Consider the following 144,179-nt stretch of genomic DNA (forward strand, 5'->3'; position numbering starts at 1 on the left):
TGGATACATTTTTTGGACCCCTCTGTATAGTTGGTGGTGGCGTCTTTGTTGCTGTTAGAAGTAGTTTATGTTGCAGTGACATTGAAGTAGATTAGTTCCTGTGAGTTAGTACGGATAGAGGTTACACTTGACACCTGGAATAATTTAATAATTCATTCCTTTTACTGAACCCCGAACTTGGATGATTCAGTTGCTGAACAGTTCAAAGAAAACATGAGTATTGTCACAAATAGGTACCCACTCATATAACAACAGCTGGTGGCGACTTCAGTCTACCTTCAAAATGTTGGCGAAAATATATTTTAAAAGCCACTGGTAGGTATAAAACATTGTCAGAAATTGTACTAAATGCTTTCTGTGAAAATTATTTTGAGCAGTTACCTCAGGAAACCACTCAAGAGTGTAAATGTTTGTGAAAAAATACTTCACCAATAGCAACAAATAATCCTGAGCAAATAGGGAATGCCATGATGCATACAGGGATTGGTGACTACAAGGTCATTCTAGTGAGATTGACAACCACAACATCCGAATCCACCAAAGTAAACTCGTGATACACTTATTTAAAAAAGCAAATAAAAATTTGATCAACACCTTCCCTAAAAAGTAGATATTCTCAGTGTAGCAAAGCAGCTTAAAGCACTTAATAAAGGCAAGTCTTCTAGTACAGATGGTATGCCAATTAGGTTCCCTTCAGAATGTGCTGATACAATAGCCTTATACTTAGCAATCATATACAACCACTCACTCAACGAAATATCTGTACTAAAGCAATGGAAAGTTGCACAGGTTGTGCCACTACTCAAGAAAGGAAATAGGAGTAATCCACTGAATTACAGACAAACATCACTAATGTCAGTTTGCAGTAGGATTGTGGAAGATGTATTGTGTACAACACACAGTAACTCACTGACTGAAACCTCCAATCAGCTACTTAAAATCTAGTCTCCCATGTCAAAAACACCAACTACTCACTTCACCAACTCTCTCCCATCTCCACCCGTTTACCTCCTGAACCCCTACTCATCACTATTTACACCACTTCCCTATACACCAACATCCCTCATGCCTGTGGTCTTACTGCTATTCAACACTACCTCTCCCAGCATCCTTCAGACTCCAAACCCACTATACCATTTCTCATACATCTTTCTAACTTTATACAACAAACAATTACTTCTCGTTTGAAAGGAAGGCATACAAACAAATCTGCAGCAGTCATGGGCACCTGCATGGGGGCCTCCTATGCTGGCCTATTTATGGGCTAGGATACCTTCCCAGCCTCCTAAAACCCCAAACTTGTGGTCAGGTCAGGTTCATTGACATCATCTTCATGACCTTGACTCAGGGCTAAGATACCCTATCCTCATTCCTTCACAACCTCAACACCTTCTCTCCCATCTGCTTCACGTGGTCCTCCTCATTAGTGCATGCCTCCTTCCTTGATGTTGGCTTCCTCCTCTTTGATGGCTCCATCCACACCTTTGTCCACATTAAACCCATCAACCACCAACAATACCTTCATTTTGACAGTAGCTATCCCTTCCACAACAAAAAATCGCTCCCATACAGCCTGGTTACCCGAGGATGGCTTATCTGAAGTGACAAGAACTCCATTGCCCAGTATGTTGAAGGTCCCACCAAGACCTTCACAGACAGGCACTACCCCCAGACCTGCCCCAACACACCCTACCTTTTCCAGTCATGTTACTGGCTTATCCTACGCATTCAAAGGCCGGGCCACCGATGGAAGCAACCATGTCATGTATCAGCTCTGTTACAATCACTGCACAGCTTTTCATTCTGGTATGATTGCCAACCAGCTGTTCACCAGGACGAATGGCCACTGTCAAACTATGGTCAAGATTGAGTTAACCCACCCTGTTGCTCAAAATGCAGCTGAATATAACATGCTTGATTTAAATGGCTGCTTCACAATGCGGGCTGTTTGGATCCTCCCATACAACATCAGCTTTTCTGATCTGCATAGATGGGAGTTACCATTACAACACACTCTATGCTCCCAAAATTATTCCGGGTCAACCAACTGTCCCCATACTCTCTGCTTGATAATTTCCACCCCTTCCGTACCCTCATTGTTATTACATGCTGCTCTGGACCAATGCACCCAGTGTCTTCTTCTCTGTTCCTCATTTTTACCATTCCTCTTCCCCCACAGCCTCCCAATGCTGCACTTGCAGCCTTGTCTTACCCCCATCTAATCCATGCATGATTCACCAGCAGCACTCACTTCTACCCCCCCCCTCCCCCCCCCCCCCACCCAACTGTACTGTGCTATCGCTCCCCCTTTCCCACCCCACTCCAGATTGCTGTTTTCATTCGATTCAGTTACATTCTGGCTGATGATATCAATCATGTATGTGTGAGATGCACTTGTTATTGTGTGTGTGTGTAGTTTTCCTTCCTGAAAAACGCTTTGGTCGAATGTTCATTGCGTAATGGTCTTTCACTGTGTCTGCCTGCAAATCAATCTGTCATCTTTACAGTAAGTAGAAATCTATTATTTTCATAAAATTGTTGATATTCCTACCTGCACTTCCCATTGTTTGAGATGTAAACATTTATCAAATGAAGATATAGCCTGTGCAGAGAAAGCTGTACTGTGCTATCCCTCCACCTTTCCTGCCCCACTCCAGATTGCTGTTTTCATTTGATGCAGTTACATTCTGGCTGATGATATCAGTCATGTACGTATGAGATGAGCTTGTTTTTGTGTGTGTAGTTTTCCTTCCTGAAAAACGCTTTGGTTGAAAGTTCAATGTGTAATAGTCTTTTCACTGTGTCTGCCTGCAAATCAATCTGTCATCTTTATAGTGAGTAGAAATCTATTATTTTTCATAAAATTGTTGATATTCCTACCTGCACTTGCCATTGTTTGAGATATAAACATTTATCAAATGAAGATATAGCCTGTGCAGAGAAAGGTGCTCACAAGGTAAAGGCTTACAATGAATATACATTCCTGTTTGCTTACTTTGATCTCCAACAGGTATGTAACATGCTATACTTTGACATAACTTCTCCTTACTACAAATGAAAACTTAGCACTTAAAATTTTACCACCATAACACAGGGAACTTCAAAGGAGAATGTTTCACGTGGAATGTGGGTTTGTACACAGAGGAAACATAGAAATAGCTAGGTGTATATATATATACTTCTCAATGCTGCATATTTGAATGGCTGTCAGACATTTTCTCTCTCTTCTAATAATTGTGCTGGCCAGAATCTAAACCATTTTCTCATGTATCTCTTCAGTGTGGCTAATCTATAAACTTATTCAGTTACCTTCCTCAAAGAGGCATCATCTAAGGTCACAAATCGGGCAACAGAAAACTGAGAAAGAATGAGATGGTATGAAGTTTTGATGGTGAAGAAAGATGAAACCGTGGGTCATTTTCCAAATATGAATATGTTGCAGAGTACAAAGCAGTCCATTTAATGCATAACTTTCGTGATTGCAGGTCACGTATGGAACATCCAGATACATTGTTATTTGCATAATCATTGCCACTACCAGTTACAGAGGGGAAAAAAATTCAGATTTATTACTACCATGTGGGATGATATACCAACTGTTTACCACAACTTTTACAACTTGAACCATGATAAACCTCATCTTGAAAATGAATGAAGGTGTGAATTATTTTTCTGATGATTGAAACAATATTTTATTTAAATTTTTCCTTGTGTTCTTAGTATAAAAAACACACATCAAAAAAAGTTGTGCATCATCCCTGTTCCCAGAACTCCTGAAGATACAACATTTTGCTTCCTCTCAAGATCATATAGATTCTAAAGATTTCTGCCACGCACTGGTGGAATAGGGGGAGGGGGGGGGGGAGGGGAATGGTCTGATATCCCTTGGAAAGTAATGAATAGTTGAGATAAAATCTGTTTTTATTTTTTAAATTGACCATATTACTTTCACATCATCGTTTCTGCATTTTCTTTTCGTTACAATTACGGAAACGGGGCTCTCGCCTTGTACAATGTTTTCTTAGAGTTAATCCTTATTTTAAAATGTACCATAACATCTTCATCTTGTATTCATATGAAGTCAGTTATTTCATAACTGCTTAATCCCAGATAGTAATGTGCCATACTGCTCATTGTGTCGATCTTTTCTCACTAGTATTTTGTAAGCAATCTTTCATAGAACTATTCTGTGGACCGAGATGATTTTCCATGATGACTCTGGATATTGTATGAAAGACACAGTCCCTTTGACTGTCACTAAACCTGCCCAAAGATGTAAGCAACCATGCAGGAGCAGCACCTATTAAACAGAGGGCTCCGACAGCCGAGCAGTTCCAGTCATTCCACCAGGAAGGAGGTACATGGCTCATGTTATCTGTAGTTAAACCATGCTTAGATGGTCAGTACCGCAGTTCGATCGCATCCGCATTATTACTTCATGCGAGGAAGTGCTCTCAACAAGGGAAGTGTCCAGGTGTCACGGGGTGAACCAAAGCAATGTTGTTCGGACATGGAGGGGACTCAGAAAGACAGGAACTGTCAATGACATGCTTCACTCAGGCCGCCCAAGGGCTACAACTGCAGTGGGCAACCGCTGCCTACAGATTACGGCTCGGAGGAACCCTGACGGCAACACCACCATGTTGAATAATGCTTTTCGTGCAGCCACAGGACATCATGTTACAACTCAAACTGTGCGCTATAGGCTGCATGATGCGCAACTTCACTCCTGACGTCCATCTTTGCAACCACTACACCATGCAGCACAGTACAGATGGGCCCAACAACATGCGGAATGGAACACTCAGGCCTGGCATCACATTCTCTTTGCTGATGAGTGTCACATATGCCTTCAACCAATGATTGGAGACGTGTTTGGAGGTAACCCGGTCAAGCTGAACACCTTAGACGCACTGGCCAGTAAGTACAGCGAGGTGGAGGTTCCCTGATGTTTTGGGGTGGCAGTATGTGGGGCTGATGTATGGTGCTGGTGGTCATGGAAGGCACTGTAACTGCTGTATGATATGTGAATGCCATCCTATGACCAATAATGCAACCATATCAGCAGCATATTGGCAAGGCATTCGTCTCCATGGCCAACAATTCGCACCCCCCACTGTGCACATCTTGTGGATCACTTCCTTCACGAGAATGACATCATTTGACTAGGAGACTAGAATGGCCAGCATGTTCTCCAGACATGAACCCTAGCGAACATGCCTGGGATAGACTTAAAAGGGCTGTTTATGGATGACATGACCCACCAAACACTCTGAGGGATCTACACCGAATCGCCGTTGGGGAGTGGGACAATCTGGATCAACATTGCCTTGATGAACTTGTGGATAGTATGCCACAAAAAATACAGGTATGCATCAATGCAAGAGGACATGCTACTGGGTATTACAGGTACTGGTGCGTACAGCAGTCTCAACCACCACCTCTGAAGGTCTCGCTGTATGGTGGTGTAACATGCAACGTGTGGTTTTCATGAGCAACAAAAAGGGCAGAAATGATGTTCATGTTGGTCTCTATTCCAATTTTCTGTACAGGTTCTGGAAAGCTCAGAACCAAGGTGATGGAAAACTTTTTTTGATATATGTATTTTGTTGTACGTATGTATGTGGTCATGCTCTGAAACTTATTACGATAATGTCCCTCTAGTTTTCAGTGTTACTGCCTTAAAGCACAAAAGTTTTTCATATGTGCACGTGGCACTGATACCATGTAAGCTTAGATCAATTTGCAAGTGTTCATAATTTTGGTTACTAATAAATTTATAGCAACATTCAGTCCCAAAATGATTCAGGTATGTAATCAATGAAATAGAGGGAAAAACAATGATGCAAAAAGGCATTCTAGCCAAATAACAACACTGTCAAGTTCAGTGGTGATTTTTGGTAAATAATGAAACTTTCAATTTGTTATACTGTAAATGTCACTTACAAATAGTATTACTCTGAACCATCAATATGTGGATTAAAACTTCAAAATCCATTTACTATTTTCCAACAGGCTGAGATAGTTTCTATACATTCCTGTGTTTGTGAAATCAGTAAATTTAATTTTGTAAGTATGAAAGTGATGTGTCTGCCATGGCCAGCTACAGGTAGGTATATGGAACACACATAAGATTTTCCACAATGAAACAAAAGAAAGGATGGTCCTTCAATAAGTGAAACAAAAATAGATGCTGGCCTTCAGTAAGTGAGACAAGTAACAGAGCCACCTCTACTTCCTGAATCACAAATTAAACAAATGAGTTCTCTGATACTTGAAAGAGTTACACACACTTCAGTGAACACAATCTGCAAGTCTTCAGAGTTTTACATGGAAAACAGTGAATTAAATTTCCGTAGTCACACACTCTTTAATTAGCAGATTCTACAAGTCATAATAACTATACGTTAAAACAGAAAAATAAGTTTCTGCTTCGGGCTTAAGACCAAAGTCCTAATCAAGCTTCAGTCAAGAAGAATAAACACTTAACAACTCCCATGGTGTACTTCAGTTACGAAGTATTGAGAGCCAACAGTAATGAAATACCTAAGTCTGGTAAGGATAGAAAACTCCAGCCTGACTATCTTTTTAGCTAGAAGACAAAAATATAATCATACAAAGTCTCAATGAGTACATCGCTGATCACTTGGAGTCCCAGCTGACAAGGCAACTTTCTATCCAGAGGTCGATGGCACAGTCCTTGGACTTTTTTTTTTTTTTTTTTTTTGTTTGTGGTTTTAGGGCGCAAAACTTCTATGGTCATTAGCGCCCAGCCCGTGACATAGAAAACAGGAAAAAACGAAATTTAAAATCAGCAGCAATGGGAACAAAATCATAAAATTTGAGTAACTAAAGGCAGAAGGAATGCTTAAAAATCCACTATAGAAAGGGGTTGGTTGTCCCCCAAAAAAAAGCTTCAAATGACTGACGTCATTTCACTGTCACTAATAAACTGTAGAACGCGGTCAGCTGAGCGCGTGTCATCTGCTAAAATCGACGATAGATCAGGCGATAGCTGTAGACGGGAGCGTAACGGATTAAAATAGGGGCATTCAATTAAAAGGTGTCTGACCGTCCACAGCTGAGAGCAGTGGGGACAGAGTGGGGGAGGATCACTGCTTAAAAGATGTCGATGACTAAAAAGACAGTGCCCTATCCGGAGTCGAGCTAAAATTACCTCCTCCCGACGACGTGTTCGGGAGGAAGAGGTCCAAGCGCAAGGAAGGGCTTTCACTTCCCGCAATTTATTGTGGGGAAGTGTTGACCAATGCGCATGCCATAAATGAGCAGCTTGGCGGCATAAAACGCTCCGTAGATCGGTAAACGGAAGAGACTGAATAGCTGGCCGAGGAAGAGAGACTGCAGCCTTGGCCGCTATATCGGCCGCCTCATTTCCACAGATACCAGCGTGTCCTGGGAGCCAGAGGAACGCCACTGAGACGCCCCCCAGGTGGAGCAAGCGCAGACAGTCCTGAATCCGGTGGACCAGAGGGTGCACAGGGTAAAGAGCTTGGAGACTTAGGAGAGAGCTGAGAGAATCTGAGCAGATTACGTACTGTATCCGCTGATGGCGGCGGATGTAATGGACAGCCTGGAGAACAGCGTAAAGCTCCGCAGTATAAACCGAACACTGGTCGGGAAGCCGAAAGTTATTTCGGGTGTCGCCAACAATATAGGCACTCCCTACACCTAACGATGTTTTCGAGCCATCGGTGTAAATAAATGTGGCATCCGTCATTTGTGCACATAGAGCAGCAAATGCCCGACGGTAAACAAGTGTAGGGGTACCATCCTTGGGAAATTGACATAGGTCTCTGAGCAAGTTGATCTGGGGACGGAGCCAAGGCGGTGCTGTACCCCAAGTTGTCAAGAAGGTTTTAGGAAAGCGGAAGGAAAGAGAATGGAGCAGTTGACGGAAGCGGACTCCCGGGGGTAGTAGGGAGGAGGAGCGGCCTGCATACCCGACATCAAAGGAGGCGTCGAAAAAATGGTCATGCGCTGGATTAGCAGGCATGGAAGACAGATGGCTAGCATAACGACTCAGAAGGACTGCCCGCCGATTGGACAGCGGAGGTTCAGCAGTCTCAGCATAAAGGCTTTCCACAGGGCTGGTGTAAAAAGCTCCAGATACTAAACGTAATCCACGGTGGTGGATAGAGTCGAGACGCCGAAGAATAGACGGCCGAGCAGAGGAGTAGACTATGCTTCCATAATCCAATTTCGAGCGCACTAAGGCGCGATAGAGGCGGAGAAGGACCACTCGGTCCGCTCCCCAAGAGGTACCATTCAGGACACGGAGGGCGTTAAGCGAACGCAGACAGCGAGCCGAAAGATAGGAAACGTGGGAGGACCAGCACAGTTTTCTGTCAAACATAAGACCCAAGAATTTAGCGACGTCGGAAAACGGAAGGTTGACAGGACCTAGATGTAAGGAGGGTGGAAGAAACTCCTTACGTCGCCAAAAATTTACACAAACGGTCTTACTGGGTGAGAAACGGAAGCCGGTTTCGATGCTCCACGAGTGGAGGCGATCGAGACATCCTTGAAGACGTCTTTCAAGAAGGCTGGTCCGTTGAGAGCTGTAGTAGATCGCAAAATCGTCCACAAAGAGGGAGCCCGAGACATCAGGAAGGAGACAATCCATAATTGGATTAATGGCGATGGCAAACAGTACAACACTCAGCACGGAGCCCTGGGGTACCCCGTTTTCTTGGGAGAAAGTACGGGAGAGAGTAGTGTTCACCCGCACCCTAAATGTGCGCTCTGCCATAAATTCGCGAAGAAAAAGGGGCAGCCGGCCTCGAAAGCCCCAAGAGAACAGTGTGCGGAGAATGCCTGTCCTCCAACAGGTATCGTATGCTCTCTCCAGATCAAAAAATATTGCTACCGTTTGGCGTTTCCGGAGAAAATTGTTCATGATATAAGTGGAGAGAGCAACAAGATGGTCAACGGCAGAACGATGCTTTCGGAATCCGCATTGGGCTGGTGTTAAAAGACTGCGGGACTCCAGCCACCAAGCTAAACGGTAATTCACCATACGCTCCAAAACCTTACAGACACTACTCGTGAGAGAAATGGGGCGATAGCTAGAGGGGAGATGTTTGTCCTTTCCAGGTTTCGGAACGGGAACGACAATAGCTTCCCGCCATCGCCTGGGAAAGGTACTGTCGGTCCAAATTCGATTATAAAGGCGAAGGAGGTAACGCAGGCTATGGGTTGATAAATGCAGCAACATTTGGACATGGATACCATCCGGTCCTGGGGCGGAGGAGCGAGAAGAAGAGAGTGCATGTTGGAGTTCGCGCATGGAGAAAACAGTATTGTAGCTTTCGCGATTGTGAGAGGAGAAAGCAAGATGTCGCACTTCCGCTGCACGTTTCTTCGGGAGAAACACTGGCGGGTAATTTGAAGAGCTCGAAATCTCAGCAAAGTGCTGACCCAATGAGTTAGAAATTGTGACGGGGTCCACTAAGGTATCATGCGCGACAGTGAGCCCAGAGACCGGGGAGAAACTAGGCGCGCCTGAGAACCGTCGAAGCCGACTCCAAACTTCCGAGGAGGGAGTGAAGTTGTTAAATGAGCTAGTAAAGAATTTCCAGCTTGCCTTCTTGCTATCGCGGATGACGCGACGGCAGCGCGCACGGAGCTGCTTATATCGGATACAGTTGGACAAAGTTGGATGGTGACGGAAAATGCGAAGAGCACGTCGCCGCTCACGTATTGCGTCACGGCATGCCTCGTTCCACCAAGGAACTGGAGGGCGCCGGGGCAATTCGGAGGTGCGTGGTATTGAACGTTCCGCAGCTGTGAGAATAACGTCGGTAAAATGTGTGACCTCATCGTCGACGCTGGGAAAGCGACGGTCATAGAATGTCGCTAGAGACGAAAAAAGTGTCCAATCGGCTTGGGCAAACTTCCAGCGACGCGAGCGCATATATGGCAGTTGAGGCTGCAGTCGAAGAACACATGGAAAGTGGTCACTCGAGTGTGTATCATCAAGGGCGAACCATTCGAAGCGCCGAGCTAGCGGAACAGTACCGACCGCAAGGTCCAAATGAGATAAATTTGCCGTGGAGGCAGACAAAAATGTGGGGACCCCAGTGTTGAGGCAGACTAGATCCGCTTGGTGGAAGACGTCTAGCAATAGTGAGCCACGTGGACAAGGATGTGGAGATCCCCAAAGCGGGTGGTGGGCATTGAAGTCCCCAACCAGCAAATAGGGGGGTGGAAGCTGATCAAGAAGATGAAGGAGATCAGCTCGTGCCATTGGTGTAGACGATGGAATGTATACCGTACAAAGAGAGAACGTGTATCCAGAAAGGGAAAGACGGACGGCGACAGCTTGGAAGGAAGTGTTTAAGGGGATTGGGTGATAATGGAGAGTATCATGGAGCAGAATCATGAGTCCTCCATGGGCTGGAGTGCCTTCAACAGAGGGGAGGTCATATCGGACGGACTGAAAATGAGGGAGAACAAAGCGGTCATGGGGACGCAGCTTTGTTTCCTGAAGACAGAAGATGACCGGCGAGTAGGATCGTAAGAGGATCGACAATTCCTCCCGATTGGCGCGAATGCCGCGGATATTCCAGTGGATAATGGACATAGGGTGAACAGAAAATGGAGGAACGTCACCAAGGGTGCTGTCAACTCAACGACTGCTCAGAGCTTGCGACCGACAGCATGGAATGGCATTCAGTCGAAGGCAGAAGATCCTGATCCATAGGTTGGTCAGGAGCAGCTCCTGCCACCAACGATCGGCCAGTTGACCGGCCACCAGCAGTGCGCCTCGGCGACACAGAAGATGGCCGAGGGCGATTTCCGCCAGGTGGTGCTGTAGATGGGACACGCCTTGGCGGAGAAGGAGAGGAACTGTGTTTCTTTGTAGCCTTCTTAGAAGTATGATGTTTAGATGAAGGAGGAACCGATGGTTGTGAAGTTGCGGTACGTAAAAACTCTTCACGAGAATGCTCTTTTTTCGAAGACTTGGCGTCTGACTTTTGGGCTCGAGATTTAACAGAACCCGATGAAGGGTGAGCCATAGAGTGGGCAGGCGAAAGGGGTGAGGTTGAACGGGCGATCTTTGCGCTGGCCGATCTGACGACCGTGGTACTAAATGTGAGGTCGCAAGTCTGCGTGGCCGCCTCCTTTGTTGGTCGAGGAGAAGCAAGGACAGCGCTGTATTTACCTTTCTGAGGCACGGTGGGCTGTCGACTGGCGAGTAACTTTCGAGCAGCAAAGGTCGACACCTTTTCCTTCACTCTTATTTCCTGGATGAGCTTTTCATCCTTAAAAACGGGGCAATCTCGAGACGAGGCAGCGTGGTCACCCATACAGTTGATGCAGCGAGGGGATGGAGGTGGACAAGCACCCTCATGGGCATCCTTGCCACAAGTAACACATTTGGCCGGATTGGAACAGGATTGGCTGGTATGATTGAACCGCTGACATCGATAGCAACGTGTAGGGTTTGGGACATAAGGGCGAACGGAAATTATCTCATAGCCTGCTTTGATTTTTGATGGGAGTTGAACTTTGTCAAATGTCAAGAAGACAGTGCGGGTTGGAATGATGTTCGAATCAACCCTTTTCATAACCCGATGAACAGCTGTGACGCCCTGGTCAGACAGGTAATGCTGAATTTCTTCATCAGACAACCCATCGAGGGAGCGCGTATAAACGACTCCACGCGAGGAATTTAAGGTACGGTGCGGTTCCACCCGGACAGGGAAGGTGTGGAGCAGAGAAGTACGCAGCAATTTTTGAGCCTGGAGGGCACTGTGTGTTTCTAACAACAGGGTGCCGTTCCGTAATCTGGAACAAGACTTTACAGGACCCGCAATTGCGTCGACACCTTTCTGTATAATGAAAGGGTTGACCGTGGAAAAGTCGTGACCTTCGTCAGACCGGGAAACAACAAGGAACTGTGGCAACGATGGAAGAACAGTCTGTGGCTGAGACTCAGTGAACTTACGTTTGTGAGCAGACATAGTGGAAGGTGAGGAAACCATTGCGGAAGAATCCCCCATGATTACCGGCGTCTCCGATGGCGCGCTCCTCCCTTGTGGGGGCCCTCGCCGAGGGCACACCCGCCTTAGGTGATTGTTCACACCTCAGGTCACACCTCCCGACAAACGGACGGAGGGACCAATCGGCACTTTCGGAAGGTATCAGCTCGGGTAATCACCCCTCCCTGGGCCTGGCCGTTACCAGGGGGTACGTACGTGTCCTACCTGTCTACCCGGGGCGGGGAATTACGCGTTACCCCGTCACCGGCTACGCATGGAAGTGCGTGGGTCGGCCTTCAGACACGCACAGGGAGGAAAGAAGAGAAAGGGAAAGGAAAGAAGAAAGGGTCTCAAACGCCGTAGCGGAGAAAAGGGCAAGGAGAAGAGGGAAGGAAAAGAGAAGGACAGAGGAAGGACGAGGACTGGCAAGTGTAAGAGCAAGGAATTTGGAACAGTTTCGAGCGTCCGTCTCCGGACGTAGGCACAAACCATACTCCCAGAGGGGGAGAAAGGAAGGAAAGAGACAGAGGTGAGGGGGGGGGGCGAAGATGGGGGACGGGGAGGGATGCGGAAAGGGAAGGGAAGGTATGCAGCCCGGAAAAGGAAGGAGTGCCACATTAGCTCGGGGTCCCGTGCTCGCTACGCACGTGTCCACAAAAGAGTTGTGGACCCCCTGGGGGGAGTCCTTGGAGTGTAGAATATCCACAGGTTACTGGCCACGATGGGACTGCCATCTGGAGCTTGTGTGCCAACCTAAATAGGCACCTCACAGATAGATATTTGCAGGTCTAATTTCAGCAAGTGACATGGGGGATATGTAATTTGTCAATCATCGTCATGTACGCTGCTTGGTGGGAACTCTGTTGATGCACTTTACTGACCTGGCTGCTGAGTTCCATGGTTGCAAAGTCCTACATCATTTGAACTTCAGTGCCCGAGCTTGCTGCAACCTGCACTACGAAAAGTTGCGCTTGGTGCCGTCGGCACCTTATGTCTAGGGCACCACAGCAAAAACCTTTATTAATATGTTGACTGCTGCACACTTAATGATGTACGTTCCACTGCCACACGCGCCCATAGTATTAAGCATGAAGTTATGCTGTGGCCGCCAGCTGCCACGCGGTGTCACGTGTGGTTCTGTTGTGGCCACTGCCGGTCACATGGTAATCAATGCATTAAAGCTGAATTTCATTGAATAAAAATGTTTTGGTTAACACGATTTTAGATTACCCACAACCCCCTATGGGGAGAGCAATGGTTTGTAATTTTATATCCCTTTCCTCTCCTGTTGCACAATGTAAGACTGTAAAGGCCAAAACAGTCACTGTAATAATAACATTAAAGGAATGTTTTAGGATTTTTGTGGTAGCTAGGTGCATTTGAGAGCGTGTGGGGCTGTGTTAGAAAAAGTGTTGTAACTTTAAAGCTAGTTAAGTCTACATGCTATTAATATATTTATCCACTCAACAGTAATCATCTATAAGTGAGTGGCTGCCTTCCTTTACTTCTGCTTATTGTTTCCATCAAGGAATTTCTGTTTTTGTAGAATACAAACATGTATTTTTTAATGGTGCCAAATGTGAAAACCTCAGATTTCCTTCCATGCATTTAATCTTCAAGATGGAAGTTATCTTTTTTAGTCTTTGCTAGTAACTGTTTCCATTGGAACACAGAGAAGGATCTTGACACACTAATTTCAAGACAGCTGAATGCTATATTGTAAGAGAAATTTGTGTCGACTTAGTTCCATGGAGTAATATCTATTTGCTCATTGTTTATATGGCAATACCATTGCTATTTAGGACCGAGTATGTAACTTTAATTTTACACACACAAATCTAAAAAATCAGAAATAACACTTGTCAAATAAACCAACAATTTGTATTAAAAGATACACACATGGTCTTGACTATCATTGTGCCCAGGAATGAGGAGCACCCTACCCACAGTCCTTCCACTCCTGTGTAGGTGGTACTCGGCCTCCCACCCAGTCTATGAATATCCTCATCCTGTATCACACCTGCTCTCACGCCATGCCAGTTGGGTCGTACCCTTGTGGAAGACCCGTGGGCAAGATTTGATCAATTCATCCACGAACCACATTCTACTCCATTCACATGACAGGCTTAACCATCCCAACGGTAAAACACCCATGTCATATACCAGCAGTGCTGCCATTTCTTAACAGAATTTTATGTGGACATGATCACCTACCAACTGTCCAACTGAATGAATGACCTCAGCCAAACTGTATCTGAGAGCAGACCTTATTCACTTTTCTTTGTACATGATTTTGCTTCACTCTCTCATACGTAGAAGGATCCAGTGGCAGCACACACTGCTGAACACAACATGCTCGATATCAGTGGCTGCTTTACAACACGTACTCCCCTGACCACCATCATATTCTCTGAACTACATAGATGGGAATTATCCATGCAATGTGTCCTTCGCCCCCAGAATCCCTGACCACAGTCTCCACCGAGCTCCTTAGACCCACACCCACCTCTGCCTTGTCTTGGGACCCTAACTTCACGCATCCTGCACCCACATCCTCTCTTCTCCATTGCATCACATCATGGTGTACTGCACGAACTGACTGGTGCTGGCACCTGTGTGTCTCATTCCTATTGCGTACACCTACTGCCTTTCAGCCGTCAGCCACCCATCCTTAGTGCTCCGTGTCTCCTTTCTCCCCCCCCACCCACGTCACTGTATAAAGCATCCCTCCTCTTGTCTACCTGCAGTAGTACAGGCCCAGCACTGTGTATTCAGCTGGCACAATGTAGCCGTGCATGCCTAATTTATTTTACACTTTTAAAGGGCTTTTAAAAAATGGGGTAGAAAGCTGGAAAATGTGAAATGTGGGAAATAACTATTTATGTGGTAAAAGTTAAATATAGGGTCCCCTCTTCAATTTTCTCAATGTACATAATACGAATCAAAATACTCATCAGGGACTCGTTTACAAGGTGTACAACTTTGCTTCCGTCATTTTTTCCCCAACATTTGAGGCTTTAATGAAACAAATTGTTTGCACATGTATCATTCAACGTATTTTCCATCGCTGGCCACTACTTTCTTCCATCTTTTGGGTAGTTTACGAATTGTTCATCTTTTGAAGCGATCCACAAATCGATCCAATTTGTGACTTCATAAGATCGGGAGTGTTGGTTAGCCAAGCCATGTGCCATTGATCCAAACAAGTGATAGAAGGAGCTATGTCTGGAGTATACGGAAGGTGGGGTAGGACTTCCCATTATAATGTTTTCAAGTATGTTTTGACCTATTTTGCAATGTAGGATCGAGCGTTATCATGCTGCAAAATCACTTTATAGTACCTCTCGCTGTATTGCGGCCGTTTGTCTTTCAATGCTCTGCTCAAATGCATTAATTGCGTTTGATAATGGCACCTGTGATTGTTCCACCTTGTTTTAATACCTCATAGTACACGACACTGAGCTAGTCCCACCAAATGCAGAGCATGATCTTGGAGCCATGAATATTCGGTTTGGCCATCAACATGAAGTATGGCCAGGATATCACCACAATTCTTGGTGTTTAGGGTTATCATAATGAACCCATTTTTTGTACCCGGTCTCAATGTGATGCACAAATCCCTTCCGATTTTGCATGCTCTGTCACTCCCATTAAACATGCCAATTATTCTTGAGTTTGATGCGAGTCTTCACTCAGCAATGTCTCCAATTCTGAATCTTCGAAAACATTCTCTCTTCCACCACTATGCTGGTGTACGATGTTAAAGTCGCCTTTCTTTAAGCATTGAAACCACTCACGACACATTCTTTCACTAATAGCATCCTTACCATACGTACTTGAGAGCATTTGATGAGACTCAGCCACTGCTTTCTTCATACTGAAACAAAACAGTAATCCTTCTCCCAAATGACGAGAATTAGGCTCAAACTGACACTTTCAATCAAGAACAACTTTATGTTGCAGACACAAATCAACTTATGTTTGAATGAGGTTACGTTGACCGAGGTCCAAGCTAACTGCCTGACATCTGCGATCTTTTCCTTTCAACCGCTACTTACTGTTGTTGCCACCTATCGGCAAACGGCAGAAGTGAAGTTATACACCTTTTACTATCTAAAAAAGGTTATCTGAATTCCTTAATAAGTTTACCACCAATGTAATTGGAACAGGTAACTGTCTGGGAAGTAGAAATGTTTGACTCAATTTCATACATCATAATCTATGTTTTTGGAAGCCTGCAACAGTCCATCATTACTTAAAGAATGAAATACTGCATCAGTTCTGGAGTTTTTCAAGCTTAGCATGACATCTTTTGAGAATTTAAACACATTGCCAAGTGCTAACATTTACACAGGTATTGTGTGTGGTGTTGCATTTGTGCTGTTATCCGTCTCCTTCACTGAAGTTTTTTTGAGATTGTTCGGTTGGCCTACTGTACCACCTCCAATATGCAGAAAAATACACACACACACACACACACACACACACACACACACACACACACAGTGTCTGTGAAACAAAAAGTACTTAGTAAATGTTTGCACTTGATAATGGGAATAAATTCTCAAAATGTGTCTTGCTAAGTATGAAAAAATATGTAGCTAGTGCAAACAGAAAACATTTGAGCAAAGCAGAGAGAGAAAATGAGTGAACTAGCACTACAAATGACCAAACAACGAAACACACGAGATACGAATTAAACACAAAGGTGCCACAATGATCACAACAATCACGAAGTTGTGCATGCCAGTGGAGAGGGTTTGGAAATGGTTGGGACTGTTCATGATACTTTTATTCAAACAAACCTACTGACTCCCATCAGCCATCACCTTGAGTAGAGCTTGGCAGCAACTGGAGATAGAACATGAATTGCTCCTACTTTTCCCAAATTAGCTCTTTTGAGTAAAGTGCCCTAGTACCAAGAAACTTAACTACATAATATCTGAAAATATTACATGAAGGCCAATGCAATGCCAACATAATTTTTTGTCAATTATATCAGATTTTACTTCACTATCATTTCTTCATAAAGCATACATCATGGGCAAATTATAAACATATAAACACAAAAAAAATGTAATAGACGGCAGCAAAATGTTAGTTCCAGGAATGTAAAAGCTGGGTTGCACTGCAGTGATGTAATATACATCAAAGTGGTTGTGTGTGTATTAAAATGGTTTTATTTGTGTGTTACAACATGTGAAACATAGGTTTAATTTCTATTTCTATTTTGTGTCAAGCACGTGAGCAACAAAACAGCCTGCTAGTAGCATCTTCGATGCAGCTGCCAGAAATGCTATGCCAGCCACCACCACAGCTTACGTGACAACCAGCTATCACAACAAGATCCTGGATCCTGTCCTGTCCTGTCTCTAGTGTCACATATCTGACTCCACTGTCTTAGTTAAAATTCAATAGTACATATTAAAGTGACTGAAGGACTTTTATTGATCATGTAGTATGTCATGTTGAAACAGTTGACTTCCTAGTCAGTAAAATCTCTGAAAATTTACTATAAAGCATTCTCAGAAAGTAAACTCAATCATCCATGCTACATACACATCAACTAAAGGGAATTATCTTTCCTCTTGCAATGAAATAATGAACCTGCAAATACAGACAAACTGCATTTTTACTTCTTCAATCACAAAATTACTGCACCTCAAAGTTAGGAAGAAGTTATTGTTCTGAGCACAATCATAACGCAAAAATCAAATCTTCAGAAATCTAGTCATCGGGTTGCAGATGGCATATTAAAACAACTGATGTTACAATTGTGCTTTCTGCTGGATTCTTATTACCACACTGAATCAGTGAATATTGTTATATGTATCATATATCTGGAGAGTGGCATACTGGAGATAAAAAAGATCTTATAAACATTGGTTGAAATCTTTATTTGTAACACAAAGGCTAACACTTCTGATCATCATTAATACTAATTGACAAGTTTTAATTATAATTATTTTAAAAGCAGTTTCCAATATCTCTAACTATATGAGGAAATGAAATAATGAAAGCTCTGAATTTAACAAATATGAAATCTAACAAGCTTTTCAATAACTGTAACATGTATTATTTTACAGTGACATTTGTGTCCCGACAAAAATAAATGCAACTTGATGCATCACCAATTACACGGAACCATGCACAACATTTAAAGAAAAATATTTCTCTCAAATGACAAATATAAGCTACAGAAATTGAAAGCCAATACATTAGTAATGAATTCTACATAAGCACAAACACAAGTGCCCGTTCATTACAGGTAACACACAGACATCTCTCAAAATAGGGAATACTTTCTGGTACCACTAACTAACTCTCACAGAGATGTTGATAAATGCACTGTAAACAGTGAACATAACAAATTTTCTACTACAGAAAACTGTTGCAAAATAAACTGAGAAAACATCACAGTGCGTACAAACATGAAAGTATGATCAGCTTTCTTCAATACTGTTATTTTTAATAAACAGACTTTGCACAACATATGCTACAAAAGTCCAAAATACGATTCAATTCAACTGGCATTATAATAATTAAAGTTCACAACATTTATAACAAAAGCAATTTTCCATCTATCTGATGAAATATGCTGACTTACGTGAGTCCACAAACAACTTCATAAAAAAAATCAGACTAATAAAATCTGTTTCAAGACTTACTGTATATACACACATACATAAAAAAATGATGGAACCCGGAAAGAAAGCTGTCTATACACTTTACTTAAATCCCTTATGATCATCATATATTGTAGCATAAAAGATACACCACTTAAAAAGAAAACTTTTAAATGCATTTATATCAATATGTTTCTTTGGTACTCATTATTTTCAAATAGAATGTGCAACAAGCTACTTGCAGCCAGTAAGCAATAACATTTTTGTACTTCTGTTAACACATCAATTAAAATTAAAGTCATCTCTTAGAATGTAAAACTGTATGTTTACACTAACAAAAACAGTATATATTTAACAGCAGCATATGCACATTTTTCCTTCAGTAAAAAATTCAGAGTATCAAAGAAACAAACACATTTAAATCAGCATACTTTGAGAAAAAAAAGCTTTCTTTCAAGTCCTTCCATTTCTGCTTATGGTACAGACCAAGTGTGCCTTGTATTATGTAACTGTCCCACATATGAAACATTTGCCAGAAGGGCAGATGTATGAAATTAAAATATGATTTCCTTTTTAAGGCAACTGGCATGTGCCTCCAGTAAGCAACCAAAAATCAGTTGCAGCCTGTTCTAAATGAGTGATTTAAAAAAGGCCAAAAAAACATGGCAAACCTTCAAACCAGCAGCTGTGAAATAGTCTCGTAAATGTCTTTTTGGGGTTTGAAAAGCACAGTTAACTGACATTAACATCAAGTCTCCAACATGATTACAACCAGCTGGTTTGAGGGTCATTATAATGAAAACATTACAACATTCCACAGCAAACAGAAAAGAAATATATTAATGAACTCCAGGAATATAATGAAAAACTGAAAAGACAGTTAATGAACTGAAATACTGAGAAATAAATAAATAAATAATGTACCAGCCATTTACAGAATAAGTAGAGATTTGAATTTAAAGGTTTTTTTTACATAATTCAATATACATGCAGTTTCTCCAGCACTTTGGCAGCAAACAACTTTGGGCAAAAGAATTCACTTTACAGTTGTCATTCGAGGCTAATCTGTTCCACAGCAAAAGTAAGTAATAAGTAGGAACGGCATGCATCACATGAGAGATGTAATGACTGAAGATGTGATGTATATTCCTGGGATGAAGAATACTTTATAACTTATCTCTACAAACAGTGACAGTATCTTGAATTTGTATAGCAAAATATCATCACAGATTGTAGGGCTGTAGCCAGAAAATAGAAGAAACACACAAGTTCTCTCCACTCTCACACACACAGGATTTTTCAGCACCTGTAAAACACAATTAAGGAGGTGCATTACATCTGTAAAAAAGAGCATAAAATATTAAAAACACACACAAATATTCATCAATTACAGAATAGTGTTGTTAATATATAAATTTTATGCAGGCGGTATCCCACAGCTTGTCAGTATTTTAAAAGTACCTAGAGCAGCTGTTAACTTAATTCAAACTTCCCATCAACCTCCGGTATCATAAAATTATTTACAACATCCCATTCAGTGGCAGTTTACTCTACATCAAATAAAATGAATCCATCATGCATCACAGCAACTTGCACCATGATTCGAAGTACATGTTAAACTGTAGGTCCATCTGTAACCAGGAGCGTAAGTCAGTTCAAAGGCTGGAGGAAGGCAATGTCATATTACCTGTAATAGAACTGCATCTGGTGAAGCACTGCAGAGTTAAAATCAATCTTGTGTTTCAAGACAGGTTTACTTTCACTTTTGTGGCTGAGAAGGGATTGAGAGTTGTATAGCCTACCCCTCATTTTATTCAATTTGAACATTGAGGAAGAAGTAAATGAAACCATGGAGAGATGTGGAAGAGACTTAAAGATCAGGAAGGAAAACAATCAACTTCTTGATTTGCTGATGACATTGTAATTCTGTCAAAGATAGCAAAGTACTTGGAAGAGCAGATGAACATACTAGACTGTATTTTAAAAACAAGTTGTCAGAACAAGGGTAATGGAATGTAGTTGAGTTAAATCAGATGAGGGTGTTGAAATTAAATTATGATATGAGTCACTAAAAGTAGTCTATGACTTCTTATTTGGGTAGCGAAATAACTGTGGATGGCCAAAAAGGAGAGGATCTAAAATGCAGACTAGCTACATGAAGTAACACCAAATACAGATTGAAGTATGAGGAATTCTTTTCTGAAGCGATTTGTGTGGAGTGTAGCCTCGTACAGAACAGAAATGACATCTGGATGATAAACAGTTCAGATTTAAAAGAATAGAAACTTATAAAATGCATTACAGAAGAAAGTTGAAAATTAAATGGGTAGGTCAAATAACTAAAGAGGATGTACAGAAAAAAATTGGGGGACGGAGGGAGGGGAGAGAAATTTGTGACAAACTTGACTAAAAAAGGGGCACATTGATAGGACACATCCTGATGCATCAAGGAATCATCAATTTGGTAACTGAGGGAAGCCTGGGAGTTAACACTGACATGGAGACCATCAGACCTGTTAATCACTGATTCTGATGAGTCTCCAGTGTGTTCTACAGAGACCTGTCCTGAGTACACAGCTAGTGGCTCTTCATGCAGCGGCCCCTAGTTTCTGTGAAAACTAATGTTGAAGTTTTATAGATACATCCTATCCCCACAATGTCAGTCATGTTTAGACAAAACAAGCATAGCGCAATGGCTAAGGTTCATGGCATCCTTCGGATCAACCGATCGAATGATGTTTGCTTTTACAGACATGTAAAAATTTTCCAAATAAATAAATAAAATAATTCAAAATGCTCCCAAATTGTGAAGACAAATAGATAAATATCTTTGAGTGAACATTCCATAAAAATACATTCTTCAATTCTACATCAATTTAGTGACCTGCTTTCACAGGAATGGTCAAATGTGTGTGGTTCATATTGAAGTTTACTGAAGAAATAACAATAGTTCTGAATTGAAATGAACTGCATTTTCTGGTACCGACTCTGAAAAATTCATGTGCACGTTTCATGAAAGCTACAGTCTTGCAGGCACATGAATTTTTCAGAATCGGTACCAGAATCTGTGTTTCCGCTGCTTCTATAACAAATACTATCCATAATTCTGTTCTAACACAACAAGTGGTAGCAAGTAAGATGATTGTGTAATCTACTCCATAACAAACAGAACACGTATTATTCAACAAAGTTGGCTGTAATGGTTGATTTGTTAATGAAATTATTACTGTGAATATGACTACTTTTGAACAGTTTTGCGTGACATATACTATTTAATAATATTCTGTAAATTATGTAAAAACTGAAGAAAAAAAGTGTACATGCAAGGTTTGAACCCATACCACTGACATCATAGCTGTGAACCTTAACCACTGCACTACACTCACTTGGTCAAAACTTTCAGGTATTGGAGGTACAATTATTTCAAGATTTATTTTCTTAAAAATTAGAGGCTGTAACATGGAAAGCCACTAGACGTGTACTCATGACAGATCCCTCTACAACATACCTAAGACTCATTGAAACCAGTGATTAACAGGTCTGATGGCCCCCATGTCAATCCCAAAACCAAGCACAGCATGTGTGACAGGCATGCTGCAAGTGTCCCAAGCTCTAGCTCCACTCTTCTTCCTCCATTCACATGTTTTTCACTTCTTTTTGGGTCTGAAACTCTATGAAATGACCTCTGCATTGTGGCGCCATCATGTGGATGTTCCTCAAAAAATTTCGGTGTTCTCAAAGACAACCCTCACTTATCCAAATCCACTGCACTGACACGTGACATCTTGTTATGCTAGCAGTACATTTTCCAAAAATATGTTAGAGGTTTTGACCAATAGTGACCGAGAAGCTTTTGAATGAACCATCTGAAAATTCAGGTTCTGGAGGAGACATTTTTTAAAGCAAACAGTGATTTTGATTCTGATTTAGACTCTGGCACAAAAACAGCATTATTTCAACATTACCATTCCACTGTTCTACATTACTATGCTTGATATATCAGCTATGTAAGTTATATAGAAGATGTTTTACTGTTGAAAAATCTTCAGATGAGGAATTATTATGGACCACATCTGATGACAAACCATCATTACCTGAATTCGAAGAAGAAAGTGGATCTATGGCAGAAGTGGATGACAACAGCAGTCCTTTCAATATTTTTTCAACTTTTCTTACTGAAGCAACAATAAATCACATCAAGGCAGAAACTAACAAATATGCGAAATCCATTACAGAAAAATGAGAAGTTCAAAAAACATGAAACCCACAAGCATTTGGTGCACATTGTGGTATAAACTTCAAGAAATGTATTTTGCTCTTTGTTGTTCTAAGCCATGTGTGTCTCGTAATGAAAAACAAAATATGTTATTACTGGTCTACAAATAACTGTTTCCACACCTTTTGCAGATTCAGTTCTGGCTGGAAATAGATTCTTTGCTATTCTCTAGTGTCTGCATCTACAACTACATGTAAATGACATTGCATAAGATCAGACCTTTCCAGAATCATTTGCTTTCACAGTTTCCAGCAGTGCTTTCAACTGAGGAAGATCTTATCAATGATGAAGGTGTGTAAAGATTCAGAGGAAGTTATTTTCCATGTGTGTGGTGATTTAAAGACAAGATATGTTTTACACAATGAATTGTACATGGTTAAAGGCCAGTTAAACAGCTCACGTTCACTGCCCCGACTGGCTACCTCAACAAGGGACAGGGACAGATACTATGGTTCACCAGATACTACGGTTAACCAGATTTTTTAATTTTCTGTGGGAGAATAAATCCAAGGCTATGAGAATGTATGTGTCGAATCAGAATGGATTTCCTAAACAAGGCATAGCCAACAAAGATAGAGAAAGATGACTGTATATTAATGGGGGAGAAACATTTATTGTGCCTGAAGTGGAGGGACAATAGAGAGTATCTATGATTGTCAAGTCTTCACGAGATGACGCAAACAGAAGTGAACCCAAAAGACAAAGAACCTGACCTGATACCATTCAAGGCTACAATCTTGGCAAGACTGGTGTAAACAAGAATGGTCAACTCATTTCACTACCTTTTCAAGAAATGGCAAATGACATGGTGAAAAATTATTTTCCAACCTTCTTTATAATGGTGGAGTGAACACTCGTGTCATACTGAAAACCACAAAATAATCAGGACAAATTTTCTTCTGCAACTAAGTTTGCAGTTTGCAAAGAAATGAAGCATACATCAAAACACTGCTACTCCCCTAGATGTATGTAGCAACAGATTTCTAGAAAAGCATTTTGCTGATAGAATTCCTTCCATGGAAAAGAAGAAAGAGAATGCAAAGTTTGCACAGGAAAAGCATAACTGTTCACAGGAAAGTAAAGAAACAGCATTATGCTGCCCTGACTAAAGTTACACCATACATACCAGAGTATTTAAAACTGTACCAAACAATGACAAATTCTTATTAATTGCAGTAATAAGAATCCCCACAGATTTTTTCATAAACATGTACTGAAATTTAAATAAAATTTGTGTGCTATATTTGTAGTAAATTATTTTGTAATTATAATATAAAAGAAGCTTTCTAAATTTAAAAAAATAATCCAAATTTGTACTTAACATTATGAGAATGAATTGTTAAGCACTTTTAAGATATGCAAAAAGGCTTGGGATTCTGTGACATGCATGCTGAAAAGAACCAGGACTCAAAATGCCTACTGCACCAATGCCAATTAAAAGTTAGTTCACATTTAACCCTGGCCAATGCAAAATTCCACAGCACCAACCTCTGTTGAACAAGGCAGTTAGTTAATCACAGTTAAAGTTGATGGAGGTTGGAGGCTAGTTTAGGTTATAATGGATAGAATGAAGTAAAAGCGTACCATAATAAGGTGGTGGTGCATTTTGATGTTTTAGATGGCACAGAAGACGATGAAATATTATATCTTGACCATGTAAATTACCACTCCCTGGTGTACTTGTGGAAATGGGAAATACTTTTGTAGATTACAGGGACAGGAAATTTGAAGAAACATTTTGTCTTTCAAAGGAAACAGTATGGTGATTATTATGTCAAATCAACGAGAGGTTGCCAATGAACAGACTTCTAAAGACATTGAGTGCACAAGCATCTTGTGCATTTAATATAGCTATTGGTGGTAGTGCTAACGTACATAGTACAATGTACAGAATTATCAGTGATGTATTGGGGATCATAGCAGCAAAGTCTCCACAATACATAAAGTTTTGTCCTCCAGCAGAATTTACACTTCGAGATGGATGGTTTCAGAGTACTTGATGGATTTCCTGGAGTCATTGGTACTGTAGACTGTACTCACAGAAGGATTCAGTATATTATGGGGTATAATGTGGAACTTTTCCTACAGTAAGAGAACTTATTTGTCATTTAACTGCCAAACTGTCAACGACCACAATTTAATAATATGGAACACTGTTGTTTTGTGGCCTGTTGTTAGACTGTGTTACTGTATTTGACCACACCTCAAGTTTCTCCCTAACACTACACTCATCCATTTTTTTCCATTCTAAATTATTTACATTACAGCTGTCAGCTCTAAAAGGACATCGGTTTCAAATTTTGAGAAATTCAGCATCTGTTAGTTGCGCTTCATAGTGCAGTAACAATACCCAAGTTATGATAAACTGAAAAGTGTGACCAAGTACCAAGGAGGTTTTATAGGTAATTACCACAGACTACAACTATTATTATCTGAGCATGTACAGTGGGCACATTCCTTTTTCTAACCTGCGTTAGTGCAGTGCTGAGAAAACTTAATCTCAATTAAGATTTAAATGTGATGACATAACTGTAGGACATCTTGCTTTTTAATTGACATTGGTGCAGTTAGCCCAAAGTGTTAAAACTTCCTGGGAGAGAAGAGGGGGGGCTAAGGTTCTAATACAGAAAGCAGACAAATGGATGTAGGTTGCTGTAGTTATATAGAGATGAAGAGGTTGGCACAGGACAGACTACAGTGGAGAGCTGCATCAACATCAGTTGGACTTATGACCAAAACATAATCAGGATGTTTTACTATTTACAGTGACTACCCAAATAGGTAGCATCACTGTTTTTGGTATTTGATTCCCAGTACCACCTCCAAATTTTTTCTGAGCTAGGGAGGTCTAATGGGGGTCCACTCAGACTCATGAGGCCAAATGAAGAGCTGCTTCAATAAAAAAAAGGGGGGGGGGGTCCTCCATCAGAATTCATCTACTGGCAATATTAGCTGAAGGGATCGATGACATGCTAATCGTGTGTCCCACGGTCATTAGGTAGATCCTCATACTGCCTCGCAGGCAACTATGAGCCAGTTTTTAGGCCTAAGATCTCATCTGTGAATGGTGTCTGTGTGTCTTATCGATAGTATAATGGATTTTACTACTGACAGCAACAATGCACGATTGTTTTTATTTATTTTTTATGGCACAGTTGAAACACTGTCATGCAAGCAATGTCAATTTTCAAAATTTTATGATATCTGAAGATGATCAGAGGATCAAAACTGGTAGTAAATAAAGAATTATTGCAACAGCAGCTCTTTGCAGTTTTAAAAATAAGGCATTTGCAAACAAATTATTAAAAATTACACCAGGGGACTGCAGAGGGCAGACAGCAGAGGATGGTAGTCAGGCAGAGTGTGTAAAGAGAAGGAAGATTAGCGTACGGAGTACAAGCTCAGGTGAGGAAAGGACGGAGAAGGAAATCGACCATGCCCTTTTCAAAGTAACTGTCCTGGAATTTGCTTTAAGTGATTTACGGACATCACTCAAAACCTAAAGATGGCTGGCCAGAACTGAGCTGTCCACTGTGCCACCTCACTTGGTGTGTGTGTGTGTGTGTGTGTGTGTGTGTGTGTGTGTGCGTGTAGCAGGGACAAGATGGGGCAGGGGAGGGAGGGGGGTGGGGTGCAGAGGGGAAGGTAGAACACGCCCGAGTAGGATAGGCAGCAAGCAGAGAATGCTATAGCAATGTGTCACTGGCAGAGCCTGAGGAAGTCTAATGTAGCACGTCAAGTGGAAGAGTGGATTTCGAGGAGCACGAATACAGAATGGAACAGAATAAGAGGAAGAATCTAGAGATAAAACTGTGGGCATAGATTAATGGAGTGAAGTGAGAGACCTAGGGACAGATGTGGAGGTGGGTATGGGATAAGTGCTAGCAAGTGAGAGCACAAAGGGACTGCAGTGTCAAAGAATTGTAATGATTCCCGTCGATGCAGCTCAAAGAAGCTCATTTGGGGAAGGATCTATGTGGCATGGGTTGTGAAGCAGCCATCTAATGCTAGCAGCATGTACAAAACATTCGCAATTTAATTTCTGCATCAAATCTTTAGCTTTCTACATAATCCTCTGTCTTTATCAGGGATGACTGACTGTCGATGAAATTAACACAGACAAAAAGGGACAAAATTTCATGCATGCTCCTCAAAACACTCGGCAAGAAGCTGGCCACTATTGGAGACAATGGAAAACCTTTGGCCACTCTGTCAGTCATTTCATAAAAATTACCGTCAGAAGAAATAAGTGGTGGTTAAAGCACAACAGAACAACTTCATATTTTCAGGAGGAGAGTTGTCTGTCAATAGGTTCAATGTGTCCTCCATGGAAGTTTTGTAAACAGACAACATCCAGGCTGACAAAAATATTGTTAGGGCAAACTGATTTTCCCAATTTTTTCAATGAACATTCAAGACATTTTAATACAATTTTTGCAATGGCCATCTGTGGGAGTTATAAGCCTGGTTAGAAATTTGACTAACCTTTAGCTGGGAGAAACCAATAGCACTAAGAATAGGTTGCAACCTACGACCACCTCCATCGATTTTTGCTGGACTGTAAAGCTGGAGAGATCTAGCAGCTTCATTTCAAGAGTTCTTCAAGACATCGTTAAGTAAACCAGAATTCTTCAGCATCTTTGTAGTGATGGTAAGATGTTCCTGACAAAGACAAAGCCGAATTTTGTCTGAAGCTCCATATTTCATCCAGATTTAGACACACATTGTCATCGCAAAAAATTTCGAGCTCTTATCATTGGTGTACTGTGCTTAACAGTACTTTATGCCATTAGATTGTTAACATCGCTTTTTACTACAGTCTGTCAATGGCCATTTGTTCAAGAGGACAGTCTGCTGGTGACTGTTGCCACACAAGGCTGTGCAGAAGTTACAGCAGATCTGATATATGACACAACTTGTTTCACAGATCTCTGGCAGGGTAGGATACATCTATGATTAGAATGTAAGAGACTTAATAATTATTTCGGTCTCTTATCGGCTGTCGACCACTCAGCACCTCACTACACTGCGACCATTTATCTTTACTCATTCCATAATTAAAATTGAATTACTACAATATAGAGTACCAGTATGTCAAAAATAATAAATTCGAAACAGACAGATTTTTGTAACTGCAAAATCCAGCCATAATGAAGTCAAGGGAATGTAACTATTTTAACGCAGATTACACACAACACACATAATCTGAGAAAATTAGAAGCAAGAAATGCCATTTATATCATTGGAGTGAATTTGGCAGGATCTATATTCACATTCTGGAGGCCACTGTGGACTGCGTACTGGAGGTTCTTAGTACCATTGTCAACTACTTCATGTCCTACTCTATTTGAGTATGAATCAAACAATGAAAAATCCAGGATGGAATGTAACAATATGAGAGAAGGAAAGTTGCTACTCACCATAGAGTGGAGATGCTAAGTCACAATAAGCACAGTAAAAATATTCACACAATCATAGCTTTCGGCCATTAAGGCCTTTGCCAGCAACACACACACACACACACACACACACACACACACACACACACACACACACGTCTGCAGTCTCAGAGAGCTGAAATTACACTGCGAGCAGCAGCACCAGTGCATGATGGGAATGGCGACTGGGTGGGGGTAAGGAGGAGGCTGGGGTGGGGAGGGGGAGGGATGGTATGGTGGGAGTGGCGGACAGTGAAGTGTTGCAGCTTAGATGGAGGGTAGGAGAGAAGGTGCGGAGGGGGAGGGGGTAAGTAACGGAAAGGAGAGAAATAAAAATAAATTAAAAGACTGGGTGTGGCAGTGAAATGACGGCTGTGTAGTTCTGGAATGGGAACAGGGTGGGGGCTGGATGGGTGAGGACAGTGACTAACGAACGTTGAGGCCAGGAGGGTTACGTGAACGTAGGATTTATTGCAGGGTAAGTTCCCACCTGCACAATTCAGAAAAGCTGGTGTTGGTGGGAAGGATCCATATGGCACAGGCTGTGAAGCGGTCATTGAGATGAGGAGTATCATGTTTGGCAGCGTGCTCAGCTACAGGGTGGTCCACTTGTTTTTTGGCCACAGTTTGTTGGCGGCCATTTGTGTGAACAGACAGCTTGTTGGTTGTCATGCCCACGTAGAATGCAGCACAGTGGTTGCAGCTTAGCTTGTAAATCACATGACTAGTTTCACAGGTAGCCCTGCCTCTGATGGGATAGGTGATGTAAGTGACAACTGGAGTAGATGGTGGAAGGAGGATGTATGGGACAGGTCTTGAATCTAGGTCTATTACAGGGGTATGAGCCATGAGGTAAGGGATTGGGAGCAGGGGTTGTGTAAGGATGGACGAGTATATTGTGTAGGTTCGATGGACGGCAGAATACCATGGTAGGAGGGGTGGGAAGGATAAGGGGAGGCTATTTCTCATTTCAGGGCATGACAAGAGATAATTGAAACCCTGGCGGAGAATGTAATTCAGTTGCTCCAGTCCCGGATGGTACCGAGTTACAAGGGGAATGCTCCTCTGTGGCCGGACTGTGGGACTTTGGTACGTGGTGGGAGACTGGAAAGATAAGGCATGGGAGATTTGTTTTTGTACAAGGCTGGGAGGATAATAACAGTCAGTGAAGGCTTCAGTGAGACCCTCGGTATATTTAGAGAGGGACTGCTCCTCACTGCAGATGCGACGACCACAGGTGGTTAGGCTGTACGGAAGGGACTTCTTAGTATGAAACGGGTCGCAGCTGTCGAAGTGGAGGTATTGCTGGTGGTTCGTAGGTTTGATATGGTCGGAGGTACTGATGTAGCCATCTCTGAGGTGGAGGTCAACATCTAGGAAGGTGGATTGTAGGGTTGAGTAGGGCCAGGTGAAGCAAATGGGAGAGAAGTTGTTGAGGTTCTGGAGGAATGTGAATAAGGTATCCTCACCTTCAGTCCAGATGGCAAAGATGTCATCAGTGAATCTGAACAAGGTGAGGGGTTTAGGATTCTGGGTTTTTAAGAAGGATTCCTCGAGATGGCCCATGAATAGGTTAGCATAGGATGGTATCATGCGGGATTTGTTTGTGGGTAATGCCTTCAAAGGAGAAGTAATTGTGGGTGAGGATATAGTTGGTCATGGAGACTGGGAAGGAGGTAGTTGGTTTGGAACCCATAGGGATTCTGGAAAGGTAGTGTTCGTTAGCAGTAAGGCCATGGGCATTAGGAATGTTAGTGTACAGGGAGGTGGCATCAATAGTGACAAGCAGGGCACTGTGTGGTAAAGGGAAAGGAACTGTGGGGAGTCAGTCGAGGAAATGGTTTGTATCTTTTATATAAGATGTTAGGTTCCAGGTAATAGGTTGAAGGTGTTGGTCTACGAGAGCAGAGATTCTCTCAGTGGGGGCACAGTAACCGGCCACAATGGGGCGTCCTGGGTGGTTGGGATTATGGACTTAGGAAGCATATAGAAGGTGGGAGTGCGGGAGTGGTAGGGATAAGTAGAGAGATGGACTCTGGGGAGAGGTTCTGGGATGGGCCTAAGGATTTGAGTCGTGACTGGAGATCCTGCTGGATTGCTGGAATGGGATCACTGTGGCATGGTTTGTAGGTGGAAGTATCTGACAGCTGACAGAGTCCTTCTGCCATGTATTCCTTGCAGTTCAAGACTACGGTTATGGAGCATTTGTCTGCAGGTAAGATTATAAGATCGGGATCAGTTTTTAGATGGTGGACTGTGGTTCTTTCTGTGGATGTAAGGTTAGTATGCATGTTAAGGGATTTGGGGAATGATGGTGAGGCAAGGTTCAAGGATAAGAAATTCTGGAAAGTTAACAGGGGGTGGGTATGGAGGAGTGAACCGAGTTAGGCAAGGTTCAATATTGGTCTTTGATTGAGTCTGATTGGTTGGGTTGGCGGCAAAAGAGTGTTTCCATTGTAGGGACCGGGAGAAGGAGAGAAGGTCTTTAACTAGTCCTGCATGGTCGAATTTGGGAGTGGGGAAAAGGTGAGGCCTTTGGAAAGGACTGATATTTCTGTGGCCAGTTACTGTGCCCCCACTGAGAGAATCTCTGCTCTCGTAGACCAACACCTTCAACCTATTACCTGGAACCTATGCTCCTATATAAAAGATACAAACCATTTCCTCGACCGAGTCTCCACAGTTTCTTTCCCTTTCCCTTTACCACACTGTGCCCTGCTTGCCAGTATTGGCGCCACCTCCCTGTACACTAACATTCCTAATGCCCATGGCCTTACTGCTAACGAACACTACCTTTCCAGACGCCCTATGGATTCCAAACCAACTAACTCCTTCCCAGTCTCCATGATCAACTATATCCTCACCCACAATTACTTCTCCTTTGAAGGCATTACCCACAAACAAATCCCGCATGATACCATCCTATGCTAACCTATTCATGGGCCATCTCGAGGAATCCTTCCTAAAAACCCAGAATCCTAAACCCCTCACCTTGTTCAGATTCACTGATGACATCTTTGCCATCTGGACTGAAGGTGAGGATACCTTATTCACATTCCTCCAGAACCTCAACAACTTCTCTCCCATTTGCTTCACCTGGCCCTACTCAACCCTACAATCCACCTTCCTAGATGTTGACCTCCACCTCAGAGATGGCTACATCAGTACCTCCGACCATATCAAACCTACTAACCACCAGCAATACCTCCACTTCGACAGCTGCCACCCGTTTCATACTAAGAAGTCCCTTCCGTACAGCCTAACCACCTGTGGTCGTCGCATCTGCAGTGAGGAGCAGTCCCTCTCTAAATATACCGAGGGTCTCACTGAAGCCTTCACTGACTGTTATTATCCTCCCAGCCTTGTACAAAAACAAATCTCCCATGCCTTATCTTTCCAGTCTCCCACCACGTACCAAAGTCCCACAGTCCGGCTACAGAGGAGCATTCCCCTTGTAACTCGGAACCATCCGGGACTGGAGCAACTGAATTACATTCTCCGCCAGGGTTTCGATTACCTCTTGTCATGCCCTGAAATGAGAAATAGCCTACCCTCTATCCTTCCCACCCCTCCTACCATGGTATTCTGCCGTCCATCGAACCTACACAATATACTCGTCCATCCTTACACAACCCCTGCTCCCAATCCCTTACCTCATGGCTCATACCCCTGTAATAGACCTAGATTCAAGACCTGTCCCATACATCCTCCTTCCACCATCTACTCCAGTTCAGTCACTTACATCACCTACATCAGAGGCAGGGCTACCTGTGAAACCAGTCATGTGATTTACAAGCTAAGCTGCAACCACTGTGCTGCATTCTACGTGGGCACGACAACCAACAAGCTGTCTGTCCACACGAATGGCCACCGACAAACTGTGGCCAAAAAACAAGTGGACCACCCTGTAGCTGAGCACGCTGCCAAACATGATACTCCTCATCTCAATGACTGCTTCACAGCCTGTGCCATATGGATCCTTCCCACCAACACCAGCTTTTCTGAATTGTACAGGTGGGAACTTACCCTACAATAAATCCTACGTTCACGTAACCCTCCTGGCCTCAACGTTCGTTAGTCACTGTTCTCACCCATCCAGCCACCACCCTGTTCCCATTCCAGCACTACACAGCCATCATTTCACTGCCACACCCAGTCTTTTAATTTATTTTTATTTCTCTCCTTTCCGTTACTTACCCCCTCCCCCTCCGCACCTTCTCTCCTACCCTCCATCTAAGCTGCAACACTTCACTGTCCACCACTCCCACCATACCATCCCTACCCCTCCCCACCCCAGCCTCCTCCTTACCCCCACCCAGTCGCCACTCCCATCATGCACTGGAGCTGCTGGTCGCAGTGTAGTTTCAGCTGTCAGAGACTGCAGACGTGTGTGCAAGTTGCCCTCGTGCGCGCGCGTTTGTGTGTGTGTGTGTGTGTGTGTGTGTGTGTGTGTGTGTGTGTGTGTGTGTGCCTGAATGGCCGAAAGCTATGATTGTGTGAATCTTTTTATTGTGCCTATCGCAACTCAGCATCTCTGCTATATGTTGAATAGCAACTTTCCTTCTCTTGTACTGTTCTATTTGAGTATGAAAGGAGGAGCAAAATCACCGCCTCTTGATCTGCCCTAATCTCAATTTCATTACTCTTATGAGAGACATACAATGGAGGCAGTAAAATTGTGGACCGACATTTGGATTGGTAACAACAAAAAAACTTCACCAAGTGGCAATGGTATCTTCTAAGACAACAGTGCAAACGTTGGAAAAGTGTATTCAGTGTGGTTCTACATACCGCAACATAGAATACTGCCACATTACCAGAATGAATTTTCACTCAGCAGTGGAGTGTGCACTGATTTGAAACATTCCAACAGATTAAATCTGCATGCTGGACCAAGATTTAAACCTGGGACATATGACTTTTACGAACAAGCACTCTAACGACTGAACCACCCACTTCCTCTTCTGACACATCTGGTAGGTAGGAGAAGAGGTACCGATGGAAGTGAGGCTGTGAGAGCAAATCGTGAATCATGCTCGAATAGCTCAGTCAGCAGTATACTTGCCTGTTTAAGGTAAACGTCACACGTTTGAGTCTTGTCCAGCACACAGTTCTTAATCTATCAAGAAGTTACATTGCCACATTAGATCACCACTCTGCAAAGGGAAAACGGAGAAACTACACAATAGGCACACCCACATCAACAAACCCACACCCAACCCCACCCACACAAATACACAATTCAACAGTTTGTTCCCAATAAAAAAGGAGAGCCTTTACATAAATATTTTCACCACTGACTCAGCTAATTGCTGCAATTTCTCTGTTGTTGACCTTCACTTCTCAGCATTGTTTGTATTTATGCAACAAAAATTTTAGAAATTCACTCAATATTGTCATTGTTTTGAACAAATATGTGAGATTCTGATAAGCATAATTGATTCACGCCAGCAATGATTTTACTAATCCAAGACAGATTGGGGCAACAGCCACTCGGGAAAAAAAAAAAAAAAAAAAAGAGCACTTCATTTGACCAGTTCAGAAGTTGCTACAGGACATAATTCTCAAGATCAGCTTTTTACAATTAATTATTATACCAAAGACATATTGCCTCACCGTACCCGCCGAATCTGAACTTTCAGTTTCTTTCTAGCTGGTTAGTACTTATTAACTCTGATTTCTGCTTGTACCCATTCTTTTACATAAGAATTTATTCCATCTTGAGGTCAATGCCTGTGATAAATTCACCCAACTGGCCCTTGCCATCAAACACACAATCACCATTACCATTATATTATATTTGAATAACATGCCCTATGCCAAGAAGTGCTCCACCAACGCATTCTACAACCAGTTTCCCCACAATGGCAGCGATATTCTTAAAAAAAACATTACAGATCTCATCTGGACCAATGACAAATTACACTGAAACCTTTAATTTAACTAAATTAGTGTCTAAAATGAGAGGGAGTGGTGAATTTAATAACTGTATGCTGGGTATAGTAATAAAGAAATAATTTGTACTAATTCACTACTAACCTGTCACACTTTATTTCTTCTTTGCTGGGTTCCTATGGGGTGTTGCTGGTCGCCCAGAATTCATTCCTGCGTACTGGTATTTTGCCTTCTTTTCTGATGGTTTTAAAATCTGGAACAGGAAAATAAGTTCAGCAAGTTAATTTAGTGAGCTATGAGGCACTTCTTTATATCAATATGAATAATTGTTTAGTTCCCACGGAACCACAAAATGGTTATTGCCATGCCTTCACATTACTAGTCTATGAAGTTTTTTGGTAAAGTGAATGTAAAAAATGTTGAAATCTGGGGCAAAAGCGTCTAACAGCTACTACAACAGGAATGACTCTAGAGAGTTGACAGGCTCAAAAAACACAATTTAATCTCTAGGGTCTAGAAATTTCAGGAAGTTTCTCCCTTAGGTGAAAGACAGGAAACAGGAAAAGAAGGGTAACATGTATATCAGCTGAAGGGCAGGAAATCCACTAGGTATAGGAAAAGATTCAGAAGTAAAAATAGACTGAGAACCAAGATCTATGTGCTATCAAAACTCAGGCAGAGCATAAAATTATTTGCCCTTCCACAAATCATAAGCACTTGAGAAGCACCGCTGTTATTTGTCTTCACTGTCAAATATGCACTGATCCATCTACATCCCGGATACTCGTGACCTTGAATAAGCATTATTTTAGTAAGTATTTTGGACCACCTATCTTGCGAGAAATTTCGTTTCTTTGTGCATGTCATGAGCGAAAAGGTGGACACAGCATATCACCAAGGCACCTAGATTTCCTACACATGGAGACATCTGCTCATCGGGAAAGTTATTCCCTGAGAACACTGCCCACCTCAGAGATTTGCTGCAGGTCACAGAATCTCGCCTTGCAAGACAATGGTCGTGATGACACTGGTCAATGGAGACACACAGAAGACATACAGAGCTAAATGAAGAAGGCATATACGTATTGTGAGCTATGTCAAGCCTTTGTTAAAGCCTTGCTACAGTAAAATCTAATACGGAATATAATAACTGGGATAAAATACATGTGCAATACAGAAGCAGTACAAGAATTTATTTTGTAGTAATGGGTGTTTGAGATTTCCACCTGGCATGGACTTGGCATCTTCAAGAACTGAGTGTGCTGCCTCAAGATAGAGCAACTCAGTCCAGTCAAATAGCTAACGGAGGTTAAGTAACAGTGACCACAAAAGCTTTTGGCCTAAATAGTCCACCTACATACAATTCCGGTATAATGGTAGGTGCATTACATTCCACACCTAATCATTTTGTACGCTTCTACAGTCACTCAACAATGACACTTTTCTGCACACTACAGTTTGTCAGCAAATAGTCACAGACTGCTGCTCACTGTCAGTCACATCATTAATTTATATAGATAATAAAAGTGGTCCTATCACTCCTCCCTGTGGCACTCCTGATGATACCGTCACCTCTGATATGTCACTTATGTCTTCGAGCACTCACCTACCTGGGAACCTATTCCACATGCTTGGCCTTTTGTTAACAGTATGAAGTATGGCACAGTGTCAAATGCTTTCTGGAAAGCTAGGAATAGAGAATCTGTCTGCCACCATTCATCCACAATTCACAGGATATTGGCGAGGAAAGTGCAATATGAGTTTTGCTCGAGAAAATCTTTTTAATTCTGTGATGAGGCATATACATAAATAACCTTGTGGATGACATCGGGAGTTCACTGAGGCTTTTTTCAGATGATGCTGTGGTATATTGAGAGGTTGTAACAATGGAAAATTTTACTGAAATGCAGGAGGATCTGCAACGAATTGACGCATGGTGCAGGAAATGGCAATTGAATCTCAATGTAGACAACTGTAATGTGCTGCAAATACATAGAAAGAAAGATCCCTTATTTAGCTACAATATAGCAAGTCATCAACTGGAAGTAGTTAATTCCATGAATTATCTGGGAGTAGGCATTAGGAGTAATTTAAAATGGAATGATCATATAAAGTTGATCGTCAGTAAAGCAGATGCCAGACAGAGATTCATTACAAGAACACTAAGGAAATGCAATCCGAAAACAAAGGAAGTAGGTTACAGTACACTTGTTCACCCAATGCTTGAATACTGCTCAGCAGTGCGGGATCCGTACCAGATAGGGTTGATAGAAGAGAGAGAGAGAGAGAGAGAGAGAGAGAGAGAGAGAGAGAGAGAGAGACAAGATCCAACAGAGAGCAGCGCGCTTCGTTACAGGGAGAGAGAAAGAGAGAGAGAGAGAGAGAGAGAGAGAGAGAGAGAGAGAGAGAGAGAGCAGCGCGCTTCGTTACAGGATAATTTAGTAATCGCGAAAGCGTTACGGAGATGATAGATAAACTCCGGTGGAAGACTCTGCAGGAGAGACACTTAGTAGCTCGGTATGGGCTTTTGTTGAAATTTCGAGAACATAATTTCACCGAGGAGTCAGGCAGTATATTGCTCCCTCCTACGTATATTCCGCGAAGAGACCATGAGCATAAAATCAGAGAGATTAGAGCCCACACAGAGGCATACCGACAATCCTCCTTTCCACGAACAATACGAGACTGGAATAGAAGGCAGAACCGATAGAAGCACTCAAGGTACCCTCTGCCACACACCGTCAGGTGGCTTGTGGAGTATGGATGTAGATGTAGGTTCATGGACAGGAGCTCTCATAGTTAGAATATGCAGCAAACTGACATTAAGGATATTAATCTGTAATTTTGTGGGCCCGTTCTTTTACAGAACTCCCCCCTGTATTTTTTCTGGAGTGACAAGATTTGAGATAAAGCCATTCAGAAAAATTTAAATGTAAAGCCTCTGAGAAGGCTATTCCAACTGACAGGTTAAAAGGTTTGCCTATGTCCAGCTAAAGTTAAAAGATTGTTAAAATAAATGAATGCCGTAAGTGTAGATGGCAAGAGAGGTCAAGGAAAGACATTGGAGAATGGAAAAGAGAAGAAGCAGAGTGGGCAACAAACATGACTCCAAACACTAAGGAATGGGGACTGTTCAGATCTGCTACACCTCAAGTTATATTTGGGAATGATTAAATTAATTAATACAGCAAAGCACAATGGATATCTCCCTCCAATCAATCACTGCAAGTGACACGATCTAAGAGCAGAAAATTTGTATACAATGTAGTTAAGGTCTGCAAAGAAGGCAAGCAGAAAGAGACCACTATTATTAGTTTTTATTTTATTTATTTAATTCCAAGGGAATAACGCGATGAAATTTACTTGGTCATGGAACAAATCAGTACCTAACTTACAGAATGCTGTTTCTAAATTTTCCAAAACAAAAAAATTAATAAAAAGAAAAAAGTGTATGAATAAACAATACATTACAAAGGAAAGTTCATATGTGTTACGAGAAATTGCTGTACAGAGTAGGTATGAGTCATAAGGAAACCTTTCAACTTGGATTTGAATACCAACTGGCTTACGGGAACAAAGGACAAGTTTCAAAGAACACTCTCACTCACTCAATTCAGAAAAGCTGGTTTGGTGGAAAGAATCCAAATGGCACAGGCTGTGAAACAGCCATTGAAGTCAAGCATACAATGGCATACTCGGTAACTGGACAGTTAAGCTGTCCCTTGAGCACAGTTTGGTGGTGGCTGTTCCCACAGACAGCCATTTGTTAGTTGCCATGCCCACATAAAATGCCACTTGACCACTAACAAGCTGTCTGTTGGGATGAACAGCTACCACCAAACTGTGCCCAAGAGACAGATGGAACATCCGGTTGCTGAGTATGTCATGTACCAATGTGTGATTGACTTTAATGACTGCTTTACAGCCTGTGCCATCTGAATTATTTCCATCAGACTAGCTTTTCTGAACTGCACGAATGAGAACTCTCCCTGCAATATATCCTCCTTTCCTGTAACACCTTTGTCTCCTCCTCCTCCTCTTTGTGTTGCGGCCTCTGTAGGACCACAAGCAGCCTCTTTGTGGATTGCATTTTCCTCCTCTTCTCCCAGAACCTCTTCATTCTCTCTCTTTTTCTCTCCCACTCTTCTTCAGAGATCTTCAGTGTCCTTTTCTCCTGTCAGCTCCACTGGTGACACACTAATCTTTTCCCGTATTATTCTCTGTCATTGATCCCTAGCATATTGGTTGGTGTATATTTGTTCCTCCAATTTTCCTTTCCTTCAACCTTGATCCCCAATTCCAACCAGTCCTTCCAAAGTTCAACAACAAATTTGGTTCCTGTCTTTCCCCTTGTCCTCCCTGCTGTTTGCCACACTCTCTTTGTCATTCTGTCCATATTCATCCTAATTATATGTCCAGCAAACCTTGACATTTTGAGTCTGATTTTCCCGGACATTCTTCTCATGTTCCAGTACAGTTCTTCCCTTGGTCTTCGCATCCATCTGTCTCCGCCTCTTTTGGGACTTGGTATTTTTCTCTCTTCTTTCTCTAGTTGTTCTGCCATATTTTCCCCAGTGTCATCATCTCAGCAGCATATAATAGTGCATTCCTCACCGTTGCCTCTGTGGATATATTCTTTTTAATGTGTATCTCTCTCGTCATGCGGAAGGCTGACATCTTTTTATCCTCTTTCTTATTCCCTTCTTGCTCCTGTTCCTTCCTGTGATAAATTCTCCCAGGTATTTAAATTTGTCTACCATTTGCACTGTGTCTTCTGGTGTTTCCTAGTCTGTCTCAACCTTGTGCCACCCGTCTGCATCTACCCCTTTCCTTGCTCTTACTCCAGCCTCACAGATATGTTCTGTCTCAGCTCACTGGCACAGTCCTTTCCTTTTCTCTGCTTCTCTCTTTTCCCTTCCCCTCCAGCAGTACTGCTCTTCCAATGCTGCACTAGGAGTCCACCGTCCTGACTAACATTCCTGCACACTCCCTCACGCAGTGATACAGCACCCCTAACTGCTACCATTCTTCCACCCCCACCCCACATCTCTTCTGTACTCCCACTACCCACCCCAGCTAACCCAAGCCGAGATTGCTACTCACTACAATATGGCTGCAGCATGCAGAGACAACAGTGGCTGTGTGTGTGTGTGTGTGTGTGTGTGTGTGTGTGTGTGTGTGTGTGTGTGTGTGTGAGGGGGGGGGCACAGCTATTTCCCATTTTAAATATGCCAATTGTACTGTTTGTACTTAAACATCATGGACAGTAGCATATTTTGACATTGCTTATGGTAACTCTTTGGCAGCTATGTTAAGACTAGTTTACACAATGATACTGGTTTGTACAGAACTGCGCTACAGGCCACTGCATGCCTGGCACATGTCTGCGCAACTTGTTGGCGAAACTAAACATTTTTGGCTTTTTCCAACTTTGGCGACACTAGCTGCACGAGTACTGAGGCTAGATGTGTTGGTAGAGAGTAAACAAACTGAAATTTTAAGTGGGGAATGGAGGCCATTGTTTGCTTTTTGGGTATTAATGCTATGCACAGGTATTTGTCGGATTTTAACAACGATGACTACAAAAATGAGCAGCAACTTGTTGCTGCGCTTGAGACTGTTGTACGCAATCTGACCATGGTTTCATAGGTAATACCCGAGATGCACAGCAAAACCCTTTCAATTACAATTAACAGTGTACATACACAAATGAATTAAGAAAAATACAGGCAAGCAAAACATCTAGCTGTGCAACAGCCCATGTCTACGAGGCTAAAATCCTGTGGTCTGAGTTGGTGATTCTTTTTTAAGGAAGATAACTGACAGAAAAAAAGTCTATAAAAAAATCAGGAAACCTGAATTCTTCAATCAATATTAATTTATTTAAAACATTACAGAAGTGCTTCCCATTGACAAACTACAGTACAGATCATTAAAATAAATTTTAGAGTGTTCCAGTACAATTTCTTTCAGGAAGCCTTGTGAGTAACCACTAAGTTGACGTCTTTTCTTTATGTAATCAGGAACTCAAACACGGTTCTTTTTTCCATCCTTTGTTGTGTGCAGCAATTTCATGCAAAAAAGGTTAACTCTGCCACATTTTGTACAGCTGCCAAAACTTTCATTTTACACATGACTATGGCACTCACAAAATGATGAATCATAAGTGTACAATGGTCACACCATGTCTACAGACAAATACGAAACTACTTGTGTGCAACTCATTGTACGGAACAAGTGGCGCAAGCGTGTGTCATCATGTAAACGAGCTTTTACGTTCACACTGTCATCTGATTATTTCAGATTCATAATGTTGTGTACTTTTTAAAATGGCACACTGTCACATACTGTTTTGTAACATGTGCTGCAGCAAACAAGCATAACTGTTACTCACAATTTTGATGTCTGTATAATAATAAATGTGCCATGACAGTTGAACTTTTGGTGTTTCAGTAAGAGACAGTGAATTTTCAAGTTGTTATTTACAGCATATTTATTAATGATGTAGGAGAAAACTTGAAAATGGCTACAAAAACCAAAATTGGTTGTGTGACCATAAAAGGCCTAAACAAATATCACAAATCAAGCAATGGAAAATCCAGGATGGAATGTAACAATATTAGAGAAGGAAAGTTCCTACTCACCATACAGCGGAGATGCTGAGTCGTGATAGGCACAACAAAAAGATTCACACAATTATAGCTTTCGGCCATTAAGGCCTTTGCCAGCAATAGATGCAGACACACACACACACACACACACACACACACACACAAAACACACACACACACACACACACACACACACACACACACCTTGCACACGTGTGTGCAAGTTGTGTTTGCGTGTGTGCGCGTGCTTGTGTGTCTAATTGCTGACAAAGGCCTTAATGGCCAAAAGCTATGATTGTGTGAATCTTTTTGTTGTGCCTATTGTGTTGGTGTTGTTTTGGTTTTAGGGCGCAAAACTGCTATGGTCATTAGCGCCCGGTCCGTGACTTAGGAAACAGTAAAAAACCGAAATGGAAAACCAGCAGCAATGGGAACGAAAGTCATACAAGTGGAGAAACTAAAAGCTGAAGGAACGCTTAAAAATCCACTACAGAAAGGGGTTGGTTGTCCCAAAAAAAAAAAGCTTCAAATGACTGACGTCATTTCACTGGCACTAATAAACTTGAGAACGCGGTCGGCTGAGCAAGTGTCATCTGCTAAAATCGATGATATATCAGGCGATAGCCGTAGACGGGAGCGTAACGGATTAAAATAGGGGCACTCAATTAAAAGGTGTCTTACCGTCCACAGCTGAGAGCAGTGGGGACAGTGGCTCTGAGCACTATGGGACGTAACATCTATGGTCATCAGTCCCCTAGAACTTAGAACTACTTAAACCTAACTAACCTAAGGACATCACACAACACCCAGCCATCACGAGGCAGAGAAAATCCCTGACCTCGCCGGGAATCGAACCCGGGCGTGGGAAGCGAGAACGCTACCGCACGACCACGAGATGCGGGTTACACACATGCAGTGGGGACAGAGTGGGGGAGGATCTCCGCTTAAAAGACGTCGATGGCTAAAAAGACAGTGCCCTATCTGGAGTCTAGTTAAAAGTACCTCCTCCCGACGACGCGTTCGGGAGGAAGAGGTCCAAGCACAAGGAAGAGCTTTCACGTCCCGCAATTTATTATGGGTAAGTGTCGACCAATGCGTGTGCCATAAATGAACAACACGTCGACATAAAACGCTCCGTAGATTCGCGAAGGGAATCGATTGAATAGCTGGCCGAGGAAGAGAGACTGCAGCCTTGGCTGCAATATCGGCCGCCTCATTTCCACAGATACCAACGTGTCCCGGGAGCCAGAGGAACGCCACCGAGACGCCCCCCAGGTGGAGCAAGCGCAGACAGTCCTGAATCCGGTGGACAGAGGGTGCACAGGATAAAGAGCTTGGAGACTGAGGAGAGAGCTGAGAGAATCTGAGCAGATAACGTACTGTATCCGCTGATGGCGGCGGATGTAGTGGACAGCCTGGAGAACAGCGTAAAGCTCCGCAGTATAAATCGAACACTGGTCGGGAAACAGAAAGTGATTTGGGGTGTCGCCAACAATATAGGCGCTCCCTACACCTAACGATGTTTTTGAGCCGTCAGTGTAAATAAATGTGGCGTCCGTCATTTGTGCACATAGAGCAGCAAATGCCCGACGATAAACAGGTGAAGGGGTACCATCCTTGGGAAATCGACAAAGGTCACGGAGCAGGCAGATCCGGGGACGGAGCCAAGGCAGTGCTGTACCTCAAGTTGTCAAGACGGTTTTAGGAAAGCGGAAGGAAAGAGAATGGAGCAGTTGACGGAAGCGGACTCCCGGTGGTAGTAGGGAGGAGGGGCGGCCTGCATACCCTACATCAAAGGAGGCGTCAAAAAAAAGGTCATGGGCTGGATTATCAGGCATGGAAGACAGATGGCTAGCATAACGACTCAGAAGGACTGCTCGCCGACTGGACAGCGGAGGTTCAGCAGTCTCAGCATAAAGGCTTTCCACAGGGCTGGTGTAAAAAGCTCCAAACACTAAACGTAATCCACGGTGGTGGATAGAGTCGAGACGCCGAAGAATAGACGGCCGAGCAGAGGAGTAGACTATGCTTCCATAGTCCAATTTCGAGCGCACTAAGGCGCGATAGAGGCGGAGAAGGACCACTCGGTCCGCTCCCCAGGAGGTACCATTCAGGACACGGAGGGTGTTAAGGGATCGCAGACAGCGAGCCGAAAGATAGGAAACGTGGGAGGACCAGCACAGTTTTCTGTCAAACATAAGACCCAAGAATTTAGCGACGTTTGAAAACGGAAGGTTGACAGGACCTAGATGTAAGGAGGGCGGAAGAAACTCCTTACATAACCAAAAATTAACACAAACGGTCTTACTGGGAGAAAAACGGAAGCCAGTTTCGATGCTCCAAGAGTGGAGGCGATCGAGACATCCTTGAAGACGTCGTTCAAGAAGGCTGGTCCATTGAGAGCTGTAGTAGATCGCAAAATCGTCCACAAAGAGGGAGCCCGAGACATCAGGAAGGAGACAATCCATAATTGGATTGATGGCAATAGCAAACAGTACAACACTCAGCACGGAGCCCTGGGGTACCCCGTTTTCTTGGGAGAAAGTACGGGAGAGAGTAGTGTTCACCCGCACCCTAAATGTGCGCTCTGCCATAAATTCGTGAAGAAAAAGGGGCAGCCGACCTCGAAAGCCCCAAGAGAACAGTGTGCAGAGGATGCCTGTCCTCCAACAGGTATCGTATGCTCTCTCCAGATAAAAAAATATTGCTACTGTTTGGCGTTTCCAGAGAAAATTGTTCATGATATAAGTGGAGAGAGCAACAAGATGGTCAACTGCAGAACGATGCTTTCGGAATCCGCATTGGGCAGGTGTTAAAAGACTGCGGGATTCCAGCCACCATGCTCAACGGTAATTCACCATACGCTCCAAAACCTTACAGACATTACTCGTGAGAGAAATGGGGCGATAGCTAGAGGGGAGATGTTTGTCCTTTCAAGGTTTCGGAACAGGAACAACGATAGCTTCCCGCCATTGTCTGGGAAAAGTACTGTCGGTCCAAATTCCATTATAAAGGCGAAGGAGGCAACGCAGACTATGGGTTGACAAATGTAGCAACATTTGGACGTGGATACCATCCGGTCCTGGGGCGGAGGAGCGAGAAGAAGAGAGTGCATGTTGGAGTTCCCGCATGGAGAAAACAGTATTGTAGCTTTCGCGATTTTGAGAGGAGAAAGCAAGAGGTCGCACTTCTGCTGCACGTTTCTTCGGGAGAAACACTGGCGGGTAATTTGAAGAGCTCGAAATCTCAGCAAAGTGCTGACCCAACGAGTTAGAAATTGCGACGGGGTCCACTAATGTGTCATGCGCGACAGTGAGCCCAGAGACCGGGGAGAAACTAGGCGCGCCTGAGAACCGTCGAAGCCGACTCCAAACTTCCGAGGAGGGAGTGAAGGTGTTAAATGAGCTAATAAAGAATTTCCAGCTTGCCTTCTTGCTATCGCAGATGACACGACGGCATCGCGTTCGGAACTGCTTATAGCGGATACAGTTGGCCGAAGTAGGATGGTGGCGGAAAACGCGGAGAGCACGTCGCCGCTCACGTATTGCATCACGGCATGCCTCGTTCCACCAAGGAACTGGGGGGCGCCGGGGCAATTCGGAGGTGCGTGGTATTGAATGTTCCGCAGCTGTAAGAATAACGTCGGTAATGTGTGTGACCTCATCGTCGACGCTGGGAAAGTGACGGTCATCGAAAGTCACTAGAGACGAAAAAAGTGTCCAATCAGCTTGGGCAAACTTCCAGCGTCGCGGGCGCATGTAGGGCAGTCGAGGCTGCAGTCTAAGGACACACGGAAAGTGGTCACTCGAGTGTGTATCATCAAAGGCGAACCATTCGAAGCGCCGAGCTAGCGGAACAGTACCGACCGCAAGGTCCAAATGAGATAAACTTATCGTGGAGGCAGACAAAAATGTAGGGACCCCAGTGTTGAGGCAAACTAGATCTGATTGGTGGAAGACGTCTAGCAATAGTGAGCCACGTGGACAAGGATGTGGAGATCCCCAAAGCGGGTGGTGGGCATTGAAGTCCCCAACTAGCAAATATGGGGGTGGAAGCTGACCAAGAAGATGAAGGAGATCAGCTCGTGCCATCGGTGTGGACGATGGAATTTATACAGTACAAAGAGAGAACGTGTATCCGGAAAGGGAAAGACGGACGGCGACAGCTTGGAAGGAAGTGTTTAAGTGGATTGGGTGATAATGGAGAGTATCATGGAGAAGAATCATGAGTCCTCCATGGGCTGGAGTGCCTTCAACAGAGGTGAAATCATATCAGACGGTCTGAAAATGAGGGAGAACAAAGCGGTCATGAGGATGCAGCTTTGTTTCCTGAAGACAGAAGATGACCGGCGAGTAGGATCGTAAGAGGATCGACAATTCATCCCGATTGGCTAGAATACTGCGGATATTCCAGTGGATAATGGACATAGGGTGAACAGAAAATGGAGGAATGTGACCAAGGTCGCTGTCAACTCAACGACTGCTCAGAGCTTGCGACCGACAGCATGGAATGGCATTCAGCCGAAGGCAGAAGATCCTGATCCATAGGTTGGTCAGGAGCAGCTCCTGCCACCAGCGATCTGCCGGTTGATCGGCTGCCAGCAGTGCGCCTCGGCGACACAGAAGACGGTCGAGGGCGATTTCCGCCAGGTGGTGCTGTAGATGGGACACGCCTTGGCGGAGAAGGAGAGGAACTGGGTTTCTTTGTAGCCTTCTTGGACGTATGATGTTTAGAGGAAGGAGGAACCGATGGTTGGGAAGTTGCGGTACATAAAAACTCTTCACGAGTATGCTCTTTCTTCGAAGTCTTGGTGTCTGACTTTTGGGCTCGAGATTTAGCAGAACTCGACGAAGGGCGAGCCAGAGAGTGGGCAGGCGAAAGTGGTGAGGTTGAACGGGCGATCTTTGCGCTGGCCGATCTGACGACCGTGGCACTAAAGGTGAGGTCGCAAGTCTGTGTGGCCGCCTCCTTTGTTGGCCGAGGAGAAGCAAGGACAGTGCTGTATTTTCCTGTCTGAGGCACGGTGGGCCGTCGACTGGCGAATAATTTTCGAGCAGCAAAGGTCGACACCTTTTCCTTTACTCTAATTTCCTGGATGAGCTTTTCGTCCTTAAAAATGGGACAATCTCGAGAGGAAGCAGCGTGGTCACCCATACAGTTGATGCAGCGAGGGGATGGAGGTGGACAAGCACCCTCATGGGCATCCTTGCCACATGTAACACATTTGGCCGGATTGGAACAGGACTGGCTGGTGTGATTGAACCGCTGACACCGATAGCAACGCGTAGGGTTTGGGACGTAAGGGCAAACGGAAATTATCTCATAGCCTGCTTTGATTTTCGATGGGAGTTGAACTTTGTCAAATGTCAAGAAGACAGTGCGGGTTGAAATGTTGTTCGTGTCAACCCTTTTCATAACCCTATGAACAGCCGTTACGCCCTGGTCAGACAGGTTGTGCTGAATTTCTTCATCAGACAATCCATCGAGGGAGCGTGTATATACGACTCCATGTGAGGAATTTAAAGTACGGTGCGGTTCCACCCGGACAGGGAAGGTGTGTAGTAGTGAGGTACGCAGCAATTTGTGTGCCTGGAGGACACTGACTGTTTCTAACAACAGGGTGCCATTCCGTAATCTGGAACAAGACTTTACAGGACCTGCAATTGCGTCGACACCTTTCTGAATAATGAAAGGGTTGACCGTGGAGAAGTCGTGACCTTCGTCAGACCGAGAAACAACAAGGAACTGTGGCAACGATGGAAGAACTGTCTGTGGCTGAGACTCAGTGAACTTACGCTTGTGAGCAGACATAGTGGAAGGTGAGGAAACCATTGCGGAAGAATCCCCATGATTACCGGCGTCTCCGATGGCGCGCTCCTCCCTTGTGGGGGCCCTCTCTGAGGGCACTCCCGCCTTAGGTGATTGTTCACACCTCAAGTCACACCTCCCGACAAACGGACGGAGGGACCAATCGGCACTTTCGGAAGGTATCAGCTCGGGTAATCACCCCTCCCTGGGCCTGGCCATTACCAGGGGGTACGTACGTGTCCTACCTGTCTACCCGGGGCGGGGAATTACGCGTTACCCCGTCACCGGCTACGCATGGAAGTGCGTGGGTCGGCCTTCAGACACGCACAGGGAGGAAAAAAGAGAAAGGGAAAGGAAAGAAGAGGGGTCTCAAACGCCGCAGCGGAGAAAAGGGCAAAGAGAAGAGGGAAGGAAAAGAGAAGGACAGAGGAAGGACGATGACTTGCAAGTGTAGAAAGCAAGGAATTTGTAACAGTTTCGAGCGTCCGTCTCCGGATGTAGGCACAAACCATACTCCCAGAGGGGGAGAAAGGGAAGGAAAGAGCCAGGGGTGAGGGGTGAGGGGGGTGAGGGGGGCGAAGATGGGGGACGGGGAAGGATGCAGAAAGGGAGGGTATGCAGCCCGGAAAGGAAGGAGGGCCACATTAGCTACGCACGTATCCACAAGTTGTGGACCCCCTGGGGGGTGTGCCTATTGCGACTCAGTCTCCTCGCTATATGGTGAGTAGCAACTTTCTTTCTCAAATAAATATTATAGCGTAAGTGGGAAAAGTCACCTTCATTATATATAGGACGTGAACGGAAGTCTCCAGATGTACATCGCTCAGTGTTACGAAGCTGCCAGCTACTTGAGTTTAGGATGTAATTTTTGCTAGTAAAGCAAGCTCCTGATAATCGGGTGCAGATTATCCAGTTTGCACATTATCCATGGATAAGCCATTTCTTCTTCTTGTAGCATTGTTATGATGTCTTTGCAAGTATATTAAAGAAAGCACTGGATTTCATGATTTGTCTAGGTTGATTTAAATCTGTTAATTAAATCTTTTACCAAAAAAATTCAACTGCTGCTTTCACCACCAAGTTCCACAAAGATAGATTCCGTGCTACAATTTCAACACTTTCATACTGCACTAAATGGCCAGTGTCAATGCAATTTTCTGCCACAGCCGATTAAATGGACTGATTTAATGGACTGTAAGACTCGGGTGTACCTATTGTGTTTGACACATCTTTCCTGAACAGTACAAATCGTTTGCACAATATACAGAAGGCCAAACTTGCAGGGCATCTTTTAAACCCCTGCCTCGTGGAGCATCAAGTCATCTTTGACAAAACAAATTAACTTTGTGTTTGACACTTTTTTTAATAAACTCCTAAACACATTGCTCAGTTAATAATGACACCAATAACATAACATTGATCAACACCATAGCAAAAATATTAAATTTAACAATATTATTGGAAAGGAAAGTTGCTACTCACCACATAGGAAATATTTCAGCCACCAAGGTCTTCGTCAAAAATAGATGACTGATGCACACACATGCACGCACTCACAAACAAATGCAACTCACACACACTACTGCTGTCTCTGGCAACTGAAGCCACACTGTGTGTGTGTGTGTGTGTGTGTGTGTGTGTGTGTGTGTGTGTGTGTGTGTGTTGCTGCACTCCGGAAATTTAAAGATTCAATTATTACATAATAAAAACATCAGGGCGCATATCCACAGATGATGGCTTGTCGAATTTTTAAATGAATAAAAAACTGAGTACTGATGTATTATTATATCCCGAATAAATATTAATATTTAAATACATTATTATGCATGTGACTCGCGTTTCACTTCCATTAGACGATGTAGGCCCCAATCCCACCATCTGACATCCCAAAATATTTTCCCCATTCGCTCTTCAGGAAAATGTCTTCAGTAGATTTCCTATCTATATATTTGCCTAGCTCTGTCCCAAGAAGCCAAAGGTCAATAATATCAAACCATCTGCTCTTGGTGAGTAGCACTTAGGAGGTGGGCTTCCAAAAGTGTCATTGAAACAAAGGAAGGTAAAGTAGTTCTAACAGCAATAATACCCCTCGCAATATCAGTTTTTTCTGCACCCCCATCCATACGCAATACACATCCATGCACGTATGAAATCTCCAAAGTCTTATCCACACTGTATTCCTCAAAACTTTGTAGTTCAGTTTCTATTTTACAGTCTGCTGATAACGGTGTAGATAGTTCATGTAGAAACATCTGACTTAGAGAAATATTCAAAATTAACAATTTGTGAAACCCACATGCACTGTTGAAATCTGACCCCTCTGGATAAGTATGTGTTTTGGGATCAATATATCTTATTTGAAAGCCTCCATTCCATCTTTATAAAAACCATCTTATCTTTTCTGAGAACCGTGTAATTCAAAATTGGTGTCCTCTTAAGTATTCTAGAGTGTGTCAACCTCAAAATGTAAAAATCCATTCAAAACTCCAGTCACTGTCTTATAGTAATATTTCTGTTTTCCTTGAATAGTATTTTAGTTTATTAAGTATTTCAATTAAGACAATCTGAGTTGGTCGAAAAATATTAACAAGCTTTGGAAACCCTGTATGCATTCTAACTTCCGTCCGGTAAAACAAAACCATCATATGCACCTATCTAGGGCATGAAGCCAACTTCTACCTTTGTCAGATAAGTTCCAGGACAAGTTTAAAAGAAAAAGAAATAGAAAATTGCACTTGCCAAATACTGATCCTAGATCCTACTGAAATAGCCCCTTGGTTATCTATACACAGTTGTCAACATTTCTGGAGATCTTGAAGGCAATCAGGGAAACTTTCAACTGCAATGCTTGTAAGATCATTTGTCACAGCCTGTTGAATGTAAGTGATATCTTGATGAAGCTTTCCTTACAATCACATTTTCACTTGTGGAAATAAGAAAATCGCAAGGCGAGAGGTAGGGCGAATATGGTTGATGTGGGACGACATAACAGTATGTCTGGCCAGATACTCGACTCACCAAGCGGTGGCAGAATACACACACAAAAGGAGGTTGTAATTAGGTAAGCTTTTGGAACCAGTGGCTCCTCCTTCAGGCAGGAGGGTTGAAGGGGAAGGAAGAAGGGTGAAGGGAAAGGGCTGGAGAGCTCTAGGAAAATGGGTAGATTTCAGGAAAGTGATCCAGAACAGCAGATCAGGGAAGACTTACCGCATGGGATGAGAAGGAAAGACTGATTGCTGGGGACTGCATCAGACGAGATTTGAAAACCTGATAGCTTAAAAGTGGAAGACAGGATAATACGCATGTCAGAGATTACTGCATGAGTTAATAAGAGTGAGAAGGTAAGTGTATTGTACATAACAGAGGTGGAAGGGGGGCTGTGAAAAATAGACGGGTAAGATGATGAAAGATGTAGACAACTAAAACTTTTAAAACAACAGTCAGTGTGTGAAGTTCCAAGTGAATTCAAGCCTAATACTCAGCATTTAAACATTGGTGTCAGTTAGACAGTAGCCAACATTCTAAGACCATAATCACGACGTAACTTGTTCGTCAGTTTGTTTTTGTAGTCAGTCCATAAGCATCAATTAAGTATAAATACCACATAATGTATCGTACCAATCACTATTATTTTCAAGTCGGCAAGCACTCAGCACTCAATTTGTAAAGTTCTCTATTAGTGAACTGTGGGTATGCTTTTATTGTGTACAGTCACTTTGATACTGAGTTGGGGCCTAACACAATCATTGTGTAATGCTCTGTATCACCAATGAATAACTGAACTGTGGAAATTAGTCCTCTGTATGGAACTGGTGCTCTATGTAGACAAAACATTATCCCCACTTATGTAATCTCACTGATCTGTTGAGTGAATTATATGAATCATTGTGAGTGACCACATTAATGCACACCTATAAGTGTGCTGTGTGCAATTATTTTACTAAATCACTTCAAAATCCTTCCAATTGCCAAAAGAGCTTTGCAAAGAAAAACTATTGAGAAACATAACTTGCAGGTCAGTAAGTTTGCAATATACACTGTGTTTTTTAAATAGCAGGAAAAATATATTTTGGATTATTTGTGTCTGATTACCTGCAAAGTCTAGGGTCTGTAATAACCTGGTTAATCAAGCCTCTGCTGTACTATTATAAGGTTTAATTTTTGAGGACGTCATCTCAATAAGTTTAGATATACTGAACTGAAATATGGTGAATAGTTGTTCCTGTGTTGTGGGAAAAGTGATCTGACAGACAACTGAAACTCTGGTGCATCCGAAAGACATTCAACAGATTTCAGATTGGCATTTTTGGCGGGCTCATCTGACACATACACTGCCCCTTACCATGTTGACATCAGCTTTATCACCCCAACACATGAATATTGTTAGTAAAAACTTCATCACTCTGTGGGACGCAAACTGCTCTCTACACAAGTATTAATTTTTCCACCAATCAAATCCAATGACTTCAAAAATATAAAAAGCTTGACAAAGCACCTCACCACTTCCACCGAGTATCACTTCTGGGGTAAACTTTGGAAATAAAGATCACAGTTTTAAGAAATTCAGAAACTAAATCTACATAATACTGTCATATAACAAAATTAGAATTTGATGCATACACAGTCCCTGGCCAAATTATTAGATGCACTGCACATTTTAAATGTTATCTGTAATAATTGCATGTTGAGTACTATATTGAAAAATTTATGACAGTTATTCAGGGCACTTATTATATTGTTGAATTTTGTTATCTATTGTTGCTACATGACATTGGATTGTTGACTTATTGTAGGTCTCAATGTGCAGAGTACATCATACAGGAAAGGACCTGTTCAGTGGCATTCTCGCTTGTAAATGGCGTAATACTTTGTTCACTTTGATTATCAACTTCGTAATATCAAAACCAAAATTGATTGTTTAACAGTCAGATATTACTAACTGTTACCTTTACAAATGGGTAGAAGAAGGGACATTTCACCCTATAAAAAAGTTGAGGCTAAAGCCCCCATTAATATGAAAATGTATTCCAATCGGGAAATTTCACAAAATTTGGAAATGTCAGAAGCTCGCGTGAGGCGCAAAAAGAATAAAATTGATTTAGGTGAAGAAGTGAGCCCCAGAAGGAAGAATAAATATGGAAGAAAACCAATTTGCATCCCAAGCTCAGAAAGATTTCTCGAAATAATTTGCCTAGAAAACAGATTTGAAACAACAAAACAGATAAAATCTCAACGAAGAGGCTAATGTGAATGCAACTGAACACACTGTTCATAGAAAGTTGAATGATACTGATTTCAAGACTTGTCGACCAACTAGAAAACCAAAGTTAACAGTCACAAAGAAAGGATGTGTCTGAAGTGGGCTAAACAGTGGTGTGATAAGGATGTGATCTTCTGGGGATCGGCAATTTAACTTTAAAATTATTTATGATATTATATAACCTATGTAAATTTATTCATAGTATATTAATTATGTGCTATGGGAACCAGGATGGCTCTGTCCTATGCCAACCTCTTCATGGGCCGCATGGAAGAGGCTTTCCTGAAGACCCAACAGCTGCTTCCCCTGGCCTGGTATAGGTTTATAGACAACATCTTTGTGGTCTGGACTCATGGTGAAGAAACACTCCTTAATTTCCTCCATAACCTCAACTCCTTTTTGAATCTGAATTTCAACTGGTCCCTCTCCAAAACCCAAGCCACCTTCCTGGATGTTGACCTTCATCTTGTTGAAGCTTACATCCACACCTCTGTCCACATCAAACCCACAAACAGCAGTACCTTCACTTTGATAGCTGCCATCCATTCCACATCAGATGCTCCCTTCCCTACAGCCTAGGTATTCGTGGCAAACATATCTGCTCCAGAGACTAATCCCTCAACAATTACACCAATAACCTGACCAGTGCTTTCCTCTCCCGCAACTATCCTGCAGACCTTGTCCACAAACAGATCTCCCGAGCAAAACATTCCTGCCCGTCCAACAACAATGTTCCTACCCCCAGACCACACAAAAGCATCCGCCTTGTCATCCAATATTATCCTGGCCTCGAATACATCAACAAATTACTCCATCAGAGATATGACTTTCTCAAGTCAAGCCCTGAAATGATATCATCCCTTGACAATATTCTCCCCACACCACCCAGATTTGCCTTTCGTCGGCCCCCTAACCTCCGTAACATCCTTGTCAAACCCTACAATATTCCCAGACCACCTTCTCTACCCAGCAGTTCCTATCCCTGTAACATACCCCGCTGCAAAATCTGCCCCATGCACCCCCCCCCCCCCCCCAACCACCTACTCCAGCCCCACTACTGGTAAAACATACACAGTTCAAGGCAGTGCCAAATGTGAAACAAAACATGTCATTTATCAGCTGACATGCCTGCACTGCACAGCCTTTTAAATTGGTATGAAGACAACTAAACTGGCCAAGTGCATGAGCGGGCACAGACGAACTGTCCGCCTAGGAGATGTCCAATACCCAGTATAGAGCATGGCCTCCCGCATAACTCTAGGGACCCAGGAACCTGCTACACCGTACGTGCTATTTGGCTTCTCCCACCCAACACCAGTCCCTCGGAACTGCGGAGGTGGGAACTTGCACTCCAACACATCCTTTCCGCCATCCCTCTGGACTGAACCTACGTTAACTAACCTCACTCCCATTTACTCTTCAATCTTCTCCTCTTTCCCTGTCCTCTTTAGCCATTCACGCACCTTTTCATACTACACAGTTGTGTTTATCTTTATATTATATACCTCTTTACTTCTGTATGCATCCTCTTTGGTTTGTAGTTGGCACAGTACTTCCCTCTGACACCCATGCCTCCATCTTTGCTACCCTCCCTGTTTACCTTTCCCTGTTGCTTCATAACCTGGGTTATGAGTAACTGAATCCACTTTCCCTTCTTCCCCTTTTTTCCCTCTCTCCTCCCTGATGAAGGAACAAAGATCCGAAAGCTAGGATATGTAAATTTTCTGTTCTGTTTGTGTATCTATCGGCTGTACTGAGCTGAGCTGAGGTAAGTACTGGCCAGCCCCTCTATCTCTCTGTTAGTATTTGTTTCACATCTTTATATGAGATTTTCCATTAATCATTTAATTATGTTTCTTGATTTTTACACGTATGCTTCAGTGATGAAAGCACGTTTGAAGTTTTAACAAAGAAATCTCAGTATGTGCACCATCAAACAGGAGAAAAATTTCATACCAACTGCGTTATTCAGACCGTAAAACATACAAAGTGATTTGGTCTGTCATCTGTGGCAAGGGTACAGGAAGTCTTTACGTGGTTAATGGCATAATGAGGCAAGACCAGCACCAAGAATGGATCTCGAATGGGGAACCATTTATTTTTATGCAGGATGAAGCTCCCTGTCACACAGCCAAGTCAGTTAAATCCTTTCTGAAGGAACAAAATATCCCTCTGTTAGACTGGTTAGGTAATAGTCCTGACATGAACCCCAGAGAAAATGTATGGGAACTAATGAAGAGGGAGGTGGCAAAAGCTCTTAGAGAAGGTCATCCATGTGTGGTACCATCATCCACAAATGCAGGACACAGTACAGTCCTGCATCGACAGCCATGTCATATTAAGGCTCTCATAGCTACAAAAGGTGGCTCAACGAAATATCAAAAGTAATGCTTTCACTTTCACAATATTTTTGTTGTAATTATTGAAATAAAATATTTTCAACAAATACTACATTTTATTTCTTTGTTTTATCACCTTAGTTGTGAAGTACACTACATACAATAATTTTATCACACTTTATGTGTTGGAAAAAATCATTAGACATAAATCAAAATTTGCTTAAAAACTGTAGTGCATCTAATAAATTGGCCAGGGACTGTATATTAAACTTAACTCTAAAAATACAGGACCGTAATTTTACTAAAAGTGCAAGGCAGATTTTCCATTCTTGCAACAACTGCAGAGGCGGGGGCAACATTTATTTGTTCTTACACAAACACTAATGGTAATTATTATGCCTATTTACCTGGAAAGAACACATGAGCGTTTCATCAACTGACATCATCCCACCAGCATTGTCAAATTCACCACAATAGTTCGGTGCAGAAAACAGTGTTACCAGCTGCCTCTTCGCAAAGAACTCATAGCCGTCCTCTACAACCTAAAACAAACTTTAACGTGAATCTGAAAATATTGTTAAAAGTAATTAACATTAATGCAAATATATGGTATTGTGAAGGCCTTGGTGGAATATACATAATTTCAAGAGTACAGGTAACAAACCTGTCAAACATTTGAGGAACTGGATCATCGATATGCATTTAAACTAGACAAAATGTTGCTAGCTTTCAGACAAATCCTCCCTCAGAGCTGCAGAATAGGATACATTGTTAGCTGGGACCATACAGTGAAACTGATTGCAACAACCCAAGATTAAGTTTCTTTTGCCTGAGTTTACTCACTTAACGAATCGCTCAGTAACACTTTTTGTTCAATATTTGCATAATTCTCTGCAGTTACCAGGGGTGCAGGGGGGGGGGGGGGTTGCTTTTTACTGTATTTAACAATTACTTCTATTTTTTTGTCCTTTGGATAGTTATGAAAATATTTGGCACCCTTTTTTCACAAAAATATGTACATTCTGAAAACTATTCATCCATGTATTCTTACATTCAACTTAAACAAGATAACATAAAAATAATCATTATTGGCAACATAAGTTATATTGTACAATATTAAATTGAACTATTGAAATTAGTATTTCAGTCATTTCATAACTTCATTTTTAGAGTATCTGAATCGAATTTGGCCACTCCTGGACACTGACATTGAAACAAGGTAAGTTGAAATTATCTTTTTCTGTTTTCTACCACACTTTATTATAATAAATATTTAGATCATTCCTATAAACATGGTATACAAACAATACACAATGCTAATAATTCATCTTCATAAAGCTGCTCAACAGTAGAATGGCTATTAGAAGGTGTATGAGCATGTGTGTATTCCACAGCTCACTGTCCAGTGGCACTAGACATCCTTTGGTATTTTGTATGCCCCTGAGAGGTGGCAGGGATTCCGGATGTGGAAAGGGTGCTTCCGTACGCCATGAAGAGTACAGGGTGCAGCCAACTGGCTAACTGCAGGTGGTGGCTCATGTCGGTATCAATGACGTGTGTTGCTTTGGATCGGAGGAGATTCTCTCTCATTTCGGGTGGCTAGCAGAAATGGTAAAGACCACCAGTCTTGCTTGCAAGATTACGGCGGAGTTCACCGTCTGCGGCATTGTTGATAGAACTGACTGTGGTCCTTTGGTGCAGAGCTGGGTGGAGGGTCTGTATCAGAGGCTCATGAGATTCTGTGACTGTGTAGGCTGCAGATTCCTTGACGTGCACCATCGGTTGGTGGGTTTCCAGGTTCTGCTTAATAGGTCAGGAGTCCACTACATACAGGTAGCAGCTACATGGGTACAGGGCGTGTATGGAAGAGACTGGGAAGTTTTTTAGGTTAGAGGGTCTCAGGGAACCACAGACAGGGCATCCGTCTAAAAGGGGAGAGGTAAAACACAGTCAGTTAGTTGTAGAAATGAACAGTATTGTAGTTGTAAATTGTCGAAGCTATGTTGGGAAAGAACCAGAGCTCCAAGCCCTAATAGAAAGCAATGAAGCTCAAATAGTTACAGCTACAGAAAGCTGGCTAAAGCCAGAAATGCCGCCCGTGGTGGTCTCGCGGTTCTAGGCGCGCAGTCCGGAACTGCGCGACTGCTACGGACGCAGGTTCGAATCCTGCCTCAGGCATGGATGTGTGTGATGTCCTTAGGTTAGTTAGGTTTAAGTAGTTCTGAGTTCTAGGGGACTGATGACCACAGCTGTTAAGTCCCATAGTGCTCAGAGCCATTTGAACCAAAGCCAGAAATAAGTTCAGCCGAAATTTTTTCAAATGATCTAACAGTGTTCAGAAAGGATAGATTAAATACAGTTGGTGGTGGAGTATTTATTGCTGTCAGAAGTAGTTTGCCTTGTAGTGAAACTGAAATGATAGTTCCTGGGAAATAGTATGGGTAGAGGTTATACTTGAAAAATCGGACTGAACTATTAATTGAATTGTTTCAGTTAACCCTGAACATAAGAAAACATAACATTGTGTATAAATAGTTAACTACACTATACTGTTACACTATAGCTCCCTACTTAGCAATCATATACAACAGCTCACTCACCGATAGATCTGTACCTGCAGACTGGAAAATTGCGCAGGTCGCACCAGTGTTTAAGAAGGGTAGTAGGAGTAATCCATCGAACTACAGACCTATATCATTGACGTCGGTTTGCAGTAGGGTTTCGGAGCATATACTGTATTCAAACATTATGAATCACCTCGAAGGGAACGATCTCTTGATACGTAATCAGCATGGTTTAAGAAAACATCGTTCTTGTGCAACGCAGCTAGCTCTTTATTCGCACGAAGTAATGGTCGCTATCGCCAGGGGATCTCAAGTTGATTCCGTATTTCTAGATTTACGGAAAGTTTTTGACACCGTTCCTCACAAGCGACTTCTAATCAAGCTGCGGGACTATGGGGTATCATCTCAGTTGTGCAACTGGATTCACATTTCCTGTCAGGAAGGTCACAGTTCGTAGCAATAGACGGCAAATCATCGAGTAAAACTGAAGTGATATCAGGTGTTCCCCAGGGAAGCGTCCTGGGACCTCTGCTGTTCCTGATCTATATAAATGACCTGGGTGACAATCTGAGCAGTTCTCTTAGGTTGTTCGCAGATGATGCTGTAATTTACCGTCTAGTAAGGTCAGCCGAAGACCAGTATCAGTTGCAAAGCAATTTAGAAAAGATTGCTGTACCATGTGGCAGGTGGCAGTTGACGCTAAATAACGAAAAGTGTGAGGTGATCCACACGAGTTCCAAAAGAAATCCGTTGGAATTCGATTACTCAATAAATAGTACAATTCTCAAGGCTGTCAATTCAACTAAGTACCTGGGTGTTAAAATTACAAACAACTTCAGTTGGAAATACCACATAGATAATATTGTGGGGAAGGTGAGCCAAAGGTTGCGTTTCATTGGCAGGACACTTAGAATATGCAACAAGTCCACTAAAGAGACACCTTACACTACACTCGTTCGTCCTCTGTTAGAATATTGCTGCGCAGTGTGGGATCCTTACCAGGTGGTATTGACGGAGGACATCGAAAGGGTGCAAAAAAGGGCAGCTCATTTTGTATTATCACGTAATAGGGGAGAGAGTGTGGCAGTTATGATACACCAGTTGGGATGGAAGTCATTAAAGCAAAGACGTTTTTCGTCGCGGTGAGATCTATTTACGAAATTTCAGTCACCAACTTTCTCTTCCGAATGCGAAAATATTTTGTTGAGCCCAACCTACATACGTAGGAATGATCATTAAAATAAAATAAGAGAAATCAGAGCTAGAACAGAAAGGTTTAGGTGTTCATTTTTCCAGCGCGCTGTTCGGGAGTGGAATGGTAGAAAGATAGTACGATTGTGGTTCGATGAACCCTCTGCCAAGCATTTAAATGTGAATTGCAAAGTAATCATGCAGATGTAGATATAGACAACAAATCACTGGAACCTAGAATAACCATCCAGTACTACCTTAAGTCGAATGACTGTACAAAATAAATAGAAAAAGCTGACAAGTGAAGAAATGCAAACATAAATTTACAATAAGGAAATATAATTCATCCATGAAAGACATGGCTTAAAAACACTTGTTCAACCGATTCTCGAGTGTTATTGATTAGTCTGGGCCCTATATCGAGTAGCATTAACAAGAGATATAGGGAAGAGCCGACGGGAAAAGTGCATTTTGTCACGGGATCATTTGCTCAGCAGGACAATGTTACAGAAATGCTCAATGACCTCCAGTGGCAGACACTACAAGAGATCTGTATATCACAGAGAGGGTCACTGTTGCTACTTTGAGTGCTTTGATTCCAAAAAGAGTTGGGCAACTTATTTTTTCCCCACATACATCTAGTGAAATGATCAGGGTGTGAAAATCGGAAATCATACAGAGCCATACCGACAATCCTTTTTCCCCACGAGCCATTCGTGAACCGAACAGGAAAGGGGTAAAAAGATAGTGGTTGTAGATGTACCCTGCACCACACACCATAAAGTGGCTTGCAGAATACATTTTAGTAGAAGGATGAGAACACATAGCATCTAGACACTAAGAAATCCAATTATTAAAGCCTGGATTTTTATGTAATTACATATTCTTTTCTTCCATACCTACGCACATGGAAAAAAGTGTAAATGTTCGCAAGTTATGTTGCCGTGACTGATATTTCATTTTATTATTATAGTTTGCTACAGTGACAAATTTGTATACATTTTAACTTTATGCTACATAAAATTACATATTCCTTTATTACTGTTCATATTTCCTCACATACTAATTGCCTCTCTCTTGGCACAATATCAGAATCCAACCTACTCAAAGTTTAACACAGGAAGCAAATTATCTCTAAAAATCACTTTCCAGTGCAATAAAATGTGGATAACTGCACTTTGAGTTGGATTGTGAAGGATGTGCTTCTGTTTGATTTTCTGACATCCAGAATTACAATTCTCAAAAGGAAAGCTGATAAAGCAAAAATACTGTGTGTAGTTTTGTCAGCCATTATTGTGTGTAGAGAAGGGCTTTGTGAGCTGTCAAGACTGTCCCGCCAAAGTTTTCCGATTACTCGCAGCTTCTATCTATTCAGAGCTAGGGAGTGTACGCACCAAGTAAACTCTGCCAAATAGTACTTCCTAAGAGATAACTGTGTGTTCATGATGCCTCTTGTTGTATCAAAAACTACTGCCTACCACTATGTATATTATGATCTTGGGTTACATCAGACAACACTTCGCTACTGATGAAGGGATTGTTCTATTTTATAGTGTGCAATTAGCATATTGGCTGCTCTATAAAGTGTCAACTTCAATAACACTGTGTGGTCATGCACACGCAAAGGACAATTCAGTTGAATTGTCTAAGAAGTAAATATTATTGACACATATGCAAAAGACTCCAAACTCCATAAATATCTTTTTCCACATTATGCGCTCTGCTACCTTCCTCTGAACATTTCACGGTACAAAATTTTAGTTCCTTCAGATTGCCAATGAATCGAAATTATGGAGAATCTCTTTAGATTTTTGCTATCAAGAGACTCAAAAATGCACTGCATCATTCAAGTAACCATCACACATTCATAGCTATCAACGAAACTGGCAAATGTCAACATTTCATTTGTAATCTCACTGCTGGCAAACTTGACACAGAAGATTCCTCAAAGCCATTGATTTCCTGCAAAATGTTGGAACACACATCATTCAACAGTATCTTGTTGTGAGAATAATACTCTCAAACTGCTGGACTGAGGAAATGCAAGAAGAACAAGTTCTTTCACACATTTGGATGCTGTGGCCTACATACTGAAGATGGCAACTGCCCTACACCTATTTTATTCATATTCAATCCACTTCAAATGAGTGGCTCATGCACTGCAATATATTGCTGAAGATGTGTACACAGCTATCCAGAAATAAAATAATTTCATACAGCATGAACTGTTCCTCAAAACCCCAAGACAATTTCTACTGAACCTAGTACTACCACCTGAGTGTGTTCTATTGGTTTTTATAATGAACATTTTAAAGTCTTGAAATATGCGACTGATTCTTTTACAAAAGAATCTTCAGTTTGAATGAGAGGGGCAAAAAATACTTTCACCGAACATAAAATAAAAAGAATACTTTCACTGAACCTAAAATTAAAAAAATTCTTTGGTGTATGTCCTTAGTAATTTTAGCTACCTTACCAGCAGGATTAAAGAATTAGTATTGGACTAAAGAATTAGAATCTATCAGGTTGTCATCGCAGAAATTGTTAGAAATTATTGAGCGTGTTCAAAAGCTGACTGACATTAAGGATAACATTGGGTAGAGGGTGGTGAATGAATTTGATGCCGTTTTGCTACTACCTGTAATATCTTCAATGGTGAAAAGACTATAATCCTTGACCTCTATCTGTAAATATTTCATGTCCTAAAATTTGCACAGTCAATATCTTATAATGTGAGGAGACTATTTTCCACCCGTAGAAACACTGTTTGTGATCAGTGACATTCTCTCACTCCAAAGAACTTTGAGAAGAAACTGATCATCCACTGTGTTTCAAAATGAAAGTTAAGATAACGTAGATTAGTAATTTCGGAGAACATGAACACTTTAGTAAATAAATGTGAGCAAAAATAGTATATTTTAATAGCACAATGTAAACTTTCAAAATACAAAATAAATAATGTAAAATGTTCCTTCTTGATGCACAGGAGGTGGACAAAAATATGGAAATAATGAAAACACAAAACATTACCATATGTAACAGGAGTACAAAAACTGTTGGCATTCAGAAGGACTTCCAATCACCTCAGAATGGATAAACAGAAGTGCCAAACGGTATTCACAAGAATCGTGTATCATTCTTCCTGAAAAATAGTGGCAGGTTAAGGTAATGATGACTGAAGTGAATACCAATCACACAATTTTGTTTCCAAAGTAGACCACAAAGGCTCAGTAATACTGAGCCACGGTGACTTAATCAGGGGAGATGCAATAATTCATCCTCATGCTCAGAAAATAAGTCCTGGATGATGCGATCTTGGAACACAGCATCACCAGGGGGGACAAATATTGTATCATGGGACAGACCTGATCATCCAAAATGGTCTCATATTCTTTGACAGTAATGGGACTTGCAGATTACTCATGGAGTGTGGGAAATATCACAATACATCTCCCCAAAACATCACCAAACCCCCACCATGCAAGCTTGGTAGCAAGCAGTATGCATCGCAGTCTCGGAATGATGCACGCCAGACAAACTCTGCCGTAAGCTCAAAACTGTGTGCAATAAGACTCATCTGACCAAACAATGTACTTACATTGCTCCAAAGACCAGGTTTTATGGCTCCAGGACCACATTTTCCTTTTATGGACATTAGCAACACTGTTGAGTCATTTCGGAAATCCAGCTTCTACTGTAATTTCCAGCTTATGGGGCTGTCTTCGTGTTGTTTTGGTGCTGACTGACAGAATTTGCGGGTGCCACATTAAGTTCTGCAGCTCTTACTTTTTGTCACAACTCTCTTCAATGAACATCTGTCATGATCACTTGACACGCACTTCCATCCTCATTGTGAATTAGCAGATGATGTTTTTCCACTTCCCCTGTGTCTCTTGAAACACCTAACACTTCCATTACCTTGGTTACGGAAGCACCCACCATAAAAGAACCAACAATTTGTCTGTGTTTGAATTCCCTTAGCTTGAACATAATGAAACAAAAAATACGCAGAACACAGTTCTGACAATCGCAACATACTGAAGGCATTGCACAGGTGCTGTTCATGGTCAACTACAACAGTGCCACCCAAGAGATTGGCTGTCATTTGCATTCAGGTTTCTCACAGTGTTTCCATATATTTGTCCACCCCCTCTCACACATAATTTTGTGTTTGATACATTTAACCCTTTCAGACCTGATTTTTTTCTGCAGGAAGAAAAAATCTTTATGCTCCCATGCTCTTAGGTGATTTTTTTAATGATTTTAGAAGCATGATTTATACAAATATATGCACCTGTTTACTAAATATACTTTGTACATGAGGCTTCTTTTTATGGGCTAAAATAATTTTTAAATATTCACTGTTGTAATAAATTCACTGAACATTCAATAATTACCATGCAAAATAACAATAACATCAAATTATTCAGCAGACTATGACTAGCAACCACTATCATGTATTCCAACAGTCACAAGCTGCTCCACACTGCTTCATTCCCTTTTATAGTGACGCACAACAGGTGGCAGCACCTGTGCACCGCGAACAGATTGAACATTCACATACATGTAAATCAGGTTTCGAATGAAGAAAAATGTTTCTGTTGCATGTAGGATAAAAAAAAAGTAATGTACATAATTGTAGGCAGTGCGTCAGTAAGGGTTACATGCTTATTAAGATAGTATTGTAAATTATCGTGTAACGTTTCACTTTTTTCTTTATACAAATATGTTGCACGTTAATATTGCATAAAATCTGAACTATTAGTCACCACTAATGATTCCAGTCATTTTAACTCTGTTGCACAAAAAATAATATTTTAAGAGCAACTTTGGTTACACGCTAATAGAATCACCATAACTGCCCAAGTGTTAGGTGATCACCAGACACAGTCCTTACTTTTGGGACGCACCTCTACTGTCAGTGTACAAGCAAACATCTTACCTGATGTGCACGGCAGATGAGGTCGAGATCGTGTCTGTTCAGGAACTTGCTCACAACATCTGCACCAAATGTGAATGACACTCCTCTATCGTTTTCTCCCCATCCTTGGACATCTTTGTCGGGATCAGACCACAGAAGATCACAGAGAAGACCTGCAAGAAGAAACATCAGTTGCTTACAATGGAAATTAAAGAATCAGTTCTTCACTGCCCAAAGATAAGTCAGCAAAGCATGTCATATGCCACTCAGTAATAGCTGAGTTAAGTCTAGTAGTTTACAAACCTTTTTCAATTAAGGATACAGGGTACTTTTGCAGCTCAAAACTATGTAAAAAAATCAACACCTATTTCTTTCAGGCACTGTTTATAATGTGTATGTTTTACAGATTCTTTTTGTTGGTATCAGGTAATGCAGCACACTTTCTAAACAAATTAGAAGTATTTTGAATATTTTTGAACCTGCTTAGGGTTATTAAAAAATTACAAAGAAATTGATGCAATTTTTTTCCAGAATGCTGCTTCAAATTGAGGTACCATTTAATCCAATGTTATACATCTGAAGGAGACCAAATTTTTACCAGATACGCATGACATGATGGCTGATGTACTAGACCTATTTAATTCCATATATTATGTGCATTACAAGGATAAAAAATATCACATCTTACACTTTAATTTTATAATTTTTTTCCTAATAAAAATGTTATTTTTTTTATAATTTAGTTGATTCTGCAATAAAGCTTAGGTCAACTATGTAAGTAGGGACTATTGCAACATGCAGAAAAACTTAGAGCAAATTAGGAAATATTTGTACCTGAATTGTGAAAAATACAACTTGCGGGAAATTGCGAACAAATGTATGAGGCCAATTAAACTGTGCCTCAGAACATTCCTGAAACTTCATCCTGCAGCACTATCTTCATCTTCTAGCTTCCTCTTGGCAGTCCTTTTAGCACTTCTTGTTTCTTTGGTAACTTGAAGAGCGAATCTTTCAGCTTCATGCGCCTGTTGTCTGTCACGTGCAAGCAACTGATCTTCCATATTAGAGCCACATTTTATTCTTAAATTTCTCAGGACTTCGAAACCTTCCTATCATTCCATCACTGAAACATATCACTGCATCTAGTATACCAACTTTTAAAGTATTTAGTCCTACAAAAACATTCTTGGGTATTCTTTCCCATACGCAATGGCTGAAACTTTCATTTGTATTCCGAGAGCCCCCCCTGAAGACATTTACTAAGCAAAACAGGGTCACTCAGGTCTCTAAAAATTGGTTTTATTTCATTCATAACAGACTTAGGAAGAGAATACTTATTATGGTATATTTGACCACTTTCTTTTGCTTAGATCTGCTCCTTTGGGGCAAAGTCCGTGAACAGGGTGGCCATCTATGGACAACTTATGAAAATTGGTGGGCCATACAGTTTTTCTCATTGCTGTAACATCATTCAGAGGTGCAGTTCATCTAATGGCCAGTCCATAGTAACTCTGAAGGAGTTTCTGTCAATCTGCCTCGGCCAGACGGAGATTTTCCATCAGATAGCAACTTTCCTTTCATTTCTCTTCATAGCTTCCTCAATCTAGCACCCATCCTCTTTTGCACATGTCCATAACACTTCAGTTTTGTTACCAAGGCATCACCATAAACATTGAACTCGTTAACTTTATTGAAAACTTTTGAGTCCCCATCGCCTAGGTACTTCGTATATCATAAACGGGCACCAACCTCTGAAATATTTTTAGAGTTCATCACACTCCATACATCCATTGTAACCATGGTAATTCTTAAAACACTGATGCTCAATGTCCTTCAGTGTTACCATGGCAGGTGAAGCAGTACTTAGATAAGCACTAAACATCAACAACTTTTCCACTCTCCAGAGAAGTAGCACTTACAACACCATTTATGAAACGATGTCTTAGACATTGCCATGTCCTAACAAGTGCAACAGCAATGTCCCTGGTTCCACTAATATTTACAGTTTCTTCTACCGAACATTTCATAGATGCTTTACACACAACCGTCAAGGCACCTAGAAGTATTTTTACGTACTTGCTGAACCTACTGGGAGAAGGAGGAGGGTCCATCAAACCACAAAACGTTTGAGCAGCCTTTTTCCCTTTTCCTATTGCATGCATTGCATACAGTAAATTCAAATAATGAATTATGCACAATGTTCGAACTCATTTTCGAGGTAGATTTATTGCAGGATCAACACAGAACAACTAATTTTGATGCTAAACCCTTTCTGCAACTTTGTTGTTCAGTTATTTCCAGACAGCCTACAACTTCCCATTGTTTACATTTTGCCACTTCCTTTATCAAAGAAGATAAGATACCCACAACAACAACAACAACAACAAATCCACTACAAACAGCGTCACTGTTAATGCAAAAATTTGAATCACCAGGAGGCATGCCATGTGGGAGTTTCTTTCCTGAAGAACTGATACATAGGTTACTTTCAATAGTGTGGCTTGCTTTGTTTGTGAACTCGTTACCACAGAATTTCCCTTTATTGAATTTCTTGATGCATGGCATAGTTCGTATTTATTGCTCACTAAAGGATATGTACCTCCACAAATATATGTACCACTTGGGCAACAAACATTCAGTAACACATGAACAAACTGCTTCAGCAAAACAAAAGTAAATACTAGCAAAGATATTCATTTACAGACACTAGAAACCTGCACTGTTACCAACATATACAATGTATCATTCATAAAATAACTGCAAATAAAGTTCACAGTTCTTTTAGAAATAATACTGGTTTCTGTAATAGAAATAAAGGTGGCATGGTGGCATACATTACTGTAACTTTGGTATATATAGGTCATTTTTCATTTGAAACCCTGTAATGTATATATCAATGTAATCAGGAAAGACAATAGAATTTAATAAAGTCATAAAAAATTCAATTTTTCCACCATTTATAAGTATCCTGTATCCTTAATATCAATCGATTGAAAATAAATCTGAAATAATACTGCGGCAAAAGATGTACCTATGTACCATTATATGGGGCCATCCAGAATGAACCTCAATAAGGCTATAAATAACACTGCAATAGTTAAAGCAAATTTGTCAGAAAAATCCTATTGCCTTCATAGTACTTCTCCCACAACCATCAGTCAACCGTAACGAGTTGAAAAATCTTGCAGTGTAAAATTCTGCTGCCCGAGTTTACAGCCTGCCTGTAACAGCATCTAACGGTTCTTGATTGGAGTCAAAATATTGGGAGCCAAGCCAGTTTTTCACATGTGTGAAGAGGTGGACATTACTTTGAACCAATGTCTGGGATGTGTGTTCAAAAACAATTTGTGTGTTTTCCAACCAAGTTGTGGCTAAGCACAGCATGCAAAAATACACCACTAGTAGTCAAAGAAACCGTGTCACTTATTCTGAATGGTTCTTCCGCATTCTTTTTATGTCCCATAGCATGATTCAGAACTGGCTGGCCTTTCATGCTCCATAAACTACAGGAAAAAGATTTCTTTAGCATCCCAAAAAATGGTAACCATAGCTGTTCTGGTTATCACCTCGGCAGACTCCAATTTCTTCACCCTGCATCACTGATTGCAATCATCTCTCTGCATTATCAAAGGAAATCCGCATCTCGTCAATGGCCACAAGTTTAGTTCAGTAGGCCTTCTTCTGGATCATAACAACAAAGAAAGTTCAGAGAAGCCATTGTATGATGAATTTTATGGTTCTCTGAAAGGAGTTTTGGAACCCCGTGAGTACAGAACTACTGTACCTTAGCTAGTTAGCCACAATGCCACACAAAACACTGAGGAATCTGTGGGATATCACGTGACAGTTCCAATATTGTGGAATGCCAGTTTTCAATCTTTTTGCCATATTTCATACCAGTTAATTGGCTGCAGACAGCCTTCTTGTCGACATGATCATCACTGCACTCGGACAAATAACACCACTGACACAGAAGACCTAATTCTTCAGGTCACCAAAGATGGTGAAAGATCCAGGCTGCTGCAGTGTTTCCCAACCAAACTGCTGAGGCAAAGTCTTCATTTGATTGGCAATGCAGGTACAGGGGTTATCATGCAACTGGATGATTCTATCTGACAGCACTCCAGAAGACCAAGAGCAAACAGGAAAGCCAACAGTGGAGACATCCTGTATCTCCACCTCCAAAGAAATCCAAAGCTCTTCACATAAGTTTCTGTAAAGTCATGATGACCTCCTCCTACTGCAGGGGCCTTCTGCTCGTCCAGTTCCTAAAGTGTGGAACCCCAATCAATGCGCAACAACACGAAGACTCTTTGCAGAAATTGTGAATTACTATAAAGTCAAAACACCCAGGAATGCTGCCAGATGAAATCATCTTGTTGTGTGATAATGCCTGACCTCACCCTACCAATCAGGTGAATGCTACACTTCTTCAGCAACTGGGTTGGGAAACACTGACACCCTCCATACCCCACAGTTCTTTCACCACATGATTTTCATCTCTCTGACAACCTGAAAAAAGGCATGCATGGATCTCTGTCAGATGAGGACATGCAAGAGTGGGTGTGGTCAGCAACTGACCATGTTTTGTGAAACAGGAATGGACTGCACCATCTTACAGTGGGTTAAATTTCTTAAAGCATGGGGTGACTACTTATTGAATGGAACAATTCCATAGGCCTGTTGCAGCAGGTGTTCAGTTTTCATTTGACTACTCCTTATATGCTGAACTATTGACAGAAAAAGCCACGCAAATACAGACACAGAACATAGATCATTTTCATTTTCAGAATATATGAGATGCAACTGTACTGCCTGGAAGTGGGGCTCTAGTCTGTAAGGGAAAACACCGAACAACAAAACAATTTCTCATCTCACAAGGAGCTAGAACAATCAGAATGGAAGGAGTAAATGTAACAATTTATCATGGAATTGAGTGGTCAATAGGCCCATAAACCAGATAAGAAACCTTGCTAAGCTTCAGACAATGTTGTTTTTGCAGCCGTATTGTTATCCATCCATGGATCACTTCGACAAGGATCCTGGAAAGGCTGAAGTATTAAAATTTAAGAACAAGATAGTAACATAATTCATACACACATGGGGGCGTGTAAGTTTTGTACTTCGTGTTCTACAAGATACAGTAGGTATACTGTATTTTTATCTGTTCTAAGAACATTTTTCTATTTCTACCAGATACTCTGATAATCATGGCTGGTAATTTAAGTGAAATCCGGACATAAATGGACAGAACAGTTCTATACAGCTCTGCTATCAATTCACAATCAATTGAATTGGGTCTATCTTAATGCGTCAGAGTGGTCAACCAGTGAGAGATACCATCAATGCAAATGATGGTTATAGTTGTGCAAGATTTCACCCAATGCCCAATGAAACCCTAAAGGAGAGCCTGTGTTGAGTTTGACATTTCCCACACATCCTCTGATCATCTAGTGCAATATTTAGGTTTGCATGTGTATCAGCCAAGATTACTTTGTGGACTGCTAGAGGATGATCTGGATCACGGTTTAGAATTCTGCAAGATGCTTTTGGATGGAGAAATGCAAAGTGATGGCATAATTCTAAAAACTTGATGGTCTGATGAAGTGAATTTTAAGATGTCAGGCACTGTTGACAGGCATAACAGTGTACACTACATCACAGAAAACTGCCATGCTATAATTGAAAAATTAACTTGGGGTTACAATCTGGGCATGCTTTCCATGTCAAGGGATCAATGAGCCTATTTTCTTTCCAAGTAACTGTTACCTACGGTGCCTCTCTCAACATGCTGCGTGATACTGGTATTCCACCATTACATCTACAGCAGGGTAATGAATAGTTCTGCTTCCATTAAAACAGAACTACTCCCCACCAGGCTTTAAAGACTGTAACAGTGTGTTGGTTTTTTGACAACAAATTACTCAGTAGGTGGATAGGGCGATGAGGGCCATTTGAATGTGCATAACAATCACCAGACCTTAATGCAACAGACTTTTTCTCTAGTGATGTTATCAAAAACTCTACTGCCATATTTAGACTCAATAATAGGAACACTAGAAAACTGTACAATTATTTTACATAGAGAATTAATCAAGGCTCCATATTTGTATTGTAAGCATGGGCCTTTCCTTTGTATTTGCCTGCCCTTGTATGCAATGAAAACAGCCGACAGTTATAGGAATAAATATTCCGTTATGAATAATTACATGATTACTTAAACCCTACCATTTCAAATTGTATGGCACTGCTATTTGTCATGGTCTGTTCTCACACTCTCCAGAACATTTGGGAAAAGCAGATGAAGTAATTCTAGCACCAAAAAACCCTATCCTGTCATAATGTGCTCACATCATAAAGAGCATGTGATAAATAAGCCTTTATAACATAGCTAACAAGCTGATATTTAAACCCCAAATGGCAACATAAAATGAGCCAAATGTCATTTCATTTATTTTCTGTAGGGCAGTTAACAATCCGAGTACCAAGCACCATATTTTATGACTTGTCTGCTAAAGAACCAGCTGTTAGGCATTTGCAAGACTTAAGTGTTACTGTACTCAGTGACCAGAATCCAACATTGGATCTGACAGGTTAACAGCTCTGCAAGCAAACTGCACAAATACACAACACTGCATTGCTAAGTTAATACTAAACATCAGCACCACGACGCTTGTAACATTTTAGCATACATTAGCACAGTTGTGTGAAGCTGTCAGTGTACTTGACAACATACACAATCCAACCTTTCGCAATCTTCTGAATGCAGAAACTTATTACGCAAAAACACACTTCTATGAATTGAGAGCTATGACAAATTCCATTTTTAAGATGCAGAAAATATACAATATGGAAGACTATTTCATTATAAATCACTCTTGTGTTGGAATTAATAAGTCACATCTCTAGCATTGTGAAACAAAGTAAAAAAATCTGGGATTTCAGTGTAGTCAATGTGGAAAGAAAGTGCCCACACAGAAGAACAGTATCAATGTGCCCAAACTGCAATTTACAGTGATGTATCAAATGTGATTCTCTTATGAACAGCAAGAGAGATTATGCATTCAGACAGGATCTTTCTAGCTTCCACTATGATACCAACCATCTTCTGATTTTTGAACTTGTAGCCAAATTAACATATTTGAAGACTCTACAATCCAGATATTATACACTGGATAGTCTATCACACCTGGACAACCAACAAACTGCATTTGGGGTTTATCCAAAAGCTCAGACTGGCATGAAGTAATAGCATTACTGTGAAGGGCCTCACCAGTCTGATTAAAAACATGAAGATTTGTTTCATAGAAGTTTCTGGTTAAACCCATCAGCTATTGCTGGTCAGTGCGGTGAACGACTGCACCAGTTTTCCAGTTTCTGGGGATCAGGAACCATTCTCCAGCACGGAGATATTGGCCTGTCTTCCTTTAAACCAGCTGATGGTATGGTGGTCCAATCTGATACAGCTGCTTTCAAAAGCATGTAATTTCCACAGGATGGCCATGTTTTCATGGCTGATAGTACCTGCAGAAAGCAGTACCTTACTGCTATGAGCCTTACCACGAAATGGGTCACTTAAGAACTTATATTCTGCCCTCGAGAAGATTGGTCAAAAGATCTGCATGGAGCACATCACATTGAGTCTGCTAATAGTTCTTGCAACACTAGGAAGGAGTTGTGAGCCCTATGGGGTGTAGCTGAAGTTTAAAAAGTGTTGTGTGTATGAAGTCTGGACCGAGTGACACTCAGTGATCAATATAGTTATTTCTTGACTCTTGTGAGAAAGGGAATGACTTATAGAGGGAACTTTCACTAGGTGGCCGGAAGTCTCATATCAGAAGGTAGAGATATCGATTAGCTGCATATATGTTTGATAACAAGAAGGTGGCCTTTGGCAAGGTATTATAGAAGACAATAAATTCGAATGTTCCGTTGGAAACCTGATGAGTTTTATATGTGTCCTTCCCTCTTTTACTTTTAGACTGTTATCCAGTTTAGTTTATGGATGAGTTACTGGAAACTGGTTAGAGATGACGTAATGACCGACTAGGATAGTTTTTTTCCAATCCAGCAGTCAATTCCTTGTCTGGTACTGGCAGATGCAAAGCTGTGAGGACGGGTCATGAGTTGTGCTTTGGTAGCTAACTTGGTAGACCTGCCGGCAAAAGGCAAAAGGTCCCAAGTAAGTGTCTCAGTCCGGCACACAGTTTTAATCTGCCAGGAAGTTTTGGTTGTATTTTGTTTTACCAAGTCTTTAAGACAAAAGCATGCTGCTGACTTGATCCACACTACATGGTTACACTTGGTTATTTCCAAACACTCTATATGCTCCCACCACACACACTATGCCTTCCATAAATTTTCACAAATCACTGGCACACCAGCAACAGTAAGTTACATCCATATTACTTCTCAAATGTGCTACATTATTGACAAACCATTATTCTTTGATTGGCACTGCAACTTTACACATTCTGCAAGTCCTAAATGTGATATAACATACACTAAAGCACCAAAGAAACTTGTATACGAATGCATATACAAATAGAGAGAGACGTAAAGAGCCAGAATACAGTGCTGCAGTCAGCAATGCCTATATATGAGAAAAAGTGTCTGGTGCAGTCGTTAGATCAGTTACTGCTACTACAATAGCAGGTTATCAAGATTTACGTGAGTTTGAATGTGGTGTTTTAGTCGGCGCACAAGCAATGGGAACAGCATCTCCAAGGTAGTGATGAAGTGGGGATTTTCCTGTATGACCATTTCACAAGTGTGCCATGAATATCAGGCACATGGTAAAACATCAAATCTCTGACACTGCTGCAGCTGGAAAAGATCCTGCAAGAACACGACGATCGACGACTCAAGAGAATAGTTCAACGTGACAGAAGTGCAACCCTTCCGCAAATTGCTGCAGATTTCAATGCTAGGTCATCAACAAGTGTCGGCATGCGAACCATTCAACGAAAGATCATTGATATGGGCTTTCGAAGCCGGAGGCCCTCTCGTGTACCCTTGATGACTGCACAACACAAAGCTTTACACCTCGCCTGGGCCCGTCAACAATGACATTGGACTGTTGATAACTGGAAACACGTTGCCTGGTTGGATAAGTCTCATTTCAAATTCTATCGGGCATATCTTATGATGAAACACTGTGTCCTGCTGCACGAAGAAGTTCATAAATACCTGTTGCGCATCCTCATCCAACAGGAATCGCCGACCTTTTTAAGATCTTTTTTCAGGGATGAATGATGTGATAATTGCAGGGGAGAGAAACCAGGACTACTGGGCAAGTGTGAGTATCTATCACTTTAAGAGGATGAAACTACCCTCCTAGATCGAACGGCAGCATCTTTCGAATCGCAATGGTATTTTTTTGACAGGCATACTGCTCCGTACACAGTCTTCATTCTCCAATGGATGTCTAGCAGCATCTGTATACGACAGTAGCCAAGAAAAGAATAACAGCACATTGGCCCTGTTTGGACATACTTGGTAATAAAGTCACCATAGTTCACATTTCTGCATTTACTGCCCACATTTCAGGACATGCCACACTAATGCCTTGCCTTCATGTCAGTGCTTATGCACTCACATCGCAGTCATGCTATGCCGCACATACACTGCAGTAACACCCTCAAACGGAAACTTTCTGATTGGTCCTTACAGAAAAACACTTCCACAGAGTGTAAGTTATTAATTTTTAGTTATTAATTATGAGTTCTTACCTGTGTCTGGAACATCAGTGGGTCTCATTATACGGCGAATCTGTTCCATGCCTTGAAGATCTGGACTTAGTCCTCCATGACAACAGAAAATCTTCTCATCAATGATTGCTGCTATTGGCAAACAATTGAAGCAGTCTGTAAATGTTTTCCACAGTTTGATGTTGTACCGCCGTTTACCTGTATCAAAATGTAACATTCATTACTGTTGTAAAATTACATTATTGTATGCATAAGAATCGAGAGAGAGAGAGAGAGAGAGGGAGAGAGGGAGAGAGAGAGAGAGAGAGAGAGAGAGAACACAAGTACACAAGAGTACCTAAGTTCTTTCCTTGGTGAGGACAGAGAAAGATATCAGGGAGCAAGAGGCAAGATTGTGCATTGGTAGGCACTATGCCAGCGATAAGTTGCATACTTTCACTTTGTTACGTTCATCAGTAGTACTGAATATATTGTTTCTTGAAGGAGAGTACTGACTAGAAATTCTACCCCGTAATTTCCTTGCAAATGATAATATGACAATGGAAAAAGACATACAAATGTAATAAAAGGACACCCTTCCAATAACATAGAACGTAAGAGGTGGACTAGGTTTTAAGGAGATAGAACTGCTCCAAATAAACAAACAGGTCAACAATAGTGTCATAACAGAAATGAAAAAGAAACTGAGACATATCAAGCATATAGCCTTTTCACCGTGACATATAACAATGCTGGGTATGCATGGTTGATAAGCTTGATTAGTCCAAGGATCACAATGAATTTCAACAATGTACAGTATACAGTACGGCCAAACGAAAAATGGTTCAAATGGCTCTGAGCTCTATGGGATTTAACATCTGTGGTCATCAGTCCCCTAGAACTTAGAATTACTTAAACCTAACTAACCTAAGGACATCACACACATCCATGCCCGAGGCAGGATTCGAACCTGCGACCGTAGTAGTCCCGCGGTTCTGGACTGAGCGCCTGAACCGCTAGACCACCGCGGCCAGCGGCCAAACGAAGATTAACCTTTTTTGGACACCTCTACTGAATTGGTGGAAATAGACAAACAAAACAAATACTCCTATATTTCTGGAAGAAGAAATTGACAATAGCATGGATTACAGAAGTAGAGAAAGCTCTAGAAAGAAACATCAAGGAATCAGAAATAGCAGAAAGAAATCATTTTAAAAATAAAATACTAAATCTGGAAGGCTTTCAAAGCAGAAGAAATAATAAATCATGAACAACATGGACAGAAGAAAGGAAGAGACTTCATGGGGAGAAAATGAGGGAATACTGAAAAAATAGGAAACAAAAACAAAGGAAGAAGAGGAACTGTTGAAGTTGTTAACATGATCCCAGTTGGTCAATACTATTGTAAAAAGAACAGTATACAGTACACTGTTGACAGCCATCTGAATTAGTATGTCACCTGCAACTAAAAATGAAGAAAATGTTTTGTGCTGTTTGGAAATATTTTTCATTCGAAGGGTTGGACTGCCTAAATCAAAACAAAACTGGATGAAGTTCCCGCAGCACCACTGAAGACCATTTACTTTTCAATTAATGAATTTAAATGTGGTTGGACAGCACTGAAGACTAACTGAGCTCTGGGCTTCCAATTAAGGTCATCACAAAGCGAACCAGTGACAAAATTCATGGCATGGTGATGCAAGACTAACGAGTAAAAATTCACAAGACCGCTCAGGGTATGTACAGATTTTTCAGAGGATAAAATTCATGATCTTTTCATGACTTTTTCATTATCTCTTTAGTTTCAATCAGGACTTCCCAAAAATAATGTGTGGTACAACGGCAAAGACATTTTTTATGAATCTGAAAGCCAACTGAAAAGAAAGCTGAATATAGTAATTCTTATCTCACTCAAACTGTATGTCAGCAGGAATAATTTAACATGTATGACCTGTAATATACCACTCATCAAATGCAATAAATAAATTAAACTCTCACATACGATGGGGTATGACTATTTACAGATATACTTATCATATCAATTAAAATACAAATTGTTTTACCATAGTAATGCAGAGAAAAAATAATTTTCCTTAAGACAATTTTACAATAATGAAGGCGCAAAATTTATGTCAAATGTTAAACTTCACAGTAAACGATTCAGTGTTTAAATTCCTTAGCTAAAACTTGAAATTTCAACATCTAAAACTTCAGCTGCTGCTTTTGCCTTTTGAGTAATCAGTCTTTCTTATTTTTGAGCTCCTTTTTAAGTGTTGTTCTTTTAAGACTGACAGCTTTACTGTACGGTTAAATCATGATGGCATCCTCTTGGGTAAAATATTCCGGAGGTAAAATAGTCCCCCATTCGGATCTCCGGGCGGGGACTACTCAGGAGGACGTCGTTATCAGGAGAAAGAAAACTGAAGTTCTACGGATCGGAGCGTGGAATGTCAGATCCCTTAATTGGGCAAGCAGGTTAGAAAATTTAAAAAGGGAAATGGATAGGTTAAAGTTAGATATAGTGGGAATTGGTAAGTTCGGTGGCAGGAGGAACAAGACTTTTGGTCAGGCGAATACGGGGCTATAAATACAAAATCAAATAGGGGTAATGCAGGAGTAGGTTTAATAATGAATAAAAAAAATAGGAGTGCGGGTAAGCTACTACAAACAGCATAGTGAACGCATTACTGTGGCCAAGATACACACGAAGCCTATGCCTACTACAGTAGTACAAGTTTATATGCCAACTAGCTCTGCAGATGACGAAGAAATTGAAGAAATGTATGATGAAATAAAAGAAATTATTCAGGTAGTGAAGGGAGACGAAAATTTAATAGTCATGGGTGACTGGAATTCGGTAGTAGGAAAAGGGAGAGAAGGAAACGTAGTAGGTGAATATGGATTGGGGGGAAGAAATGAAAGAGGAAGCCGCCTGGTAGAATTTTGCACAGAGCACAACTTAACCATAGCAAACACTTGGTTCAAGAATCATAAAAGAAGGTTGTATACATGGAAGAAGCCTGGAGATACTGACAGGTTTCAGATAGATTATATAATGGTAAGACAGAAATTTAGGAACCAGGTTTTAAATTGTAAGACATTTCCAGGGGGCAGATGTGGACTCTGACCACAATCTATTGGTGATGAAGTGTAGATTAAAACTGAAGAAACTGCAAAAAGGTGGGAATTTAAGGAGATGGGACCTGGATAAACTGAAAGAACCAGAGGTTGTACAGAGTTTCAGGGAGAGCATAAGGGAACAAATGACAAGACTGGGGGAAAGAAATACAGTAGAAGAAGAATGGGTAGCTCTGAGGGATGAAATAGTGAAGGCAGCAGAGGATCCAGTAGGTAAAAAGGCGACGGCTAATAGAAATCCTTGGGTAACAGAAGAAATATTGAATTTAAATGATGAAAAGAGAAAATATAAAAATGCAGTAAATGAAGCAGGCAAAAAGGAATACAAATGTCTCAAAAATGAGATCAACAGGAAGTGCAAAATGGCTAAGCAGGGATAGCTAGATGGCAAATATAAGGATATAGAGGCATATATCACTAGGGGTAAGATAGAAAGATAGATACCGCCTACAGGAAAATTAAAGAGACCTTTGGAGAAAAGAGAACCACTTGTATGAATATCAAGAGCTCAGATGGAAACCCAGTTCTAAGCAAAGAAGGGAAAGCAGAAAGGTGGAAGGAGTATATAGAGGGTCTATACAAGGGCGATGTACTTTAGGACAGTATTGTGGAAATGGAAGAGGATGTAGACGAAGATGAAATGGGAGATACGATACTGCGTGAAGAGTTTGACAGAGCACTGAAAGACCCGAGTCGGAACAAGGCCCCGGGAGTAGACAACATCCCATTACAACTAATGACAGCCTTGGGAGAGACAGGCCTAACAAAACTCTACCATCTAGTGAGCAAGATTTATGAGACAGGTGAAATACCCTCAGACTTCAAGAAGAATATAACAACTCCAATTGCAAAGAAAGCAGGTGTTGACAAATGTGAAAATTAGGAAACTATCAGTTTAATAATTCATAGCTCCAAAATACTAAAATGAATTCTTTACAGACAAATGGAAAAACTGGTAGAAGCCGACCTCGGGGAAGATCAGTTTGGATTCCGTAGAAATATTGGAACACGTGAGGCAATACTTACCCTACGACTTATCTTAGAAGAAAGATTAAGGAAAGGCTAACCTACATTTCTAGCATTTGTAGACTTAGAGAAAGCTTTTGACAATGTTGACTGGAATACACTCATTCAAATTCTGAACGTGGCAGGGGTAAAATACAGGAAGCGAAAGGCTATTTACAATTTGTACAGAAACCAGATGGCAGTTATAAGAGTCGAGGGACATGAAAGGGAAGCAGTGGTTGGGAAGGGAGTGAGACAGGGTTGTAGCCTCTCCCCAATGTTATTCAATCTGTATATTGAGCAAGCAGTGAAGGAAACAAAAGAAATTCAGAGTAGGAATTCAAATCAATGGAGGAAAAATAAAAACGTTGAGGTTCGCCGATGACATTGTAATTCTGTCAGGGACACTAAAGGACTTTGAAGAACAGCTGAATGGAATTGACAGTGTCTTGAAAGGAGGATATAAGATGAACATCACCAAAAACAAACCGAGAGTAATGGAATGTAGCCGAATTAAATCGGGTGGTGCTGCGGGAATTAGTTTAGGAAATGAGACACTTGACGTAGTAAATGAGTTTTGCTATTTGGGGAGCAAAATAACTGATGATGGCCGAAGTAGAGAGGATATAAAATGTAGACTGGCAATGGCAAGGAAAGTGTTTCTGAAGAAGGGAAATTTGTTAACATCAAGTATAGATTTAAGTGTCAGGAAGTCGTTTCTGAAAGTATTTGTATGGAGTGTAGCCATGTATGGAAGTGAAACATGGACGATAAATAGTTTGGACAAGAAGAGAATAGAAGCTTTCGAAGTGTGATGCTACAGAAGAATGCTGAAGATTAGATGGTAGATCATATAACTAATGAGGAGGTATTGAATAGAACTGGGGAGAAGAGGAGTTTGTGGCACAACTTGACTAGAAGAAGGGATTGGTTGGTCAGACACGTTCTGAGGCATCAAGGGATCACCAATTTAGTATTAGAGGGCAGCGTGGAGGGTAAAAATCGTAGAGGGAGACCAAGAGATGAATACACTAACCAGATTCAGAAGGATGTAGGTTGCAGTAGGTACTGTGAGATGAAGAAGCTCGCACAGGATAGAGTAGCATGGAGAGTTGCATCAAACCAGTCTCAGGACTGAAGACCACAATAACAACAACATCAGATTTCTTATTTCTTTCAATGATGCATTCTTCACAGCTAGTACTACTGATTTTGTGATGTCCAAATTCAGTAGTCTCTCACAAACCACTTAATGACTTTATTTCATTTCGGCAACAATTTTATCTTCTTCCAAGTTTTCAGCTAAAACTTCTTTGTTAACAGAAAAGCCTCTTTCAACTGCAGCATTTCCATGAAACATGCATATCAGCTTCTGCACGAACTTGATGAAGTCATGATTTGCACTTTGCACTAAATTCAATAGAAAGTGATCGAGTTTGTCCTCCTCAGGATTGAAGTGTTCAGTTGTTTTTCAGAATATTCACAAAATTTAAAGCATTCTCTCTTCACCATGTCAACTGTTGATGGACTCATATGGTTTTTGACACAAACTCTTCCAGCACAATTGGCACTCAAGACTTTCTCAAGAAGGAGTTCTGAATAATTTTGGGTGATAAACATGAGCCACCTTTGACTATCTTTAATATTGAAGGACTCTTCTCAGCCATTTTTAGAAACAGACACTCTAAAATACCTGTGCGCTTATTTCTGGAAATGAGGATACACTTTTCCGAGTAGTTGTTGCTAGCAGTATTGGCACCAGATCCAATATCTAAATGACTTGCTTTGTGACTACATACTTTGTAACATTAACAGCAGGTAATTTGTCGCCATTTCCATAACAGTTTTCTTTATGAACCAAGAAGCAATGCTATACATTAAACTGAGCAAATCTTTGTTCAAAATGTGGAAGAGAGTCATTTGACTAATACTTAGTTAAAAACTCATCAAGGTCAACTGATAATGACGTAAGAAAATCAGGTCTTGCACAAAGGAATTTATCTTCTGACTGAAACTTATGTTTTTCAAAGTTTCTACTTTCAGGTGGTCTTTTTGTACTTCAGCAACATACTTCTTCAAATGTGGAATAAATCCCAGTGCTCTCTTCGCGAGTTCAATATTCTCAGCCCATCTTATAGAACAAAATTTGTGAAAAAACTTGGAAAACCCACTGATATTTGAGAAGGTTGCCCTCCTTGAAGGAAAATTCCTCGAAGTACCATAAGAAATTCATGAACATTCTAACCACTTTTACTATAAGCAGTTTTCAGAGCTCTGTTCACCACATGAAGTGGGCAAATGCCACAATGAAACATTTGTGGTTATTTTCTTCAGCTGATTAAAAACGCTTGCAAATCATGCAACATCTCTACGTTCAAATTTTGCTCAACCATTGAAATTTGAATTATTTTCTTAGGTGACAAATTTAAACCATTCAAACTGTCCAGGAAACTTTACATCATAAGATGTGTGTGTCCCTTTTGGACAATTATGTTTAAACTCTCATAACATGACACACAAAAGAATCCAATTTCCCTGACTGTTGGCTAGGAGGTTCTGAAAACGAGGGCCAAGACCATAAGTAATTCTATATAACAACTTGCCCTTGGATAGCTATTATTTTGGCAATCATGCTGTCGGGAAACAATTTCTATTATGTTTCCAGAACTTCCAACTGAAGAATGAGACATGGCTTTATTCATAGCTCATATATTTTCAGATTTTACTGTCTCATCAATGACTAAAAACTGTTTCAATAGGTTTGTTTTGGAACTCTCTTCAACTGAAGTTCTAGAGGTTGAGCCAAGAGCAAGTGGTGGTAATTCATTACTGCAATTCAAATTGTTCAGAAGAAACTTGTGACTGTGCAGGTACTGTATTTACTACAGCAAAAGACAACTTGTTTTGTTATCTTGAAATTAAAACATTCCACGTGGGAAAAATTATATATAAAAACAAAGATGAGGTGACTTACCGAACGAAAGCGCTGGCAGGTCGATAGACACACAAACAAACACAAACATACACACAAAATTCAAGCTTTCGCAACAAACTGTTGCCTCATCAGGAAAGAGGGAAGGAGAGGGGAAGACGAAAGGAAGTGGGTTTTAAGGGAGAGGGTAAGGAGTCATTCCAATCCCGGGAGCGGAAAGACTTACCTTAGGGGGAAAAAAGGACAGGTATACACTCGCACTCACGCACATATCCATCCACACATACAGACACAAGCAGACATATTTAAAAGACAAAGAGTGTTGTCTTTTAAATATGTCTGCTTGTGTCTGTATGTGTGGATGGATATGTGCGTGAGTGCGAGTGTATACCTGTCCTTTTTTCCCCCCAAAGGTAAGTCTTTCCGCTCCCGGGATTGGAATGACTCCTTACCCTCTCCCTTAAAACCCACTTCCTTTCGTCTTCCCCTCTCCTTCCCTCTTTCCTGATGAGGCAACAGTTTGTTGCGAAAGCTTGAATTTTGTGTGTATGTTTGTGTGTCTATCGACCTGCCAGCGCTTTCGTTCGGTAAGTCACCTCATCTTTGTTTTTTTAATATATATATATATATATATATATATATATATATATATATATATATATATATAAAATTTTTTTTACACATGAAATACCACTGTCACTAATGTCAAAGTCACACTTGCACAAAATGCTCGACAGATACCAAGTTATAGTCTGTGAATAGTACTAATAGGGCACAGGAAACATTTTGGCTGGCAAGGAATCTATTTTACCCTGATCATCCTTAATACCATTAAAATGAGACTAAAATTACAATAGTTTTATATTTACTAATGAAAATCTTTAAGGACGTGCCTTTCCAAAAAGATAGTGATTAAAGAGACTTAAACAGAACTGGGAGCAGACAGAATTAAAGAAACAGCTGCTCTAACTGATAATGATCCAGCAACAGATGAAATGGCAGCAGTGTCATCAGCAGAGCTACAATTTATACATCATTTCCACTAGGTATACACACCACATTTAGCTCAATGAAGCCACAGCCTCAAATTTCTCCATCCACATCTGCCCCTCAAGGTTGAAAACTACGGTAACAGAGGCTTTGCTAAGACAGCTTGCACATATGAACACTACACATAAAGCCTTTTAAGAGTTTTGGTGAATCTTTATACATGGTTTTTTTATTAAATGAATTACTGGATAAAGCATTTTTGGGGGGGGGGGGGGGGGGGGGGGTAGCTCCAATTTCCTACAACATTCTAGAACCACAACTGACTGACAAAACAAATTCATGACAATCCACTCAATTTCATTACCTTATCTTATTACTTTTAGGACCACCTGTCCATTTTCCCCTTACTTTTTCATGACTTTCATGACCTGTAGGCTCAACTGAGCAAGAGCATAATATCCTGCATGGAGTACTGGCTATGAAGAAGCTGTGTACAAGGTGGGTGCCATGATCATTCAGTCGATCAAAAGTGTATCCATCATAACATTTCAACAAAACATTTGGTGATGTTTAGTAATAAACTGCAAGACTTTCTGCACCAATTTTTGATTGTTGATGGAACTTGGATCCATCATTATACATTAGAGTAAAAACAGCCATAAAAACAATGGCAAAAGGCTGGTGAAAGTGCACTGAAGAAGGCATAGAGCATTTTGTCAGCTGGTAAGGCAATGGCCATTTTTTTTTGGGGATCCCGAGGAATAACCCGTATTTTGTGTAAAGAAACTTCTGTTAAAGTGACACGTTCCACATCATCACAAAATGTTGTATTCATGACCTATGGAACAAGGTATGTGTATATACAAAACAGCAAGTCACAACTGGAGCTTACATGCTTCATTCTTGGATGGTTGAAACTTACACTGGCTGAAAAAAAAAAAAAAAAAAAAAAAAAAAGACCAAATTTGGCATGCAAAAACAAGCTCTTTCACCAGGACAGCCCACACATCAGCAATAACAATGGCAGAAGTGCATGAATTGGGCTTTCAACAGCTTCCTCATCCACCCAGAGAAATTTTCATCAAATGAAAAAGTAACAATTGCAGTCAATGAAGTATTTAGCAGAGTTTGACAGAACCTATTTTTCCATTGGGATGAAAAATCTGTAGGACTGCTGGGCCATGTGTATGAAACAAAAACTTTTTCTTGCTTTTTTTACCAGATTTATCAAACCACCCTCATTTATCCAAGAGGATAATACCACATCATTTTAAGATTGAGAGGGGACATTCATCTGTGACTGGCATTTATGCTTCTGAAGATGGTAGAGATGAAGAAAGTGGTATCTTCTATGAAGAATTTCAGCAACTTCTCAACTAGCAGAATAAACAAGACCATTTTCATAGTCAGACCGGAATTCTTGTTTGCAAAACACCAATTCAACAGGTAGTGGGAACACACACACACACACACACACACACACACACACACACACACACACACACAAAAACAAAAAAATACAACAAAAATTACCAAAAGCTTAGACTTCTCTGCCTTTACTCCCTAAAAGATAACCAATACCTTCTCTTGAAAGGAAGAAATTAATAAATATATATGAAGAGCAGGAGGAACTAGATCCACTATTGATCATGCAATTGATAACTCCATATTAGCACCACAACTTACACATGTTTTTGTAGGATTTGATATTGCTTTGATCACTTCATGATATGCTCTAAAATTCACATTTATGCCAGATGGAGAAAAAATGAGACAGAAAAATAGTCTTAAAGATATCAAAAATACAAGGTATCCCTTAATATAAATGGTGAGTATTAGATAACTTTAACAGCCAAGACTAGCTGATAACTACTGCAAGTGCAAGAGATTCAACTGAACAAGAATGGTAAACCATTAAAAATGCAGTTTTGAAAACATAACGAGTCTCTTGCCAAAAAGAAACAATATACAGAAGAAAGAAAGGCTCAAAAATTTTGGATGAAGAGATACAGCAAGCAGTGAAAGAAAACAAGCATGTAATATATACCTACAATAACAATCTGAAGATCATGTCCAGATATATCATAGGAAAAGAAATACAGCTAGGAATATAACAAGTAAAAAGCAATAGGGATCATGGCACTGTTTCATTAACGAAATTGAAAATGGCTTTCGTAGATGACAGTCAGTATCACATGAAGTAATAAGACACATTAACCCAAATGAGAAAGATAGAGCCAAAATAAATACAATACCTTTACAACAAAGGGAACAGCATTGTAAAAATTCTCTGGATCGGCGATTCAGCCATGAAGGAATACTCTGAGAAATGCCCGATCAACAGAAATAGAGACTTCACCAAAATAAATTAATTGCATTCAACAGTGTAAAAACTGAAGAACAGGAAAGCAACAGGGGCAGATGCAATAAATAACAAACTGTTTCAATACAGGAGTATTTTAGTGAAGGAACACATGCGCCATCTCATTATTCTATGTTGAACTGTAGGTCAGGTACCTAAGGAGTGGAACTTTCTCCTTTTTCAGGAAAGGCAGCAGAAGCCAGCCAAACAACCAGAAGGGAATTAGCCCCATTAACACAGACTATAAAATCTATAGTACTGTCTTAAATAATAGACTGTGTCCTATCTCTGATATAACTTTATTGGAAGAGCAAACAGGTTTTAGAAAAGGACAATCTTCCACAGTTGGTGTTTAATATAAAACTACTGGTAGAAAAAAGGAAAACAATTAACTTAATGGTGCACACAACTTTTGTAGATTATGGAAAAGCTTTTAAAAAGTCAGTAGACATCTGTTTTGGCAGATTATGGAAAAGAGGCTTCCTAACACATTTAACTCTGTTAAACCTCTTACAGGTACAAAAATTATAATTTAATATGGATATAACTTTTCTAAACAACACTGAGTTAAACAAGATGTGACCCGTCTCCGGCACTCTAATACCTACATGGATGACCTAGAGCTTGGGAACAAAGTATTGTCTATGGCATGAAGATTAACAGTGAAATGTTTTAATACCACAATATACACAAACGATCAAATAATAACAGAAAATAACAATCTTCAAAGAGCCATCTATCATCTCAATTTGTTGGCTTCTCAATATAAAATGAAAATCTCCACTAATTACACAAAAGTTATGGAATTCAAGGGAAACCTTTATATCTGAAATTGTAATAAATAATGTAGCACCAGAACAGATAACCCACTTCCAGTATCCAGTGTAGGATGAAATTTTAACCATGAAATTGATAAGAAAACCCCTAAAATTAAATGTAATCTGTGGGAGAAGTAGAAATATGCTACAAAAGCAAGTCACTAAAGAGAACCAGATGAAGTTTTACAAAGTCGTGGCAATAACTACTATGCTCTATGGACCTGAAACCGGGTTTCCCATGCAAAAGGATATGAGCAAAATCCAGGCTGCAGAAATGAGATTTCTCTGTAGAATTAAAAGGTGCACCAGAGAAGATCGCTTCAGAAATTAAGATATCAGGAATGAATTACATGTTGATTCAGTGCACAAGAAAATAGATCTGAGTAAAAAAAAGGCCGAAACCTGCAGATAGTGCGCCTGAAAATAGACTTCCAAAGCAAGTTCCTAACTACAGACCTACAGGGACAAGACAGAGGGGAACCATGGAAGAAATGGCCGAGCCCTATGGACCAGAACAGATGAAATCACTTAATTCATTAAGAGGTGGGAGGAGAGGACTGAGGGGGGGGGGGGGGGGAGGAGGAGGAGGAGGAGGAGGAGGAGGACTTCACTGTGTCATTACCAGGGGGGTTCTCTGGCTTTCTTCTTCCTTGTTAAAACTACCGTCATGTTCATTAATTTCTATGGCTTCCCTGAACAAACAGGTGAAGTAGCTTTTTCCCAAGGACTGGTGTGCCAGCGACTCTTATTGCATTCTCGGTCTCTCTCAATGTACGCTCAGCCACGACTGATTTGTTAACCTCTCCCAACTTGCAATATCTTTTATGTTCGATGATGCTGGCTGGCACTAATGGACTGTCCTGTACAGCAACACAGACTTTTCTCATATGTTCACTGTATGTGGTGTACTCCCGGCATTGCAAGTGGATTGGTCGGTTGGTTGTTTGTTTGGGGGAAGAGACCAAACAGCGAGGTCATCAGTCTCATCGGATTAGGGAAGGACGGGGAAGGAAGTCGGCTGTGCCCTTTCAGAGGAACCATCCCGGCATTTGCCTAGAGCGATTTAGGGAAATCACGGTAAACCTGAATCAGGATGGCGGGACGTGTGATTGAACCGTCGTCCTCCCGAATGCGAGTCCAGTGTGCTAACCACTGCGCCACCTTGCTCGGTGCAAGTGGATTCTTTGCTGATATAACATATTCTTGATCTTCATGGTTTGTAAATATCAGAAGACTCAATGCTGTGCTAGCACGATTAAATCTGAAAGCAGTCTTTTCACTTTCTTTTCTTTTGCATCACAAAAACTGGCCAGAAGTAGTCAATAAAAATGGTCTGTTTCATGATCATTTAAACTTTCATCAACCATTATGTAGGGCAAAATTACAGGAATCTGAAGCAGATTCACCACCTTAAGACTTTGCTTCTCCTTCGAGGCTTCTTTGTTTAATTTCAAGGCAATATTTCCACCTTGAAAATCACTTGTCTGCAGCACCAAAGTATTTCTTTCCATGTAAAGATAGGCTTCCGCGGCCATTATCATAGTAAATAAAATTCTTCTGGGTTTGAGGCCGCATTGTCAATTATAAAATTCTGAAGTTTTGGCAACTACTGCAAGAGACATTCCTCAGAGTGTATTGCTAACTGCTGAACGAGCAGTAGTTTGGTTACTTATATACAGGGTTATTACAAATGATTGAAGCGATTTCACAGCTCTACAATAACTTTATTATTTGAGATATTTTCAAAATGCTTTGCACACACATACAAAAACTCAAAAAGTTTTTTTAGGCATTCACAAATCTTTGATATGTGCCCCTTTAGTGATTCGGCAGACATCAAGCCGATAATCAAGTTCCTCCCACACTCGGCACAGCATGTCCCCATCAATGAGTTCGAAAGCATCGTTGATGCGAGCTCGCAGTTCTGGCACGTTTCTTGGTAGAGGAGGTTTAAACACTGAATCTTTCACATAACCCCACAGAAAGAAATCGCATGGGATTAAGTTGGGAGAGCGTGGAGGCCACGACATGAATTGCTGATCATGATCTCCACCACGACCGATCCATCGGTTTTCCAATCTCCTGTTTAAGAAATGCCGAACATCACGATGGAAGTGCAATGGAGCACCATCCTGTTGAAAGATGAAGTCGGCGCTGTCGGTCTCCAGTTGTGGCATGAGCCAATTTTCCGCGGGCTACGCGTGAAACTTGCCCGCACGCGTTCAACCGTTTCTTCGCTCACTGCAGGCCGACCCATTGATTTCCCCTTACAGAGGCATCCAGAAGCTTTAAACTGCGCATACCATCGCCGAATGGAGTTAGCAGTTGGTGGATCTTTGTTGAACTTCGTCCTGAAGTGTCGTTGCACTGTTATGACTGACTGATGCAAGTGCATTTCAAGCACGACATACGCTTTCTCGGCTCCTGTCGCCATTTTGTCTCACTGCGCTCTTGAGCACTCTGACGGCAGAAACCTGAAGTGCGGCTTCAGCCGAACAAAACTTTATGAGTTTTTCTACGTATCTGTAGTGTGTCGTGACCATATGTCAATGAATGGAGCTACAGAGAATTTATGAAATCGCTTCAATCATTTGTAATAGCCCTGTACTATGGAAGAGTGGTGTCATTGGATACAAGGTTGAGTAGGAAGGGTATTAGGTGTTCTTTTATTGGTCTTTGCATTGCGTGTTGTCATTGGCGGGAATAGGAAAGATTCAACTGTCAAGTTTCATGCCGCCGGAGTTTACGAAATTGGGTGTGAATGTGTACTGGCATATGTAGGTGACACTGGGCATCCAATAAGCACAAGGTTATCTCAACACGAGAGATATATTCATCTCAAACAATCCAACAAATCAGCGGTGGTAGAACACCAGGAACAGTGCAGGACGAAGATCGAATTTCGAGGGGCCCGCTTACTGGCAAAACAGCCATTTAGTTTGAGGAGGAAGATTAGAGAGGCTACAAAAATAGCCAAGCAACTTGACAACATGAATAGAGAGGACGGGTACCATCTAAAGCATCTTGGCTGGCAGCTGTGACAGCTTTGCGGAAGGACAGCTCTTGCAAAGCAAGAGGCACGTGGTAGGCCACAGTGGCAGAGGGTACACAGATTGCTGATGCACCCTAGTCGATACTAGGCGAATAGTAAACAACAATACGTTGCAGTCACTGGCCAGTTCCTATTCACCGATTTCCAACAATGGCGAACAATAAAGGAAACTCCAATGGAAAACTCCTATTCCCGCCAATGACAACAAGCAATGCAAAGACCAAAAAAAGAACACCTAATACCCTTCCTCCTCACCCTCATATACAATGACAGCACTCCTCCGTAGTACATAAGTAACCAAACTAGTGCTCATTCAGCAGTTAGCAGTACACCCTGAGGAAGGCATCTGCCAATAATCACTGAAACACCAGAATTTTATAAATGACAATGCAGCCCAAACCCAGAATATTTTTGTTGTCTTTCTTTCCATATTAAAGGAAGTGAAATGTTGCACCTCGGACTTCCATAATTGGGCCGGAAAGTGGTAAACATCCACTTGGCTTTATTAGAAACTCCACTTGGCATTATTAAAAACCACCCATAAGGACATTCGTAAAGTTCCTGTTTTTTTTTTACTAGTTTCATCCTTTTTATGCCCTCCTACATCCCTTTCAAAAGCACTTACAGAACATCCATGTTTATTCTCTTCTTTCATCCATCACCTGATTGCTCAATCAGGTACACCACACACACATGCTAAACTCGCTTTCGTATCAATATTCTGCACATGATTAATAATTTTTAGCTTATCACTCACAAAAAATGCTTTACACACAGAGATACACAATGTCTGTTCAAAGGATTCCGGAACTCTGTCCACAAAATTTTTTTTTTACGTTTACCTTTTACTTACTGTGCATAGTCTCCTTTGAAGTACTCTCTTCCACAACTGATACACCGCTCCCAACGCTGTTTCCACTTCTTGAAGCAGTCTTCATACACCTCTTGCTGGATCGTGTGAAGCGTCATCTGCGAATGTTCTTTTATTTGGTCTATTGTTGCAGATCTTCACCCTTTCAATGAGGTTTTCAACTTTGGAAATAAAAAATGTCCACAGAGGCCAGGTCTAAGAGGATGGAGAATGATGCAGCAGTGATTTCATTCTTTGTGCAATAGTCAGGCACCAACAGGAATGAATGGGTGGATGTGTTGTGATGCCAGGGCCACGAATTGTCTCGCCACATTTCTGGTCATTTCCTTCTCACAGTCTCTCGCAGGCGTTGCAACATGTCCCATTAGTACTATCGATTAACAGTTTGCCCCTGTGGCACCAATTCATGATGAACTCATCCTTCCAAGTCAAAGAAAACTATCAGCATGGCTTTGACATTTAACCAGACCTGAGCTTTTTTAGTTTTGGAGGACCTTTACTGATCCATTGTGACGAACATTGGCCTCAACATCATAACCACAGACACACATCTCATCATCAGTTATGATCTCTTAAGGAACATCTCATTCTCATTTACACGATCCAAAAGATCTTCACAGATTCCGAAGCAAAGGTCTTTCTAGTCTAGACTCATGAGCCATGGAACAAACTTGGCAGCAACATGATGCATTCCAAGATGCTGTGTCATGGTTTCATGAGACGATCCAATTGACTTCTGCAATTTCTCTGACAGCCATTCTTCTATTGGCACGCACAATTTCGTTGACGTTCCTGACATGAGCATCATCATAGGCGTCTAAGGGCATCCTGAACAAGTGTCATCCTTAACTTCCATCTGGTCATTTTTAAACCGTGTGAACCACTCTTAACACGGAGTACGACTTAAGCATTCATCACCATAGGCTTCCTGATCCATTGTGTGTGTCTCTGTAAAGTTGTTCTTGAGTTTCACACAAAATTTAATGCAGACACATTGCTCCTCTAACTCTGCCACCTCGAAATTCACAAACTGTGCGACACAATGTTGTACTCAATACAACACTGAATAACAACAGACATACAACAATGAAACTTCAAGCAGTTACACCTTAAACACAGGCATGTGCAAGGATGCCAACCACATTTCGTACCAACACACCATTGGTGCAAAATTGTGAATGTTCCAGAATTTTCTGAATAGACTTCATATATAGACTCTTAATGAATAGTGCAACATGTGCATTATGGTCACACTCATTTCAATTATTGTCAACCATTGCTACACAATAATTTTGTTGTCTACATCACAATGACAACCATGAGATGTGTTTTCCAGTTATCTCCAGCGACAGCCTTGGTATAATGACAAACCCAAGGTTGAATTTAGTGACACCTCTCCCCATCAGTTATTGTCTTCAGATCCTGACGGTTGCAGGTGTAAATGTTGCAACAGATATGCTGCACACCAACTGTAGTGAGATTTTTGCACTGTGCTGTATCAAAATCTGCAGTATATTGGACTTTTACTGTATGCGGATGGTGTGTGTGTGTGTGTGTGTGTGTGTGTGTGTGTTTGTGTGTGTGTTTGTGTTTGTTCAAAATGTCAACAACTTGAGAAGTCTACTGTGTTCATTTCTTGTCCTTGCCTACTATCAATGAAGTTCTCAGTCAAATGTATACTTTTTGCAATGCTAAAATCATGTTCCTTTGAATTATTCTCTAAGTTTTCATCTTATTACAGCTCTCACATTACATTCACATAAAAAAACTGGATTGCAACTTTTATGTCACTTGATGCAAACTACAATTAGCACAGCATCACCCACTGTGCAACAACAGTTCATTAACACATGTGAAATCCAAATGTACATCTGCTTACACACTGCAAAGCACTGAAGTGCATGGCAGAGGGTACTTGTCACTGTACCACATATTACTGTTCCTTCCCATTTCATTTTTGTACAGAGAAGGGAAGAATGACTGTTTAAACACACACCTCTGTGCAAATTCTAATTAGTCTACACTTGTCTTTGTGGTCCCTGTGGAAGCAACACATGGCGAACTGAAGTATACTTCAAGAGCCTTCACAAAATAGCTTAATTCAGCCATGTAAAGGCTAAGGTTGTGTACATTTACAAGCCTATTATGTCTACATGACAACATATGCACCGATGATAGCTATGTATACTGTAGCTGAATTTGAACAATGCTCTCCCGTGGGTCAGCCAAACCTGTGCCTATTACTGCAGCTGTTCTTCATATATGTTCAGCATCTCCTGTCACTCCTGCTTGTTTGGGCCCTACACACTTGACAAATGTCCTAAGTTGGAACACACAAGTCACTTGTGAGCAGTCCTGTTGCTGCAGTTGTGAGAGACCACTTTTGAGGTGATACAGGGTATTTTGTTCAAGTTTACATCCAAGTCTCTGGCTGTCAGTGACTTCTATGTGAGGGATATACAGGATGGTCCATTGATTGTGACTGGGCCAAATATCTCACAAAATAACTACAAACAATGAAAAAACTACAAAGAACAAAACTTGTCTAGCTTCAAGGGGGAAACCAGACGGCACTATGGGTGGCCCGCTAGATGGCGCTGCCATAGGTCAAACGGATATCAGCTGCGTTTATTATTACATACTCGTGTAGTACGTAAAGAAATATGAATGTTTTAGTTGGACCACTTTTTTCGCTTTGTGATAGTTGGCGCTGTAATAGTCACAAACGTATGGCTCACGAGTGGGTTTTTAAATTAAAATACAGAACGTAGGTACGTTTGAACATTTTATTTTGGTTGTTCCAATGTGATATGTGCACCTTTGTGAACTTATCATTTCTGAGAACACATGCTGTTACGGCGTTATTACCTGTAAATACCACATTAATGCAATAAATGCTCAAAATGATGTCCGTCAACCTTAATGCATTTCACAAAACGTGTAACGACATTCCTCTCAACAGCAAGTAGGCTGCCTTCCGTAATGTTCGCACATGCATTGATAATGCACTTTCGTCAGGCATTGTCAGTGAATCACGGTAGCAAATATCCTTCAACTTTCCCCACAGAAAGAAATACGGGGACGTCAGATCCGTTGAATGCGCGGGCCATGATGCTTCGATGACCAATCCACCTGTCATGAAATATGCTATTCAATACTGCTTCAACCGCACGTGAGCTATGTGCCGGACATCCTCATGTTGGAAGTACATTGCCATTCTGTCATGCAGTGAAACTTCTTGTAGTAACATCAGTAGAACATTACATGGGAAATCAGCACACACTGCACCATTTAGATTGCCATCGATAAAATGGGGGCCAATTATCCTTCCTCCCATAATGCCGCACAATACATTAACCCAACAAAGTCACTGATGTTCCACTTGTCGCAGCCATTGTGGATTTTCTGTTGCCCAATAGTGGATATTATGCCGGTTTACGTTACCGCTGTTGGTGAATGACGCTTTGTCGCGAAATAGAATGCATGCAAAAAATCTGTCATCATCCCAAAATTTCTCTCGTGCCCAGTGGCAGAACTGTACATGGTGTTCAAAGTTGTTGCCCTGCAATTCCCGGTGCATAGGAATATGGTACGGGTGCAATCAATGTTGATGTAGCATTCTCAACACCAACGTTTTTGAGATTCCCGATTCTCGCGCAATTTGTCTGCTACTGATGTGCGGATTAGCCGTGACAGCAGCTAAAACACCTACTTGAGCATCATTTGTTGCGGGTAGTGGTTGACGTTTCACATGTGGCTGAACACTTCCTCTTCCTGTTCCTGTTTCCTTAAATAACTTAACTATCTGGCAAAGGGTCCGGACACTTGAATGATGTCATCCAGGATAGCGAGCAGCATACATAGCACACACCCGTTGGAAATTTTGGTCACAATTGCCATACATCAACACGATATTGACCTTTTTCGCAATTGGTAAACGGTCCATTTTAACATGGGTAATGTACCATGAAGCAAATACCGTCTGCACTGGCGGAATGTTACGTGATACCACATACTTACACGTTTGTGACTATTACAGCGCCATCTATCACAAAGCGAAAAAAGTGGTCCAACTAAAACATATTTCTTTACATACTACACTAATATGTAATAAAAAAATTGGGGTTCCTATTTTAAAAAATGCAGTTGATAACCGTTTGACCTATGGCAGCACTATCTAGCGGGTCAACCATAGCGCCATCTGGTTTCCCCCTTCAAGCTAGACGAGCTTCATTCTTTGTAGTTTTTTCGTTTGATACTTATTTCGTGAGATATTTGGCCCAGCTACTATCAATGGACCACCCTGTATTAATAATATTCTGTCTTCAGTCATAATATTTTTGTTTATTAATTACTACCCAATGCATTTCAGAGCTACAACACTACTTTCATGGATGTAATCCCCATTATATTTATACAATCCTCAAAAATGGACAGTAAGTAGAATATAAAAATGTTGGGACTGACGACAGAGTATTATTATTTAATATTTCCCTAACCTAGGATTAAAACATTCTACATTAAGTGTTTCTTTCAGCAGCATTAGGAATTTAACCTCCTGAAGGTAGGCACTGGCTAGATATCATCCCAATTCCTAATTTTAACTTGTTATACACAGACTGACCAACAGCATCATACCAAAAACGCTATACATTCTTCCTAAAATACTTTGTCATGAAATAATCCTGATTTTGAAATTTAATACTAGATGTAGCTGCCCATAATATTGTAAGCAAGCAACAAACCTATTATTAAATGAATAAAAGTGAGTATTTAAGTTACATCCAGGTACATACAAGGGACGGACTAAACTGTGACCTTCTGATGTCAGTGATTTCTGCGAATACTTCTCAGCAATGGTGTTTCTACGTTGCGATTTGTCACAATTTAAAATCATAATTAATGAATTCACAGTTTGTATTCCTCTGCACTCTATCAAAGCTATTTCTGTGATAATCACAGTAGACAAAATTTATACTTGTCTACAGGGAAAAACATCACCTCAACAAAACAGTCATTAGTAAGTACATTTTATATTTGTTCTTCCTTTGGCTTTAATTTTGTATTAATGGACCAGGTTTACAAACATTAATAGCATGATGTTGAGGCTCATAACAAATTGACACATAGTACTGCAAGAGTTCACATTTAGAATACAGATTCTGACAATTCCCCCCCCCCCCCCCCCCCCCCCCCACAGGTATATGAACCGAATTTTTAGCCAAACAATACAGCAATAATTCAAAATAGCATTGACAGTAGAAATGGAGAAGTTGCGACAGCGTGTTTAGACAGTCATCATGAAAAGGATAGTTAGAAACTAAGTTTGAGAGAGGTCGTTTATTACCAAGTGTCAAACCTCCCTACTCAATAGCTGTCAACCATAAATATTGGAAGTTGTACACTGAATTACTGTGCTAGTATTGAGTAATGGCAGAAAAGTTTAATAATCTTCGTGATTTTCCTTATGCAGCACCCAGTTCAATTACCGGCTACTCAACATACCCATTCACATCTAAGGCAGATAATTGTGAAGATTCCAGATAATTCTTGAACTCTCAACTTAAAAGAGCCATAACTGGTTAAATATAGAGTGCAAAATGAATACTGGAACAGTGCTGTCATTTAAGCCAATATGCAATTTGAAAAGGATGATAAAGTGAAAAATGTAAGAGCAACTGAATAACAGAAATTCCATTCTCCCCTTGTTCTAGGTATAGTTATTTTCTGCCAAATAGTTATCGATAAAGACTTTATAGAGTGTCCTATTGGATCATCTCTGTCCTCTGCCCCCTTCCTCCTCCTCCCTCCCCCCTTTCCCTCAAATCTGGGTTGTGATGCCAGACTAACCTGTAGTGTAGCCCAAGGTCCAGCTAGGATGGAAGGTTGTGCATTTTAAGGTTGATGGTGTACAAGTGAAAACAGAGGAAGGTACTAGTCTTCCAGTTAATAGATGACACTGATGATAGTTAAATGCTGTACTTGACAATACACACAAAAGTTTGGACTATGTGTGTATTGTAGCATTAAAAAATGCTATCTGTCTTGTGAATACACTGTTGTTAAGCATTTGGTAAGAGTTACATAGTGGACCACTGGTTGCATTTTTAGCAGTTTATGTACAATATATGCAGATAATATCAAAATACTCATCAGAGCCTTGTCCATTACCCAATATACGTATATTTTATGAAATTATCTTGCAGTTTGTTTCTACAGTAAAAGGCATGTTAAGTGGGTTTAAATGTGACATGAATGCAAACATCAGGCTATACTACAGGGTCGATCTGTTAGCACAACCTTTATTTGGCATTCACATTCATTGGCTTCAATAATTCTCAACCGATTTATCAACTTTCAACTTAACCTTGACCATAGGCTTTGGTGGGAAGGCAGGTAGAGATGGTGTCCAATATCACACTCCAGCCAAACATATCAGTCCTCCGTCTAGGTAGAGCACCAACTATAAAATTTTTCTCACACCGTATTAGCTTCTTGGTTCATTTATTCGACCATAAGTAAGTTGGTTATATGTCCATAGCGTAAGGCAAAAGGTTGTCAGAAAGAAGTACGAATTTCATGAATTGATGACACATGGCAATGAATGTTAAATGCTACTTTCTCAGTTGCTATTTCCGACTTTTACTTGTGACTTGTCAATGATATCATAGCCAGCAAGACACAAATGTTCACAGGAAGAAATAAAAAATTTGGCAAACAGATGGCACACAGCGTGAATGTTAAATGCTGCTTGTGACATTTGGTTGCGACTGAAATTACAGTCAGATTCTGTAAAGTTATTGTGATATCTGTGACTTCTCAGTCATTGTGATTTGTAACAGATACCAGATTTCTTGCCCATCCTTACTAAATACATGAGGGGAAATGCAAGGGAGAAAAATTTATGGAACTATGCTACCTCAGCAAGATATTGATATGTAATGCTGACGACACTGTCTGAAATTCATTAAATGTAGAAGGTATGTTCACAAAGTAAGTGAACTAGATTTTTATATTTTTTAGGATAAGCATATTTGAAAAAATTACAGGATGTCATTGATACACTTGTTGAACTTTTACACACAATCGCCATCTTTATCAGCTTCTTTATGCTCTTCTCAGAGAACTCACCCGTGAGCTCCTTCCCCCTTCAGAACCTCTTGCTGCACCCACTTGTCGGTTCAAAACTTACTTCCACTGATCTGTGCCATCAGGGAGGTGAAAAGATGTTAACCTGAAGGCATCAAGTCACAGGAATAAGTGTGGTGGTTCAAAACATCACAATCAAATGAGTTCAAGAGCACTCGGTGACTAAGGCTGTAAGAGGATGGCTGTTGTCGTGCACAAATACATCAGCATCCCCCTATTTTGTTTTGAATGCTCCTCCTGAGTTCTTTTAGGGCCTCACAATATCACTGTGCATTGATCGTCTCCCCCTAGGGTAGAAATTCACCCAAATTGTGGTTTTGAATTTTTTGACAGTCGGGGAATTGGTGTGATGCTACTATCACAATAAATCCAGGATTACAGAAGTGTTCAATTCGACCCATGACATCACCAATATGGCGGAAATGACCATTCTCAACATCTCCAATATGGCACCTATGACTTCATTACATAAATGACAACAAACACGAAAATACATTCAAAACCAACAAACACATCTCTCTCCAAAAATATAATCGAAGTAATGGGACCAGTGCAGAAAATTGGGGGTCTTTGAATGGGGACAAACTAAATATAAACACACATAAACATACACCATGATCCCAAACCACACAAAACGATGACATAAAAACACAAAATTCCCAAATTCCGCTACACTTTCAATATTGACAGGAACTGGTCACTTCCCTGCACCTACATAGCTCAACCGCGATTGTCGATCCCACAAATTATGAAACCAACTACTCCAAAAATTATAATCACATCACAGCTATCGATACCAAAAACCACCACCTAAACCAACAAAAATTGTAATCAGGTACTTCCCTTGACGTATATAGGTTAACAGCAGCTCACAATACCAAAAAAAAACACAGCTACAATGTCACACTGGAATCAGACACTTCCCTTGACCTATATAAGTCAACAACAGCTCATGATACCAAAACAAACATAGCTATGATAAACTGGAATCAGTCGCTTCCCATGACCTATACAGCTCAGATACAACTGACGATACAAAAAAATTGAAATCGAGTACTTCCCCTAAATACATAAATCAACCACAAGTGCTGATACCAAAACATCAACCACCAACACATGCAGTAAATAACACCGACCCAACAACACATAAAAACCCCACCCGATCATCATAAAATACGAACTATAGACAAAAAAAACTACTACTTACCACAAAAAAGTTCCAGCGCTACACACTAATCCCCAACTCGCATATTCTGCTTGCATGCACCCCATTTCAATATCTCCATCACAAGTCCAAAAAGTTGCAGAAATTTAATGACGGACAACATGTCATCCCCCATTTCAGCCCACAGACATGCACTATTATACTTAGCAGTCATATCCATACCTAACAAAAGAGGCCCCAAATTGAATTAAACGACTTACCATGTGACGAACAGCTAACCATTAACATCAAACGACACCGCAATAACAAACACAATGGAAACTTAATTCTTAACTCACCGACACTAATTTCCATTCTTCTATAACAGTCACGACCGATAAATGCACACTTCAAGCACAGACACCAACTCCACACATCATGACGTCACACAACACAACACCCTTATGTCACGGGTCAAAGCTGACAGGTGGAATCGGATGCCTCGGATGCCTCAGTTGACTCAAAAATCCTTGTCTTCCAGTTCAAGTTTCTCCAGAAACTTGCAGGTAGTACTGATCTAATTTTTCTTGTGGTGACCTGTCAGCTGTTTTGAGACCCATCTTGTACACAGTGTAAGTATCTCAACAATTCTGTGACTGCCTCATAAGAAAGTTCTGGGAAACTGTCAAAACATCAGAGAAATTTCTTTCACTATCAATCAACGGTCTTCAAGAACATTTTCTTCTATTTTTTGCACCAATTCATCAGCCAATGTGGGATGTCACTAGGCTACTCCTCTCTTCGTACAATAATTTGTTCTGCCTCCACTAAACTTCCTACACTGCTTAAAGACATTCTTTCTGTTTATAACACGTTCATTTGATTTGCAAATACATTTCAGTGGCTATTATTCTTTCTGCAAGTATGAAGCAGATCACAGCACTTGGTTCCGACTTGGCGGGACCTCAATGACATCTTTCATGCAACTAGAAGACTACATCAGTTTACATACTACTGTGTTCCTGCAAAGCTCGTTTGTCAGGGAATCCCCTATACCAGTAAAAAAAAAAAAAAAATAAATAAATAAAAACAGTCACTGTACACTTATTTTTTGAACATGCCTCTTAATTACAAAGATTTACAGAAATTGTGATTACTATGTATGAGGCAAATACTTTTTCTCCTCTTGCAAAAATGTTTCCTTCAACTTCACATATCAAACCTTCATACTTAAATGGGACTTTTAAAGTGGGAATTGCTTGTGATGATAAAACTTCTACCTACATTATCTGTAAGTACTTTTAGAGACTTTAGTAACACGAGATGTCGAGAGGACGTATCCTGAAAAAGTTGTACTGAGGTACCTACAAGAGTTGCACTTGCACGCAGCAGTGAAACATTGGCAAAATGTCAAGCCAAATTGGATGCAACCAATATCTATACTCTGGACATCAAGAACTGCTTGCATTGTTTGTGTAGTATTTATTTTATTTTCTGCATTTGCAGTTTTCCTTGGGATCTAAATGACAATAAATGAAAGAATGAATGAATAATAAGCTAGTCTTTATTTAAATGAAAGTTATGATGACAGACTGAACTTTAGTTTGGTGCCTAGTTGGATACACTGCACTACCTATAGTTATGTTTGCAGCCTCACTGAAAACCTCAATTTTTCCATAACGGTCTAGCATTTTTAACTTTGTACAAGGTCTGAAGACATTAGTAATAATCTCCTTACACAAAAAAAAAAAAACACATTGCTAAAGAAATCTAAATACTTTGATAATTAAAACACACAATTGTCATAGTAATCAAAGTGCGTATTTGATGCTGATGAATAGTTACATGGTTAATAGCATTACTGGCCAAAGAAAGATGGTTCATTGTAGGCTAATCCTTATCACTTCCACATGAAACTTTTACAACTAGCCTAGTGAAAAAACTGCCTTCCACTCAAGTGTGATTTACAGATAGATTTTAGAACAAATTTCAAAGATGTGCTGATTTTGATCCTTCCAACTACATACTAAAATTTAATTTGCTTAAGACAACAATTTTCTTACATGTTCATCAACAGCTCTCTGTAGGCCACTATCAAACAGGAATTTCATGAATATTAACAGGCTTTCACTCCTGACAAAAATACAATGATCAACACGTAAAGCACCTTATATGACTTAGAGCTAAAGTGGCAACTACAGAATAGTTTATCAAGTTGTTATTTAATCATCTAAAAATCAAACCACTTTCAAATTACAGGCATTCATAGAGAGAAGTATCACACAGGCAACTTCAGCTTGTCTAGATTACTAACTGACAGGTCAAAAATTGCAGAAACCATACTAAAAAAACTATATACTACATACAACTTCAATTCCATGCTAGCCATTCAATACATCTACTTCCAGATAGAAGCCAAGTTTAAAAGAAAATACCAATGCAACGATATAAGTAATTACTACATCGTGCAAAATGAAAAAAGCTACATATGATAGCATCTAATTCTATGTATAGCAAGAAATTTATAAAATACTTACATTCATCATAGAAACCATATATCCTGTTAATACTGGCACATTCGTGATTGCCACGCAGAAGGAAAAAATTTTCTGGATATTTTATTTTGTATGCAAGCAGAAGACATATAGTCTCTAAACTCTGTTTGCCACGATCTACATAATCACCCAGAAATAAGTAGTTTGCCTCTGGTGGGAAACCGCCATACTCAAAAAGCCGCAGGAGATCTGTATACTGCCCGTGGATGTCACCTGAAGCATAAACGGAAAGGAGCTGAAGTTTCTGAACTTCCCGGTTCGGGAGTATCAAATCTGGTGCATAAATACGTTATTAGGTATTGTCAATAAAATCTACTATCCCTGAATGCTAAAACACAGAAGTGCATAACTATCGATGGTTTCACTTAATTCCAACACAAGCAAAGGTCTGGCACAAAAAGTTTCCCTTGTTCGCATCTGTATGGAAACATTTTCTTTTTTAGTATAGTTTTATTTTAACAGTTCTTTAATTTCAAAAACTACGACGCACTGTGCACCGCATATAATTTCAACGACTGATCCAATCACGATAGATCGTAAATTACCACAAATTTTGAGGGGAGCCTCTAGCTCCAACAAAATTGGCTGCTGAAGGAAGATTTCTCTTGATTTCAAGCACAGTCCGCGCACTTCTGCTTCGGACATCTGCACGGACTTTCCTGGGCGACATCCTCTTACTGCAAAACAAAACGTAAATTGAGTTAAAACAGTGGACTACTGCTTACAGGCTTCTGTAAAGGGTTCCCGCACCCGCTATTAAGCTAAACTACTTTGCTTGCGATAAGATTCTCAAGATTTTGACATTTGACAGATACGCCCATTTCACCCAAGCAGTACAATTTCCGGCAAATGCATAACTCGGAGACAACATCTATTACACAGGATCTACATCCGATGGAAGATTTACATGTAGTAATAAACGTTACCTTCAAGAAGCCTTTGTATAAGGCTGTCTACGTTTAAATCGATGTCAGCCATTTTGGTACTGCTCGCTGCAGCTCGAAGTGCACGTAAAAGATTCGTATCAAAGTTCTTCAAAAGATATGTCTCAAGGCAACTGGCTAGCGTAGTATCATAGAAAGGCACTTGCCTTTGGGAGCAGCTCGGCTCGAAACGAGACCAACCAATAGCATTTCTAGGTAGCTACAGCCAATAGGATTGCTTCGTTTCAGATGAACCTGGCGTGGACATTTGTATCTTTGGTGTTTACATAACATCTAAGACTAGACTGTAGAGTAGTATAAACGAGGCTTCGCGGCTGTACAATCACAGTCGATTTGATGAGTGCCATTGTTGAGAATTCTGTGTTTTATTCAGGTTTCGCTTTTGCAACTTAAGCGTTCGATAAGGTATATGTTCCGATTAAAAACATGCAACTACTACAGCTGTAGTACTGAGCAAACCTGTAGTTTTCTCGAAAAACAATGAACCTGGGAAGAAGCATTAAGAAGAAGGCCGATAACGAATGTAGCGAGCGAAGCGAATGAAGTGATGCCAGTGCTAAATGTTTGTTTAAGAGATTAGATTACATGATAAGTGTAAGGTTTTCGGTGAAATTATTCGCATGTAAGACACTTGTAATTACGTCCAAATGCTTTTATTTCCATTATGTGCCGTATTGTATACACCCCTTCAGAAAGCGACTTGTGTATATCATTGTACAAAGTCATTGAAAGATTAATAAATATTATTTGTAAAAAAACAGAGGCCGATCTCTAGTAATATTGAAGACATTCAAAGAATTGCAGTACCAGTGGTGACAAGTATGCTGCCTCACGAGTCTCATGAAAATACTCAAAAACATGGGGCAGGCGGTTGAAAAAAAACTCAAACTACCCCCCAAGAGCCTTCGTACAGAATTGCAAGAAGCAGGAGTCAGAATATTTGGCGAATCTGCGAAAAGACTGTAGTCCTCTGTGTATCGCTCCAGTAGGGATGATGAAAACATCAGATTAATTAGAATGCGCACAGAGATATTCTAGCGGGCATTCTCCCCTCGTTCCATACGGGAATGGAACGGGAAGAAACCTACATTGTACAATAGGAAGTACCCCCTGTCATACAGATATAGATGCAGATTTTCATATGTCCTCGAAGGGAAGTAATTCTGCTGCGACGGAACTATATCCCACGAAACTATATCTTCTGTAACTGAAATTTATTTCTTCGTGCTTCGAAAGAGGAAAATCGCTACACTTCTTTCGGCATCAATAAGGATGTGTTTCATGATATAGAACCCACTTACAACACACTATAAACTACCTATTGCATCATCAAAATGTATTGCAGTGAATCTTGAAACTTGATGTTATTTTGTAGGATATTTCACAAGCTCACCGATGTTATGTAATTCAAATGTTTTGCATCTCCACTAATACTCTGTGGAGTAGTGTCAGACATTCGCAGGTCACTTGAGATAAATACATTAAAACTTGCATTTGGGGTGGAACTGGTGAAGAAGACCAAAAATAAGAGATAATCGTGCTATATAGGGGAGTTCTTACAACAATAAGTATACATTTAGACATGGAGAGAGCAAAAAGTAAAAGGGAGATTTGTGTAGCATCCATAGTGTAAAACACGAGTTCCCTCACTGCTGATATAGTTTGATTTCCGTAGCTGTATTATTTAGAGAAACTGAAGATGAAGAGAGGCCCAGAAACCATTACAGTGATTTTTTGTGAATGACGGTAGTACTGTCTTCATACTGCAAATCAGATGTTGTCAGAAAGAGATACTCTGATAACAATTCTATTGGGGAAACAGCTAATCACAAAAAGCCCTGCCTCTGCAAGAAACAAGACACTCAGTCCGTCATTATTGATTCCCAGTATACACTGAATGAGAAATAAAATCTGCACACGAAAACTGTTGTATCAAAATAATTACTTATTTGAAAATAATCTCCACAGAGCAGCCAGTTAAAAGTTTTCAGCTGCACTGATGCTTGCAACATAACCACAGTTACCATTGCAGTTATTTGTGATACCACTATATCTATCTATCTATCCATCCATCCATCCCACAGTGTGTACAGCCGGTTACATCGAAGATGTGTGGCAAGTCTCCTGTAACTAGGCAGAGACGCAGCATCACTCTGTCAGGCAGCTAAACAATGCGGCGTCAGGGATGCTATGAATAGGAGGCTCTGTGCCCCCACCCCTGCCACCCAGCAGTAGAGAGTTTGGCTACAGAATTCAGCAGACCTGTGTATTGGGTCTCAGACAGCTACAGCCAAACTCAATGTAGTCTGAGGCTGGACGCCACAGGGCTGTCCTGTGAGCATTGCTGATCTTTGTCAAGTCGTCACACGTTCTTCTAACTGCAGCCGAGCCTGATTCCAGGGAAACTGTGTTGCCATCAGCTGGCCACCACCACAGTGCATCAGCTCAATGCCTGTTAGCTGTCTATATCGTCTTCAGGCATGGCTTCCACTGCTGTGCCAGGTAAAAGATGCTTTGAGTCAACATCAGGTTGCACCCACTGTATGAGATCATGAAAATGTGTCTCCTCCAGCTTGACATAAAAATAAAGAGTTTTACCCCAGCTAGATCATGGGTAGGCAACTGGATGCCCACGGGCCAGATCCAGCCCATGGTCGATTTCAATCCACAGCACAGACGATATCTGCAGGAGAGGATAAGGCACTCACACTGTACTCCACCCGGGACGCATTTTCGTGTATTCCTGCTGACATTGGGCGAGGCTCGGCACAGGTTTGCAGCTCATGATGCAGACCAGTGAATGTCGTGCTTAAAGAATTGACCAGACAAGAATGCAGCCTGGTGATACGCCCCAGACCATGGCGGACAGCTGGTGTTCACTAGGCAAGGGATGCCACGCAGGCAAGAGCTGCCCTCAGCGACTGGCTGTTGCTGCATCAGCTGTCACTGTGGAAGTAGCCAATATCCCATTAACACCTTGCATCTGTAGTGCGGTAAAGAGCTGCCACCCAATGCTGCTGCAGCATAGCAGTCAAATGCGCACGTTATTTACGGCCTACATCTACGCTACACATTGGTAGAGCACGAACGCTTGTAGTAGGCAACAATGCCACTAAACTTACAGAGTGCCCGTGAAATGTGCTGACTTCAACAACAGCCGCAGGTCCCACTGAACAAACTAGTTCTCTGTTGTCAGTTCGCACGTAAAGTTCTGTGCTAGTTGTGTCTTAATTTCATGCAGTGTCCCTGTCAAGTTTACTCACAAAATGTCTGGCGTTAATGTTGTCAATTCCAGGAGAAATGGACTGAGAATTACTCCTTCATGATGCACAACAATAAAGCTGTTTGTTGTGTAGTGAATCATTGCCTGTTGTGAAAGAATATAACATGAAAAGACACTTTTCTATTAAATACACTGCTCAACAACAGCTTACAGGGCAACTGCGAAAAGACAAAATTAAGTCATTAATTTTCAATTTGGACATGCAACAACAAATGTTAGCCAAACCGAGGACACAGTGGGTTTTCGTGCAATCTCCTTTCTCTCCTTTTCCTCTTGAAAATTTTTATTTTGGGTTATGAGTTATTATGATGTATTGGAAGCAACAAAAATGCCAATTTATAGCACAGCGTGAAAATAAACATCTGAAGTGGGGTGTCGGGTATTGTCACAGTCATGGACAACAAAATTCCACCTAATTCACTGGGCAAGCTGCTGTCAAGCCAGGTGAGTTTCCTTTTGGCTGTATGGTCGTGGTTGCTATATTCACACTAGATCAAAATTCAGTGTTGTTTTTTTCTAATAACGGCCTTTTGCTATGATAGTGACACTGTGGTGTGTAGTAATAAGTATCGATAAATAAGTGAACAATGTATCTTGTGGCACCATCTGGTTAGAAAAAACACAACAGCTTACAGACAAAGCCTTGAGCCTTATGACTTTTCTTGTTTTTAAAGCAGTTTTGTTTGTATCCTAATTTAAGGTGAAATCAAACAGTGGAAACACCAGGCTGGAAAATAAACAATATAAAGAAAATATAGATTGCTACTCACCATAAAGATGACTCATTGACTTTCAGACAGGCACAATGAAAAGATACAACTAGCTTTTGGCCAAAGCCTTCTCTATAACAGAAAACACACTTACACTCATTCACACAAGGAAGCGGTATGAGTGGGGAGAGAGAAGAGCACTGTCTGGCAGAGTGTCCAGGAATTAGACTGCCAACAGACACTGTGTCAAGAGGCTATGGGGAAAGAGGAGCACAAAAGGAGAGAAGTGGGGAAAGGGAAAGACAGGTAGATGCTTTGGCATAGGATGGCACACAAAGAGGGTGATGGGGTGAGAATAGGGGAGAGGGGATAGTACAGAGGAGTTGGAAAGTGTGGGGAGAGTAAATTACTATAGGTTGAGGCCAGGATGGTTTTGGGAGAAGAGAATGTGTTGTAAGGATAACTACCATCTGTACATTTCGGAAAGGCTCGTGGAGGAAGGGTGGACCGACATGGTTTGGGTAATGAAGCAGCCATTGAAATCAATGTTATGTTCAGCTAAATGTTGTGCCACAAGGTGATCAACTTTGCTCTCGGCCACAGTTTGGTGGTGGCCTTTCATTCTTGTGAACAGCTGGTTGCTAGTCATACAAATGTAAAAAGCTGGGCAACAACTGCATCAGAGCTGGCATATGACATGGCAGCTTCCACAGGTGGCCCAGCCTCTGATAGGGGAGGATAAGCCTGTGAAAGGACAGGAACAGGAAGTGGTGGGTGGGTGAATTGGGTAGGTCTTGCACCTGGGTCTTCCACAGGGACGTGGTCCATGTGGCAATGGGTTGGGGTTTGGAGTGGCACAGGGATGGACTAGCGCGTTGTGGAAGTTGGTTGGGCAACGGTACAGCACTTGAGGAGGGTTGGAAAGGCTCTTGGGTAGGATGTTCCTCTTTTCAGGGCAGGATGATAGGTAATCAAAACGACACAGCCTATTTTAGTAAGCTGTGGTGAAGAAATCATTCATAGACAGGTTTACTGTGTACTCAGGAAGGAAATCATTACAATCTATAAAACACTTTGATAGCATATGATTAACAAAATTTAAACATTACCTTTTCAGTCTTTTTTGTAAAACAGTAAATTTTAAAATGTCTATTTCCATAGTTTTTTAATAACTTCCCTTAACAGTTTAATTAAAGTGCTAAGTCTATAACAGATACAGAAAATCCATAATAGCTGGTAGCCATACTATTGGCTTCTCAGCACCCCAACTACTTTACTCCTTTGATTATTTATATTCCATCGTCAACTTCCCATTACCAAAGCTGCTGCTGAGACAGACATCTCATTCAGGTCAAATGGACAAGCTCGGATACGCAAATGATAAACATTTCAAAACAAACACACATAATACGCAGGACTGAAGATATTTACATTCTGTACATAAGAAAAGGTTACAAGCTTGAATGTTGTTTGTGGGATCATTTTATGTCTCGCATTAGAAAGAATTGTGTGTGCAAGCCTACACCTGTCTTCGACAATGGGAGGGTCGTGGCCTGTTGAGACTATGCTTTATCGTTCCATGATATGGCTGTTTGTGTTGCTGAAAACCACATGACTCTCTTGGGAATATGGAATCAATGGGTTCAGGAGAGCCATATTCAATACCTAGCAGGATCCTAATGGCACTACGAGACTAGCACATTACAGGACAGACATTTCCATCACTAGGCCATGCAGGATTGTACAGCTGTATTGTGTACCTTTACTTAGGAAGTGGGCATGTTTGCAATGACACAAATATCCACGAGTGAGGTGGAGGGAGGGGGCAAGGGGGTCTATCGGGCCCCAAATTCCACTTGCACATGGGTGCCAAATGGTCTCCAAGACAAGCAAGATTTTCTAGAAAATATATTGTGGTGTTGTTGTTGTTGTTGTGGTCTTCAGTCCTGAGACTGGTTTGATGCAGCTCTCCATGCTACTCTATACCGTGTAAGCTTCTTCATCTCCCAGTACCTACTGCAACCTACATCCTTTTGAATCTGCTTAGTGTATTCATCTCTTGGTCTCCCTCTACGATTTTTACCCTCCACGCTGACCTCCAATACAAAATTGGTGATCCCTTGATGCCTCAGAACATGTCCTACCAACCGATCCCTTCTTCTAGTCAAGTTGTGCCACAAACTCCTCCCCAATTCTGTTCAATACCTCCTCATTAGTTATGTAATCTACCCATCTAATCTTCAGCATTCTTCTGTAGCACCACATTTCGAAAACTTCTATTCTCTTCTTGTCCAAACTATTTATCGTCCATGTTTCACTTCCATACATGGCCACACTGCATACGAACACTTTCAGAAAGGACTTCCTGATACTTAAATGTATACTCGATGTTAGCAAATTTCTCTTCTTCAGAAACGCTTTCCTTGCCATTGCCAGTCTACATTTTATATCTTCTCTACTTCGACCATCATCAGTTATTTTGCTCCCCAAATAGCAAAGCTCCTTTACTGCTTTAAGTGTTTCATTTCCTAATCTGATTCCTTCAGCATCACCCGACTTAATTCGAATACATTCCATTACCCTCGTTTTGCTTTTGTTGATGTTCATCTTGTATCCTCCTTGCAAGACAATATCCATTCTGTTCAACTGCTCTTCCAAGTCCTTTGCTGTCTGTGACAGGATTACAATGTCATCGGCAAACCTCAAAGTTTTTATTTCTTCTCCATGGATTTTAATACCTAATCCAAATTTTTCTTTTGTTTCCTTCACTGCTTGCTCAATATGCAGATTGAATAACATTGGGAGAAGCTACAACCCTGTCCAACTCCCATCCCAACCACTGCTTCCCTTTCATGCCCCTCAACTCGTATAACTGCCATCTGGTTTCTGTACAAATTGTAAATAGCTTTTCGCTCTCTGTATTTTACACTTGCCACCTTCAGAATTTGAAAGAGAGTATTCCAATCAACATTGTCAAAAGCTTTCTCTAAGTCTACAAATGCTAGAAATGTAGGTTTACCTTTCCTTAATCTATCTTCTAAGATAAGTCGTAAGGTCAGAATTGCCTCACGTGTTCCAATATTTCTACGGAATCCAAACTGATCTTCCCCGAGGTCAGCTTCTACCAGTTTTTCCATTCGTCTGTAAAGAATTCGGGTTAGTATTTTGCATCTGTGACTTATTAAACTGATTGTTCGGTAATTTTCACATCTGTCAGCACCTGCTTTCTTTGGGATTGGAATTATTATGTTCTTCTTGAAGTCTGAGGGTATTTCGCCTGTCTCATACATCTTGCTCACCAGATGGTAGAGTTTTGTCAGGACTAGCTCTCCCAAGGCCGTCAGTAGTTCTAAAGGAATGTAGTCTACTCCTGGGCCTTGTTTTGACTCAGGTCTTTCAGTGCTCTGTCAAACTCTTCACGCAGTATCGTATCTCCCATTTCATCTTCATCTACATCCTCTTCCATTTCCATAATATTGTCCTCAAGTACATCGCCCTTGTATAGACCCTCTATATACTCCTTCCACCTTTCTGCTTTCCCTTCTTTGATTAGAACTGGGTTTCCATCTGAGCTCTTGATATTCATACTCCAAAGGTCTCTCTAATTTTCCTGTAGGCAGTATCTATCTTACCCCTAGTGAGATAAGGCTCTACATCCTTACATTTGTCCTCTAGCCATGCCTGCTTAGCCATTTTGCACTTCCTGTCGATCTCATTTTTGAGATGTTTGTATTCCTTTTTGCCTGCTTCATTTACTGCATTTTTATATTTTCTCCTTTCATCAATTAAATTCAATATTTCTTCTATTACCCAAGGATTTCTACTAGCCCTCATCTTTTTACCTACTCGATCCTCTGCTGCCTTCACTACTTCATCTCTCAAAGCTACCCATTCTTCTTCTACTATATTTCTTTCCCCCATTCCTTTCAACTTTTCCCTTATGCTCTCCCTGAAACTCTGTACAACCTCTGGTGCTTTCAGTTTATCCAGGTCCCATCTCCTTAAATTCCCACCTTTTTGCAGTTTCTTCAGTTTTAATCTATAGTTCATAACCAATAGATTGTGGTCAGAGTCCACATCTGCCCCTGGAAATGTCTTACAATTTAAAACCTGGTTCCTAAATCTCTGTCTTACCATTATATAACCTATCTGAATCCTGTCAGTATCTCCAGGCTTCTTCCATGTATACAACCTTCTTTTATGGTTCTTGAACCAAGTGTTATCTATGATTAATTTATGCTCTGTGCAAAATCCTACCAGGCCACCTCCTCTTTCATTACTTCCCCCCCATCCATATTCACCTACTACGTTTCCTTCTCTCCCTTTTCCTACTACAGAATTCCAGTCACCCATGACTATTAAATTTCCGTCTCCCTTCACTATCTGAATAATTTCTTTTATCTCATCATACATTTCTTCAATTTCTTCGTCATCTGCAGACTAGTTGGCATATAAACTTGTACTACTGTAGTAGGAGTGGGCTTCGTGTCTATCTTGGCCACAATAATGCATACACTATGCTGTTTGTAGTAGCTTACCCACACTCCTATTTTTTTTTTTATTCATTATTAAACCGACTCCTGCATTTCCCCTATTTGTTTTTGTATTTATAACCCTGTATTTGCCTGACCAAAAGTCTTGTTCCTCCTGCCACCGAACTTCTGTAATTCCCACTATATCTAACTTTAACCTATCCATTTCCCTTTTTAAATTTTCTAACCTACCTGCTCGATTAAGGGATTTGACATTCCACGCTCCAATCCGTAGAACGCCAGTTTTCTTTCTCCTGATAACGGCGTCCTCCTGAGTAGTCCCCGCCCGGAGATCCGAATGGGGTACTATTTTACCTCCGGAATATTTTATCCAAGAGGATTCCATCATCATTTAACCATACAGTAAAGCTGCATGCTCTCGGGAAAAATTACGGCTGTAGTTTCCCCTTGCTTTCAGCCGTTTGCAGTACCAGCACAGCAAGGCCGTTTTGGTTATTGTTACAAGGCCAGATCATCCAGACTGTTGCCCCTGCAACTACTGAAAAGGCTGCTGCCCCTCTTCAGGAACCACACCTTTGTCTGGCCTCTCAACAGATACCCCTCCGTTGTGGTTGCACCTACGGTACGGCTATCTGTATCGCTGAGGCACGCAAGCCTCCCCACCAATGGCAAGGTCCATGGTTCTTTGGGGGGGGGGGGGAATATATTATTATTATTAGAGTAAATTCTATACATTAGATTACTATACGTGTTTCTGGAGGTGGCAGGATGCCAATAAAGTGTAGTGCCATAACCGGCAGGGAGAGGGGGTGCCAATAAAGTGTTGCGCCCTGGGTGCCAATGGGGGCTGCCAATAGAATGTCATGCCCCGGGGGCCATTTATGTTCGTTACGCCACTAGTATACAGAAAGACAGTGCTACAAGTCTGGCACATCACAGGCTCTCAGCACAGCAATCATTGTTGTGAATGCTCATGATGCAGCAGCAGAGAAAGGCATGCCAATAGGGTGCACTCGACAGAAGTGGCCCTATGTTGTCTTTTCAGACAAATCCTGGTTCTGCCTACAGCATCTTGATAGACATCTCCAAGAAGAATAAACATCGTCATATTGCATTTATTACTGTTACCAGGGGCCATTAGGTGCACTTAACTGTCACCTCCAGCTCACATAACTGATAATTTGAACAGTTAGTGTTATGTTCTCAATGAATACATATTGCTTGCACTGCCCTGACCCAGATCTATATGTAGTGTATTTGACTGTTGTCCTGGGTGGCAGATTTCTAGACTCTCACCCATTGAAAACATCTGGTCACGGATTGTTGCTTGCCAACCACTACAGTCGATGTACTCTGCCATAGAGTTGGGAAGGCATGGAATAACTTACTCATATCTTTCAATAAATGATGTATACAGCCAACTGGTTGCATAAAATTTACTGTAATAAGCCTGGCTCAGGTTTCAGTACCACTAGGGTTACCATCTTCAGAAGGAATACAGCCATGAACTCATGCTAAGTTGAAATTTTAAGCATTGTTATGAGTTATCTACCATTCAAGTTCAATTCAATTCGATGCCTGGCCTGCTTAGAGCCATTGCTCCTGCCACAGATGGCACCTCTGTATATTATATTTTGTACCCTGTATATCCCCAAATCACCTACAAATGTAATTGTGTATTCTTCCTTCTATACTGTATATGCACAATTAATGCAGTGTTCAGTCACATTAATGTTACCACCAGTGGTAGGCGTGAATAACACTATTTGCAGCATGAACCACTTCGAGATGCGCTGGAAAAGAATCAGTGAGGTTCTGGATGGTGCCGACATGCCGACCCCAGTGTTGTGGCCAGCTGCACTAGGTTCCTCGGTTGAGGCTCCATGGTGCAAACTGCCTGATCAAGATGGTTCCACAAATTCTCAGATGGGTTTAAATCTGGTGTATTTGGTGGCCAGGGGCGTACAATAAACTCATTCTGGTGTTCTTCAGACCATGCACATACACTGCGAGCTGTGTGACAGCTGCAGTGTCCTACTGGTACATACCATCTCACCAAAAATTGTGTGTAGGGATGGATGTGGTCCCCAGGGATAGATGCATACTACTCTTGATCCATTGTGTCTCCCAGAATGACAAGATCACCCAGGGAATGATGCGAAAATATTCCACAGGTCGTAATGCTCCCTCCTCGTTTGCTTTCACACATTTCACACTGTACAGCCTTCATTGCCCATGAGCAGCCATCAGTATGGGTGCACGAACTAGATGCCTGCTGTAGAGAGCCATATGCAGCAACGTCGGCTGAACAGTCGCTGAGGAGACACTGTTGGTAGTCCCTTGGTTCGTCTGGGTGGTCAGTTGCTCAACAGTTGCACATCTGTTCACCCATAGTCACCTCTGCAGCCATGTTCATCCCTATTATCTACGGCCCGTTGTGCACCACAGTTGTCTCAGCACGAGTTCTGAATAGCCCCATTTTGCCATGGATGATATACTTGAACCATGGTGGAATGCAAACAGTTTAAAATCTTAGCTGTTGCAGAAATACTTCTACCCTTGGACCAAGAGCCAATAATCATGCCCTTTTGGATGTCAGATAAATCGATCCATCGCTGCATTACAGTGACTGCACTGTTTCCCGTGTTGCCCTCCTCCCAACATGCTTTATGTTTATGTACACTCCACTGCTAGTGCTGCCACCTGTTGTCTGTAATTGGTTACTGCACATTGACATTGAAAATAAGTGGTGGAGACATCAGTGTGACTGGGCCATGTAAAATTTCATCATTTGCTAGACATCCTTGTGTTGCAATTTTAATGGTTAGCAGTGTAGTTACATCATCCTCCACTGAATGTGTTGGTAGCAATGGTGGTGGATAAATTATAAGTATTTATAGGTAAGTATCAATTTGTGTATTGCTCTTTCTACAATCTTATCTATTATTGTAGAGTGTGTCACCACAACAAGCAGGCTGCTTGATGGGCTCGCATATACTGATCAGCCAGAACATTATGAACACCTATCTTATAGCTCCCCCCCATGAACCATGAACCTTGCCGTTGGTGGGGAGGCTTGCGTGCCTCAGCGATACAGATGGCCGTACCCTAGGTGCAACCACAACGGAGGGGTATCTGTTGAGAGGCCAGACAAATGTGTGGTTCCTGAAGAGGGGCAGCAGCCTTTTCAGTAGTTGCAGGGGCAACAGTCTGGATGATCTGGCCTTGTAACAATAACCAAAACGGCCTTGCTGTGCTGGTACTGCAAATGGCTGAAAGCAAGGGGAAACTACAGCTGTAATTTTTCTCGAGGGCATGCAGCTTTACTGTATGGTTAAATGATGATGGTGTCCTCTTCGGTAAAATATTCCGGAGGTAAAATAGTCCCCCATTCGAACCTCCGGGCGGGGACTACTCAAGAGGACGTTGTTATCAGGAGAAAGGTAACTGGCGTTCTACGGATCGGAGCGTGGAATGTCAGATCCCTTAATCGGGCAGGTAGGTTAGAAAATTTAAAAAGGAAAATGGATAGGTTAAAGTTATATATAGTGGGAATTAGTGAAGTTCGGTGGCAGGAGGAATAAGACTTTTGGTCAGGTGAATACAGGGTTATAAATACAAAATCAAATAGAGGTAATGCAGGAGTAGGTTTAATAATGAATAAAAAAATAGGCATGCGGGTAAGCTACTACAAACAGCATAGTGTAAGCATTATTGTGGCCAAGATAGACATGAAGCCCACGCCTACTACAGTAGTACAAGTTTATATACCAACTAGTTCTGCAGATGATGAAGAAATTGATGAAATGTATGATGAGATAAAATAAATTATTCAGATAGTGAAGGGAGACGAAAATTTAATAGTTATGGGTGACTGGAATTCGAGTGTAGGAAAAGGGAGAGAAGGAAACATAGTAGGTGAATATGGATTGGGGCTAAGAGATGAAAGAGGAAGCCATCTGGTAGAATTTTGCACAGAGCATAACTTAATCATAGCTAACACTTGGTTCAAGAATCATAAAAGAAGGTTGTATACATGTAAGAATCCCAGAGATACTAAAAAGTATCAGATAGATTATATAATGGTACGACAGAGATTTAGGAACCAGGTTTTAAATTGTAAGACATTTCCAGGGGCAGATGTGGACTCTGACCGCAATCTATTAGTTATGAACTGCAGATTAAAACTGAAGAAACTGCAAAAAGGTGTGGATTTAAGGAGATGGGACCTGGATAAGTACAGAGTTTCAGGGAGAGCATAAGGGAACAATTGACAGCAGTGGGGGAAAGAAGTACAGTAGAAGAAGAATGGGTAGCTCTGAGGGATGAAGTAGTGAAGGCAGCAGAGGATCAAGTACGTAAAAAGATGAGGGCTAGTAGAAATCCTTGGGTAACAGAAGAAATATTGAATTTAATTGATGAAAGGAGAAAATATAAAAATGCAGTAAATGAAGCAGGCAAAAAGGAATACAAATGTCTCAAAAATGAGATCGACAGGAAGTGCAAAATGGCTAAGCAGGCATGGCTAGAGGACAAATGTAAGGATGTAGAGGCATATCTCACTAGGGGTAAGATAAATACTGCCTACAGGAAAATTAGAGAGACCTTTGGAGAAAAGAGAACCACTTGTATGAATATCAAGAGCTCAGATGGAAACCCAGTTCTAACCAAAAAAGGGAAAGCAGAAAGATGGAAGGAGTATATAGAAGGTCTATAAAAGGGCGATGTACTTGAGGACAATATTATAGAAATGGGAGAGAATGTAGACGAAGGCGAAATGGGAGATACGATACTGCGTGAAGAGTTTGACAGAGCACTGAAAGACCTGAGCCGAAACAAGGCCCTGGGAGTAGACAACATTCCATAAGAACTACTGACAGCCTTGGGAGAGCCAGTCCTGACAAAACTCTACCATCTGGTGAGGAATCCCAGCGTCCACTCCACGGCGACACACCAAACACAGAGGAGAGGGCAGGCACGTACCTTGTGAGTGAGGTGGCGGTGGCAGTGGGAGGCGTCGTGTCAACTGGCGTCGCGCGGCCGCTAGTGGCAGACTGGGGTCCCCGCGGGCATTGACCGTGGCAGCTGGCTGCGAGCATGCACCACAGACTGAGTTGTATGAGACAGGTGAAGTACCCTCAGACTTCAAGAAGAATATAATAATTCCAATCCCAAAGAAAGCAGGTGTTGACAGATGTGAAAATTACCGAACAATCAGTTTAATAAGTCACAGCTGCAAAATACTAACGCGAATTCTTTACAGATGAATGGAAAAACTGATAGAAGCCGACATCGGGGAAGATCAGTTTGGATTCCGTAGAAATATTGGGACACGTGAGGCAATACTGAGCTTACGACTTATCTTAGAAAAAAGATTAAGGAAAGGCAAACCTATGTTTCTAGCATTTGTAGACTTAGGGAAAGCTTCTGACAATGTTGACTGGAATACTCTCTTCCAAATTCTAAAGGTGGCAGGGTTAAAATACAGGGAGCGAAAGGCTATTTACAATTTGTACAGAAACCAGATGGCAGTTACAAGAGTCAAGGGGCATGAAAGGGAAGCAGTGGTTGGGAAGGGAGTGAGACAGGGTTGTAGCCTCTCCCCAATGTTATTCAATTTGTATATTGAGCAAGCAGTAAAGGAAACAAAAGAAAAATTCGGAGTAGGTGTTAAAATCCACGGAGAAGAAATAAAAGCTTTGATGTTCGCCGATGACATTGTAATTCTGTCAGAGACAGCAAAGGACTTGGAAGAGCAATTGAATGGAACGGACATTGTCTTGAAAGGAGGATATAAGATGAACATCAACAAAAGCAAAACAAGGATAATGGAATGTAGTCGAATTAAGTCGGGTGATGCTGAGGGAATTAGATTAGGAAGTGAGACACTTAAAGTAGTAAAGGAGTTTTGCTATTTGGGGAGAAAAATAACTGATGATGGTCGAAGTGGAGAGGATATCAAATCTAGAGTGGCAATGGCAAGGAAAGCGTTTCTGAAGAAGAGAAATTTGTTAACATCGAGTATAGATTTAAGTGTCAGGAAGTCATTTCTGAAAGTATTTGTATGGAAGTGAAACATGGACGATAAATAGTTTGGACAGGAAGATAATAGAAGCTTTTGAAATGTGGTGCTACAGAAGAATGCTGAATATTACATGGGTAGATCACACAGCTAATGAGGAGGTATTGAATAGAATTGTGGAGAAGAGGAGTTTGTGGCACAACTGGACGAGAAGAAGGGACCGGTTGGTAGGACATGTTCTGAGGCATCAAGGGGTCACAAATTTATCATTGGAGGGCAGCGTGGAGGGTAAAAATCATAGAGGGAGACCAAGAGATGAATACACTAACCAGATTTAGAAGGGTATAGGTTGCAGTAGGTACTGGGAGATGAAGAAACTTGCACAGGATAGGGTAGCACGAACAGCTGCATCAAACCAGTCTCAGGACTGAAGACCACAACAACAACAACAACAACAACAACAACATCTTATAGCTGGCATGCCCACCTTTGTCATAGCCAACAGTGGCAACACATTGTGCCATGAAAGCAATGACACCTTGCTAATTCGCTGCATGGGGTTGGCATCACATCTGTACACACGTCACTTGATTCCCATAAATTTGGGGAGGGAGATGATGATCTCTGATGCCATATCTCAAATGTGATCGATTGGGTTCAGATCTGGTGAGTTGGGGGACCAGCACATCAAGTGGAATTCACCATTCTGTTCCTCGAACCACTCCATCACACTCCCGTTCTTGTGGCATGGCACATTATCGTGTTAAAAAGTGCCACTGCTCTCAGGAAGGACTCGTGGATGCCCATGTGAATGTTCCCCAGGACATAATGGAGCCACCGCCAGCTTGTCTCAGTGTCTCAGTACAGGTGGCAAAGAACTGTTCCCTGGAAGATGGTGGATTTGCACCCTCCTATTGTCATGACAAAGAAGGTGTTGGGATTTGTCAGACCGTGCAACACACTGCCACTGCACCAGCGTCCAGTGCCACTGGTCACCTGCCCATTTCAGTAGTAGTTGCCGATGGTGTCGTGTTATCATTGGCATAAGCACGGGTTGTCGGCTGTGGATGCACCGTCTGTGTGGTGTGAGAATTGGCAATTGACCCCAAATAATGAAAAGTGTGAGGTCATCCACAAAAGTGCTAAAAGGAATCCGTTAAACCTTGGTTACACAATAAATCAGTCAAATCTAAAGGCCATAAATTCAGCTAAATCCCTAGGAATTACAGTTTCGTACAACTTATATTCGAAGGAGCACATAGAACACGTTGTGGGGAAGGCAAACAAAACATGGCATTTTATTGCCAGAACACTTATAAAATGTAGCAGGTCTGCCAAAAAGACGGCATACACTACACTTGTTCATTCTCTTCCGAAGTACTGGTGTGCAGTCTGGGATCCTTACCAGATAGGATTTTATTATTGCAAAATCGGGGAGAGAGTACCATTGACATGATACAGAATTTAGGGTGGACACCATTAAAGCAAAAGTGATTTTCGTTGCGGTGGCATCTTCTCAAGAAATTTCAATCACCAACTTTCTCCTCCGAATGTGAAAATATTTTGTTGGTTCCAACTTACATAGGGAGAAACCATCATAATAAAATAAGGGAAATCAGGGCTCACACAGAAAAATGTAGGTGTTCATTTTTTCCAGTACTGAGAATTATTGTGAAGGTGGTTCGATGAGTCCTCTGCCAGGCACTTAAGTGTGTTTGCAGAGTATCCACGTAGATGTAGATTGGGGTGCAGCCTGCAACCTCTGACATCTGTGATGAGGGTGGCCACGCAACCCCATGACATCTGGACGTGGTTTCAACTTGGTTTCTCCATGTGTTTTAAACACTCACCACAGCACCTATCTTCAACCCCCCCCCCCCCCCCCCCAACATGTCATGCAGTTTCTGAAATGCTCGTGCTGAGCCTCTGGGCCATCACAATCTTCCCTGCGTCAGACACAGATAATCGATTGGATTTCTCGTTCTACATACAGACAGCATGCTCACTGATACTACACTCATCATGCGTGTATCTGACAAGCAGTCATTCCTCACCAAGTGATGTTGCTATCACCAGGATGGGTTTATATCAATAGTATGTCAGTGGTTGTAATGTTCTGGCTGATCAGTGCATGAGCAAGCCACATAAAGCTGCTCTTGGGAGGAACAGCCCTGCCTCATGTCAACTCCTGTGATTTTTCAGTGTGTGTTATTGTAATTTATTTATCATCACTGCAGTGTACATTATGGGGGGTCTGCAGTCTCCTGAAATTAGATGTGAGGTCACTGTAGATCAATGAAACCCATGGCAGACACACTGTTTCTCAAATAGAACTGAAGAAAAAAAACTACAACCAACCATGTTTTAAAGGAATGATTCATTTCACCATAACCATTATGAAAATATGTAAGAGCTTTTGTAAACAGGAAAATCACAAATATTCTGTTATATTATTAAAAAACTAAAAACTTCTCCCGAACAGGCCATGAACGCCCAACGGTACCAACCAGCCACCGTGTCATCCTCAGCCCACAGGCGTCACTGGATGTGAGTACGGAGGGGCATGTGGTCAGCACACCGCTCTCCCTGTTATATTATCGGACAATAAGAAATTTGTACAAAAAATCTTTGTTGTTGTCTGATGTGTCCAGGCCTGAAACTAGATGACATGAAATAAATCATTCATTCAAAAAGTGTGACCGGTTGTAGTTTTTCATCAGTGATGTTTACAAAAACAGTCACAGTGTTCTCAAATCATAATATGTGAAATAACACAGTTCCTCTCTTATCAGACTTGGTTTAACACAATGGCCAGCATTACATTACAAGTGAAATTGCACCCTATTGCCATTATAGTGTATCAGTGACTTCAAAATTTTCAGCAAAAACACAAGTGTGAGGATAGAAACTATAAATAAGTGGTGTGGGAAACCTGTAGAATTTAGTGTTCAAAAATTCTAAAGTAATGAACTACTTTCTCTGTGCTTGCAGCTGTATTGGTTAGTTTGTACATCATTTCAGGTGCTTTGTAGATTTCAGCAGCATTGCATGACAGCTGCTTGGTTGTTTTTTTGTACTCGAGGTAAGAATGTCTACATTTCACAGGCATTTCATAGGCTTGTCCTTAATGTGTGCAATGCCTGGATCAGTTGTTGGTATCAGATTGGTCTCTGCAGTGCACAATCTGCTCTGGATAGTTATCACACTGTTTATTTCTCAAAGATCAGTGCTTCCAAACTTGACCAGAATATGTGGAAGATGAACAGCTGTTATGTCATTTTTCAGATGTCCTCTTTCCACAGTTTTGGTAAGCACAATAATATTAACTGAGACCCCAAAGAAGAATGCAAGGCATATGTTTATTTCATCAGTTCACATTCCCCTTGTGCAAAAATCTCCTGCTAGTAACACTATGGCACCGCCTATCAAGTTATAGTTACTTTAATTTTCTGCAGAGTACTGCTCAAAACTTCTAGTGGGTTTGCAATATTGCCTAAATAAAGGGGAAGTTGTCGTCAACCTGAACATCAGTCGGAACTCCATAGTGTGTTACAAGATGGATTCCTACTGTGGGTGGTATGCTCTTGCCTCGCTCTGACCTGTTAGCCGATTTACAAAGCCAATTATTGTTGAACTTACAATGTAACATTGACTCAGAACCATGGTGTAACTGCACATACACAAACCACTGCCAGAGGTGAAAGAAGTGAAAAGTGAAAAAATAATTCCTTGGCTGACTGAGGATTGAACCATAGGTAAAGGATGTCTCATGTGCCACGAGCTTCACTTCAAAAGTATGGCATACACTGTGATGTAAAATGTGTTCATATCCTTCCAAATTTAGTATTTTCTTACATGCAATAAGAGGACCACACACTAATCACAGAAAACACCCCCATATTTTAAGAGCACCTGCTCCACTGCACATGATGACAGGCAATGTTCTCTAGCCATTCACTAAATCCAGACCCTACTGTTGGACTGCCACATTGTATAGAGCGATGCATCACTCCAAATCACTAGTTTCCAGGGGCATCAACTTTACACTACCTCAAATGTCGCTTAACATTAACTGCAGAAATTTGTGATTTACGGAGAACTGTTTACCCATTGTCACACGGTCTGCATGTTAACTGGACTGCTGGCAGTACTGGTGAATAATCTGCAGCAGAACTAAAATCAAAATCATTTTCTTCACAACAATCAAAGTAAGCTACGTTATAACTATCACTGGTTACCTGAAACTACCCTCATGCAAGCTAAACAAGCTGCCATGTTACCAACTGATGAGCAGTCTTCCTTTGGCATTTGGTTGCAGATTATAGACAACACTGGCATATTCCAAATTAAAAAAGAACGATATGCAGAAAAATGAGAGCAAATAAAGTCAGTACGATGACGAAACTGACGTGGCACAGAATTTAAAAAAAAATTAAAAAAAAAAAATTTGGTATTTTCATTTAGTTAATTGGTTGAAATGTAATCAAAATCTTGTGATTCAACCTACAAATTAAAAAAAAAAAAAAAAGAAGTTCTCTACAGTTGACACGTTCTGAAACCACGACCTTTCACATATGAAGTAAATGTGCTAACCACTGCACTAAGCCACAAGACTGGAATAGCCCTCATATTTATGGTTGTCATGGGTTCAGTTGCAGTGATGAATTGCAGCCTTCAAATATCCAGCTTCTTATAATGTCGTACAAAGATTATCTAATGTAAGCCAGTCTCTGAAATTACGATAACTGTATATGTGGCGATGAATCATGTCTTCTGCGGAAGTATCCAGTATTATTTGGTTAGCACTGTGTATGGAATGTGTGTATTTCATAAGCATCATTTTGAGTGTGCACAATGTTTTCAGTGTGGTTATCCCTGACCCAGGATCCAAACACATCAAGAAATAATGCCGCACAAGGAACTGAAACTGAAATGACCAACTATTGCAGTAGTTTGGGAATGGCGAATAGTTCGCACGTGGCATTGAGCGCTCTGATTGGAGGAAACCAGGCAACAACATGTGAATTTTAACTGAATTATAGTGGTCAATTTCACATTACACAGGGATGTCTGGATACTTTTGATCAGATATTGTATAATGTTGTTCATATAGATCAGACAATGTTCCTGTTAAATCTAAAATCTTTATGATCATCATAAATTACATCAGTCTCTATGGTACACAGATTGTCGTGTGTGCATTGTATAAGATTGTAAAACAATAAATGGAATACAACTGACCACTCTGTAAAATACATATAAATGTTCTATCATTTGTATGTGAAGTGCAATTTCACTTGTCTTAGCAGCCACACTTCCAGGTCATTACCATAATGTTTGTTAGATATGTAGTTTGATGTTCCATGAACCATTTCATGATGCATCCTAATATGGACGAAGCAGGATGTATACGACCCAGGACAACTGGGAGAAAAACGGGAATTTTTTAGAATTCCGGGAATTTTTCATTGTTTAGCTAAATTTTCTGGTAAGAACAGATACTCTATCAAAGGACATTACTGTATCCCCTCTACAACAGAATAATAGTGCAGCAATAAAACATGAATGAGAGAAAAAACGAAAATAAAGCTTAAATTGCAAATGAAATGTGCCATATATATATATATAAAAAGAGTGCTCATACAAGCGTCTGACAGCAGCAAAATGTGTCAAAGACTTTAGGAAGACTATGCAATGCTTCATAACAAAAAACTGCCTCCGATGAGCGTGATGTCATAACTGCTTATATTAGATTCATTTGAGCAGTTACAAGCGGCCTCATGAGGTTGCGCAGTTAGTCGCGTATGAGTAGTATCTTCTCCTGCTTCTGGCTACAGAAATGTGGCTGTTGGCTGTGTAAGCAGTAGCAGTAAGCAGCAACATGCTACCCGTAGAAATTGGGACATCACACAAATTATGGAAGAATGACGATTCCAAATTTATAGAAACATTTCGTACTACTACTTTTCGATCTCAAGCTTGAGAAACTGGAGCATATGAATGAAATGTGAAACTATTTTCTAACATAAAACTTTTTGTAAACCAAATAAGCCTTTCATATTTGTACTTCGTGAATTATATTCTGTCGTGTTATAAAAGTGGCCATTGTTGGCAAAAATGTCTCGCTTATTTGGTGTGTGTTACAGCTGCTGAAATATTAGAAAGACCTATTTTGTTTTATCTAGCAGACTGTGACAAAATAGACGTAGTCAGATCGATAAAACACACCAGTCTTGGGTACTATTTGTATTAACAGCTTTTCCCGTATTAGACAACGACATTTTGATTTTTCATGTAGCAAAACGTTTGACGAACTTTGATGAGGTAATAGATTCTTTCGCAGAAAGGAAAGCACGCTATTTAAAGCTGTCGCCGGATTAGAGAGAAGAAAACACTAGGGCTTAGAGATTGAAGAAATGTTTGTCTTGCTTGTCTCTTATCTTTAATGATTTTATGTATCATATATTTAATTTTATGTCACACAGAACAGCAAGTTATTAGCTAATATGCAATAAAGAGTGAAAATTTTGTGAAGAGTTCTTGTCCTCCTGGTTACAAATAATCCTATTCAGTATTAACTGCGAGATTTTTTTAAAGAGGGGCAGGATGTCAAACCGGCCGACAGGGGAGCAGTAGAGGCACCACAGGACATTTTAATCTGTACTGTCCTGAATATAGTTTGATGACATCCATTACAAAATATACACGTTTGAGTTCCACAGAGCGAAATACAGTGACGTGAGGTAGAAGAATGCTGTGTGAAGAGCGTGGCACTGCACTTTGGAACACGTAAGACCTAATAACATGCCTTGCATTTCCTCGAAGATATATGTGTTTTTTTTTAAAGCAGACTCTTCAGAAAGATGTGCGCTACAAAATGAACATATTTTTGTAAAGTCGTTTTCTTTTAAATTTTTGACGTCCTGTCTCAAATGGCCGAGCGATGAGTGGCAGGAAGGGTCAGGGGGAGGAGCTAGTCTCCATGTGACCCGTGTTTACATTGTGTGATTTTGCTGTTTCCTCTTCGTTTACTGCTCTCACGTCAAATGAAAACAAAATGGATTTCTTTGCCTGGGAGCTATCGAATGAACACATTCACATAATTACGGAAGGCTAAAATATGTTATTAGTTTCAGATTTTATTTTATTTCCAACTGTCTGACAGTCAAGCATTAATTGCCTTGCAGAACAATGAAGTTAATATTTGTCAGTTTGCTTAAGAAATTTGCCTTTTCTTAATCTTTCCCGCTGAGACAGTCAATTTATTTGAAACGAAGCGTTTAATTCCACACTATTGGCTAGTTTCAACCGTCCGCTGTATTTCAAGAGCACGTTTTCGTATTCTGGCACGTGTGGCATTGCTATAATAAAGAACCAAACATGAGGTAATACAGTACTGGTACTCCAAGAAAATTTACATCCCGAAAACGACAGTGAAAAGCTTAATATCAGGTCGAGGCCTACTTCATTGGCAATCTGGACGTATGAATGTGCACTTTAAGGCGAATTATGCATTTTAATATGGTTCACGAAATTCTGACGATCTTTGAGTATCCTCTGATGTCTTGTTTCTTTTATGACATAATGTAAGATGTGACTTTTCATGCTTTCCCGACGGATCTGTTGCAAATACGCTTCTCGGGTTTGGCGCCAGATCGTATTGTGTAAATCGTACAATATTTCTTCGATGCAACTGCTCGACATCATCAGGTGGTGGTAGCTGCTGCTGTCACTGCTAAAAGGCGCGACTGATGATAATCGCGCCTCGTCGTCGGAATTTATCATGACGGGAGCAGGCAATACGCGTGCGCGAGAAGACGCTCATAGTTGGAGAAAGCGGTGCTCCTGGTGCCCCCTACTGGGAGCTGCAGAAAGGCCATCCACGCGTGCGCTTTGGGCAATAACTGTGCTGCCGGACGCCCCTGCGGATAAAATTTGAACTAAATCTCAGCTACGCGTTGAGTCACTTGAGGAAACGGAAGTTCTTATTTTCCCTGTTTTTGATTTAATGGCAGCCAGTGCTGGATTCCAGGCGGCGCTCAGTTGAAAATCTGCATCCCTGTTGATTAGATTGTCCGCCGTGCGAGAACAGTATTCCAACAGAATGGCTATTCTGAAAGGCAGATATGCCATGCATTCCGTTCTCAGCAAACTCGACACAGGGATGTATATGAAGATGCGGAGGCACCCACTGCAACAGCGTTCTTGCCTTATTTTGGTGGCATGTCTTCGAGAATAGAAAGAATCCTCAAAAAGCACGACGCCAAGTGTGTTTTTCGGCCACCAGCAAAATTGAGGAATTTATTGTGCTCTGTCAAAGACGATCTTGGCCTCAGAAAATGTGGCGTGTACAAAATCCCATGCCAATGTGGAAAATCTTATATCGGACAGACATGCCGAACCGTGCAAGAACGCTGCGTCGAACATCATCGTCATACACGCCTGGGGCAACCTGATAAATCAGCGGTAGCGGAACATTGCCTGGACACGGGACATCGTATGCTTTACGAACAGACGGAAATTTTATCCCCAGCGTCATCTTTCTGGGACTGTGTTATTAAGGAGGCCATATATATTCGCACGGCGAACAATCTAATCAACAGGGATGCAGGTTTTCAACTGAGTGCCGCCTGGAATCCAGCACTGGCTGCCATTAAATCAAAAACAGGGAAAATAAGAACTTCCGTTTCCTCAAGTGACTCAAAGCGTAGCTGAGATTTAGTTCAAATTTTATCCGCAGGGGCGTCCGGCAGCACAGTTATTGCCCAAAGCGCACGCGTGGATGGCCTTTCTGCAGCTCCCAGTAGGGGGCACCAGGAGCACCGCTTTCTCCAACTATGAGCGTCTTCCCGCGCACGCCTATTGCCTGCTCCCGTCATGATAAATTCCGACGCCGCCGCGCGATTATCATCAGTCGCGCCTTGTAGCAGTGACAGCAGCAGCTACCACCACCTGATGATGTCGAGCAGTTGCATCGAAGAAATATTATACGATTTACACAATACGATCTGGCGCCAAACCCGAGAAGCGTATTTGCATAATGTAAGATCTTTTAATGTCTTACACGTACGAACATAAGGCCTTCGTACGTCATCGTAGCTGCGCAAGCGCGGTGACGCCTCATATCTGGTGCTCTCTGGCAACTACTGCAAGAATCTATTTCTGACAGGTCACAGGAAAATATTGCGAATTGTGGAATGAAAAGCGTTATTTTCAAAATAAATTTCCTTTTCCACAAGATGAACTATGTTCAAGAATTTATGATGAATTTCTTAAATCACATAGCGTTTGACTCTCGTTTAAAAATCAACTCTTTCATGACTAGCTATTTAGAAGAATTTCGAGCCCAGAACATCAGAGATTTATGTCGGCATTAAAAAAAAAAAAAGGGCCACATTTGTGTGTATCTTAAAGTGTAACACGCGCAAAAAAGATGAACATTATTTGTGAAAGCTTAGCTTCTCTTGTAGCTTATTATTCTTCGAGACAAATATTATATGTGAAAACTTTGCTTTTCTTGTAGCAACATTGTGTATGTTAATTTAAACCATTAACTTTTCCTGTTCTGTGTTTTTCTCGCTACTTAACTGTGATGTTGCTGTTGGCTGACTACATCACGTGTCCTATGCTCTGAATATCCGCTGTCATCGGCTGAAGAGATCACGTGACATCAGCTATGACTGGCTTACAAAAGCGCATGGAAACCTCGATTCCAATGCTTCGGAAAGTAACATGCGGTATCTGATGGAATTCAAATTTACACTTTCGCAATACGAAACTATGCAGCGTAGATGTTGCTGCACATCAAAGATCTTTCCAAAACTTGTTTTTCTTCACCTGTGTCTTACATTCTCTTTTATCTTACTGTTGACACCCGTCTCAATCTGTTACTTAGCGGCAGCTGAAGACCTTGCTGTCGTGCGCCCTTAAAACCCTCTCCATCTATCCATCCATCATCTTTTTCGTAAGTGCCGGGAAATTCTACACCCCTGTATGAAACCATAACAATTCAAATGACTGACAAGTTTTAAAGTTCCGAAGGAGAGTATACTGTCACTTATCAAGGAAAAAGTGTATTTTCACCCGAGAGAAAGTATATTTTTAACCAGAAAATACGGGAATTTTTTTTTCCTTGTCCGCGTATATATTTTACATTCGAATAATAGATTAAATTGTAAACATGGCTACACGCTGACCATTGTTTTAATATACAGATGTAAGTTAGTAATTTCTACCCACCAGTCGAATAATAATAGAAATTCTCTGCAGAGTGGAAGGAGTTGTCAAGGAGATTTTTTTTTACCATTTTATATGAATGGTTAGGCCCAAGTGACCAAAATTTTTGTTTGCAGCATTGTGCACCTCTTTTTGTTCTAAAGACAAACTTAATGTGGTGTGATGAATGTCATTTTTTCTTCTTCTGGTGTTGTAATTATGCACATCATTGTTCCTTTTGAACTGCAGTGGATTATTTACAACAAACTTCATGAGGGAATAAATGTACTGTGAAGCAGTAGTCAAAGTGTCCAATTACTTAAATGGATGTCTACAAGATGGTAGCAGGTGAGCATTCTGAACTATTTTTACATCACTTTTTGACCAATGAAGACTTTCTTCCTTAAAGATGAGTTAGCCCATAACATTAATCCACGTGACATTATTGAATGAAGATATGTAAAATATGTCAACTTACTGATATGTCTCTCACCAAGATTTGCAAAGATTCTAAGTACAAATAATGTTGAAGTCCACGGACGTATATAATGGGGGGGGGGGGGGGGGGGTCCGGACCCATCCCCACCCTTCCTTAGTTTACATAAAAAACGCCAATATTAGAAGAATACCAGCTTTTGAAACCCCGTGCATAAAATAGTCTGACAAGCCATGGAGGAACGAGGCTGCGAAAAATAGCTGTGCCCTGCGGCGGGGTGCCTACCCCCACCCTCACTGTGTGTCCAATGGAAGTGAGTGCAATCTTGCCAACTGTAGCGGAATTCCGCAAAAGACATATCATGCCAAGAACAACTAGCGTTATGTTTACGATATTTAGACAGCTCATCTGGAAAGGCTTTATCTACGTGGAAGATGTTTCAGCGCAAGCATTGGCAAACACGATCATAACACATCTCTTATCTCATAACTTGGATGTGGACAAATTGGTAGGGCAAGGCTTTGATGGCGCTGCTGTAATGAGCGGCCGGTTACGAGGCATGAGAACAATAATTGCAGAACAATATCCGAGAGCACAATTTGTACACTGTGTGGCACACGTTCGTAATTTAGTTCTTGCGCATTCGTGTGGAATACCTATGATACGGAACTGTATTGGAACAATAAAAAGTATAGTAAAATTTTTCGACAATCTCCACTTCGGGACAACCTTTTGAAGAAAATTTCAGATCAAACTGACTCATCTCATTCAACACTAATCTCCCTTTGTGAGAAGCGGTGGACCGAAAAGCATGTGACTGTTGAGAGATTTGCAGAAATGCTTCCTGTAGTATGTGCAACACTTGAGGCCCTCCAAGACGCTGCTCGTAGGGATGTCGCCACTGAAGCATACCAACTGCAGACTGCCATGGAAAATAGCCAATTTATCATGTTGCTTGTTATATTACGAAAAGTTTTTTCATATACAGCGAACCTGAATAAAGCAATGCAGAAGGTCAATGTTGACCTGATGAACACTTGCAGTTATGCGAAAACAGTTAAAACTACTCTACAAAATATTCGTAATAAAAGTGAGTTCTTAGTCCTTTTCGAGCAGGCAAAGCAGATGAGCTCAAGTGACATAACTGTTGCAAGAACGACTGTAAGGCAAACCCAGCACAGCAATGTACCAGGAGAAACTGCTGAAATATATTATCGTCGAAATGTATTTTACCCTTTTATTGAACATGTGATCACAGAACTTGATGCTCGTTTTAAACCACATGAAGAAACAATCAAAGGAATTCAGACGCTCCTGTCTCAGAAAACCAATAATGACTCCAGCACAAAAGAAAATCTTAAGAAGATAGCGCAAATATTTCTTGCTGAGAACGTAGGCACAACAACTCTGAGTGAATACGAGATATGGCACAATCACTGGAAATCTGTAGAGGAGAAACCTGTCACTGCAATAGAAGTTATTGATCAGTGTGATGAATTCTTTTTCCCTTCGATAAAAAAAAAGCTTCTTATCATATTAGCCACACTCCCAGTGTCAACGGCGACCCCTGAAAGATGTTTCTCGACTATGAAGAGGCTAAAAACTTACATAAGGAATAAAATGGGAGGTGAAAGACTTACTGGTCTTGCTCTAATGAGTGTTCATCGTGATCTGGCGGTGCAACTACATTGTGAAGAAATTATTAGTAAGTTAGCAGCAAGACGTAAAAGGCTAAATATAATACTTTAAATTAAAGTAATTAATGTTTATTTTCAAATTAACTTACGACCTGAAGTTACAGCAAAATGCCAAAGTGTCACAATTTAAATACAAAGACTAATAAATAATATTATTGCCTAATCTAAATGATTAATAATGATTTAAAAAAATATATAATTACCTCAAATGTTAGCTTACGATTAATTGCTTTTTCATAAATAAATACCTCAACAGCTACAATACATATGTTTTATTTAAAGAAGCTTGGATCAATTAGTGTTTCTCTACAGTTTTACCCTCATGTACTATGAATGCTAACGTATTTGTGGGTTTTTTAATTTCTGCTTGATTGACTCTATTGGCGTTAACAGCAAAACCTTTTTAGGTGGTGGGCGAAGACAGGTTTACCTTCCTAAATGATAGTGTTGCTGCGGCCCCCCCCCCCCCCCCTCCATCATGAGCCACACTGAAATGTGTGGCGGTCCCAGTATTTAAGAGGCAGAGGTCGAATTGCGAGAGTAAAGTTTTGACATCTCTGCCTCGGCCAGTAAACATGGTACCACACCACATGGGGTTATGGGCATTAAAATCTCCCAGAAGTAGGAAAGGTTTAGGGAGTCTATCAATCAGTGCAGCTAATATATTCAGGGGTACTGTTACATCTGGAGGAAGATATACATTGCAGACAGTTATTTCCTGCATCGTCCTTATTCTGACAGCCACAGCATAAAGAGGGATTTGAAGGGGCACATGTTCACTACAGATCAAGTTTAGGACATTAACGCAAACTCCACCTGACACTCGATTATAGTCGCTACGGTTCCTGTAACATCTCTTATAGCCACAAAGGGCAGGGGTCCGCATTTCTGGGAACCAGGTTTCCTAAACCTGGAGTGCAATGCAGAGAGCAGGTGTAAAGCTTAACAGTTGCCGTGGTTCAGCCAGGCGGTGGAAAAACCGCCGCAATTCCACTGGAGGATGATATCGCGAGACTGGGAAGGCATGGAACGTTCAATGAGGCAGTTTACGCCTCAGAGTCACCTGCTGCCACCGATTGATTGCCTGAGCAGTCTATATCCATTGTGTCTGAGGGTCTGGCGAGATCTAGGTCCTCAGTGGACGCCAACATCTCCACCCCATGCTCAGACGCAGAGCTTGTAGGTAGTGTTGGTGTGGGTGCCACCGCAGTTTCTTTGGTCTTAGGGGCTGGGGCTTCATCATCATGAAATATTCCCCATCGGCTCTCGAACATACAGGGAACCGGGGCAAATAAGATCTGCTGCCATCCTTAGCCTGATGTTCCTCCCATGGTGTGGCCATGGAGGGGAACGAGTTGAGGTCGTACTTCTGTCCGTTAAAGTGAGCTCATCATCACTTAGAGACTGCTGGTGTTTCACCACCAGACTGCTGGTGTTTCACCACCAGCAGGACCTATTGGACTACGCTTCATTTACATGTCGTCCGCCCTGATGCCACCCACTTCAACCATGGGCCTTCCCCATGGGCACCACCCACCCGCAGCAAAGGCCACCTGGCAGGATGGCCATTGCAAGGAGTCCCGATGCCCTAGAGGGACGGGCATCTATCCCTTGGCATAAGTGGGGAGTTATTGGCGCAGGCATCAGGAGAGCGATCCCTGTGTGGTCAGGGGGCTGCAATGAACAAGGCAATTGGCGGCCCCACCACAACGGACTGGCTACCATGCTAGATATCAGGTGCAAAGAAGTCCATGGTCATCGTCGACGCAAAAATCGACACTGCATAGTGCATGGTGGAAAATGCGTCCAAGAGATGGAGAATGGGCAGGACTGCAATGCGACAACGAGAAAGTGGTCTAAAGATCTCGATGCTCCTTGTAAGGCGCCCTTCCCCAACTGGCTTGCTCTTTGGGAAAATTTTGAAGAATGGAGGTCAAACCCTACAGGTGACCATCACATAAAGGCCGAAACATGTGAAAATCTTTTTAGTCACCTAGGACAACAGGCAGGAATACCTCGGCCTTATTCTAACCTCCGGACCCACAGGGGTTTGTGAAATATGGTTTGAAAATTTTCAACTCATGTGACAGAAGAACATGGCACACTTTGGGAATGGAAATCTATGTTGGGAAACAGCCAGAGGGTCCTCTGCACTGTCAAACTTGCCTAAGGAGATAGTAAATAGACTTGTACGGCCTATCGAAGGTACAGGACGCAATGTGACACTAGACAACTGGTTTTGTTCCATACCACTGGCTGAAGAGCTCCTGAAAAAGAAACTTACTGTAGCAGGAATTCTTAGAAAGACTAAGAGGGAGCTCACTCCAGACTTTGTCTGCAAAAGAGGTTGGGAACTTAGAAGCAGCCTTTTTGGATTCAGAAAGGATATCACCATAGTTTCATATGTGCCAAAGAAGGGCAAAAAATGTTGTTCTCCTTTCATCTTTCCATCATGATGGTGCCATTGACACTAATACTGCAGAGGAAAAGATACCAGAAATTTTATCAATGTACAATAATACCAAAACAGGTGTGGACACAATAGATGAAATGTGTGCGACTTATTCAACCTCAGGAAAAACTAGACACTGGCCACTTGCCCTATTTTTCCGAATGATTGTCATTGCTTGCATTATCACCTTCATCATATACGCAAATAATAACAATGAGAGGATTTCCCAAAGAATGTATTTATGTGATGTCAGAAGGTCACTAGTATATCCTATAGTGTTCAAGAGAGCAGCCATTCCCTCGCTGCCTAAACAAGTCAGACAGAAAACCACTAAAATGCCAGGAATTGGAGACAGCAACAATGCACCACCTTCTGAACAAAGAATACTTAAAACCAGGTGCTGCACAGTTTGTCCTCAGAGTAAAGATATAAAAGTTAAATCACACTGTGCTCTATGTTTGAAAGTTGTGTGTGTGAAACACATGAGAAATGAGTGTGAAAAGTGTTACGGTAAAGCACTCCTTGCAGCCAGCTATAGTGACTGATTTCATAAAATGTTTATACGAGTTGACTGAACAAATGTCTAATTATATGTATAATGTCTTATGCCTGTAATACAGTATGAAGAATAATAGAAATAAATAATTAAACAAAATATTTTAAGAAAATGGGAATTATTGCATATGTTTCAAATAACCCAATTTGATACTACAGTAATATTAAATAAAACAATAATGTACTGGGAAATAACATTATAAATAGTTATTTGTGAAGTAAACATATGAATACCAGTGATATGCTGCACAACAATGTAATAATAGCCACTTTTATTTGGGGTGTCAGCAACACCCCGCATGACTATTAACATTACAAAAAGTCGTGCGACTGCATAAGTGCTAAATACAGACAAGCTGCAGAGCACCCAGCATACTAGGTTTCGAGACCTCTGGCTCTGTAGTCTAACACTTATCCATGACACAACACTCTGATGTCATTGATAAAAAATTGACACTGTAAGGGAGAAAGTGTTCATTTTTTGCATGTAGTATTTTAATTGCTGTTATAAACCAATATTGCATTAGTTACTAAAATATTTTCAAAATTGATGTAAACCTTTAAGTTGTATAAACTTCCTGCTTCAAAATTCCAATATATACATTTGTTCATCATAGGTATATTCTCTGAAGACTGAGCTCTGTACAGGAGGCACAATACCACTATTATGTGCTGCATGAAATTATACACTGCCTGACAAAAAAGTGATGCATTCAGAGGACATGCTTGGATGTTAATCTTTGTACACATATACAACATTGGCAAGTACATAAATGGTTGATTTGCAGAGGGGACCAAACAGTGAGATCATCGGTCCCATTGGATTAGGGAAGGATTGGGAATGGTTGGCCGTGTCCTTTCAAAGGAACCATCCCGGCATTTGCCTGAAGTGTTTAGGGAAATCAGGGCAAATCTAAATCAGGATGACTGGATGCAGGTTTGAACCATTGTCCTCCCAAATATGGGTCCAGTGTGCTAACCACCATGCCACCTCGCTCGGTGCAATTCTCTATGACGGGTATAACGGCCACCAGAGTTCATTAGTGTTGTTACCAGGTATAGTAGGTATGTCAGGGGTGCAAACGGCATCAGATGTTGAGTGATCACTGTGAAAGACATGGAGGCGCTTCATACTCTCATGAAACAGCGTAGAAATGTGTTTGAAAGGGGACTCATTGTGGGTCCCCATTTGGCCAGCTGGTCAAATTGTGCAGTATCCATATTTATGGGGCATTTGGATGCATCGGACTGCACGGGAATGTGGATGTGAGAGCAAGTTTACTAATCATCCAGATTCTAGGTGACCACATCCAACTACTACAAGGGAGGATCGCCGTATTGTGCACCGAGAACATCGCAACCCCTTCATGTCTGCACCTGCCATCACAGAGCAAGTACTGGACTCCTCGGAATGTTCTGTGTCATCTCTCACAATTTTTCGGAGACTAGCAATGCCAGACTGTGGATTACTGTCCCACGCATAGGCTGCCTATAATAACCCCTACACAAATGGCTGTGCTTGAAGTGGTGCCATAACTGGGATGAACGGTCTGCCGGTGAATGGTACCATATTGCGTTCAGCGATGAATCGCGGTTCTACACTACCCCAGACGAACATCTTCAGCGAGTACGGTGCCAACCTTTGGAGATTTCTCATTCCTCCATTAGCAGTACAGTCCCACAGCTACTCCTGGTGTAGGTGGCCATCAGGTATGACTTCTGGTGACAGCTGGTAGTGATTGAGGAGACACTTATAACCAAATGGTATGTCACTGACACTCAAGTGTTACATCTCATGCAAGACTACTGTGGTGCCATTTTTCATTGGACAGTGCTCACCCATACATGGAATGAGTGTCTATGAATTGTCTGCATATTGTTGGGAGGTACTGCCACGAACACCAAAATCCCTACATCAGTTCCCAATGGAACACGTGGGTCCAGCTCAGACGTCAATTCCGTTCCCTGGCCAATATCCGGGATATCAAAAACCAGTTTCAACAGTTGTAAGCAAGTTTGCTTCAGGAGAGGCTACAATGACTTTATGAAACCCTTCCCAATCAAATCAGTGCATGTAGCCAGGTCAGAGGTGCTGCATCATCATACTGATAAGTAGGATCATGCTGCAAAGATACACTACTGGCCATTAAAATTGCTACACCAAGAAGAAATGCAGATGATAAATGGATATTCATTGGACAAATATATTATACTAGAACTGACTTGTGATTACATTTCCATGCAATTTGGGTGCATAGATACTGACAAATCAGTACCCAGAACAACCACCTCTGGCCGTAATAACTGCCTTAATACACCTGGGCATTGAGTCAAACAGAGCTTGGATGGTGTGTACAGGTACAGCTGCCCATGCAGCTTCAACACGATACCACAGTTCATCAAGAGTAGTGACTGGCGTATTGTGACGAGCCAGTTGCTCGGCCACCATTGACCAGAAGTCTTCAATTGGTGAGAGATCTGGAGAATGTGCTGGCCAGGGCAGCAGTGGAACATTTTCTGTATCCAGAAAGGCCCGTACACTACCTGCAACATGTGGTCGTGCATTATCCTGCTGAAATGTAGGGTTTCGCAGGGATCGAATGAAGGGTAGAGCCACGGGTCGTAACACATCTGAAATGTAACGTCCACTGTTCAAAATGACGCCAATGCGAACAAGAGGTGACCGAGAGGTGTAACCAATGGCACCCCACACCATCACGCCAGTATGGTGATCATGAATACACGCTTCCAATGTGCGTTCACTACGATGTCGCCAAACACGGATGCAACCATCATGATCCTGTAAACAGAACCTGGATTCATCCGCAAAAGTGACGTTTTACCATTCGTGCACCCAGGTTCGTCGTTGAGTACACCATCGCAGGTGCTCCTGTCTGTGATGCAGCGTCAAGGGTAACCACAGCCACGGTTTCCGAGCTGATAGTCCATGCTGCTGCACGTCATCGAACTGTATGTGCAGATGGTTGTTGTCTTGCAAACGTCCCCATCTGCTGACTTGGGAATCGAGACATGGCTGCACGATCCGCTAGAGCCATGCGGATAAGATGCCTGTCATCTCGACTGCTAATGATACGAGGTGGTTGGGATCCAGCACGGTATTCCGTATTATCCTCCTAAGCCCACCGATTCCATATTCTGCTAACAGTCATTGGATCTCGACCAACGCAATCAGCAATGTCGCGATATGAAAACCGCAGTCACGATAGGGTACAATCCAATCTTTATAAAAGCCGGAAATGTGATGGTATGCATTTCTCCTCCTTACACGAGGCATCACAACAACGTTTCACCTGGCAACGCCGGTCAACTGCTGTTATGCTATGAGAAATCGGTTGGAAACTTCCCTCATGTCAGCACGTTGCAGGTGTCGCCACAGGCGCCAACCTTGTGTGAATGCTCTGAAAAGCTCATCATTTGCATATCACAGCATCCTCTTCCTGTTGGTTAAATTTCACGTCTGTAGCACGTCATCTTCATGGTGTAGCAATTTTAGTGGTCAGTAGTGTATTAGTAAATTTATCTTGATTTTTTATCACTGAAATAACATCACATACCCATGCAAGCCATTAAGTTTCATTTCATTTCCTCCTCCCCTTCTTGGAGCTTCACTATGTTTGTCAGGCAGTGTATTATGATAGAACAAATGTAAAAAGTAAATGTGAGAACCTCCTGGCAAATTGCACTTGACTAGAAAATTACAGTTTCCTTATATTGCGAAATCTATATTGAAAAACTGATTCTACTACAGTTATGAAAAAAATCCGTGTCCACACAATTTTTCAGACAGTTGTTCCTTGTGTTAGAGATAAGATGAAATATTTGTTTAGTAAATCCACTCAAAACTACTGACATGACACACTTTTACTATATTGTGACAATCTAAATGTCAAACACAGTTTACAGTAAACCAGTCTCATCCACTACAATTACTTAGCTATTCACGAATTAATATTCACTCCGCCAGGGAGTGTACATTGATATGAAACTTCTTAGCAGATTAAAACTGTGACATGACATAGGATCTTCGGTGTTACACAAGCACCATTCAGATTCCGTCTTCACAGTTATCCTCCTGCAAGTATCTCATTTCCTACTTTGCAAACTACACAGGAGTTCTATGTAATTTGTGGGACTAGCACTTCTGGAAGAAAGGGTATAGAGGAGACATGGCTTAGCTACAGCCTTGGAGATTGTTTCTAGAACAAATGTTCACTCACAGTGGAGTGTGCACTGATAGGAACCTACTCATTAAAGCCGTTTGCCGAACTGGGACTCAAAACTGAGACCTTTGTCTTTCGTGGGCACCTAAATCACAGAAAACAATATGCACAGATTGATATCTTTGATGACAAAACACATTGCTGGTATGTATAATATAACAACAACATGCTAAAAACCAACTTAAAAATCAAAGTAAAATCTCCTAACTGTGAACACATACCAAGTCCTAAAGTATTATGTACTGTATTCTATAGCATGTACTGTGTTACTGTTTATCTTCTGTAGGACTGCTGGAAACGAGCATACTGTCCAATACCAGTCCAGTGCAAAATAAAAGTAAACCAGCAGTGCTGTGAATAATGTAACTCATCAACTACATTAAGGCTGCAGGACACTTAATACAAAAAATTTTTGTTCGTTAGATTTAAACCAATTGTATAATAGTTCAGCTATGATATGAACTGTTCCTTATTGTAATGCCATTAAAAAACTAAGCATTATAACTTACCTCCCTTTTTTGGATCCGGATTTGGTGCCCTGCTGCTCCTGTTCTGCAATTTTAATCCGCAATTTTCTGGGCTGCCCTCATTTCTTACCACCTCCTCTCCATCTTCCTATCTGCCTTACATTCCAGCTTCTTATTTCAGAGGAAGAGAAAGGAAAACGGAAAAAGCTAAGGAGGAACACACATTTTTGTGTGTATTTTAATTCAGCAAGGAAGATGATATGTAATAGAAATGGCAGTATGACTTGTTATAGATCCAGTCATCCAAATTTTTCAACATTTTCAAAATCATCTGTCAAAAATCCATGTTAGTACCTTCAGTAATAATCAAGTGTTGCATATGAATTAACTGTATCTACTGTGAAAATCTTTTTCCACACAACATAATTCTTATAATTCGGCTGTGGCATCTTACTTTTCTATTCTTTCTCCACAAAATAATTGGTTCCCTCATTTTGGCAACTGCCTGTTTCCAACAGCACTTTTATTAATTTTGAACACCATACTTCAGTCACTTTTCAGATAGTTCAATTCTTCCCTTGCTTAACAACATGTTTTGTTCATCTGTTGCTCAGAATACAATTATCTTCAATATTTCAATGAAGTATTCCTCATTGTGCTCAGATTCTTGTTTCTATTTGGCAGTTATGGTTCCACTCTTCTATTACTTAACTTTTCGGACTTTAATTTGGACTTTGCAGAAATGTTATTTATTTTTCAGCACACTGCAGAAGACCTATCCCATGACACACGAGAAGGTTTTCCCTATTTTTCATCCATTTATGTACCATTCTTTACCATACCTCTTTTTTGAAAGGTATGCTATGTTGGAACAATTTACAGGTTACACAAAACAAATTCAGTAATCCCCATTTTACCTAATATTATCGAGTCTGTAATGAAATACCAGACATTAAGTTACTTTGAAGACTATAAACTCTACCAGGACACACAGCACAATTTTCACAGAGGAAAGACAATGGTTACAACAGTACTGGAATTAATTACAAAGATAAAGCAGGCATTTGAAGAAAAAGAAAGTGTGGCACTAACATACTGTGACCTCAGCAAAGCTTCTGACTGCATTTCACACAAGATACTGCTTAATAAGCTACAGTACTGTAATACTGAAGGTGGTGGTCTGGCAACACTGCAATCTGCATTTGGAGCCCGAAAAAGGTAGTCAGTCCACAGACCAATCTTCCGAGAACAAAAATTGGAGCATGCCATAACCCAGTGATCTGTCATAGGACCTCTCCTACGCCTTATCTATATCAATGTTGTAACAACCACACATTGCAGTTTGCTGATAACGCCACCATTATGGCTAAAGGAAAAAACTGCTGCACAAGCTCTACTAATAACAGGTGTGCTCTCTGTAAATGTCAAGGTGTGGCTCATCAAAAATAAAATTAAAATGAACAAAGAAAACACACATCATCTGATACACAGCCTCAACAACATTGGGTGCCATGGTAATATGGAGGCTGCTAAACTGCTGTGCTTTATGACCAACAGCAAACTGTCAATGAATGAGTGCACTGGGCATGTGTGTGCCAATCTTTCCCATGTGATACAACTACTGAGAAAACTAAAGGCTGTATTAATTTACCAGTTACTCATAACAGTGTATTATGTGCTGCACTGTTGAAAGGAATTAGGGGAATGTGTGTATCAACATCCATTATGTTGAATCTATTTTGATACAGGTGGTACCTGTGGTCTCATTGTATGGCTTGAGATATTTGTTTTCAATGTAGGCAACAATTAAAATTATTTTTCACCTACTGGTTGTGTTGTGCATTACAGTGTCAGTTAACTCCTCACAAGAAACAGAGTACTGGTGTCCCTGTGTTTTCTAGTGAGATACAGAGATGGCAGTTCTCATTTGTGGACATTGTATGCAACCAAGCACATGCGATGCTGCAACATATTAATGCAGCGCAAATTGCAAGGGCAGTTAGTTTGATCCAAGAAGGACAGACTTTCGATCATGTTGCTGCAAATGCTAATGCCTCTCTATAGTCATCCATGGTTTGTGGACATGCTACAGGGAGACAAGGCGAGTTGGACAAGGTCGCCAAAGCATTATGACACCGAGTGAAGACCAAAATCTTGCCATCTCTGCATTGTGGTGTCACACATATACCACCAGAGCACTGAAAGATAATCTAGACGCACTGTGACCGATCATACTATAATGAACAGATTACAAGAAAGACCCTTAAAATGCAGATGTCTTGTTTGAGTACTCCATCTGACATCTTGCAGCTCACCCTCAGTTCTGCTCTTCCATGTCAACAGGCAACTTCTTCACTGGTGAAACATGTTATTCATAGACGAGTCCAGATATCCTCTGATGCAAGGTCACGGCCATGTATGTGTGAGGTACTGTGATGGTGTGTGTAGGCTTCAGTGTTGACAGCCATATGGATCTTGTCATGGTCCGCAGCTGAATTACCACCAGGCAGTACATTGAACAGATCCTTTTGGACCATATGGTGGCTGCTGCATACAGTGGTGGCCCTGAATTCCTTCTAATGCAAGGTTCCACGTGGTCGGTGATGCAGGGATGTCTTGCGAAGCCTGGACACTGAAACGATGGAGTGGCCCATGGTAAGTCCTACCTAAACCCCATTCTGGCAGTAGAATCATTTCGCAGTCAGCTTAAAATGCTGGTTCTCTAAATTTTCTCAATGGTATTCCTGAAATTGCCTTCCCTCCAAGGATTCCCATTAGAGTTCCTGAAGCATCTCCATGACACTTACCTGTTGTTCGAACCTACTGGTAACAAATCTAGCAGTCCACCACTGAATTGTTTCAATGTCTTCCTCCAGACTGACTGGGTACAGATTCCAAAAACTTAAGCAGTACTCAAAAATAGGTAACACTAGCATCCTATATGCAGTTTCCTTTATATGTTAGCCACACTTTCCTAAAATTCTCCCAATAAACTGAAGTCGACGATTCGCCTTCCCTAACAAGGTCCTCACATGTTCGTTCCATTTCATATCGCTTTGCAATGTTATGCCCAGATATGTAAATGACTTCACTGTGTCCAGCAGGACACTACTAATACTGTATCCGAACATTATAGGTTTCTTCTTCCTATCCATCTGCACTAACTTACATTTTTCCACATTTAGAGCTAGCTGCTATTCATCACACCAACTAGAAATTTTGTCTAAGTCGTCTTGTATCTTCCTACAGTACCTAAACTTCAATGCCTCACCACATACTACAGCATCACCAGCAAACAACTGCACATTGCTTTCCACTCTGTCCACCAAATCATTTATGTACACGGAGAACAACAGCGGTCCTATCACACTTCTATGGGGAACTTCTGACGATACCCTTGTCTCTGATGAACACTTGCCACGGACAACAGACTGGGTTCTATTACTTAAGAAGTTTTCGAGCCACTCCATATTTCTGAACATACTCCATATGCTCATACCTTTATTAACAACCTGCGATGGGGCACTGTGTCAAATGCTTTCCAGAAATGTAGAAATATGGAATCAGCCTGTTGCCCTTTATCCACAGTTCGCAGTTATTACATGTGAGAAAAGGGCAAGCTGAATTTCACATGAGCAATGCTTTCTAAAACCATGTTGATTCGTGGACATAAGTTTCTCAGTCTCAAGAAAGTTTATTATATTTAAACTGCGAACATGTTCAAGGATTCTGCAGCAAACTTAAGTTAGGGGTATTGATCTGTAATTTTGTGGGTCCGCTCTTTCACCCTTCTTATGTACACGAGTCACCTGCACTTTTTTCCTGTCACTTGGAAGTTTCTGCTGGGCAAGAGGTTCACGGTAAATGCAAGAAACTAAATTGGGATTCCATCTGTCTAAGGGGCTCCATTACGTGCCTAACATCGGAGCTCCCGATAACCAGTAATTCCCCCTGACGGCCTTGTGCCTGCTCAGACCCTGCCGAAGGAGCGGCCATTTGTCCACTCACAGGGTCAGGCCAGGTGGCCAGTTTCCATATCGGCCCTCCGCTTCGAGTGACGCAAATGCACTACCACTCGCCACTCCCCGTGCTGTTGGGGCAGACCCACCAAGCCGGGTACACTAGGAGATGCCTCTGAAGCAACACAGGCAACATCTGAGGTGTCTCATGCGACGCACCAGATTCTCTGCCACCACCACACCTCAAGACAGCAGCTCGAAGGTGACTGACCGTAGCCAGAACCACATTGCACAGAGTATAACTTAATCATAGCTAACACTTGGTTCAAGAATCATGAAAGAAGGTTGTATACATGGAACAAGCCTGGAGATACTGACAGGTTTCAGATAGATTATATAATGGTAAGACAGAGATTTAGGAACCAGGTTTTAAATTGTAAGACATTTCCAGGGGCAGATGTGGACTCTGACCACAATCTATTAGTTATGAACTGTAGATGAAAACTGAATAAACTGCAAAAAGGTGGGAATTTAAGGAGATGGGACCTGGATAAACTGACAACACCAGAGGTTGTATAGAGTTTCAAAGAGAGCGTAAGGGAACAATTGACAAGAATGGGGGAAAGAAATACCATAGAAGAAGAATGGGCAGCTCTGAGGGATGTAGTAGTGAAGGCAGAAGAGGACCTAGTAGGTAAAAAGATGAGGGCTAGTAGAAACCCTTGGGTAACAGAAGAAATATTGAATTTAATTGATGAAAGGAGAAAATATAAAAATGCAGTAAATGAAGCAGGCAAAAAGGAATACAAATGTCTCAAAAATGAGATCAACAGGAAGTGCAAAATGGCTAAGCAGGAATGGCTAGAGGGCAAATGTAAGGATGTAGAGGCTTATCTCACTAGGGGTAAGACAGATACTGCCTACAGGAAAATTAAAGAGACCTTTGGGGAAAAGAGAACCACTTGCATGAATATCAAGAGCTCAGATGGAAACCCAGATCTAAGCAAAGAAGGGGAAGCAGAAAGGTGGAAGGAGTATATAGAGGGTCTATACAAAGGCGATGTACTTGAGGACAATATCATGGAAATGGAAGAGGATGTAGATGAAGATTAAATGGGAGATACGATACTGCGTGAAGAGTTTGGTAGAGCACTGAAAGACCTGAGTCGAAACAAGGCCCCGGGAGTAGACAACATTTCATTAGAACTACTGACAGCCTTGGGAGAGCCAGTCCTGACAAAACTCTACCATCTGGTGAGCAAGATGTATGAGACAGGCGAAATACCCTCAGACTTCAAGAAGAATATAATAATTCCAATCCCAAAGAAAGCAGGTGTTGAGAGATGTGAAAATTACCGAACTATCAGTTTAATAAGTCACAGCTGCAAAATACTAATGCGAATTCTTTACAGACGAATGGAAAAACTAGTAGAAGCCGACCTTGGCGAAGATCAGTTTGGATTCCGTAGAAATGTTGGAACACGTGAGGCAATACTGACCTTACGACTTATCTTAGAAAATAGAGTAAGGAAAGGCAAACCTGTATTTCTGGCATTTGTAGACTTAGAGAAAGCTTCTGACAATGTTGACTGGAATACTCTCTTCCAAATTCTAAAGGTGGCAGGGGTAAAATAAAGGGAGCGAAAAACTATTTACAATTTGTACAGAAACCAGATGGCAGTTATAAGAGTCGAGGGGCATGAAAGGGAAGCAGCGGTTGAGAAGGGAGTGAAACAGGGTTGTAGCCTGTCCCCGATGTTATTCAATCTGTATATTGAGCAAGCAGTAAAGGAAATTAAAAAAAAAAATCAGAGTAGGTATTAAAATCCATGGAGAAGAAATAAAAACGTTGAGGTTCGCCGATGACATTGTAATTCTGTCAGAGACAGCAAAGGACTTGGAAGAGCAGTTGAATGGAATGGACAGTGTCTTGAAAGGAGGATATAAGGTGAACAACAACAAAAGCAAAATGAGGATAATGGAATGTAGTCGAATTAGATTGGTGTTGAGGGAATTAGATTAGGAAATGAGACGCTTAAAGTAGTAAAGGAGTTTTGCTATTTGGGGAGCAAAATAACTGATGATGGTCGAAGGAGAGAGGATATAAAATGTAGACTGGCAATGGCAAGGAAAGCATTTCTGAAGAAGAAAAATTTGTTAACATTGAGTATAGATTTAAATGTCAGGATGTTGTTTCTGAAAGTATTTGTATGAAGTGTAGCCATGTATGGAAGTGAAACATGGACGATAAATAGTTTGGACAAGAAGAGAATAGAAGCTTTTGAAATGTGGTGCTACAGAAGAATGCTGAAGATTAGATGGGTAGATCACATAACTAATGAGGAGGTATTGAACAGAATTGGGGAGGAGTTTGTGGCACAACTTGACCAGAAGAAGGGATTGGTTGGTAGGACATGTTCTGAGGCATCAAGGGATTACCAATTTAGTATTGGAGGGCAGCGTGGAGGGTAAAAATCGTAGAGGGAGACCAAGAGGTGAATACACTAAGCAGATTCAGAAGGATGTAGGTTGCAGTAAGTACTGGGAGATGAAGAAGCTTGCACAGGATAGAGTAGCATGGAGAGCTGCATCAAACCAGTCTCAGGACTGAAGACGACAACAACAACAACAACAACAACGCCTTCCTTATGTGTCACCAATTGACACTGCTGTGTTAATTAGTTATGTAGCTGGATTCAGTGAGCAACTGCAGACTGTGTGAATTTACACTTACAAAGACATGAGATTAAACCACTTAAACATAAAAAACACGCACGAACTGTAATAAATATAATTTTTGAAAACACAGAAAAAGATAAACTTTAACTTGCCCCACTGTATATGTATGTCAGCTGAGAGCTGCGGCCTGACTGACTTACTAATCAAATGGACCGTTCTCTTCAAAAACAGAACAAATGAGCAACAAGTGCACTACAGAGTTAATTTTATATACACTTACAAAAACATGAGATTAAACCTCAAGTGAAAGACTGGAGCACTGCAAGCCAGGAATAATGACCATTTTCAGTCAATGTGTTTTATGCAACAGTGTAAAAGAAAACCAAGAGGCTTCCAAGCATGGGGAAAGAAATAGACAATAATGACACCTGCAACAAAAAGAAATAGAAAGCTGCTGGCTATCTGGAACACAGGACAATTTTCTACAGGTTCTCTAAACATTTTCAATACACTGGCTCCAGAAGTGCAATGGTTTTGCATCTGTTTTATATATTCTTGTTGTACACAATTTCCTTCAGATGTAAAATGATAAATTATTTATTTTGAAGCAGGCTGTCCCATCATAACCAGCAAACCAAAGCAGAACTAGTAATAAGGTAATACATGTTTCTCACTGTATTTTACATCTCTCTTCATATGGGCATCTTAGTTAACATACACTATCACTTTCCATCAAACAGATACCTATAACATTCCTGGCTTGCAGTGCTCCAGTCTTTCACTTGAGGTTTTATCTCATGTTTTTGTAAGTGTAAATAAAATTAACTCTGTAGTGCACTTGTTGCTCATTTGTTCTGTTTTTGAAGAGAACGGTCCATTTGATTAGTAAGTCAGTCAGGCTGCAGCACCATAAATGGTGTCTAACCACACCATGCTTGTCAAATACGCCTCATTAATTCTATGTAAGCCTGTCTTTAAGAAGCACTATGAAAGCATAAACTGAGAGAAGCTGGAGAAGTATCAACTAATTAAATATTTGATTCTTAACATCATCTATATATTTATTCACAAATATTTTACAAAAGTATACAGGTCTCACTGTACCTTAAAATAAACAAACCAACAACTGAAAACAGGATTGTAACTTACTTCTATGCGCATTACTGGTGCTTAAAGAACACAGAATGGCTAGCTGGTACACAATAACTCATATTGTTTTCTGCATTAGAAAAGTGACTAGAAATTTATATGAAGCACTTAATCTACTTCTAAGATTTTACGTAGCACTGTCTTCTGTCACGACACTGCCAACATACATTCAAACTAAACAGCTATTCAATCATACGTTGCACAGAGAACCACCATTACACACATAACATAAAATATTGACTTTTGACTAAAGGAAACCAGTAAAAAAACTGGCTCAAGTAACAAGTTCTTTGACATTCACAGTTCACAAATTATTAGACAATGGTGTATTGAAAAATATGCACCACTGTGAATTTCACAAACACTCTGATAAACACATGTTACTTGCATTGAAGTTAACATTTCTCATTCATATAAAAGCCCCATCTACCATTGGTGTTGTCATTTTTGGACATATATGTTTAGTTACTAAATCTGCAGAATGAATGACAGCTGCTAAGGTCACAGTACACCTACACATCCAAAGACTGCCAACAGACTGTATTCTGGAAAATGGTTAAACTAACATTTTACAGACTTTCAACCCCATCAACTTTGCATGTACTTTCATGAACTCTTTTTCACAGTTCTTTTTTAACTTATAGGTTTACAGAACACAAACAGTTGGAAAGCATACACTACACTTCATTAAAGGTGAAGGAAAGAGGAGGATGCTTCAACTATGACAACATTAACTGGTGGCAGTTGATTCCTTTAGATGTACGCAACTGGGATCTTTTAAAATATTTTTCTTTCCCCGTCAGATACACTGAAAAAGTGATATCTGATGTCTGTTCATTTATGACAATACTGTACACATATGTAAGTCACTGTCACTCCTTTACTTCTTGCCAGTGTGATGCATAAAAGAACCCACTGAGAGATCAAAAATGAAAAACACATAGAAAATAATGTTGTACCATAACGTGTGATGCTACAACTTGAGACCCTCTCCAAGCATCTTTTACATGACAAAAGCAGTCAGTATATTTTGGTCTACAAATAAATAAAACATTAACAGGGCAGTCATACTAACATAATTAGTTTTATAGCTTCGTGTGCTGCTGGATGACTGTATTGTGAACTTTGGTGAATGAGAAATAATATCTTCCAATGCTACATATATGGCTAACCACAACTTCTTTCATGGACATCTACAGTGATTCACTTACTTTCTCTCATAATACTCCAGAACTTGCAAAATTTGGTGCAAGTTACATATCTGAATAGCAGATCTTCCTCTGCTTTCATACAAAATCAAACTGGTACATTAACAAGTTGTTCTGGTAGTTCCAAGAGAACAGAAGCATATATACACCACCATGTCATACGCAGAATGACATGGAAAACATTGATAGCTTGGTGACCAGATGAACACAATTTTGTGCTCATTGACTTCTCGTTTTATATTTTTAAATAGCCAAGCTGAAACTCTACTACATAACTTAAAAGATTTGAGACACACAATACATACTATTTTTTTTACAGTGCCAATGAATCATTATGTTAAACCAAATGTCTTTTTTACGCACATGCTAAGAAAAGACAACATTGCCAAGAGTCTCTTTCTGGAAGAGCAGATCAATATTTTATAAAAGATAGAATTTTGAAGACTATATTGAAGAAAATGACAAGGGGCGATCAGCTTCAATTTTATCAGTTTCAAACTGTTAAATCATTAACATATAATTAGTTCTATATGTCGCAATTTTTTGATTACATGTCTAACATATTCTGGCACATGCATTTGAGAATAATGCACATTCAGCAAACTCAAACAAAAATCTCACATAATAATGTTGAACAGCACACTAAACACACAATTTTTTTTCCTTTTTTTTTACCACACAGTATCATGTGAAAGACAGTCCCAAAGCAATGCCCGATGTGCACATTCATCATCCTGCATCAGTCTGTTAATGCGGCATTATAACATAAATACAGGAAACTAATCCATCATTTTGTGATGACATCCAATTTTATTCATCACCCACACTTTCTCTCTAGAAAATTTCCAAATCCACGTCATTTCTCCCTATATCCACAAGTAATACCATCATTGACGGACTCTCTCATTGCTAGAACGGTGTTGCTAACTATTTTCACTTGATGAATTCAGCAACACCCTGCAACATTGTTCACAGTAGAAAATATTAGTAAAGAATAACTCTTTAAGGCAATTTCAATAAAACTCAAATA

The 144,179-nt window shown here is 41.1% G+C and overlaps 2 protein-coding genes across 2 annotated transcripts in view; both read right to left on the reverse strand.

Annotated features, from left to right (window-relative positions):
- Positions 1-17,902: 17,902 nt before the first annotated feature.
- On the reverse strand, positions 17,903-99,701 carry LOC126424817 (serine/threonine-protein phosphatase PP1-beta catalytic subunit). Its single transcript, XM_050087611.1, has 8 exons — positions 99,566-99,701; positions 99,185-99,316; positions 98,622-98,852; positions 72,666-72,842; positions 62,956-63,107; positions 54,666-54,800; positions 34,385-34,493; positions 17,903-19,937 (listed from the first exon to the last, which is right to left on the reverse strand). The coding sequence occupies exons 1-7, from the start codon at positions 99,615-99,617 to the stop codon at positions 34,395-34,397; spliced, it is 978 nt and encodes a 325-aa protein (XP_049943568.1). The 5' UTR covers positions 99,618-99,701; the 3' UTR covers positions 17,903-19,937; positions 34,385-34,394.
- A 42,126-nt stretch (positions 99,702-141,827) lies between these two features.
- The window catches only part of LOC126424933 (basic proline-rich protein-like), a 114,994-nt gene continuing 112,642 nt past the window's right edge, over positions 141,828-144,179 (reverse strand). Inside the window, exon 9 of the mRNA XM_050087780.1 lies at positions 141,828-144,106. Coding sequence (XP_049943737.1) covers positions 144,073-144,106 — 34 coding nt within the window. The 3' untranslated portion in view covers positions 141,828-144,072. The remainder of the gene's footprint in view (positions 144,107-144,179) is intronic.

This window comes from Schistocerca serialis, chromosome 10 (assembly GCF_023864345.2).
Source record: "Schistocerca serialis cubense isolate TAMUIC-IGC-003099 chromosome 10, iqSchSeri2.2, whole genome shotgun sequence".
Lineage (NCBI taxonomy): Eukaryota > Metazoa > Arthropoda > Insecta > Orthoptera > Acrididae > Schistocerca > Schistocerca serialis.

Coding starts and splice junctions, on each gene's coding strand:
- LOC126424817 (XM_050087611.1), bottom strand. CDS start 99,617: ATGGCTGACATCGATTTAAACGTAGACAGCCTTATACAAAGGCTTCTT. Junction 63,108..72,665: donor CACTGATGTTCCAGACACAG/GTAAGAACTCAT, acceptor TTCTTCTTGCAG/GTCTTCTCTGTGATCTTCTG. Junction 54,801..62,955: donor TCATCTGCCGTGCACATCAG/GTAAGATGTTTG, acceptor AGTTTGTTTTAG/GTTGTAGAGGACGGCTATGA.